The sequence below is a fragment of the Peromyscus eremicus genome, chromosome X, assembly GCF_949786415.1.
Source record: "Peromyscus eremicus chromosome X, PerEre_H2_v1, whole genome shotgun sequence".
Lineage (NCBI taxonomy): Eukaryota > Metazoa > Chordata > Mammalia > Rodentia > Cricetidae > Peromyscus > Peromyscus eremicus.
Window position 1 is genome coordinate 83,843,951 of NC_081439.1, and position 144,179 is coordinate 83,988,129.

The window sequence follows — 144,179 nt, forward strand, 5'->3', positions numbered from 1 at the left end:
CAATATCTGTTTTTTTTCTTCTACACATATTTTCTGAGGCAGAATCTCTCACTGAACCTCGAATACCTAATTTGCTAGAATGTCTGGCCACATGGCCCCAAGCCTCTTCCTTCCTCCACCTTTTCACACTGGAGTGACAAGTGTGCACTTGGATGCTCAGCTTTTTACACAAATGCTAGGTTCGGACTGAGCACAGGCGGGCTTGTGTGGTAAGCAACTGGACGACTGAGGCATATTTTTAGCCCTGTGTAAATTATTAACTATAGACTTTACATACATCATTTCTAAGAAAGTCTAGGATATGCAAACTGAATTTGTAATTTTGTTATGTTCTGGAGTATAAAATAAGCTGGACTCAGTACTCACACATGGCTAGTATGTATCATACCAAATGGGGCACAGCTAGTAGAAAGAGAAACAATATATATATAGGGAAAGATTTATACAGCTAAGGAAATGACAGGATTAAAAGAATTGGGAGTAGAGTAAGAGAACTAAAGGAAGTAGGGGGAATATTATGGGAAGGACCCTAAATCCCACCTAAAAATTCATGTGACGAAGGCTGGATATCCAGCTGAGGACTTCATGGGAAGTAGTGGAAACTTTAGGGCAGGCCTACATCAAGGAAATATTATAATTATGTTCTTGAAGGTTCTATTGAAACCTCAAAGCCTCTGCTGTCTTTCTTTCCTGGCCCCACTATTAAATCCTCATGGATTTCCAAAAGCAACCAAAACCAGCCTAAAGTCACTTAGGGTATGAAAACATTGTCTTCAAAAACCACGGCCCCTTCCAAAAATATAGGCAGGAAAGGCTGTCACTGTTCTGATTTGTGTGATGTACCAACAAGCGAACCAAACAGTATGGGCACAGACAGAGCAAACTAGGACTTGATCATCCTGTATTATACGCAATACACATCACTCTGGTCAGTAAAATGAAATATATCAATAGTACACCAGTGATACGCAGGAACTCTCAAAATCCTCCATCTTTTCTAAAATATTCTGTGTAGGAATCAGTTACATACCTATATTCCCTAAGTGTAATTTTCTACAATGTAAAGAACCTTATATATATATTGTGTGTGTGTGTCCAGGAAATAACATTTAGTACTTAAATAGTACATATTGGGTTGAAACTGTGTTGGACTGTGATATTTATTCTAAGTAAGTGATCCAGTTCATGTCAGCTCTCTCTGCAAGCGCTAGCATCACCTTCAACTGTAGTTGTACAATAGCAAGCTTCCTTCGGTCTAAACTGCCCTGAAAAGGCCATATTTCATAGCAATGTACAGGGATGGGATAAATCACATATTTTAGCTTCTTCAAGGGTGTTAAATTATTCATGATAGTCACAAGCATAGGCATTGTGATGGGGTTAGAAGCAAAGCACAGAACACGGAGATGAGTACAACGAATCAGAGCAGGGATAAGAACAGAGATTGCAGTATCATTTATAAGGCAATGATTTATCTCTAGATGGCGAAGAGTACCAGAGAGATTTACCAGAAGAGTTTGAAAGGGCTCAAAGTCATCCCAATACATTGGGTTGTTGCTAAGATTCAACAGCTTTAGGCGGGAGACCTGAGGGCTCTGGGCCAGAAATCTGAAGTCTCTGTGCGAAAGATCACAGAATGTCAGATACAAGAAATTCAGTCCAGGTGGCAGGACTCTGTAGGGAGAAAAGAACAAAAAACTTCTGAAGAATGAAGATTGAATGAGGAAAGCTATATCTTTATATCTAGAATAAACTACTTTTCACATGCATTATAATTGAGTATTAATGTGTTAATGTGTGCTTTAGTTCACTTAATAGTTTTGTGACTCTGAGAATTTTTTTCTGACAAGATCTTACTATGTAGTCCTGGATGTCGTGAAACTTACTATGGAGATTATACTGGCCTTGAATTCACACAATCTGCCTGTCTTTGCCTCCTAAATGCTGAGATTAAAATCCCGTGCCACCACATCTGGCTGAAAGTTTTGTTTTCAACACTGAGATACAATTTCTTTTAATCTTAAGAATGTGTACATTGTATTATAATAGACGATTTTAAGAAATATTAAGGGAAAAAACTGGAAGCACTTGATACTTACAACATTATCCATTCTATATTTCAGTTCACCTTTTTAGTGGGGAGGGATCAGAAAGAACAGGCAACTGAAAATTCCCTTTGGCCAGTCCCTAAATACCAACCTCTACTTTCATGGCCTATGCCTTGGAGATTACATATCAATAAAATGATCTGACATTGTGAAATATGGGCATCTATGATTAGCATCAATGCTACAGAAAAACGTCTTCCCTCATCTCAATCCCTGTTCCTCTTCATATCTAGAAGGCTAGTGTTTTTCACCTTTTATTTCTGCACTTGTCTGTACATTGCTGGCTGCTTAATTTTTGTAATTCTTTCTCCAGTTTCAAATTCCCAAAAGTGACAAATTGGAAAGCATAAAAGCTGTTCAGGAGATTAGGAATACCCAAGAATGTTTTCTTTCCTGTCTCAACAGGCTCTCCAGGAAACCCAGGGCCCTGGCCCAAACTCTTACCTGAGCACTCTGTCCAGATGACCTGTGAGACAGAATGAAGACAAGCTGACTTCCTTAAGGCTGTTCATACGTTGCAAGTGACCCAGGAAATTTTTAAAGAGTTTCCCACCCAGAGATCTAAAAGTGACTTTAGACAGACTGAGGCTCTCTAGATGGTCCATCTGAGACAGGACATTGGTGATATCGCTCAGCGAACCCATATCAATTGACAACTGATCAACACAGTTGAGATCAAGAAGTCTCAGTGTGCATTTGCTGTCACACAGTTTATCAACTTGTAAATCTCGACAGCATATGTGCAATGACCCTGAACTCTCCCTAATTTTACTTGTAAGAAAAACCAAAAATTCCTTTTCCACTAAGGAGCCATCTAGGGAAAGATCCACTAGTAACTCTACAGGCCTGGGGAACTGAAACATGGACTCTGGATTTACAAAACCAAGCTGCCCTTCTATTTTCAGGATAGAGCTGTCAGAATAAGCACAAGAATGAAAACAGAAAGGTTCCTTGATGCTGACTTCATGGCATGTGGTCCTACAGTCGTTGTCTTGCCTTAAATCTAGGATCCTCAGTTTAGGTCTCCTGTAGGGGTAAGAAGAAATAGAATAGTTGAGAAATAGCCAACGATAATGAAACTGAGTAGAATCAATGATGACATCTAGGAACTAATTCTTTTATCCACAGCTGACACTCCTTGTACTATCAACAAATCTTTCCCATGAAAATTCAGCCTCCTCCCCCAATCCTTTATATACCTTAAATCCCCTCCAGTCTTAAAGCTCCTGTCTTTCTCTTATGTAACACCTGTTACGTAAACCCATCAATAGAACCCTCAGTAACCGATTTCAAAATGAACATTGAATACAATGAGTAACAGATTTCATAATTAACATTGAATACAATCAGTCTTAATGTGTTACCAAGTTTTCAGACAACAGCCTCACCCATAAATATTCAGCATTTACTTGTTACTCCTTCTGGGAGAGTAGCAGGCTGTGGTGTAACCGCCTCTGTCTTTCCATGTTTCTATTATACAGTCTTACCTAGATGTAGAGTTCCATGAAGGACGCACTGGAAGATTCTCAATCATGGCTTTCAGGAGTTCATGTTGAGGCTCCTGTACAGTTAATGACCCAATGTGAAGACAGTAATAGGGCCACACTTTCACCATCTCACTCAATATATTCTTATGCCCACCCTCGAAGGCAGCAATGAACAGTGGAACAAAAAAGAGTCTTGGCACATCCTCCAGAGCTTGGATTGCTACAGACTCATTTCTCAGCAGACTCTGTATAGCGAGATCGAACAGTGTCTTTGGGTTCTTTGTATCCATCTTTGTGAACCTGAATCAGAAGGAGAAATATTTATAAGCTCTGGGAAACAAACCCCCAGTCTCTTCTTTGCAACCAGCGCCAGCAAAGTAGAAATTAAAAGAATAAATGAACCAGATAGCCAACACTAGATACATCTACTATAGACACAGATTAGAAATTGACTTGTGAGTGTATAAAGATGTGTGTGTGTATTACTATTACCTCTACTATATATATAAAGTATGTATGTGATAAAACACCATTAGAAATGGGGAGTAGGCTGGGTGGTGATGGAATATGCCTGCCTTTAATCCCAGTACTCTGGAGGCAGGGGCAGGTGGATCTCTGATTTCATAGGCAGCATGTTCTGCAGAGCAAGATCCAGGATAGGCTCTAAAGGTACACAAAGAAATCCTGTCTCCAAAAAAGAAATAGGTTGTAAGAAAGTAGAAAACAATTTTCGTTACTTAGCTACATGACATCAGTATTTTTCCCTCAATAGTATATAAGCTATGATGAAGAAAAATCTAAATCTACAAAAAAGTGGTACAATAGAAAATATTAAAACACCAAATTAATTGTGATTAAAGAGAAAAAGAATGACATTCCAGCCCTTGATTTGTCTCACTCCTCTCACTGTATTTGTGGCAGACAAAGACACCAAAACTGCACAAGACAGAGACGAAGGAAGATGGTTAAGAAAACTTAAAGTTGATCTTAAGCATATTCGGAAAATCTAGTCATGAAGTAAGCCTAAAGATGAAAAAGGAAACATAAAATCAAAGAATGTGGTACAGTTTAGGGCAAAGACTTCAGAACTGTTCCCTTCAAAGCTGTATGTTGTCTCACATGTGGAAAGTAAGAGACAGTCAATGTGATAATGGAATGCTGACTTCTGGGTTGTGGGATCAGTTCCAGGGTTGGGGTGGCAAAGCACAGTTGGATACGATTCATGTAAGCTAGAGGTTGGTATGGACACATCACAATGAGTCTCATCAAGATATATTATGGGCCAGGCGTTGGTGGCACACGCCTTTAATCCCAGCACTTGGGAGGCAGAGGCAGGCGGATCTCTGTGAGTTCGAGGCCAGCCTGGTCTCCAAAGCGAGTTCCAGGAATAGGTGCAAAGCTACACAGAAAAACCTTGTCTTGAAAAACCAAAAAAAAAAAAAGATGTATTATGAGTATGTGTTATAAACAATGAATATCAAAGGTGTATCAAATAAGTGATATTGAGGTTAGTTTAAAACTGCAATCTTAAAAGACACAGACTGTGGGAAGAATACATTGATGTGGTTAGGAGAAGCATTCAAGAAAATTTGTTAATGGTGGGAAAAGAAACAAAATGAGGGGGGTTAAGAATCTTGTAACACATAAAAGAGTCAGAAAGCTCCTAAGTTTTTCTTCTACTTCGGGAACAACAACAAACCCTCTAAAAGACCTTCACAACACTGATAAACAGAAAATAGCATGATTAAATTAGATAGCTTTGAAAACAATATGAATAAGCCGTATAAAGAAAAATTTCAAGCAAAAACATTAAAACCATAAGAAAACAAAATTAATGTTACTCATCACCTACCTAATACGGTTCTTTGCTACAGCATCTCACACACATTATGGCATTGTCCTTGGATAAATGACTTGATGACTAAGATAAAATTATCACACTTAAGAACAAAGAAGTGGTACATTTCCTTGAGGCTTCCAGGATTTCAATCTCAGGAACACATCTTTCACACAGTCCTAAAAACTTGTCCCAGGTTCTTCAAATGATTGTCTTCTGATGTAGCTCAAGGTGTAAGAGAGTTTAAGTACATCCTATCTGTCAAGAACTTTGTTTTGTGTGAAGAAAAACTCAAACAGTCTTGAAAGAAAGGGACTGGGCAGTCTCATGAAACAAAGCAGCTGATTTCACACATTGTTTCAAATGTTAGTGAAATGTATTCAAGAAGTTGCTGTTTGTGCTCTATTACAAGGTCACCATGTTCTGTTCCTAGGAATATCTGTGAATATTCCAGTATTTTGGTTCAAAATTTATTTGTGGATGTGCCTGATATGATTGTATAAGGACTCCAGACTCTATTATAAGGGTTGTGGAGCAATGCTATTTAAATTTGACTATTCCCTGACAAACTCAACATTTAAAAAAGTTATTCCTAAGTTCTCCCTATGTATAAATTTACTTCAATTTCAAAAGTATCTACATTTTACTGAGTTATTCTGATGGTAAAGTTCATAAGTGAAAGAGTACTCAAGAATAGCTAAGAAGAGAGAAGGAAGACACTTGAGAAGGGACTCCTGACACCATACCAAGAAACTGAAAACTTTCTAGAGAATTTCTGTAATTACAGTGTCTTATCACTGCTAGAAAAACAGACAAATAGCTGAAAGCTTAGAAATAGAAGCCAACATGGATGGACATCAGTGTTTAATGAAGGGCTGAAAAGATGGGGTGGCAGTTAAGAGCACTAACTGATCTCCCAGAGGACATGGATTCAATTCCCAGTCCTGGAAACCATCCATAACTCCACTTCTAGGGGATCTAATGCCCTCTTTGGCTACGAAGGGAACTGTACAAACATGCTACACAGATATATAGGCAGGAAAAAAAACCATACACATGAAACATAATTAAAATAAATAAAAACCCCAAAGGTGACATGAAGAGGCCACTAAAGGAAAGACAGACATGCAATGTACAGAGTGAGACTTGATTGAAAAAATACCTTAAAGTAGATCCATGAAACATGCCACGTATAAAGTAACTAAAAATTGAGTTAAAGAATTAAGCAAAAGGTGGAATCACACAACTTCTTGAAGAACACACAACAGGGTTTCTTTAATCTTACTATAAGGAAGGGATTTCTAAATGTCACTCAAATTCTAGAGGTAAAGAAAGGAAGCAATAAGTGATCTGACCAAATGAAAATCAAAGAATTTAAAAATATCAAATGCAAGCATTTCAAAAGAGAACTTACAGACTAAAATGACGTAGCAGTAAAACATCCCAGACAAGGGGAAACTCTGCTTCCTATATAAAGAACTCACCAACTGAGGAACAAAGGCCCAAAAGGGTATGAAAATGAAGAAAAGATATGAACTAACAGACCAAACAAATAATAAATGCCCAAATTTAATGACAATTAGATGTATGCAATACATTAAAATAACGCTGAGTTATCACTTAGTCTCTGGTAACATATAGGCAAAATTATAAAGTGGTTGTGTTCTATTATTAGTGAAATGGTAAGGAATAAAATTTTAAATATCTTACAAAGATCTACTTCTATAAATATATATGTGTGTGTGTCCGTGTCCCCAATGATATTCAGTGAAGCACTATGTATAATTTCAAGGTATAAACAATTAAAAACCTCACACAGAGGTAGATTAAAAATGGTATGGAATAGCCATACAAATGTGTTTGATGCAAGTATAAAAAAGAACAATGAAAATCTCTTAAGAAATGTTAGGGAGGCATTTCAAGAAATGCTATTAGCTTGGAACACTCAGTCTCAAATGGGTTATCTCCTTCAACTCCCTTCCCTCAGGGGATAGGGAACTTTCCAAAAGAGGAGGCAGAAAGATTATGAGCCACTGGGAATGGAAGACTCCAAGGAAACAAGGCCTTCTAGATACAACAGGAATGATGCGCTTATGAACTCACAGAGACTGTGGCAATATGTGCAGGGTCTGCAGAAGTGGAAACAAGCCCCCATTTCTAACTCAGAAGCTATTTCTAAATTTCTTGAAAAGAAAAAAATACTTTTCTCCAAGAGTCTCACTGGATATACAAACCAGATTTAAGATCAGATTCTATGTCTAGCAGTAGATGGTTAATGCAAAATGAACTCAATGGTATTTTTGGAGTTTTGTTTTGTTTTGTTTTTTAGTCGAATAATGCATCGTCTAGGTATTGTTTTAAACCTTACAGGTCTTTTGCTTATATATTATGGTTTCAGTGTTGTTGGATAATCTTGTTGTACACTGTGAAGATGTGTCTTTTTCAAGGCACCCTCTGTTTGGTTTAATAAAGAACTGAATAGCCAATAGCTAGGCAGGAGAGGATAGGTAGGACTTCCCACCAGAGATAGGAACTCTGGGAAGAAGAGAGTCAGAATTTGCCAGCGAGACACAGAAGACAGACAAACAGTGTGGAGGAGAGGTGACGGTTCATGTGGCAGAATGCAGATTAATATAATCAGGTTAATTTAAGTTTTGAGAGCTAGTTGGGAACAAGCCTAAGCCAAGGCCAAGCTCTCATAATTAATAGGAACTCTCCTTGACATTATTTGGGGGCTAGTGGTCCAAAGAAATTCTGACTACACTTCAGATTTTGTTTTCATAAGTTTTCTCTGCGTGTGAATGTGTGTCTCTTGAGCTTTTTCTGCTTTTCTTTTTCCTCTTTGTTTGTTTGTATTGTCCTATTCTGGTTTGATTTTATTGTATCTTAGTTTATATTATTTTGTTAATCTTATTTGTTTTCTAGTGAGAGAGAGATTGAAAAGGTACAGATTTGGGTGAAAGGGGAGGTGGAAGGAGTTGGGGGAAGTGAAACTATAATCAGAATATATTATATGAAAAAAATCTATTTTCAATAAAGAAAGAAATGCTCTTAAATGAAAAACGGAAATGTGCACCCTATGGTCTCATGTAAGAAGGCAATCTAAGAAAACATGTTACCTTTATTTTGTGCAAAATATATATAAGTGATAGTAGAGCAAAAAGTGAATGATATGTTATTCCTTCAGTGAAGGATGAGAAAGAAATGGGAAATGAGAACAAGGTAGCAAGGAGTGGTACTTTTCCAAATACACAGATTTGTATTGGATTATCTGAATAATAGTAATATTTCACATACTCAAAATAGAAATACAGTTGGACTTCTACAGCAGCATTTGTTGTGGAATATTAGTTTAAGATGTGTTACATGTGGTTATGCTGTGGAATATTTGTTTAATGATGCAAGGATGTGCTGCATTCTTTTATGTTGCATTGGTTTAACTCTGTAAAGCTGTGTTACTTTGCCTGCCTAAAACACCTGATTGGTCTAATAAAGATCTGAATGGCCAATAGCAAGGCAGGAGAAAGGATAGGCTGGCCTGGCATGCAGAGAGAATACATAGGAGGAGAGGAGAGGCAGGAGTGAGAAAAGGAGGAAAGAGGACAGCAGAGACCAGCCACCCAGGTACACAGCAAGCAGCAGAGTCAGAAGTAAAGACAGGTATATAGAATTGAGAAAGATAAAAGCCCAGATGTGAAAGGTAGATAGGATAATTTAAGTTAAGTAAAGCTGGCTAGAAATAAGCCAAGCTAAAGCTGGGCATTCATAAGTAAGAATAAGTCTCCATTTTTTTGGGGGGGAGCTGGAAAGTGGGCACCTAAAGAGTAAAAGAGTAAAACAAAACAAAAACCCAAAATCAAGCATCCCTGCATGTTGTCAAGATTTCATGTCTGGTGCCAGGTATCATAAATTAAGCCATTGCTGAAACACTATGGTGAACATACCTCCTGTACTAAAATGAGCAACGGGAATATGGGTGCCATTAGAACAGGTACTTTGTCAGAAATGTATAATTCCAATACAGTCATAAGAAAACATGAAATTCTTTGGTAAAATAACCTTAGAAGCTGTGTACATACTTTGTGGTAAGCAGAAAGAGTCAGAGAACTAGGTGTAGTCACATATGCCTGCAATCCCAGGACTCAGGAGGTGGAAGCAGATGGACTAGTAGTTCAAGGTATTCTCAACTATATAGTCAGTTAAAAATGTACCTTGGACTACATGAGAGACAGGAAGGCTATCCATCCAAGAGTAGCAAGCTCCAAAATCTCCAGCACCAGTTTCATGGTGGAGGTATGAGGAATGAGGAAAAGCCACATAAAATGTGGCTATCCAAATATAATGTGTCTCTGACAAAAAAGATGGATACCCCTCAACAAATGTCAGCCTAAGATTCTCACTAACATTAATTCATTCTGAAAAATTTGGTGACCGTGACTGCCTTTGGCACTAGTCAACACAAAAGGAAAAAATATATTTTCCCTCTTCAGTGTCTGAGGTCTATTCAGCCAGGTGCACTCTGGAGAAAGGCTAACTCTTTGAGACAAAAATACTCTTAGAAATAAGAAAACAAGGAGCAACTGCAAAATGAGAAGCACTAGAGAGAGTCTGCCAGACAAGCTTTGTGGGAGACACCTGTCAAAGGCAGTGATGGGCTGGGTGAATGACAGACAAGGACACACTATACAAGGTAGGCAGTAGATCCTCTGATAATGAAGGGCCCACTGCTCTGAGGTCCTATCACTTGTGTGTTCATGAGCAATCACCACCAACTGGTGATGACTGAGGACATTGGTGATCCCGTGATTGAGGTTGGGGAGCAGTTCTGCATCTGTAGCCACTTACCTTCTGTGTGGTTCAATGCTGGTAAAATGGAGAATCCTGAGTTGCAGGTCCACGAAGGCCTCAGGGTACAGCAGCCTCCTCCCTCTCACAGATGGTCTACTGTTGGGTGAGAAATGATTGCACTAAGACCCAAATTCCAGCACAAATCTCAGTGCTCTATTTCCTTCTCCTGTCTGTACTCTTCATTTACTTTATTCATTTATTATTATTTCTACTTTTACAATAGAACATTTTAATTAATTATTTGAATTTTTCACACATGCATGCAATGTATTCTACTAGTATTCAATCCCAGTCCTGCCCATATATCCTCCCAGATCCATTTCCACCTTTAAATTCCTCCCACCTATATGTGCTCTTTCTCACAACCATTGAGTACAAGTAGTCCTACTTTTACCCAAATTGAATTTCAATTCAATATTTTACTGTACATTATTTCTGTATCTGATTCATAGGCATAGGGGCACAGTACTTGACTTTAACACTTTCTGAGTGTATTCTATATAGAGTTTAGCTATTACAGTGGTTTCTTTTTCTTCTCTCTTTTTGGGACTTGAGACTGAGCACCCCACAGAGGGTCTATACACTATGAGAAAGGTAAACTTGAAGACATACTCATCCAATGCAATATAGAGATCATAACACAGAACTATAAGAAATATGAGAAAGCAAAGCAGATGAAACTATCTCCTCAAATGCCATATCCAAAAAATTGAAGAAGTGTTTAAAATGCTGGACAAAGAGTTTGAAAGTATACTTGAAAAAGAGTTCAAGGACTTTCACACATATGAATGAAGTGATGAAATCAACTCAGAATGTGTATGTATAGGTCAGCAACATAGATGAGAAAGTCATAAGGAGTTTGAAAGAAAACAAAGAAATTCTGAAAATTAAAATCTCAATTCCATCAATAAAAATCTGTAGGAAGTCTCACTAATAAGCTATATTAATCAAAATTTAAAAATAAGGTTTCAGCCGGGCGGTGGTGGCATATGCCTTTAATCCCAGCACTCGGGAGGCAGAGCCAGGCGGATCTTTGTGAGTTCAAGGCCAACCTGGGCTACCAAGTGAGTTCCAGGAAAGGCACAAAGCTACACAGAGAAACCCTGTCTCGAAAAACCAAAAAAAAAAAAAAAAGTTTCAAGAAAAGTTGAAGGAAATATCATATTCATATATGAGTAAAGAAAAAAATGAGCAATCTTAAGCACAAATTTCTGGAGTATGTCCACAAGATAAAATACATCTACAGGCAGAAAAATGAGGGGAGATAAAACTTAAGACACAGAAAACAGTTATAGAAATTAAAGCAGACTATTTCCTGATTTTATAGAAAAAAATAAATTTTAAGCACAAGAGGCATTTAGACTCCAAACAGATATAACATCACTAAGATGTATCAGAAGTAAAATGTACTGCTCTAGAACCATGGATAGGATGCTAAGACTAAAGAATGAAGACATAACATGAAAAGCTGCAAAGAAACATCCATGTCACTTACAAGTGACAACCAATCAGAATAACATCAGCCTTCTTGGCAGAAACCTGAAAAGCCACAAAAATAGCAAATGATGTGTTTTAAGCATCACAGTAAATAAATGTCAAGTGAGATTATTATATCCAGCAGTTATCCCCTAAAGTCAGTGAATAAAGATTTTCCACAAACTACAGCAAACAGTTGCTACCAAGTCAGCATATCAGAAATATATTTAAAGGAATCCTACAAAGAGAGGAGGAATAAATAGAGTGTTAACTGTGAGAACACAGAAAATAATTGATTTCATGACAGTAAAAGATGAAGAAGATTATAGAAAAAACCCTACAATTCAGTAAACAATCATGTGCCTAGTACAACAAGGGAGAGTAACAAGGCCAATTAATATTTGAAGAAACCATGAAATCAACCAAAAATTCCTTGTATGAAAAATTCTCTTAATATTAATATTAATTAGCCAGGCGGTGGTGGCGCATGCCTTTAATCCCAGCACTCGGGAGGCAGAGCCAGGTGGATCTCTGTGAGTTCGAGGCCAGCCTGGAGTACCAAGTGAGTTCCAGGAAGGCGCAAAACTACACAGAGAAACCCTGTCTCAAAAAAAAAACAAAAAAAATATTAATATTAATTATAGTAGTTCTAACTATTGAATATAAAGATACAAACTAACTGACTGCATTGCAGAGAAGCCTAGATGCTTGGTGCCTGAGGGGAATGAATTTATTTGTCAAATATAAGTAAACTCTGAAAATGAAAGGAATGAAGTCAATATAATAAGCTCTTGGAAGCAGGCAAAAAACCAGGTCTATTTATATGCACAGATCTGATAAAGTGGATTTCAAGCAAAAAAATGATTCAGAATACATAGACAACCAATAAATATTTGGAATAACCCATCAATATTCTATCAGTACTATAAATAAGTAAGCACTGAATATTGGTATACCCAATATCATAAAAAAATACTGTAGCTACTCAGTAATGACAGTACTCAACCCTTTTCAGTAGATAATTAATCCAAACATAAAAACTGACAGTTAACACAGACATAATGCACTAAAGATCAAATAGACTTAGACATTGTGCTGCTTAATTTTTGTTAAATTAACAGAAGCTAGATTCATATGGGAAGAAGGAACTTCAATTCAGAAATTGCCTCCATCATATTAGTCAACAGGCAAGTTTGTTGGACATATTTTTAATTAATGTGGGAGGGCCCAGCTGTCTGATGGAGATGCCACTCCTGGGCAGGTAGTCCTGGGTTGTATAAAAAGTCAGTTGAGCAAACCAGGAGAAGCAAGCCAGTAAGCACCATTTCTTCATGGTTTTTGCCTCCAGGTTACTACCATGAATTCTTGCCCTGACTTTCCTGGATGATGGACTTACAAGCTGGAAGGTGAAATAAAACCTTACCTCCCCAAGTTGCTTTTGGTAATGGTGTTTATCACAGCAACAAGAAAGCAAACTAGGGCAAGTATCTATAGAATATTACATTCAATAGCTGTAGGATACAGATCTCAGCAGCCTATGGAATATTCTGTGATATAGATATCAATTTAGATCACCAAGCAAGTGAAAATTATTTAAAAATAAAAACAGTATTTTCTATCTTATCAGATCATGAGGGAGTAAAATGACAAATCACTATCAATGGGAAATAACAGAAATAAAACAATCCAAATAAAATTAAACATTACATCCTAATGATCAGTAGCTAATGAAGCAATCTGTGAGGATGTTAAAAATTCCAGAAATCAGTTTAGGGGAGTCTAAGACACTCTCCCAAGGAATATAGGCCACTGCCATTGCCCTCAGTTGCCTACCAGGATCTGAAGGTATGACCCTACTGTGGAAGACACCACACACTTCAGGCACAGGACTTGGAAGAACTGAGCTGGAAAGAGCCTCCAAATCTCCTCCCTAAGGACGAGTTCTTACAGTATTCAATGGTGCTATGCAAGCTGCCAACAGAGAAAAGCAGTCAACAGTCATATGTAGCTTTAAGCCCACTGTCTTTTAAGTTATTTTTCTACTGCTGTGAAGAGAAACCGTGACCAAGGAAAAACAGAAGAGAAAACATTTAATTAGAGGTTTGCTTACAGTTTCAGAGGCTTAGTCCATGACCATCAAGGTGAGGAGTATAGTGACAGGCAGGCAGGCAGGCATAGTGCTGGAGCAGTATCTGAGAGCTTACTTCCTGATCTGCAGGCAGGAGGAAGAGAGACAGTGAGAATGGGCCTGGAAATGGCTTTGGAACCACAATACCCACATCCCAGCGACACATTTTTCCAACAAGGCCACAATTCCTAATCCTTCCTAAATCTTTCACCAACTAAGAGTGAAACATTCAAACACTTGAGCCTATGGGAGCCATTCTCATTCAAACTACTACAGTCTACACCCTGGCCCCCATAGGTCTGTAGCCATATCATAATGCAAAATGCACTCAGTCCAACTTCAAATGTCCCCACAGTCTTTCAGTCTCAAGACTGTTTACAAGTCCAGAGCGCAAAGTTTCTTCTGAGACTCAAGGTAATCTCTTAACTGTAAACTCTGTAAAATCAAAATAAAAAAAATCATTACATTACTTCTAGCAGTTAGTGGCACAAAATAGACATTACTACTCTAAAAGAGAGGAGGAAAGGGGTCATGCTGAGGAAATACTGGAACAAAACCAAGACTGGACAAAAACTAAAACCATTATCTTTCTCTGCCCACTCATATCATTTCCTGTCTTAACTTTCCTAGTGCTGGGATTAAAGGCTTGTGACTCCCAAGTACTGGGATTAAAGGTGTGTGCCACCACTGCCTGGCTTCTATGTTTAATCTAGTGGCTTGTTCTGATCTCTGATCTTCAGGCAAATTTATTAGGGTACATAATATATCACCACACTTATTGGATGGATCTTCATATCAGTCACTCCTTCCAGTTATTGACTACATCATTGGATTTCCTTATCCATGGAGCAAGATTGCACAACCCCCTTATACTTGTATCTTCCCTGAAAAAAAAAAAAGAACCATTTGGCTTATGGTACCAAGTTCTTCTGCTTACCTGGACTAAAACCTGGCCTCATCCATGACTTACATTAATATAAGCTTTGACTTGGCAATAGTTTCTGATAGAATGCCCTGGTAGCAGAAACCCAAATGTCGTGCTGAGACTGTCTTGATGTCATTGCTCAACTGTTATCAGTCAGCCAAATTCATATCTCAGGGAGAATTGTTTGTTGAGACAGTTCTCAAGATAGCCTCCTTCGGAACAGTCTTTTTGTATACTATGAATATGTACTGATCTCACTGGCTAATAAAGAGCTCACTAGCCGATAGCTGGGCAGGAGGAGGTTAGGAGGGAAAACCAGACTAGGAGGATTTGCCAGTCAGATGCAGAACGAGTCGGGCACACAAAATGGGATAAAGGTAAAAGCCACATGGCAGAATGTAGATTAATAGAAATGGGTTAATTTAAGTAGTGAGAGATAGTTAGTAATAAGCCTGAGCTATTGAATGGGCATTTTTAATTAATATAAGCCACAGTGTGTTTGAGAGTGGCTGTGGGATAGGAAAATTCTACCTACAGCCTGCTTTGCTTGAACAAGAAGATTCAAAAGAAGGAGTTCATATGTATCCTCTGCAGCTCTATCAACTTCCTTATATTCAGGCCCCCTGCCCACTCCTATAAGAGCCCTGACCAGCTCCTTCTCCTTCACACAAGTTCCATTCCCATGGGGAAGTCGCTGCCCCCTGCTGCTGTGCTAATAAACACAGTTTCATCTGCTGAGAGCAGACTTGGGTCTCTTTCATGCCTTTTGTTCCTTTACTGTCCTAACATTTTCGTGTGGAAACCCAGGAGGGCTTCTAGGATCCCTGCCCTCTGGTGGCTCCAACTCTTCTAGGACCTTCTTGACTTTCTTACTGACATTGACCACTCTTGGACTTGGAGAACACAGATACTGTCTGAACTCACTATATAGGCTAAACAGACACTAGTTGCAATCTGAGACCCATTGTTCTTTGTGGCTTCTGTCTCTGTGAGCAGTACACCTTTAATCCCAGGCTGACACAGGTGTATCTCAAGTTCCCGTACAGCCAGGGTTACAGATGAGCCCTCTCTCAAAAAAAGGAGAACGGCTCAATAAACTCCTAAGTTTACTGCTGGCTCCCAGTTAGCCAAACTGTTAGAAGGTGGCCTTGTTGGAGGAAGCCTATTAATGGAGTTTTGATGTGTCAAAAAGCCATGCCAGGCCCAATCTCTCTCTGCCTGCAACTTTCAGATCAGATGAGAGCTGTAAACTAACACTCCAGCACTTGCCTGCCACACTCCCCATCATGATGGCCATGGACTCACACTTTGAAACTATAAACAAGCCCCCAATTAAGTGTCTTGGTCATATCTATTCATAGCAGTAAAACAGTAACTAAGAGGAACAACAATACAAATAATAAGTGAAAAAAAGATGTTTTTTCCCAAAGATAAGAGTGACAAGAACCTTAGTTGAACTGAATAAGAGAATGAATATATAAATTAGTAAAAACAGACTTAAAAGGGGGACATTACAAAGAAACACCACTGAAATTCTGAAAATGTTAACGAACATTTCAAACCTTATATTCATAGAATATCTAGAAGAAATGGGTAATTCCTTAGATACAGAAGACATAAACAACTTTATAAATATAGAAAAATCAGTAAGATTAAAGCACCTCCCAACAAAGAAAATTCTAGAAACACATAGATGAAATAAACATATTATCAGACCTCAAAAATGCTCCCCAACTACTTGATAAAACACAAAGAAAAAAAAACAAACAAAAAAAAACAAAAAGGAAATGCCAGACTTCTCCTATGTGCATAATATACCTTGTTCAGTAATGTAGTTCAGACAAAAGTTTTTTGAAAATGAAGTTTCTGTGATGAACATTATTAAAAGATTATTCCAATAAAGTCTTTATAAAGTGAATTTAATAATATATTTGAACATCATGAATAGTAGGGTTTAATTTAGGTATGCAAGAATTTTTCACATGTATATAGGTTTGGAGTCAGAGAACATGTGATGATCTTACAAGTACAAAACAGGCCTTTATCAGAAAAGCCGTGAAGAATCTAAGACTAGAGGGAACATATCTTACCATAAAATATCTCTACATAATAAATCTATACTCAAAATCATACTAAACTTGGAAAACCTGAAAGCAATATTTCTCAAGTCAGGAACAAGAAAACATGGACCACCTTCTCCAATCTTATTCAACATACTGAATGAAGTCTTAGCCCATTGTAGTAGGGCAAGAGAAAATGGTAAATGATACACAAACAGCAAAGGAAGGTGTCTAATTATTCTTCAGAACATTTGTTATAATCTTATAATTAAAAGACTTCAAACACTCCAATAGAAAATACTTAGATTTGATAAAAGCAGCAAAAAAAAAATCAGTATTACAAAATAAGTGCAAACATTGGTGGCTTTTCCATATGCCAATAACCATGACAATGACAAGTAAATCAGAGAAACAAATCCATGCACAATAGCTCAAAAATTAAATACCAAGGAATAGACCTAAATGAGGAAGTGAAGGACTGGAACAATCTGATTTAATAACAGTGAAGAAAGAAATTGAAGAAGATAGTAGAAGAGGAAAAGACCTCCTACATACAGGAACCACCAAGTAAATATTAGCTGCTTTCAAATTATATCACAGAGCAATAGAAACAAAAACAGCATGTTATTGCAACAAAAAGGGATGTGTAAGTCACTGGAATGAAAAAGACAACCCTGAAATAAGACCATATATCTACAAATCATCTGATATTTGGAGGGAAAAAAGTACCAAAAACATCCACTTGCGAAAAGAAAACTGTTTTTAACAACATTTTTTAAAGGTAGTTTGCTAGTTTAGTAAAACTAGCCATCTAAATATAGAAAGATTAAACTGCATCCTGTCTCTCTTTGCAAAAATCAATTCAAAATGGATCAATGTTCCTAATGTAAGATGAGACATACTGAAACTTGTAAAAGAAGTTATGAGAAACACACTTTAAGATACAGGCACAGAAAATCCTCTTTAAAACACATTCAGGAAACAACAGCAAATACTGACAAATTAAATTGCATGAAATTAAAAAGCTTCTGCAGAGCAGTAGAAACAACAATAGAGTGATGAGCGAAAGAATGGCAATATTTTCTAGCTATACTTTTTGCAGAGAATTAATATTTAGAATCTTTAAAGAACTTAAAACATAAATACCAAATAGAGAAGCCAGCACACTGATAAATGCCTAATCAACTGGACAGGTCTCAAAAGATAAAATACAAATGGCTAATAAATATAAATGTTTAACTTCCTTAACCATAAGAAAAAAACAATCAAAAGTACTTTGATACACTAAAGGAAAACAAATGCTAGTGAGGATGTGAGGGAAGGAACTCTTATAAAACACTGGTGAAAATATGAAAATCTTTATGGAAGATTCTGAAAAAATGAAAACTAGAACTCTCTTACTTTTCACACTTATCACCCAAAGCAATCTAAATGAACACATCATAGAGATACCTGCCCTTTCAGGTTTCTTATGTTACTTTTCACAATAACCTTGGAATGGAATCAGCCTAGAGTTCCATCAACAGATGAATGGATCCAAGAAATTAGGTGTACATATGAAAGTAAGTTCTAAACAAGTGATAAAGTGAAACAATATGATGCCATCTGTAGATAAATAAATGGCACCGAAAATCGTCAGTTTATTCAAAATCATACAGTATAAGGAAGGCATATCACATACTTGCTCTCACAGGAAGAACCTAGATTTAAATATATAAATATATATTCATATATACACAAAGACATGCAATGATAGTAGAAAAGGTCTGTTTGAGTGAAGGAAGGAGAACTATCTTAAGAGGCTCAAGGGACAAGAGAGGGCACTGAGAGGGAACAGGAGCAAATGACCATGAAATACATACTGAAAATGTCATAATTCACATTTTGTATGATAACCTGTTTTTAAGGGATGTGCTGTGGAATAATCCTTCTTTACACTGTGAATATGGATTACTCTCATTGGTTAATAAAGAAGCTGACTGGCCAATAACTGAACAGGATGGAGTTAGTTGAGAGAGCCAAACTGAGAAAGCTGGGAGGAAGAAGGGTGGAATACATCCACATAAAGCCTGAGAAAGCTTTTAAAAAGGTTCCAAATGCACAGACATAGAGACAAAAACAGCTTCCCAGTCTCACAGTCTCATGCCAGCAGAAGTGCAGAGACACATCTCCCTATAGTTGCCTGCCAGATTGAGCAGCCAACTGCAGTGAACTAAGTGGGGTGGCGGGTTCCTACAGTCTCTCACACAGGCCACAGTACAGACAGGCTTCTGCTAGCCATGACCTGTGGGCTTAAGCTACCAGTACAAGCTCTGCCAGCATGCAGTCTGATCATGCAGACAGAAAAGGTTACGGATACGCAGTAAAGACAGATGCAAATAGAAAAAATCCCAAACCTCTATACAGGTTGCAGTGGGTTTAAAAATATACATAGCTTTGGGAGAGAAAAGAAAAATGGTACAGAAAAAAATGTAGCAATAGAAAAATAAAAGCCACATAAAGATGGAAATACAGAGAATCTGGATCCTGTATTCTATTGTGTTATCTTTGAGCTTTTTGGCTGCTAATAGACACTGGATTACAAAAAAATGCTAGATTCAACCAAGCTACATATTTTAAAAGTACCTTGACTTCAAAATTTAAGTCAAAAGATATGTTAACTTTGGGGAAAAGGTTATGCTTATATTTCCACAGGAAATGAGTCCAGGCTATGGACTCATTCTGGGTCCATTCCTTAAGGAAAATCAGATTTAACTGAGGAAGATCCTCTGAAAAATCTAACTACAAATGTAAAAGAATAAACCTAGGAAAACTACAAGACATGATGTATATTTTACTTGCTCAAAAATAAAACAAAAAATCATCTTTGGCAGGCTTATGTAAAATACACACTCTATACTTATATTAATGCAGATATGTATGTTACCTTTAAAAATTTATGTATATTCAGAGCAAGGGGACAAACCAAACCAAACAGATGACCCAGCTGATTCAGCATTTCAAAATGCCTCTGTTACATTCTCCTCAGAAGTCTGCATACAAAACAGCTTCAAGGATGCTGGCTGAGATGATACAGCCTCACAGAATGGTCCATAAGGACTTGGTCATAATCTTAAATTTTCTCAGGGTCCCATAAAGATAATGGCACCCACAAACAACAGAAAGCAGTCCAGAGAACTAGGCCCACATTCCCAAAATATGGGTTATCGATATTTATTATCATTTAAGGGAAGTTGGTTCAAGTTGTTATTGGTAACGTTCAAGAAAAAAGATGAACAAAAAAGATTAGATTCAGGGTTCTCATTCTAAAAAAAAGGGTGGAGAGTATAGAAATGATAGGATAAAAGGATATTGAATCTATTTTAATCCAAAAAGCAAATATTAATCTTAAATATTTTACATTGGTATGGATTATGGTTTACTGATACAAATTTAAAGTTAATTTTGTTATACTGCATGTATATTTCTACTCTTGTTCAAAATATTGTTCATGCAGCTTATTTAAAAATGTAATATATAATTAAGAAATACAGATTAATAGTCATCTGTGATAGTCAAACTTATAGTCTTGTTAGGTATGTTTTCAAAGCCATACACAGACATACTTAGATAGACAGATGGTCTTCAAACACTTCAAAGACCTACAGAATATGGCATTTAATATGTTTAATAACCTAAGGCTTTTAATGACAGTGAGACATGTCTGCTCCTGGCAGCACCAATTTACTTCAAAGGAAGATGATGGGCATCAAAGAACCTTTGCTTTCCTATGGCAAAAACTAGCCATTTGGGCAAAGAAACTCACCTTGCCTCAACTGCTAACAGTTACTGTCCATACTGGACCAACAGGATGCCAAAGAAAGTGACAGTCAGACTTTGCCAAGACAAGGTAGGACAGTCCTTCAAAATTCCCTGCTTCACAGGAAAGTCTGTCAGATATGCTAGGCCTGTAGGTCAGAGTTAGATGCCCCAACATTATAGAGGAACTATGGGTGACTGACCAGGCAGCCTGATGTCCCTGTCATTAGGTAACATTTCATTCTTCTGGGATCTCTGATGGAGTAGTAGACTATATGGTTAAACTTACAGTTTTCCTTAGTTATAATAGAAAGCAAATTAGGTATAAAGCTCACCAAGGTAAGGTAGATAAGAGATTATTATCTACTTTTGTCAAATACAAATAAATGGACTAGATAAGCAAAATTCTTAATAACTGTTTTTGTTGAATATAATTTTACTATGTTAAAGTTAAAACCTTCCTTTTTAATCAGACAAAAAGGGGGGAAATGCTTGGGAATAATCCTTCTGTACACTGTGCATATATATTACTCTCATTAGTTAATAAAGATGGCCAACAGCTGAACAGGATAAGGTTAGGGGAGAGAGCCGAACTGATAATGCTGGGAAGAAGAAGGATGGAGTCTAGAGTTGGCATTCAGACACGGAGGGAGCAGGAGGTGAACTTGCCATGTTAATAAAGGTACCATCACTTTACAGAGCATAAATAAGGAATATGGGTTAACTTAAAATGTAAGAGCTAGTTAGTAATAAGCCTGAACTATTGGCACAGCATTTAATTAATATTAAACCTCTGAGTGATTATTTGAGAATGGCTGCTGGACAAGAAATCTGTGACTGCAGATGAACTCACAAAAGTTGAATAAAAACAGTTCCTGACCAGTACTCTTCAAATGTTTCAGGTTTATACCCCTGGATGGGACTATGGAGAAATATAACAACCACATTCAATGAGGTATCCTGAATAGGATCCTGGAATACAAAGGGAATACTTCTGAAATAACATATATGTGGCAATAATTGGACTCAGTGGGTTATCATAAACAAAAAGACACCAAGATGAAGCTGGGAGGAGAACATGTAGGGGAGGGGATGTGGGAGGAGATGGAAAGAGGAAATGGGGGTGGATATATTTCATTGTATACATGTAGGAAATTCTCAATAAAGAAAATTTATAATAAAAAGTAAAGGATAACACTGAAAAATGGAAATAAATCTGTAATAACTTATTTCAATGCTAATCTCTTAGTTTTGACATTTTTATGGCTTTATAAGAAATCTCTCAATAGAGATATCAGGGACAACTCATTTTAGAATTGTAAAATTATTTTCTAAATGTTTTAAAGATAAAAGTCAGGCATGGAGGCAAACACTTCTAACTCTCACATTCAGAATTCAAAGACAGGAAAATCACAAGGTTTCTGACAAGACTCAGCAGGTAACTGAAAAAAGTTCTAAATGCCTTGGAAATGAAATCACACTCGACTTCAGTATGTATTTGTTTTCAAATGAAAATCCATTTAAAATACATATTAAATAAACTGAAAGGGAAATAAGTATCTTCACAGCTCTTTTTCCTACCATTTTAAAAGCCTGATGTATGAAAACTAGTAAGACTAAGATGCAAAGTAAGGAAAAAATTTGTTTTGTTTTATTTAGACCAGGTTCACCATGTACCCAGGCTGATGCAAAGGAAGAAAAAAGTAATGTAATTGTTTAAAACAAGGATAAACCTGGTACTCAGGTTGATGCAAATAATGATTTTTTTTTGTTATGTTTGGCTGCTTGGGGTTTTTTTTAAGGATTTTTTTGTTGTTGTTGTTTTTGTTTGTTTTTTTTCTTTTTGTTTTTCTGAGACAATACTCCACCACGTATCCAGGATGAAGCAGAACTTGAAATCTGCTTGCTTCAGCCTCTGATATGCTACCACACCCACCTCAGAAATATAAATAATTAAATAAGAGGTTAAAGGTTGTGCAAAGGATTTTAATACAGAATATGAAGCAATTGGTCACACAATTCAAGCCACTCACACCTCAGAAACTAATGCAAGGAGTGAGCAAGGCGGATTCCTGGAGCAAAAGTAATGGAACGCAAGTCTCGAGAGAACAATGCCACAGTGTTAAGAAATCCAGTGAAATTGGTGGTTAATCCCATAACAGGTTCAATTTTAAAAAAGAAACTTCTGCCATTTATTTACCTGAGTGGGAGAGTAGGATGAATCTTCCAACTTTTTCACCACCTCAGGCGCGGCAGCTGCTCACCACCAGACCATAGCGCGAGGTCTTCCAAAAGCCATGTGAGGTCCCCAACAGCTCCTTTCCAAATTTAGTGCCGTAACTGGGGGACTCCGATTGGCTTAGCTGGGTCAGCTGGACTCCGATTGGCTTAGCTGGGGTCAGCTGGACTCCGATTGGCTTAGCTGGGTCAGGTGGACTCCGATTGGCTTAGCTGGGATCAGCTGGACTCCGATTGGCTTAGCTGGGATCAGCTGGACTCCGATTGGCTTAGCTGGGTCAGCTGGACTCCGATTGGCTTAGCTGGGATCAGCTGGACTCCGATTGGCTTAGCTGGGGTCAGCTGGACTCTGATTGGCTTAGCTGGGGTCAGCTGGACTCCGATTGGCTTAGCTGGGGTCAGCTGACTTCCCTCCCAACTCCCTCTGCGCACTTCCGTTCACGAGGCTCTGGGCCTCAAGTCATAGGTGTCTATGCACTTGCCTGCGTCTTTTTTGGTTAAAAGTTATATGCGGACTATATGAGTGTGACTTCAGCACTGCCTGACTGGAGGATTCTCCCAAGTCAGGTCTCAAGCTCAGGGACCAAAAGTCAGATAGAGTGGACAAAAGAACAGAAGCTTTTCACTTAAAAATGAGGCCCTTGCTGGAGACATGGTTCAGTGGTCCACAGCCCTGGTTGTTCGTCCAAAGGCCCCAGGTCGGAAGGATGCACAAATCGGGTTACTACATTAGGTACCTTGAGTTCCCTCGAATCCATCACAATCTTTAGGCCTCCATCAAGAACTGATGCCCTCTTCTGGCTTTTGTGGGCACTGCATGCACATGGTGAAAAAAATACATTAATGCGCAATTCCATACTGTACATAAAAAATACATCTGTTAGAAAACACTCTCGTATATTAATGTCCCTAGTTCTCTGATGTATATAGTAGTGGGGCTATCCCTGATACAGAGCTATTTGTGGCATTTGGGAGGCAGATGCAAAAGACTGCCGGAGATGAGCCTGAACAGAGTAGCAAAGCCCAGACTTTAAAAACACAAAACAGCCAGGCGGTGGTGGCTCAGGCCTCTGATCCCACCACTTGGAAGGCAGAGGCAGGCAGATCTCGCTGAGTTCGAGGCCAGCCTGGGCTATAGAGTGAGTACCAGGGCAGCCAAAGCTACTGAGAAACCCTGTCTCGAAAACCCATAAATAAATAAACAAACAAACAAATAAATAAAAACAGAAAATGGGCTGGAGAGATGGCTTACTGGTTAAGACCATTTCCTGTTCTTGTGAAGGAACCCCGGTTCATTTTGCAGTGGTTGTATAGTGTCTCACAATCATACATAACTCCCGTTCCAGGGAATCCAATGCCTTCTTCTGACCTTCATGATCACCAGGCAAAATACTCACATACATAACATAAATCTACAAAATTTTAAAACACAGAAAATAAAAATTACTCTTAAGTCTAAAATTTTGGAAAATGGTTCTTATTTTCATCAATTGCTTTTTTTCTGGCTGGTGACACAAACATTTTATTTTTTTTTCTTAAATATCTTAAGATAGTGAAATTATTAACATAATGATCTCATTTTCAGAAGTTGAGTTACTGGATAACACCTACTTTGTGATTCTCTATTATACTTTTTGTGTTGATAGATTTGATTTATTAATGTTTTCCTCAGGATTTTTACAAATATGTACAAGAATACTGGTCTATTTGTTCTTTTGACAGTTTTGGTTAGGTTGTCACAGAGAATTTCAGATCATAAAACAGGAAGCTGGTCATATTTATACTCTTGAAAATGTTCTGCAGACTAGATTTACTTCACCTTTAAGTTTTGTTGGAATTTGCAAGTTCATTACTATAGACCTGGAGATTATTATTTTTGCATTTGAAAATTTTTTCAGCTATTAATTTAATATTTTTAATTGCTTCAAGGCTAAACAAAATTTCTGTTCCTTCCTGGGTATGTTTGTATCTTTCAAAAAATTGCTAAGTTTTGTCTAATTTTCAAATTATTTATGTTGGTTTTAGTATTTCTTACTATAATATATTATTTATTAGTTCTGTAATAAAATCTTGCTTTCATTACTAAGAAGTTTTAGTTTGTGTATTTGTCATAAAATACGATGCCTTTTGATGTGTATGTGTGTGTATATTGTGTATCATGTTCGAATTTCTGTGTGAGTGTGTGTGTGTGTGTGTGTATGTGTGTGTGTGTATGTGTGCTAGAGATTGATACCAAGTGTCTTCCTAGATTGGTCTCCTCATTATTTCATTAAAACATGATCCTCACTTCAACCCAAGCCTACCTAACCAGTTAGCTCTGGAGGTTCTCTATCTCTGCCTCCCAAGCAGTGGGATTACACATGGGCTGACATGCCCAGTGGGCATTGTTTTTGTTTGTTTGTGTGTGTGTGTGTATGTGTGTGTGTGTGTGTGTGTGCTAGGACTCTACCTCAGGTCTTCATGCTTTTGTGGCAAGTGAATTATTGACTGAAATATCCTCCCAGCCTCCAAAATATTACACACACATACACATCAAAAGGCATCGTATTTGTGTGTGTGTGTGTGTGTGTGTGTGTGTGTGTGTGTGTGTGTGTGTTTTAGTCACTTTTAAATTGCTCTGAAGTGAAACCATGACCAAGGCAACTAAAAAGGAAATTATTTACCTGGGGACTTGCTCACAGTTTCAGAAGTTTCATCCATTACAGTCATGATGGAGAGCATGGCAGCAAGCAAAGCAGGCATGGTACTGGAGAAGTAGCTGAGAGCTACATCCTGGTCTGCAGGTAGGGAGGCAGAGAGCCTGGGCCTATCATTGGCTTTTTGAAACCTCAACTACCACCCCAAGTAACATGCTACTTCCAACAGGGACACACTTTCTAATCCTTCTTAAATAATGGTACTCCTTGATCGTGTTACAACTCAGATGTGAAAGGTATTCAGGCAGTTGGGGGCCAAAGAATACCACAAAGTCATACCACACAACAAGTCTCACACAAGAGATTCACTGGGAGGGAAAAACCCAGGAGGATGGCTGCCTCAGCTCTGCTCAGAAAAGAAGCATCAGAGAACTGAGCAGAAGAAAGGGTTTATATACCTTTTGATTTCCAGGGTCACATGGTATTGGAGGGATTATGTGGCCTGTTCTTGGAGCAAGTTCAGGGATTGGTGGGATTGTTTTCTGTAGGGCATGGCCTGGTCACTCTCCTTCTTGACAGGACCATTACATCCCTTGGCATGGCTGTTGGAGCTTCTCAAGTTGGGGTGGTGTTCGGCATGGTGGGATGGCCATTCACATGCATTGGGGGGTCAGGCCTGCACTAGAATAGTCTGGGGGTAGAGACTGGTGGTCAGAGGTCTCCAGGGGCATCTCTATGTGTAGAAAGCTTCCCCCACTACCCAAGTTGGCATGAATACCTAACACTGATGACTAAGGATTAAAGTTATTAGCCTATTGGAACCATTTTTAATCTATCACATTCCATCCCTGGCCCCCATAGGCTCATAGCCATATCATAATGCAAATATCCATTCAGTCCAACTTCAAAAGGCCCCATAGTCTATAACAGTCTCAACACTGCTTGAAAGTTCAAATTATCTTCTGAGACTCCTGGTAATCTATTAACTGTAATTCCCTGTAAAATCAAAATCATTAAGCACATCATGTACTTTAAGCATACAATGGCACCGGCTATACATCTCCATTCCAAATGGGAAGAAAGGGAGCATAGTGAGAAAATACTGGACCAAAGTAAGTTCAAAAGCCAGCAGGACAAATTTCAGATTCTGTATCTCCATGACTGATGTCAAAGCTCTCTGCAGAACTCCACCTCCTTCCAGTTTTGTTGACTGTAACATACTTGTCTCTCTTGGGCTGATTCTACACCTAGTCTGCAGCTCTGCTTGGCAGATATCCCACAGCTCTGGCTCCACCTTCACAGCTTCACACAATGGCCTCTTCCAGCCTCCATTCAGGGAATGCAAGGTCATGTGCCTGGCCTCAGCTGCTCTCCTTAAGCACAGAGGGAGATTCCACAACCTCTATCTTCAATCCTTGACTCTGAAGTCAGAATCACATGGCCAAAACTGCCACGTTCTGATGCTTGATGGGGCTGGTAGTTTTCCCCCTTGTCCAACTACATTTGCATCAGATTGCTGTTGTTTCTGGTTTCCTTCACTGCTGTAGCTTTTCTTTAATTGCTTTCCACAAGTTGGAAGTTTAGCAGGACAGGATCTTGCTCTGAGGCCACCACTCCATTTATTCCATTTAGCATCAGGCATTTACTTAAACTTTTTATCCCCTTGAGTACTGAACTGAGATCAATTATACTTCTTAATGTTCCTCCAGAAATTTGGGCAAGGGCAGAAATCAGCTACATTCTTTGCCAAAATATCACAAGAATGGTCTCTAGGCCTTAGTGGTATTCTTCCCCTCTGAAACTTCTTGAGCTGGGCCCACATTGCTCTCAGAGCTACTGTCTTCCATCCTATCCGCACAGCCCATTAAGCCCCACTTAAGTGTTCAGCTGCTTTACTATTCCAAAGTCCCAAAGTCTTCCATAGTCCTCAAACAACAGCGTGGTTGGGCCTTTCACAGTGAGATCACAGTCTTTAGTACCACCTTCTGTCTTAGTCACTGTTTTATTGTTGTGAAGAAACACAATGGCCACGACAACTCTTATTAAGGAAAGCAATGGGGGCTTCCTTACAGTTTCAGAGGTTTAGTCCATTGTCATCATGGCAGACAATGTGGTAGCAGGCATGACAGGCATGCTGCTGGAAAAGTAGCTGAGAGCTACATCCTGATCTGCAGGCAGAGAGTCACAGAGACTGGGCTTATCATGGGCTTTTTGAAACCTCATAGACCACTCCCAGGGACACCTTTTCTCTAATAAACCACATCACCTGATTCTTCTAATCCTTTCAAATAGTTCCACTCCCTGGTGACTAAGCGTTCAAATAGATGAGTCTATTGGGGCTGTTCTTATTCAATCTACCACATTCCTAAAATGATTACTAATGTTAAGAAGTGAGACAGTGTTGATTATTAATATTCTCTTCCTTTAGTTGATTGAAGCTAATAGTTTTTCTGTGGTTTCATCGATAGTATTTTTAGTTAGCAGTATCATAAAACATTTAGTCTTTTGATTTTGACATTTTATTTTCTAAAATGTATTTTAATATTAATACATTTTATATAATATAGATGTATTTGGTTTTTTGATACGTTAATATTCAATTGCGTGGATGCATAACATTTTACTTATCTCTATAAGTTGCTGACTATGTGCTATTTATACTGTATAGTTTTTGTGATTAGTGTTGTTATGAATATTTGAGTAAAAGTATTTAAAACATAATCTGAATAGTTTCAAATATAGGTAAACAAACTCACAAGCAGAGACATTGAAAACAGCAGCGTAATTAACTGACAAAGAAATTCAACTTAGAATCTGTGAAAAATCATTTTACAACTCTCATCCAGTGACTGATGAAAGCAGAAGCAGAGATCCACAGCCAAGCCCCAGGAAAAGCTCCAGGAGTCCAGCTGGCGAGAGAGAGGAGGGATTGGAAAAAGCACAGGGACAAATAGCCAAGCTGGCAGAAACACATGAACTGTGGACCAATAGCTGGGGGGCCCCATGGGGCTGGACCAGGCCCTCTGCATAGGTTAGAGTTTATTGGCTTGAACTGTTTCGGGGTGCCCCAGGCAGTGGGACCGGGACCTGTCCTTGGTGCATGAGCTGGCTTTTTGGAATCTAGTGCCTATGCTTAGACACTTTGCTCAGCCTTGGTGCAGGGGGGAGGGGATTGGACTTGCCTCGACTGAATCTACCAGGCTAGGCTGACTTCCCAAGGGGAGACCTTGCCTTGGAGGGTGTGGGATTGGGGGGCAGATTTAGGGGGACGCTGGGGTGGGAGGAGGGAATACAGGGGTATCCATGGCTGATATGTACAATTAATTATAAAATAAAAATATTTATAAAAAATCCAGTTTAGCCAGGCATTGTCCTGCACACTTTTGACTGCAACATCTACAATACATGAGTAAGCAGATATCTGTGACTTCAAGGCCAGCCTGATGTTTAGATTGATGTTCCAGGCCATTGACGGCACAGTGAGACTGTCTAAAAAATTCTGTTTATGCAACTATGTAAAAACTTTAATTATTCTGAAAATCCTGATAGTTGTAATGGAGGACCATGTACTTTATGTTTCCAAGAGTAACAAATATCTTAGACTATTGTCTTAAAGCAGAAAAAGCTTTTGCTTGTAGTAGACTCCAGTCCTGGATATTTTGACTCTGTTGCTTTTGACCTGTGGTAAGGCAGCACCATTTGGTTGAGTGCATGGTAGAACAAAACCATCCCTCTCATAGTTAGGAAGCACAGGCTCAAAGAGACAGGCCTGGGTTTCCTTTATCCATCCCTTCAGAGGTATGACCTCAATGGCATAGGGTCTCCCACAAAGTCTTGCTTATTAAAAGTCTTACCTTCTCCCATTAGTGTTGCCTTGATGACAAAGATTCAACAAATAGATCATTGGAGAATACCCAAGCTTCAGTCCAGAGCACATGCTAGAGACACACTAATATACTCCAAGTGTCCTTATTACAAAATGTCAGGTAGTTCTGGAGTTTGGTGGGAATCACCAGAATGTGCCAGAGAAGGCAGGAGTGAGTGGAAGCAGATGGAGATGCTGATTCAGGACCTGGCATCGGTGTGCAGAGCAGACAGGAGAGAAAGGGACTCCAGTAACTGGACAAATTTGGAGATGCCTGTGAAGGGATGGCGTGTTGGAGAACACACACTCTACTCCAGGAGAGAAATCTCTACAGTGTGCAGAGCTCAATCTGCACTGTGGCAGGAAAAGATGAACCATTGACTAGAATGCTGGTTTGGGGTCAACAGCAAACAGATCTGTCTGAATGTGCATGGGTGGAGATTTGCCACACAGAACCACTGTTACAGTGAACATTTAAGATATTTAACTGGAAACAACTCAAAAGGAAACTGCTGTGGTGCCTCCTAGTGGCCAGAGTCAGGATTTTCCCTCTGAGAGTCTGAACAGTTTACTCTGTAGTCTGGAAAGTGAGACCAAGACTAGGTACTTGAAGGGATGGAATCAGTCTGAGTTATGAATATTTTAATCACTGGATGTGATCACTTTATGTTTATCCATTCCTAGGATATCTAACTGAAACCGATAATCCCGAGCCCTCTCTGCAGTGAGGGAAAAACTGTACCTGGGAATATATAATGCTAGAGGAGACACAATCACATCCTCACCCACATTGGACACATACACTAACAAAACATCGCTTTATCCATTTTGTTCCTCCATAACACTGAATACAATGCATGCTTTTCCAAAGATCTGTATATCCAAAATACTTGCATTAATCTGCTCAGAATTATATTCTGTGATATTTTAACTATGAAATGACTGTTGTCTTGACTGTAGAAATTTAAAAACCAGAGAAAATGATGTTGTAGAGGGAAATCATTTTCTCAGTGGTCCAGTTCTTTTCTCGTGCTCATATAATGGTGCACACTCTTCTGATACATTACTGCATCCCACAATCATTACATCTTCCCACATATACACACTATTTTCCACTAGTAGAACTACAGGAAAGAACTTCCACTGAAGCTATTCTTTTCCATTTAATAGTCTCATGATTCCTCAGTAACTTATGAGTGCTTGTGTTTTGACATATTAAAAATATGTTGTATGAACTGCTAAATGAAATCACTACCTATCCTCCTCATTAGTAAGTGATCTTACAGATAATAGATAATAACCCAGTATTTAGGATTCGCTTGCAAATGTTGCTCCCTGGTGTTGACAAAACTCAGTGTTTTTATACAGTTAGAATGTAGGGTTTTTTTAAAAAAAAAAAAACTTTTTGTCTATTCTCTGTGGCTTTTGCTACAAGTATTTCCATCCTGTTCATCTCCCTGCCTTCTTATCTGCCCTCTGCCCTTCCAACCTCTGCCACTAAAACAAAATAAAGTAAAATTTAAGAGAAAAAAAGAGAGAGAGAGAAATCTCATGGTTGAACCTGTTTTGTGGCCCAGTGAGTCACACAGTATATACTTGTGTCCATATATCTTTACTTGCAAGTGTTCATTGCAAAGAGTCATTGAACTGGATCAAGGCCTCTGGTTTTTACTACACTGTCGATGCTGGGCCCTCATGGAATTCCTTGATATCCTCACCCTGTGTCATGGAGATCCTGCAGCTTTGGATCTGCAGGTCTGACTCCTTCATGTGCTCCAGCAGATTACAGATGAGGTGGATGTTGGGGTACACCGAGTCACAGCCCCGGTTCTGGGCTTTGGTGGTTGCCGGGTTGATCAGCCTGCCAGCTCTCCTCTGTCCTCACCACCAGGATGATCTCTCTGGCATTGCCCCAGCTAGTTCACCCTATGCAGGAAGGAGTGAGGGGCAGGACCAGTTCTCCTGCTTTCATGCCCCCAGGGTCAGCTGTCCCACACCTACACCACCAGGGCCAGCTCTGCTGGGTTGCCCAGGCAGGTGCAGGGGCACCCTTCCTAGTGTTACAGCTGGTGAGGGGCAGGGACAGCTCTCCTGCTCTTATGACCTCAGGGCCAGCTCTCCCACCTGCCATAGGTGGTGAGGGGCAGTGTGGAGGGGAAGGCATCTCTCCCTCTCACCTACCATCTTATGGCAGATGAGGGGTGGGGCTAGATCTCCCATGCTCATGTTCTTGGGGCATCTCACCAATGCCCCTGTCAGCAGGGTCAGCTCTACTGTGCTGCCCAGGCGAGGTGCAGGGCCAGTACCCTGAGTGTTGTAGCTGTTAAAGAGAGTGTTAACTCTCCCTAGTGTTTCAGTCAGTGAGGGACAGGACCAACTCTGTGTAGCCCTATCCTCTTGGCCTTTGTTGGTACAGACTTGTATAATATTAGCGGGACCAGCCGTAATATTGTGCATCTAGGGGCTCAGGAGAGAGAACTAACTAACGGCGAGGACTATTTTCGGGAAATAGAATCTCAGCACACCGAGCTCTATAGTCTACTTGCTTTAATTCCTCTGGCATAACATCCTATACACACAGCTCCAGTTCTGTTTTTTTTTTTTTTTTGTTTTTGTTTTTTTGTTTTTGTTTTGTTTTGTTTTTCGAGACAGGGTTTCTCTGTGTAGCTTTGCGCCTTTTCCTGGAACTCACTTGGTAGCCCAGGCTCGCCTCGAACTCACAGAGATCTGCCTGGCTCTGCCTCCCGAGTGCTGGGATTAAAGGTGTGCGCCACCACCGCCCAGCCAGTTCTGTTTTTATGCCTAGCTCCTTTCTTGCCTGATTTCTCTCCATATTTATCTTCTTCTCCCTCTAAGTTCTATTGTTATTCTCCGGTTTTAATTCTGCCTCATCTATGTCCTTTTTATCTTGTTCTTACCCAGCTAGTACTTCCCCATCTGATTCTTCCTCATCTTCCATCTCATCCACACGTACTCCCTGGTCAAAATCCTAATTATTCCTCCCCATTCTCAGTCTCTTTGTCTTTTTGTGCCCTGGAAGTCCTGGTATATATATACACTTACAAGCAGTAACCCCTTGGCAGTGCAAAGCCAGGTTTCCAGGGTCAAACAGAGGGGTGATAAGAATCACATAGAGGGGCAATAACTGTTAACTATCATTTGCAACCCCAAAGGGAAGTGACCAATGGGGAAATGAATTAACTAAAGGCTAAATTCGGGTAATATCTAAGAAGAGGGCTCTTACGTGCTCAACTATAATCTTAAACATGAGTGGTAGAATATGTTAAGAATCTATAAGTTGCTAGGTCAATGGGAGAAAATAAAACTGTTTTCTTTTTTCCTGTGGCTCCTATCTGTCCAAGCTATCTGCCTTTTTTCTGCAGGGTGGAGGGAAAATGTGCTCAGTCGCTAGACAACCTGTGTACAGCTAGATGCCTCTGGTGATAGTTAAAGGGAGATCTGGAACTAGAGGTAAGGTTTGGGAAAGGAGGAAGTAAAGCTTAATTGGCATATCCGCCAGGCCTTCTCAAACAGGTAGTCTGGATGGTTAAGTCTGTTCTTAGAGAGTACAGAGGTATCTCTGATAAAGTATTCTCCTCCATCATTGGACCTGGCCAGATGCTGCCAATGATGATAATTACAGGGAGGCTTGAACTGGGGTTCTGACTGAGCATAGCTGTCAGCACAGAAAGTTATTTAAATATTCCAAGAAGTGGTTAGGTAAGGAGTTAGCGGTCTATAAAGTTAGTAAGGCTGTAAGAAAGGTGGGTCTGAGCTAAATTGCACCTGACCTAGGTGGTGTCTTCTTGTGGAATTTACCTTAAATCAGGAGACTTGCATGTAGACTGTTATTACTGCTAGTCCTTGAAAGTGGCCAAGGGAGATACCTGATTCCAGAGAAAGCCTTTCCTGAGGCTGTTCTCCAAATACCTAGAATGTGTATGTCCAGAGAGTGATCAGTCCACCTTCTTAGCCCTTCTTAGGGAAAAGTCAATTGGGAAAACTATGAAGGCACACATGATTTTTATAACAGAATACAGCTGATATATAACAAGCCAAACAACACCAAAAGCTCCTTGGAATTTGGCTTCCTCTGGAGGAAATCCTTGATCCCTCCATGTAGTAACTTTGCCATAACCAGCTGAGTTCTTATGATATATTCCTGCAGCATTCAGCAGTACAGGAGCCAAGGACATCAACACAGACCACAGCTGGAGCAGGGCCTGGAACCCAGATATGGGCCAAGGCAGTAGCCCAGGCCCTGACATCAACTTGTGGCACAGGGCAGGTCCATAGGGCAGATAGTCCAGGGCTGGCAAGTGGGTTTCCTTTTTCCTTCTCATTCTTAATGGCACTGAACGGGGTCCTGATTTCTCCTCTAGAATGTGACTTTAGATTCCAATAATAACATGGGATAAAATATTTCAATTATTTTTGAAAATGAGCTTAGTACCTCATGAAAGATTTAATAGAACTTCCTGGAGCTATGATTCTATTCTGAACCCAAAAGAGTGAAGGGAAATCTAGAAAAGATGTACAGATTTGGGGTTGTGAGTAAGTTCAAAATACACAGCGTGAAATTCTGAAAAATTAATTAAAACACTATTTAAAAGAACAAAAGATGATAATTCCAGAATCAGTTGTTAATCAGATGACAAAATCTTGTTTTTCAAATGTACTTAAATGCCCCAAATTACCACCTCGTTCTGAATATCTGAATAATGTTGGTTGTAACTAGTACTGGCTTGACCTCTTGCTGAACATGTGATTTCCCCTTCCTCTTCTTCCTCTAACCTCTGTCATCCCTTTAGGGACCCACTATCTCATGGTGATTCCGTGTGCAGTTCTCCTGGGAGGGATTTCCTCTTTTCTCATCACCTAGAGGGCTGTTGATGGGGACTCACCAGACTACAACACCAAGAGAGTGCAAAATGGTCCTGCCTCAAGCCTTGAAAGTCCATCTTCTAAAGGAGAGGCTGCTCTCTGGGAAAGGCTAGGGAAGAAGTTCCACTCAGCTCAGTGTGACATAAGCTTTGTGAGGAAATTTATTAACTGTTATCTCAGGATACCATCCTCACAGAGCTCACTTGAGGCCATCTTATAAAAACTTCCTATTGTCCATGTACAGGGTGTGATGTTGATGGATCTTTAAATTAACGGACATGGGGGCTGGAGAGGTGGCTCAGAGGTTTAAACCATTTGCTGCTTGTGCAGAAGACAAAGGTTAGGTTCTCACCAGCTATGCCAGGGAGCTCACAACTTCCTGTAACTCCAGTTCCAGAGGATCTGATGCCCTCTTGTGGATGCTGTGGTCACCTGCATGCACTTGGTGCACACACACATACTTCCTGCACTCACACATGGACACAAATGAAAATAAATCTTTTTAAAATGTGAAGATAGAGCATTAGATATAGCATTAGCTTGGTGAGCCTTGGGTTAATTGAGATATTGCCTCTTCTTCTTCTTCTTCTTCTTCTTCTTCTTCTTCTTCTTCTTCTTCTTCTTCTTCTTCTTTTTGTTTTTTTGCAACACGGTTTCTCTGTGTAGTTTTGGTGCCTGTCCTGGATCTCCCTCTGCAGACCACACTGGCCTTGAACTCACACTGACCCACTGGGCTCTGCCTCCCGAGTGCTGGGATTAAAGGCATGTGCCACCACTGCCTGGCTCTTATTGCCTCTTCTAATGAGAAACAGACCTGAAAACCAATGAAGAAATGTTTGGATGTCCTGAATTCATGATTTTCGAAACAAGGATTCATTCTTGGATCTGTGACAGGGGCTCTTTGTCATCATGTCTTTGAGAAAATCCAAGTAGAGAGCCCCATGGGGTAACCCAAGGAGAGGTCCCCAGATGGAAACATGGATGAGTCTATGAGTCTATGAGTCTGTTTGGTGTATTCTGTGACAGATCACAATGGAGATGCAAAACACAAAGTTTGCCTAATGTTGTTCCCAGACTGCATAGGGTGCTGGAAGCATCTTTTCCTGGACCATTCAACCCATCCCACATTCACAAGCACAGGGTTTCTCTGATCTATCAGTATCCAGCCAACACCACGTCAGGATCTCTGCCACCTTCTGCCTACCTCAATCATGAAAGTTATACTAACCTTAACTTCACAGTTTTCCTTGTATTTTCCACTAAATTAAACTTAAGTTCACAACCTGTACTCTCATTCCAGGTGTCTCATAAGATCTAAGGGAACCAAGAGAGGAATACACTCACAACATTAAGATTCACGTGTTTCCTGACTCTTCCACATTATGTTATCAAACTTACTCGAGTTTCACAAACGGAACACTTTTCACAACCTCTCCTCAGGCGCCATCATCTCTGCAGTAATGAGATTCATCCCTTGCTCCATTTCCCTATCCTTTCTTCCACTGTCTGTCTTCCCTCCACCCTTCCACTTTCACGTTCGTAACAGAGGGTTCTATGTTATCTGTAACAGGCTTTCCTTTGCAGATTTTTTACTTGATCCTCGCAGCTTTATGCCTGTCTCAACCATGCATGATGTGGGAACTGCTGCTTTCACTCAAAAATTTGTCAATGTTTTCCCAGGCTATTAATACTGATGTAGGTACTGCTGCTAAATCTCACTAATGCCTCAGGTTTCCAGCTTTGGGGATACCATGTTCTCTGCACTCTTGGATGGGTCATTATCTTACAGGTATGGTTTGATCTCATTGGTCTGAGAAAATCAAAATGCCCCTTTCCCCATCTGGAAGACAGGTGTGTCTTCAGTCTCACCTGTTAGCCCAGATGACCCATATTGGTGCAGAATTTTGACACCTAGTGAGGCTCTGAGTCTAAGAGGGAAGCAGGAGGTAAATGGAAGTTGCATTTTGTTAATTTATTGTGAGCCTGATGCTATACAAAAACTAAAGTCTACTTAAAGATACTCCTTAATCTAAGATATTGAAGAGGAGCAAAGCTGCTGCTGCTGCTGCTGCTTCTTCTTCTTCTTCTTCTTCTTCTTCTTCTTCTTCTTCTTCTTCTTCCTCTTCCTCCTCCTCCTCCTCCTCCTCCTCCTCCTCCTCCTCCTCCTCCTCTTCTTCTTTTAGACAGGGTTTCTTTGTGTAGCTCTGGCTGTTCCAAAACTCACTCTGTGGACCAGGCTGGCCTCAAAATCACCTGCCTCTGTCTCCCCAGTGCTAGGATTAAAGGCATCCACCACCACCACCCAGTGCAAAGTTCTAACTTATTTTATAAAGTCAAGGTCACTATGATAAGTAACCAGACAAACATTGTAAGAATAGAGAGTGATTATACTTTATATATACTAATAAAAATCTCCTCAAAATAGTAGGAAAAATTTTAGCTGTATATTAAAGGAATCTCATACCTCATCCACATAAATTTCATTTCAGAAATGTCAGTTACACATTGGGTTTGGATATGACTTCTTGGGTATACCAAATCATATGTTGCAGTCCATATGCTTTAGTATACTTAGTGCTTCACATAACAATATCTAGAGAGAAAAACGTAAAACAAGACGGGAGAAAACATTTGTAAATCACATATCTAACAGTGTTAATCTTCAGAATGTGAAAGACATTGTATTCACAGGCTTGAGAGTGGAGAGGGACTTCAGGGGTTCATGCTGCAATCAGACACCCTTGTTGGGAAAAGATGTAAAAGGAGAGTGGTGGAGGATGGGATGGTATGTGACACCAGGTGAACCTGCCATGTCCCTGCTGTGATCCTAGTTGGCTCAGACCAGCAACCCGGGTTTTGAAAATGGATGAAGGACTCTGCTACACATTTCTCTAAGACACACAAATGGCCAATAAACATGTGAAAAGATACACAGTGACACTCCTCATTAGAGAAGTGAATGTCCAAACTGCCTCATATCCAAAATCTACTACCACAAAAAATAAATAAAAATCAAGAACCCCAACATGCATGTAGAACTTGCAAAGTTGAGCTTGGGCAAATCAGAGCACAGCATGGGTTACCAGAGCTAAGAGTGAAGGAAACGGGGTGCTATTGATTAAAGGATAGAAGTATTCAGTTACAACATGAATGGGTTCTGTAGGCCTAATATATAGTACAAGGACTGTGATATTAGTTAACAGTCATGTGTATTATACTTGAAATAATACGTACTAAGAGACGAGACCTGTATTCCTATCAAAAAAAGGTCACTATCTGATTTGATTGATGTGATTATTGGCTCTTTTGAGTTAATCATTTCACTATTTATATACACATCAAATCAATTATCTGTATCATTTAAATATATACATTTCTGCTTATCATTTACAGATCAATAAAACTGACAATTAAAAAGTGATTGAATATTCATTATCATCAGTCTACACATTGGGAGTGGCAGGTCTACTAATTCCTAACCAAGACACAGAAGAACAGATAAAAGTGACTGTAATGAAATGTGTGCTAGTCTTTTTCACACACTCCCTGTGCTCACAGCACAGTGTGAGGCTAATTTCCTACCCTTTCCATGTTATAGATGAAACCTTGAGAGATGGAGACAATAAGGATTGTACTCGTGACTACATAGTCAGCAAAGGAAAGACCTTGAATTTGTATCCAGTACACTGTTCTGGACTCTGGGAAAATGTTGAAAATTTGTTGTTGAGTGACAGAAGGAGCTGACAAAAGAATACATATTAACAGTAACTATCAATACGTTGGTGAATTTGTACAAGGTTAGAGAAAATAAAATGATTGTGACCTTGGAGAGAGAACACCCACTGCAATTTGGGGACAGAAGTCCTGGTAGAGTGGAATGAAGAGTCCCTAGGAAGTTCGAAATCTTAACAGAGAGTGGAGAAATCTAATTTATCAGTTTTGTCTGAGAGACAGAGAGAGAGAGAGAGAAAGAGAGAGAAAGAGACAGAGAGAGAGACAGAGACAGAGAAAGACAGAGCATGCATGAGAGCAGATCCATGATGTCTGGAAATGCAGAGTGGGGAGGGGCAGAAAAAAAGAAAACAAAATCAAAACAGAGAGTCAAAAACCACCACCACCAGCACCACCACCACCAGCACCACCATCAATTGGAATGACCCTCAGAGATAGGGAAACTGGTGTAGGCACAAAATATGGGGAAAGCCCCCCAGCTTGGCATTTGACTAGAGCAGTGATAAGAATTTTTGGGGGACGCCTCACTGGCTCTCCTGGAGCTCTCTACATAAACTATGGGAGCCTTGAACTCACACAGATCTGACTGCTTCTCCCTCCTGTGTGATAGGATTAAATATGTGAGCCACCAAGCACCAAAGAAGGTAAAATAACCTCTACTGAATTCACAGCTAGGGAACTCTAGAGGGTAAGGTCTCTACCTGCATATTCCTCTCTGGGAACCTAGGTAAAGTGTCAAGGGACTACTTTCTTTTTAGATCTCACTGTCTCTCTGTCTCTCTCTCTCTCTCTCTGTGTGTGTGTGTGTGTGTGTGTGTGTGTGTGTGTGTGTGTGTGTGTGTGTGTGTGTGTTTATATCTCCTGTGTGAAGGCTAGAGGTTGACACTGGGGTGTCTTCTCTCATCACTCCTTCACCTTATTTTTTGAGACAGGGTGTCTTCCTGAATCTGCAGCTCTCCATTTTTAGCTGGACCACCTGGCTAATGAGTCCCAGGATCCACCTGTCTCTGTCTGTCAGTGCTGGGAATCCAGGCACACACTGCCACGAGAGAAGAATTGGAGGGTAGGCAATGGGAGATATAATGGCTCCAAATACATTATATCCGTGTATGAATACTAAATAAAACATCAAAACTACTACAGCAAAGGGAGCAAACAGGAAACGTGGAGGGACCAAAGACACAAACCCCAGCACCTTGAAATCCAAGATCTGATTTGCCACTGTCGGACATTGTAGAATTAGTCAAAACCTCCTTCTATAAAGTAGTATGCAAGTTCTCGTGAGCTGAGCTGAGATCTTCGTTCATGGAGAGAAGAGCTGGAGAAGGCCCTGCAGATTATCTACTTCAAGACGACCTATCTTGCCAAGGTAAATCAGAGGGCCTTCCTTGTATCCTTGGCTCAGGGTGAATGTTACTCTCTGCTCTTTTGGAATACAGGGCCACTTCAGATTTCAGTTTGGCAAAGTTACATCGTTTTTATTTGATCTTGTCTGCTGGCTTCTCCTGTAAGAGCTGATTTAAAAGGGTGATATCATACAAGCTTTGCCAAACAGAGGGAAATTTTCAAAACTTCTGAGTCAGTTAAGGAAGCTTTGAACAATGAAAGGATATTCTATATTCTAGTGTGAAAAGACTCAATAGGAATAACATAAATATTTTCCTCAAATATTCTTATTTTACATGATTATATTAAAAATACTATCATTGTCTTTCCTTGACAACCTAATTTTTAAAATTTTGTTTAATTATGTGTATATGTGTATATCTGTGTGTATTTGAACATGTAAGTACAACTGCATACAACTTTGAGAACAGGGTGTCAGATTACCTAGTGTTGGGAGTTACAGGCATTTGTGAGCCAACCTATGTTGGTGCTGGGAATCAAATCCAGATCCTCTGTGGAGAGCAGCAAGTGCTCTTAACCACTGAGCCATCTCTCCAGCCCCTCTGGACAATTCAATGTTAGAGACCATTTGGAAAATAAACGAGTTACCAGAAACTACTGAGGGACAGAAGAATGATGCCAGTGTGTGAATGCACAGAAAACATTGGGTACTGAAACAGAGAGCTGGGTGAAAGACATAATCCCAGGCCTCAGGAACTGTGCACATGCTGAAAGGGGAATCACAGGTCACTGTGATGCACTGCTTAATAATACTGGAAATGTCAAATGTAAAATACCTAGAAAAATCAGATTTTTACACAGGAGTTATTTGAAGATAAGGGGCAGCTTTGTAATGGGAAAGGGGCCAATGCAGTGGGACATTGCTCTCTGATCCTGAGCTTTCTGGGTCTCTCAGCTTGGGGCAGGAGTTTTGAGATGTGATGGAGACTGGAAGGAGTAGTTCTGGGGCGATAAGCAACTACACTTTTGAGATCATAGAGTACAGGCTCCCTGCAGGGGGCAGGGCATTCCTTGGGTCTCTCCTGCATTGGGTATGTCAAGCTTTAGGTCTGGAAAACAGTAGTGATTTCAGAGTTCAGATCACAGCCATGTGCAGGAACATGAGGGACATCCATCTAGGACAAGTGAAACACAGATATACACCTGCAACTGTCGGTGGGGCAGAGTCTGACCTTAAAGTCTAGTTGTGAAATCAAGTCTTACCCAGATGTGCAGGTACCACAAGTTCACTTGAAAGTACAGCTGCATCGGTGAGAATCACCTGCAAGTATTGGTGAACCAGAAATACATACCTAAACACACATATCACATTGCATCAACTTTTCTTAGTTCACCAAGATGGATCACAATTTGTCTCTAGGTTTCCTAAACCGAACTGACAAATACAGCTAACGCTACCATCTTTTATTATATTTTCAAAGCCCACACCATTCTAACATTTCTCACAATTCTAGTTCAAAATGTGAGTTTGGGACTTCCAGGGGTTGTTGCTTGTATTTTAAAATTTTCCATTTTTATGTGTATGAGTGTTTTGCCTGCATGGATGATTGTGTACCATGTGTGCACAGTGTGAAGAGGCTAGAAGAGTATGTCAGGTCCTCTGGAACTGGAGTTACAGTTGGTTGTGCCCACAGTGTGGGTGCTGGAAATCAAACCCCAGGTCCTCTGGGATAGCAGCCAGTGCTTTTAGCCACTGACCCATCTCTCCAGCTCCCCTTTCTATTTTTATGGCCCTTGAAAAATTCGTTATTCCAAGTCTTTACCTCAGGCAGGTCTAACTAAAATGTAGATATTGAAATGTCCACTTTGAGCCTCCAGGTAGAATATTTAAATTTCAGTATTTTCAAATGCTAATTTTGGAAATTAAGGCTGAGGGGAGAAAAAAAAACTCTGCTGTAGGTTTACAAAACATGATTTATGGGATGGAGAGATGGCTCAGAGGTTAAGAGCACTGGCTGTTCTTCCAGAGGTCCTGAGTTCAATTCCCAGCAAGCACATGGTGGCTCACAACCATCTACAATGAGATCTGGTGCCCTCTTCTGGCCTGCAGGGATAAGTTCAGACAGAACACTGTATACATAATAAATAAAATAAATCTTTAAAAGACACATGATTTATAATACATTAAACATAACTGATTATGTTAATCTACCACACATAATTAAGAACCAGATAAATCTATACTGTCTTACAAAAGAAGTTATTTTGAACTTTTTTTTTTTTTTTTTTTTTTTTTTTTTTTTTTTGTTTTTCGAGACAGGGTTTCTCTGTGTAGCTTTGCGCCTTTCCTGGAACTCGCTTTGGAGACCAGGCTGGCCTCGAACTCACAGAGATCCGCCTGGCTCTGCCTCCCGAGTGCTGGGATTAAAGGCGTGCGCCACCACCGCCCGGCTTGAACTTCTTAAACACCTGTTAAAAGGAGCCAGGCAGATAGTACAGGCAATAAAAGCATCTGCTGCCTTACCTGACAGCCTGAGTTGAATCCCTTGGACCCACCTGGCAGAAAGGTAGAACCAACTTCTGCAAGCTGTCTTATAAACTCCACATGTGTATATTTTTTTTGCATATTAAATGCGGCAAAATATTAAAATGCTTTGAATAGAAAAAAATATATATTTATGTACATACACATATATATATTTGAATCACCCCACAAAATAGTGGGTTTCACTATGGAGTTTTCATATTTTTAATTTTACAGGAAATCACAGTTAAGAAACTTTGAATTTTTAAAGAGATCTTGGACTGTTAATGTACTGAAAAAATTAAAGGCTGTGGTATTTTTAAGGTCATACTCTTTTATATTGTGATATTAACATGAGCTATTGGGGATAAACAAGGAAAAGTTATAGTTCAGTAGTTATGTTTGTGTGGCAAGTTGACAGGGTCATCTCCACTGGTTAGTTTTTTGTCAATTGACACAAACTAAAGGCATGGAGGAAGAGGGAACCATAGATGAAGGACTGTCTCCATCAGACTGACCTGTAGGCAAGTCTCTGGGGCATTTTCTTGGTTAATGGTTGATGAGGTAGGGACCAGATTAGTGTGGACAGTGCCTCCTGGGCACCTGGCCCTGGGTTGTATAAAACAAGTAGCTCAGCAAGTCACAGAAAGCCACTAAGCACCTTTTCTGCCCCTGCTCCTTTTCAACTTCCTGTCCCGACTTCCCCAATGATGGACTGAGATTGGGACATGTAAGTCAAACATACCTTTTCCTCCCTCAGTTGCTTTTGGACAGTGTTTTTACCACAGCCATGTAGAAGCAACATAGTACACTCCCTTTGGTTATTTTTCAAATCTATTGAAAACAAAGTATCGAGAGCACTGTCTTGCACTAGGAATTTCCAAAAATATCCTTCACATTGTCAATATGACAATAATGATTTCCAAATTCTCTCTTCCTTGTAGGGTCTACTTTTCACCTCAGGGTGCAGTGTCTCTGACAGAAACATGGCACCCAAGGAAGGATGGAGGAAAGAGAGAAAATATGCCAATATTGATCCAGTTGCCTCTTCCCCAGTATTCTGCCACTGTTAACACACTGGTCAAACTGTACTTCTGAGAACATGAGATCCCAGCTTATTCAGAGAATATATAGTAAGAGCCATATGGAAAAAACAAAAAGGAAAGTTCAAAGAAACAGGTTAACCTAATTTTAATATTTTATTTAATACAAAGTGTCAAAAACTCCAAAATTTTTAACTTGGAAGCAATGCAAGTAAGTCGCTCATTACACTGGCATTTTAGGAGGTCTTTGAAATTTTCTGCTTTATTATCACGATACAAGCATTATGGAAAATATGAACAAATTTGAAATGTTGTGTACAAAAGAAATATGACACGTTAATTTCAGTATATTTTAACATGCTTTTTTTTTACTAACTTGGAAATACAATGTTACCACCAAAAAATTAATAAAAAAACAAATGTTAACTGTCTTGCCAGTTTTATTATAATAATGCCTGTAAAACATAGTTTGATATATTTACCAGTATCACTACCCAAAACAAAATTCAATTACTTTATCTGTGGTCAGACTGAAACAGATTATGACCACACTTAAAAAAGAAATCATCATAAATTTCTAAGCCATTGCTTTTAGTAATTTATTTCAGTAAGAAAACATTATGTGTAAATGATTACTTACAGTCTACTCTTTTTGTTAGTTAGTCGGTGAAATGTAGTCATTCTGGCATTTCAACATGTGGAATGAACAAATCCTAATCTTGTATCTTTACCATGTCTTTGCAATTCAGTATGCTGTTTCAAGAAATTAACAATATGAGTAAGATATTTTTATGTGTTCATGTTCATGGGTGGGAGGAAGTGTGTGCACTTGCGTGTGTGTGTGTGTGTGTGTGTGTGTGTGTGTGTGTGCATGCCTGTGCTCAAGCACATGCTCACATGCATGCCAAAAGTCAGTATCTGTTTTTTTTTTCTTCTACACATATTTTCTGAGGCAGGATTTCTCACTGAACCTCGAATCTCTAATTTGCTAGAATGTCTGGCCACATGGCCCCAAGGCTCTTCCTTCCTCCACCTTTTCACACTGGAGTGACAAGTGTGCCCTTGGATGCTCAGCTTTTTACACAAATGCTAGGTTCGGATCTGAGCACAGGCGGGCTTGTGTGGTAAGCAACTGGACGACTGAGGCATTTCCTTAGCCCTGTGTAAATTATTAACTATAGACTTTACACACATCATTTCTAAGAAAGTCTAGGATATGCAAACTGAATTTATAATTATGTTATGTTCTGGAATATAAAATAAGCTGGACTCAGTACTCACACATGGCTAGTATGTATCATACCAAATGGGGCACAGCTAGTGGAAAAAGAATCAATATATATAGGGAATGATTTATACAGCTAAGGAAATGACAGGATTAAAGGAATTGGGAGTAGAGTAAGAGAACTAAAGGAAGTAAGGGGAATATTATGGGAAGGACCCTAAATCCCACCTAAAAATTCATGTGACGAAGGCTGGATATCCAGCTGAGGACTTCATGGGAAGTAGTGGAAACTTTAGGGCAGGCCAACATCAAGGAAATATTATAATTATGTTCTTGAAGGTTCTATTGAAACCTCAAAGCCTCTGCTGTCTTTCTTTCCTGGCCCCACTATTAAATCCTCATGGATTTTCAAAAGCAACCAAAACCAGCCTAAAGTAACTTAGGGGATGAAAACATTGTCTTCAAAAACCACGGCCCCTTCCAAAATTATAGGCAGGAAAGTCTGTGACTGTTCTGATTTGTGTGATGTACCAACAAGCGAACCAAACAGTATGGGCACAGACAGAGCAAACTAGGACTTATCATCCTGTATTATACGCAATACACATCACTCAGGTCAGTAAAATGAAATATATCAATAGTAGACCAGTGATACACAGGATCTCTCAAAATCCTCCATCTTTTCTAAAATATTCTGTGTAGGAATCAGTTACATACCTATATTCCCTAAGTGTAATTTTCTACAATGTAAAAAATCTTATATATATTGTGTGTGTGGGTCCAGGAAATAACATTTAGTACTTAAATAGTACATATCGGGTTGAAACTGTGTTGGACTGTGATATTTATTCTAAGTAAGTGATCCAGTTCATGTCAGCTCTCTCTGCAAGCTCTAGCATCACCTTCAACTGTAGGTGTACAATAGCAAGCTTCCTTCTGTCTAAACTGCCCTGAAAAGGCCATATTTCATAGCAATGTATAGGGATGGGATAAATCACATATTTTAGCTTCTTCAAGGGTGTTAAATTATTCATGATAGTCACAAGCATAGGCATTGTGATGGGGTTAGAAGCAAAGCACAGGACACGGAGATGAGTACAACGAATCAGAGCAGGGATAAGAACAGAGATTGCAGTATCATTTATAAGGCAATGATTTATCTCTAGATGCCGAAGAGTACCAGAGAGATTTACCAGAAGAGTTTGAAAGGGCTCAAAATCATCCCAATACATTGGGTTGTTGCTAAGATTCAACAGTTTTAGGCGGGAGACCTGAGGGCTCTGGGCCAAAAATCTGAAGTCTCTGTGCGAAAGATCACAGTATGTCAGATACAAGAAATTCAGACCAGGTGGCAGGACTCTGTAGGGAGAAAACAACAAAAAACTTGTGAAGAATGAAGACTGAATAAGGAAAACTACACCTTTATATCTAGAATAAACTACTTTTCACATGCATTATAATTGGGTATTAATGTATTAATGTATTAATGTGTGTTTTAATTCACTTAATAGTTTTGTGACTCTGATAATTTGTTTTAGACAGGATCTTACTCTGTAGTCCTGGCTGTCCTGGAACTCGTTATGGAGATTATACTGGCCTTGAAATCAGAGTCTGCTTGTCTTTGCCTACTGAGTGCTGAGATTAAAATCCTGTGCCACCACATCTGGCTGAAAGTTTTGTTTTCAACACTGAGATACAATTTCTTTTAAACTTAAGAATGTGTACATTGTATTATAATAGACAATTTTAAGAAATATTAAGAGAAAAAACCTTAAAGCACTTGATACTTACAACATTATCCATTCTATATTTCAGTTCACCTTTTTGGTGGGGGAGGGATCAGAAAGAACAGGCAACTGAAAATTCCCTTTGGCCAGTCCCTAAATACCAACCTCTACTTTCATGGCCTATGCCTTGGGGATTACATATCAATAAAGTGATCTGACATTGTGAACTATGGGCATCTATGATTAGCATCAATGCTACAGCAAAACGTCTTCCCCCATCTCAATCCCTGCTCCTCTTCATATCTAGAAGGCTAGTGTTTTTCACCTTTTATTTCTGCAATTGTCTGTATATTGCTGGCTGCTTAATTTTTGTAATTCTTTCTCCAGTTTCAAATTCCCAAAAGTGACAAAGTGGAAAGCATAAAAGCTGTTCAGGAGATTAGGAATACCCAAGAATGTTTTCTTTCCTGTCTCAACAGGCTCTCCAGGAAACCCAGGGCCCTGGCCCAAACTCTTACCTGAGCACTCTGTCCAGATGACCTGTGAGACAGAATGAAGACAAGCTGACTTTCTTAAGGTTGTTCATACGTTGCAAGTGACCGAGGAAATTTTTAAAGACTTTCCCACCCAGAGATCTAAAAGTGACTTTTGACAGACTGAGGCTCTCTAGGTGGTCCATCTGAGACAGGACATTGGTGATATCGCTCAGCGAACCCATATCAATTGATAACTGACCAACACATTTGAGATCAAGAAGTTTCAGTGTGCATTTGCTGTCACACAGTTTATCAACTTGCAAATCTCGACAGCATATGTGCAAAGACCCTGAACTCTCCCTAATTTTACTTGTAAGAAAAACCAAAAATTCCTTTTCCACTAAGGAGCCATCTAGGGAAAGATCCACTAGTAACTCTACAGGCCTGGGGAACTGAACCATGGACTCTGGATTTACAAAACCATGCTGCCCTTCTATTTTCAGGATAGAGCTGTCAGAATAAGCACAAGAATGAAAACAGAGAGGTTCCTTGATGCTGACTTCATGGCATGTGGTCCTACAGTCGTTGTCTTGCCTTAAATCTAGGATCTTCAGTTTAGGTCTCCTGTAGGGGTAAGAGGAGATAGAATAGTTGAGAAATAGCCAACGATAATGAAACTGAGTAGAATCAATGATGACATCTAGGAACTAATTCTTTTATCCACAGCTGACACTCCTTGTACTATCAACAAATATTTCCCATGAAAATTCAGCCTCCTCCCCAATCCTTTATATACTTTAAATCCCCTCCAGTCTTAAAGCTCCTGTCTTTCTCTTATGTAACACCTGTTATGTAAACCCATCAATAGAACCCTCTGTAACCGATTTCAAAATGAACATTGAATACAATCAGTAACAGATTTCATAATTAACATTGAATACAATCAATCTTTAATGTGTTACCAAGTTTTCAGACAACAGCCTCACCCATAAATCTTCAGCATTTACTTGTTACTCCTTCTGGGAGAGTAGCAGGCTGTGGTATAACCGCCTCTGTCTTTCCATGTTTCTATTATACAGTCTTACCTAGAAGCAGAGTTCCTAGAAGGACGCACTGGAAGATTCTCAATCATGGCTTTCAGGAGTTCATGTTGAGGCTCCTGTACAGTTAATGACCCAATGTGGAGACAGTAATAGGGCCACACTTTCACCATCTCACTCAATATATTCTTATGCCCCCCCTTGAAGGCAGCAATGAACAATGGAACAAAAAAGAGTCTTGGCATATCCTCCAGAGCTTGGATTGCTACAGACTCATTTCTCAGCAGACTCTGTATAGCGAGATCCAACAGTGACTTTGGGTTCTTTGTATCCATCTTTGTGAACCTGAATCAGAAGTAGAAATATTTAGAAGCTCTGGGAAAAAAACCCTCAGTCTCTTCTTTGCAACCAGCGCCAGCAAAGTAGAAATTTAAAGAATAAATGAACCAGATAGCCAACACTAGATACATCTACTATAGACACAGATTAGAAATTGACTTGTGAGTGTATAAAGGTGTGTGTGTGTGTGTGTGTGTGTGTGTGTGTGTGTGTGAGTATTACTATTCCCCCTCCCTTGTATATAAAGTATGTATGTGATAAAACACCATTAGAAATGGGTAGTAGGCTGGGTGGTGATGGAATATGCCTTTAATCCCAGCACTCGGGAGGCAGGGGCAGGTGGATCTCTGATTACATAGCCAGCACGTTCTGCAGAGCGAGATCCAGGATAGGCAATAAAGCTACACAAAGAAACCCTGTCTCCAAAAAAGAAACAGGTAGTAAGAAAGCAGAAAACAATTTTGGTTACTTAGCTACATGACCTCAGTATTTTTCCCTCAATAGTATATAAGCTATGATGAAGAAAAAGCTAAATCTACAGAAAAGTGGTACAATAGAAAATATTAAAACACCAAATTAATTGTGATTAAAGAGAAAAAGAATGACATTCCAGCCCTTGATTTGTCTCACTCCTCTCACTGTATTTGTGGCAGACAAAGAAACCAAAACTGCACAAGACAGAGACGAAGGAAGATGGTTAAGAAAACTTAAAGTTGATCTTAAGCATATTCGGAAAATCTAGTCATGAAGTAAGCCTAAAGATGAAAAAGAAAACATAAAATCAAAGAATGGGGTAAAGGTTAGGGGAAAGACCTCAGAACTGTTCCCTTCAAAGCTGTATGTTGTCTCACATGTGGAAAGTAAGAGATAGTCAATCTGATAATGGAATGCTGACTTCTGGGTCGTGGGATCAGTGCCAGGGTTAGGGTGGCAAAGCACAGTTGGATACGATTCATGTAAGCTAGAGGTTGGTATGGACACATCACAATGAGTCTCATCAAGATGTATTATGGGCCAGGCGTTGGTGGCACACGCCTTTAATCCCAGCACTTGGGAGGCAGAGGCAGGCAGATCTCTGTGAGTTCGAGGCCAGCCTGGTCTCCAAAGCGAGTTTCAGGAATAGGTGCAAAGCTACACAGAAAAACCTTGTCTTGAAAAACCAAAAAAAAAAAAAGATGTATTATGAGTATGTGTTATAAACAATAAATATCAAAGGAGTATCAAATAAGTGATATGGAGGTTAGTTTAAAACTGCAATCTTAAAAGACACAGACTGTGGGAAGAATACATTGATGTGGTTAGGAGAAACACTCAAGAAAATTTGTTAATGGTGGGAAAAGAAACAAAATGAAGGGGGTTAAGAATCTTGTAACACATAAAAGAGTCAGAAAGCTCCTAACTTTTTCTTCTACTTCAGGAACAACAACAAACCCTCTAAAAGACCTTCACAACACTGATAAACAGAAAATAGCATGATTAAATTAGATAGCTTTGAAAACAATACGAATAAGCCGTATAAAGAAAAATTTCAAGCAAAAACATTAAAACCATAAGAAAACAAAATTAATGTTACTCATCACCTACCTAATACGGTTCTTTGCTACAGCATCTCACACACATTATGGCATTGTCCTTGGATAAATGACTTGATGACTAAGATAAAATTATCATACTTAAGAACAAAGAAGTGGTACATATTCTTGAGTCTTCGAGGATTTCAATCTCAGGAACACATCCTTCACGCAGTCCTAAAAACTTGTCCCAGGTTCTTCAAATGATTGTCTTGTTGTAGCTCAAGGTATAAGAGAGTTTAAGTATATCCTATCTGTCAAGAACTTTGTTTTGTGTGAAGAAAAACTCAAACAGTCTTGAAAGAAAGGGACTGGGCAGTCTCATGAAACAAAGCAGCTGATTTCACACATTGTTTCAAATGTTAGTGAAATGTATTCAAGAAGTTGCTGTTTGTGCTCTATTACAAGGTCACCATGTTCTGTTCCTAGGAATATCTGTGAATATTCCAGTATTTTGGTTCAAAATTTATTTGTGGATGTGCCTGATATGATTGAATAAGGATTCCAGACTCCATTATAAGGGTTGTGGAGCAATGCTATTTAAATTTGACTTTTCCCTGACAAACTCAACATTAAAAAAGTTATTCCTAAGTTCTCCCTATGTATAAATTTACTTCAATTTCAAAAGTATCTACATTTTACTGAGTTATTCTGATGGTAAAGTTCATAAGTGAAAGAGTACACAAGAATAGCTAGGAAGAGAGAAGGAAGACACTTGAGAAGGGACTCCTGACACCATACCAAGAAACTGAAAACTTTCTAGAGAATTTCTGTAATTACAGTGTCTTATCACTGCTATAAGAACAGACAAATAGCTGAATGAAATAGGTTAGAAAGCTTAGAAATAGAAGCCAACATGGATGGACATCAGTGTTTAATGAAGGGTTGAAAAGATGGCATGGCAGTTAAGAGCACTGACTGATCTCCCAGAGGACATGGATTCAATTCCCAGTCCTGGAAAGCATCCATAACTCCACTTGCAGGGCATCTGATGCCCTCTTTTGGCTACGAAGGGAACTGTACAAACATGCTACACAGATATATAGGCAGGAAAAAAAACCATACACATGAAACATAATTAAAATAAATAAAAACCCCAAAGATGACATGGAGAAGCCACTAAAGGAAAGACAGACATGCAATGTACAGAGTGAGACTTGATTAAAAACATCACTTAAAGTAGATCCATGAAACATGCCACGTATAAAGTAACTAAAAATTGAGTTAAAGAATTAAGCAAAAAGTGGAATCACACAACTTCTTGAAGAACACACAACAGGGTTTCTTTAATCTTACTATAAGGAAGGGATTTTTAAATGTCACTCAAATTCTAGAGGTAAAGAAAGGAAGCAATAAGTGATCTGACCAAATGAAAATCAAAGAATTTAAAAATATCAAATGCAAGCATTTCAAAAGAGAACTTACAGACTAAAATGATGTAGTATTAAAACATCCGAGACAAGTGGAAACCCTGCTTCCTATATAAAGAACTCACAAACTGAGAAACAAAGGACCAAAAATGAATGAAAATGAAGAAAAGATATGTACTAACAGTTCACATAAAACTGTCAAGAAGAGACAAAACAAATAATAAATGCCCAAATTTAATGACAATTAGATGTATGCAATATATTAAAATAACACTGAGTTATCACTTAGTCTCTGGTAACATATAGGCAAAATTATATGGTGATTTGTGTTCTATTATTAGTGAAATGGTAAGGAATAAAATTTTAAATATCTTACAAAGATCTTCTATAAATACAGATGTGTGTGTATATATACACACATACATACCCAAGGATATTCAGTGAAGATTATGTATAATTTCAAGATATAAACAATTAAAAACCTCACGCAGAGGTAGATTAAAAATGGTACGGAATAGCCATACAAATGTGTTTGATGCAAGCGTAAAAAAGAACAATGAAAATCTCTTAAGAAATGTTAGGGAGGCATTTCAAGAAATGCTATTAGCTTGGAACACTCAGTCCCAAATGGGTTATCTCCTTCAACTCCCTTCCCTCAGGGGATAGGGAACTCTCCAAAAGAGGAGGCAGAAAGATTATGAGCCACTGGGGATGGAAGACTCCAAGGAAACAAGGCCTTCTAGATACAACAGGAATGATGCGCTTATGAACTCACAGAGACTGTGGCAATATGTGCAGGGTCTGCAGACGTGGACACAAGCCTCCATCCCTAACTCAGAAGCTATTTCTAAATTTCTCGAAAAGAAAAAAAATACTTTTCTCCAAGAGTCTCACTGGATATACAAACCAGATTTAAGATCAGATTCTATGCCTAACAGCAGATGGTTAATACAAAATGAACTCAATGGTATTTTTGGAGTTTTGTTTTGTTTTGTTTTTTAGTCGAATAATGCATCGTCTAGGTATTGTTTTAAACCTTACAGGTCTTTTGCTTATATATTATGGTTTCAGTGTTGTTGGATAATCTTGTTGTACACTGTGAAGATGTGTCTTTTTCAAGGCACCCTCTGTTTGGTTTAATAAAGAACTGAATAGCCAATAGCTAGGCAGGAGAGGATAGGCAGGACTTCCCACCAGAGATAGGAACTCTGGGAAGAAGAGAGTCAGAATTTGCCAGCGAGACACAGAAGACAGACAAACAGTGTGGAGGAGAGGTGATGGTTCATGTGGCAGAATGCAGATTAATATAATCAGGTTAATTTAAGTTTTGAGAGCTAGTTGGGAACAAGCCTAAGCCAAGGCCAAGCTCTCATAATTAATAGGAACTCTCCATGACATTATTTGGGGGCTGGTGGTCCAAAGAAATTCTGACTACACTTCAGATTTTGTTTTTATAAATTTTCTCTGCGTGTGAATGTGTGTCTCTTGTGCTTTTTCTGCTTTTCTTTTTCCTCTTTGTCTGTTTGTATTTTCCTATTCTGGTTTGATTTTATTGTATCTTAGTTTATATTATTTTGTTAATCTTATTTGTTTGTTTTCTAGTGAGAGAGAGATCGAAAAGGTACAGAATTGGGTGAAAGGGGAGGTGGAAGGAGCTCGGGAAACTGAAACTATAATCAGAATATATTATATGAAAAAAATCTATTTTCAATAAAGAAAGAAATGATCTTAAATGAAAAACAGAAATGTGCACCCTATGGTCTCATGTAAGAAGGCAATGTAAGAAAACATGTTACCTTTATTTTGTGCAAAATAAATATAAGTGATAGTAGAGCAAAAAGTGAATGATATGTTATTCCTTCAGTGAAGGATGAGAAAGAAATGGGAAATGAGAACAAGGTAGCAAGGAGTGGTACTTTTCCAAATACACAGATTTGTGTTGGATTATCTGAATAATAGTAATATTTCACATACCCAAAATAGAAATACAGTTGGACTTCTACAGCAGCATCTGTTGTGGAATATTAGTTTAAGATGTGTTACATGTGGTTATGCTGTGGAATATTTGTTTAATGATGCAAGGATGTGCTGCATTCTTTTATGTTGCATTTGTTTAACTCTGTAAAGCTGTGTTACTTTGCCTGCCTAAAACACCTGATTGGTCTAATAAAGATCTGAACGGCCAAGAGCAAGGCAGGAGAAAGGATAGGCTGGCCTGGCATGCAGAGAGAATACATAGGAGGAGAGGAGAGGCAGGAGTGAGAAAAGGAGGAAAGAGGACAGCAGAGACCAGCCACCCAGGTACACAGCAAGCAGCAGAGTCAGAAGTAAAGACAGGTATATAGAATTGAGAAAGATAAAAGCCCAGATGTGAAAGGTAGATAGGATAATTTAAGTTAAGAAAAACTGGCTAGAAATAAGCCAAGCTAAAGCTGAGTATTCATAAGTAAGAATAAGTCTCCATTTATTTTTGGGGGAGCTGGAAAGTGGGCACCTAAAGAGTAAAAGAGTAAAACAAAACAAAAACCCAAAATCAAGCATCCCTGCATGTTGTCAAGATTTCATGTCTGGTGCCAGGTATCATAAATTAAGCCATTGCTGAAACACTATGGTGAACATACTTCCCGTACTAAAATGAGCAACGTGGAATATGGGTGCCATTAGAACAGGTATTTTGTCAGAAATGTATAATTCCAATACAGTCATAAGAAAACATGAAATTCTTTGGTAAAATAACCTTAGAAGCTGTGTACATACTTTGTGGTAAGCAGAAAGAGTCAGAGAACTAGGTGTAGTCACATATGCCTGCAATCCCAGGACTCAGGAGGTGGAAGCAGATGGACTAGTAGTTCAAGGTATTCTCAACTATATAGTCAGTTAAAAATGCACCTTGGACTACATGAGAGACAGGAAGGCTATCCATCCAAGAGTAGCAAGCTCCAAAATCTCCAGCACCAGTTTCATGGTGGAGGTATGAGGAATGAGGAAAAGCCACTTAAAATGTGGCTATCCAAATATAATGTGTCTCTGACAAAAAAGATGGATACCCCTACAACAAAGATCAGCCCAAGATTCTCACTAACATTAATTCATTCTGAAAAATTTGGGGACCGTGACTGCCTTTGGTACTAGTCAACACAAAAGGAAAAAAATACTTTTTTCCCTCTTCATTGTCTGAGGGCTATCCAGCCACGTGCACTCTGGAGAGAGGCTAACTCTTTGAGACAAAAATCCTCTTGGAAATAAGAAAACAAGGAGCAACTGCAAAATGAGAAGCACTAGAGAGAGTCTGCCAGACCAGCTTTGTGGGAGACACCTGTGAAAGGCAGTGATGGGCTGGGTGAATGACAGACAAGGACACACTATACAAGGTAGGCAGTAGATCCTCTGGTAATGAAGGGCCCACTGCTCTGAGGTCCTATCACTTGTGTGTTCATGAGCAATCACCACCACCTGGTGATGACTGAGGACATTGGTGATCCCGTGATTGAGGTTGGGGAGCAGTTCTACATCTGTAGCCACTTACCTTCTGTGTGGTTCAATGCTGGTGAAATGGAGAATCCTGAGTTGCAGGTCCATGAAGGACTTAAGAGTGCAGCAGCCTCCTCCCTCTCAAAGATGGTCTACTGTTGGGTGAGAAATGAATGCATTAAGACCCAAATTCCAGCACAAATCTCAGTGCTCTATTTCCTTCTCCTGTCTGGCCTCTTCATTTACTTTATTCATTTATTATTATTTCTACTTTACAATAGAACATTTCAATTAATTATTTGAAATTTTCATACATGCATTCAATGTATTCTATTAGTATTCAATCCCAGTCCTGCCCATATATCCTCCCAGATCCATTTCAACCTTTAAATTCCTCCCACCTATATGTGCTCTTTCTCACAACCATTGAGTACAAGTAGTCCTACTTTTACCCAAATTGAATTTCAATTCAATAGTTTACTGTACATTATTTCTGTATCTGATTCATAGGTGTAGGGGCACAGTACTTGACTTTAACACTTTCTGAGTGTATTCTATATAGAGTTTACCTATTACAGTGGTTCCTTTTCTTCTTTCTTTTTGGGACTTGAGACTGAGCACCCCACAGAGGGTCTATACACTATGAGAAAGGTAAACTTGAAGACATACTCATTCAATGCGATATAGAGATCATAACACAAAACTATAAGAAATATGAGAAAGCAAAGCAGATGAAACTATCTCCTCAAATGCCATATCCAAAAAATTGAAGAAGTGTTTAAAATGCTGGACAAAGAGTTTGAAAGTATACTTGAAAAAGAGTTCAAGGACTTTCACACATATGAATGAAGTGATGAAATCAATTCAGAATGTGTATGTATAGGTCAGCAACATAGATGAGAAAGTCATAAGGAGTTTGAAAGAAAACAAAGAAATTCTGAAAATTAAAAACTCAATTCCATCAATAAAAATCTGTAGGAAGTCTCACTAATAAGCTATATTAATTAAAATTTAAAAATAAGGTTTCAAGAAAAGTTGAAGGAAAATCATATTCATATATGAGTAAAGAAAAAAAAATGAGCAATCTTAAGCACAAATTTCTGGAGTATGTCCACAAGATAAAATACATCTACAGGCATAAAAATGAGGGGAGATAAAACTTAAGACCCAGAAAACAGTCATAGAAATTAAAGCAGACTATTTCCTGATTCTACAGAAAAATAAATAAATTTTAAGCACAAGAGGCATTTAGACTCCAAACAGATATAACATCTCTAAGATGTATCAGAAGTAAAATGTACTGCTCTAGAACCATGGATAGTATGCTAAGACTAAAGAATGAAGACATAACATTAAAAGCTGCAAAGAAACATCCATGTCACTTACAAGTGACAACCAATCAGAATAACATCATCCTTCTTGGCAGAAACCTGAAAAGCCACAAAAATAGCAAATGATGTGTTTTAAGCATCACAGTAAATAAATGTCAAGTGAGATTATTATATCCAGCAGTTATCCCCTAAAGTCAGTGAATAAAGATTTTCCACAAACTACAGTAATCAGTTGCTACCAAGTCAGCATATCAGAAATATATTTAAAGGAATCCTACAAAGAGAGGAGGAATAAATAGAGTGTTAACTGTGAGAACACAGAAAATAATTGATTTCGTGACAGTAAAAGATGAAGAAGATTATAGAAAACACTACAATTCAGTAAACAATCATGTGCCTAGTACAATGAAGGGAGAATAACAAGGCCAATTAATATTTGAAGAAACCATGAAATCAACCAAAAATTCCTTGTATGAAAAAATTCTCTTAATATTAATCTTAATTATAGTAGTTCTAACTATTGAATCTGAAGATACAAATTAACTGACTGCATTGCAGAGAAGCCTAGATGTTTGGTGCCTGAGAGGAAAGAATCTATTTGTCAAATATAAGTAAACTCTGAAAACGAAAGGACTGAAGTCAATATACTAAGCTCTTGGAAGCAGGCAAAAAACCAGGTCTATTTATATGCTCAGATCTGACAAAGTAGATTTCAAGCAAAAAAAATATTCAGAGTACATAGACAACCAATAAATATTTGGAATAACCCATCAATATGCTATCATGACTATAAATAAGTAAGCACTGAATATTGGCATACCCAGTATCATAAAACAATACTGTAGCTACTCAGTAATGACAATACTCAACCCTTGTCAGTAGCCAATTAGTCCAAACATAAAAACTGACAGTTAACACAGACATAATACACTGTAGATCAAATAGACTTAGACATTGTGCTGCTTAATTTTTGTTAAATTAACAGAAGCTAGATTCATATGGGAAGAAGGAACTTCAATTCAGAAATTGCCTCCATCATATTAGTCTACAGGCAAGTTTGTTAGACATATTTTTAATTAATGTGGGAGGGCCCAGCTCTCTGATGGAGATGCAACTCCTGGGCAGGTAGTCCTGGGTTGTATAAAAAGTCAGTTGAGCAAACCAGGGGAAGCAAGCCAGTAAGCATCATTTCTTCATGGTTTTTGCCTCCAGGTTCCTACCATGAATTCTTGCCCTGACTTTCCTGGATGATGGACTTACAAGCTGGAATGTGAAATAAAACCTTACCTCCCCAATGGTGTTTCTCACGGCAACAAGAAAGTAAACTAGGGCCGGGCGGTGGTGGCACACGCCTTTAATCCCAGCACTCGGGAGGCAGAGCCAGGCGGATCTCTGTGAGTTCGAGGCCAGCCTGGGCTACCAAGTGAGTCCCAGGAAAGGCGCAAAGCTACACAGAGAAACCCTGTCTCGAAAAAACCGAAAAAAAAAAAAAAGAAAGTAAACTAGGGCAAGTATCTATAGAATATTACATTCAATAGCTATAGGATACAGATCTCAGCAGCCTATGGAATATTCTGTGATATAAATATCAATTTAGATCACCAAGGAAGTAAAATTATTTAAAAATAAAAACAATATTTTCTATCTTATCAGATCATAAGGGAGTAAAATGGTAAATCACTATCATTGGGAAATAACAGAAATGAAACAATCCAAATAAAATTAAACATTACATCCTAATGTTCAGTAGCTAATGAAACAATTTGTGAGGATGTTAAAAATTCCAGAAATCAGTTTAGGGGAGTCTAAGACACTCTCCCAAGGAATATAGGCCACTGCCATTGCTCTCAGTTGCCTATGAGGACTTGAAGGTATGACCCTACTGTGGAAGACACCACACACTTCAGGCCCAGGACTTGGAAGAACTGAGCTGGAACGAACTTCCAAGTCTCATCCCTAAGGTCTAGTTCTTACGGTATTCAATGCTGCTATGCAAGCTGCCAACAGAGAAAAGCAGTCAAGAGTCATATGTAGCTTTAAGCCCACTGTCTTAAGTTATTTTTCTACTGCTGTGAAGAGAAACCGTGACCAAGGAAAAACAGAAGAGAAAACTTTTAATTAGAGGTTTGCTTACAGTTTCAGAGGCTTAGTCCATGACCATCAAGGTGAGGAGTATGGTGACAGGCAGGCAGGCATAGTGCTGGAGCAGTATCTGAGAGCTTACTTCCTGATCTGCAGGCAGGAGGAAGAGAGAAAGTGAGAATGGGCCTGGAAATGGCTTTGGAACCACAAAACCCACATCCCAGTGACACATTTTCTCCAACAAGGCCACAACTCCTAATCCTTCCTAAATCGTTCACCAACTAAGAGTGAAACATTCAAACACTTGAGCCTATGGGGGCCATTCTCATTCAAACTACTACAGTCTACACCCTGGGCCCCATAGGCCTGTAGCCATAGCATAATGCAAAATGCACTCAGTCCAACTTCAAGTGTCCCCACAGTCTTTCAGTCTCAAGACTGTTTACGAGTCAAGAGCGCAAAGTTTCTTCTGAGACTCATGGTAATCTCTTAACTGTAAACTCTGTAAAATCAAAATAAAAAAAATCATTACATACTTCTAGCAGTTAGTGGCACAAAATAGACATTACTACTCTAAAAGAGAGGAGGAAAGGGGTCATGCTGAGGAAATACTGGAACAAAACCAAGACTGGACAAAAACTAAAACCATTATCTTTCTCTGCCCACTCATATCATTTCCTGTCTTCACTTTCCTAGTACTAGGATTAAAGGCATGTGACTCCCAAGTACTGGGATTAAAGGTGTGTGCCACCACTGCCTGGCTTCTATGTTTAATCTAGTGGCTTGTTCTGATCTCTGATCTTCAGGCATATTTATTAGGGTACACAATATATCACCACACTTATTGGATGGATCTTCATATCAGTCACTCCTTCCAGTTATTGACTACATCATTGGCTTTCCTTATCCATGGAGCAAGGTTCCACAACCCCCTTATACTTGTATCTTCCCTGAAAAAAAAAAAAAAAGAACCATTTGGCTTATGGTACCAAGTTCTTCTGCTTACCTGGACTAAAACCTGGCCTCGTCCATGACTTATATTAATATAAGCTTTGACTTGGCAACAGTTTCTGATAGAATGCCCTGGTAGCAGAAACCCAAATGTCGTGCTGAGACTGTCTTGATGTCATTGCTCAACTGTTATCAGTCAGCCAAATTCATATCTCAGGGAGAATTGTTTGTTGAGACAGTTCTCAAGATAGCCTCCTTCGGAACAGTCTTTTTGTATACTATGAATATGTACTGATCTCACTGGCTAATAAAGAGCTCACTAGCCGATAGCTGGGCAGGAGGAAGTTAGGAGGGAAAACCAGACTAGGAGGATTTGTCAGTCAGATGCAGAATGAGTCGAGTACACAAAATGGGATAAAGGTAAAAGCCACATGGCAGAATGTAGATTAATAGAAATGGGTTAATTTAAGTAGTGAGAGATAGTTAGTAATAAACCTGAGCTATTGAATGGGCATTTTTAATTAATATAAGCCACAGTGTGTTTGAGAGTGGCTGTGGGATAGGAAAATTCTACCTACAGCCTGCTTTGCTTGAACAAGAAGTTTCAAAAGAAGGAGTTCATATGTATCCTCTGCAGCTCTATCAACTTCCTTATATTCAGGCCCCCTGCCCACTCCTATAAGAGCCCTGACCAGTTCCTTCCCCTTCACACAAGTTCCATTCCCATGGGGAAGTCGCTGCCCCCTGCTGCTGTGCTAATAAACACAGTTTCATCTGCTGAGAGCAGACTTGGGTCTCTTTCATGCCTTTTGTTCCTTTACTGTCCTAACATTTTCGTGTGGAAACCCAGGAGGGCTTCTAGGATCCATGCCCTCTGGTGGCTCCAACTCTTCTAAGACCTTCTTGACTTTCTTACTGACATTGACCACTCTTGGACCTGGGGAACACAGATACTGTCTGAACTCACTATATAGGCTAAACAGACACTAGTTGCAATCTGAGACCCATTGTTCTTTGTGGCTTCTGTCTCTGTGAGCAGTACATCTTTAATCCCAGGCTGACACAGGTGTATTCTCAAGTTCCAGTACAGCCAGGGTTACAGATGAGCCCTCTCTCAAAAAAAGGAGAACGGCTCAATAAACTCCTATGTTTAATGCTGGCTCCCAGTTAGCCGAACTGTTAGAAGGTGGCCTTGTTGGAGGAAGCCTATTAATGGAGTTTTGATGTGTCAAAAAGCCATGCCAGGCCCAATCTCTCTCTGCCTGCAACTTTCAGATCAGATGAGAGCTGTAAACTAACACTCCAGCACTTGCCTGCCACACTCCCCATCATGATGGCCATGGACTCACACTTTGAAACTATAAGCAAGCCCCCAATTAAGTGTCTTGGTCATATCTATTCATAGCAGTAAAACAGTAACTAAGAGGAACAACAATACAAATAATAAGTGAAAAAAGACGTTTTTTTCCCAAAGATAAGAGTGACAAGAACCTTAGTTGAACTGAATAAGAGAATGGATATATAAATTAGTAAAAACAGAGTTAAAAGGGGGACATTACAAAGAAACACCACTGAAATTCTGAAAATGTTAACGAACATTTCAAAACTTATATTCATAGAATATCTAGAAGAAATGGATAATTCCTTAGATACAGAAGACATAAACAACTTTACAGATATATAAAAATCAGTAAGATTAAAGCACCTCCCAACAAAGAAAACTCTAGAAACACATAGATGAAATAAACATATTATCAGACCTCAAAAATGCTCCCCAACTACTTGATAAAACATAAAGAAAAAAAACAAAAAAAAACATAAAGGAAATGCCAGACTTCTCCTATGTGCATAATATACCTTGTTCAGTAACGTAGTTCAGACAAAAGTTTTTGAAAATGAAGTTTCTGTGATGAACATTATTAATAGATTATTCCAATAAAGTCTTTATAAAGTGAATTTAATAATATATTTTAACATCATGAACAGTAGGGTTTATTTTAGGTATGAAAGAATTTTTCACATGTATATAGGTTTGGAGTCAGAGAACATGTGATGATCTTACAAGTGCAAAACAGGCCTTTATCAGAAAAGCCCTGAAGAATCTAAGACTAGAGGGAACATATCTTACCATAAAATATCTCTACATAATAAATCTATACTCAAAATCATACTAAACTTGGAAAACTTGAAAGCATTTTTTCTCAAGTCAGGACCAAGAAAACATGGACCACCTTCTCCAATCTTATTCAACATACTGAATGAAGTCTTAGCCCATTGTAGTAGGGTAAGAGAAAATGGTAAATGATACACAAACAGCAAAGGAAGGTGTCTAATTATTCTTCAGAACATTTGTTATAATCCTATAATTAAAAGAATCCAAATGCTCCAACAGAAAATACTTAGATTTGATAAAAGCAGCAAAAAAAAACCAGTATTACAAAATAAGTGCAAACATTGGTGGCTTTTCCATATGCCAATAACCTAGACATTGACAAGTAAATCAGAGAAACAAATCCATGCACAATAGCTCAAAAATTAAATACCAAGGAATAGACCTAAATGAGGAAGTGAAGGACTGGAACAATCTGATTTAATAACAGTGAAGAAAGAAATTGAAGAAGATAGTAGAAGACGAAAAGACCTCCTATATACAGGAACCACCAAGTAAATATTAGCTGCTTTCAAATTATATCACAGAGCAATAGAAACAAAAACAGCATGTTATTGCAACAAAAAGGGATGTGTAAGTCACTGGAATGAAATAGACAACCCTGAAATAAGACCATATATCTACAAATCACCTGATATTTGGAGGGAAAAAAGTGCCAAAAACATCCACTTGCGAAAAGAAAACTGTTTTTAACAACATTTTTTAAAGGTAGTTTTGCTAGTTTAGTAAAACTGGACATCTAAATATAGAAAGATTAAACTGCATCCCTGTCTCTCTTTGCAAAAATCAATTCAAAATGGATCAATGTTCCTAATGTAACATGTGACATACTGAAACTTGTAAAAGAAGATATGAGAAACACACTTTAAGATACAGGCACAGAAAATCCTCTTTAAAACACATTCAGGAAACAATAGCAAATACTGACAAATTAAATTGCATGAAATTAAAAAGCTTCTGCAGAGCAGTAGAAACAACAATAGAGTGATGAGCGAAAGAATGGTAATATTTTCTAACTAGACATTTTATACAAATAAATGGACTAGATAAGCAAAATTCTTAATATCTGTTTTTGTTGAATATAATTTTACTATGTTAAAGTTAAAAACCTTCCTTTATAATCAGACAAAAAGGGGGGAAACGCTTGTGATTAATCCTTCTGTACACTGTAAAAATATATTACTCTCATTGGTTAATAAAGATGGCCAATAGCTGAACAGGATAAGGTTAGGGGAGAGAGCCGAACTGATAATGCTGTGAGAAAGAAGGATGGAGTCTAGAGTTGGCATCCAGACACAGAGGGAGCAGGAGGTGAACTTGCCATGCTAATAAAGGTACCATCACATTACAGAGCATAAATAAGGAATATGGGTTAACTTAAAACGTAAGAGCTAGTTAGTAATAAGCCTGAACTATTGGCACAGCATTTAATTAATATTAAGCCTCTGAGTGATTATTTGAGAATGGCTGCAGGACAGGAAAACTCTGACTACAGATGAACCCACAAAACTTGAATAAAAACAATTCCTGACCAGTACTCTTCAAACGTTTCAGGCTTATACCCCTGGATGGGACTATGGAGAAATATAACAACCACATTCAATGAGGTATCCTGAATAGGATCCTAGAATACAAAGGGAATACTTCTGAAATAACATATATGTGGCAATAATTGGAATCAGTGGGTTATCAAATACAAAAAGACACCAAGATGAAGCTAGGAGGAGAACATGTTGGGGAGGGGATGTGGGAGGAGTTGGAAAGGGGAAATGGGGGTGGATATGATATTTCATTGTATACATGTAGGAAATTCTCAATAAAGAAAATTTATAATAAAAAGTAAAAGATAACACTGAAAATGGAAATAAATCTGTAATAACTCATTCAATGCTAATCTCTAATTTTTGACATTTAATGGCTTTATAAGAAATCTCTCAATAGAGATATCAGGGACAACTCATTTTAGAATTGTAAAATTATTTTCTAAATGTTTTAAAGATAAAAGTCAGGCATGGAGGCAAACACTTTTAACTCTCACATTCAGAATGCAAAGACAGGAAAACCATAAATTTTCCGGCAAGACTCAGCAGGTAACTGAAAAAAAGTTCTAAATGCCTTGGAGATGAAATCACACTCGTCTTCAGTATGGATTTGTATTTCAAATGAAAATCCATTTAAAAATACATATTAAATAAACTGAAAGGGAAATCAGTATCTTCACAGCTCTTTTTCCTACCATTTTAAAAGCCTGACGTATGAAAACTAATAAGACTAAGATGCAAAGTAAGGAAAAAATTTGTTTTGTTTTATTTAGACAAGGTTCACCATGTACCTAGACTGATGCAAAGGGAGAAAAAAGTAATGTAATTGTTTAAAACAAGGATAAACCTGGTACTCAGGTAAATGCAAATAATGATTTTTTTTGTTATGTTTGGCTGCTTGGGTTTTTTTTAAGGATTTTTTGTTGTTGTTGTTTTTGTTTGTTTTTTTTTTCTTTTTCTTTTTCTGAGACAAGACTCCACTGTGTATCCAGGCTGAGGAAGAACTTGAAATCTGCTTGCTTCAGCCTCTGATATGCTACCACACCCAGCTCAGAAATACAAATAATTAAATAAGAGGTTAAAGGTTGTGCAAAGGATTTTAAATACAGAATATGAGGCAATTGGTCACACAATTCAAGCCACTCACACCTCAGGAACTAATGCAATGAGCGTGCAAGGCAGATTCCTCCAGCAAAAGTAATGGAACGCAAGTCTCAAGAGAACAATGCCACAGTGTTAAGAAATCCAGTGAAATTGGTGGTTAATCCCATAACAGGTTCAATTTTAAAAAAGAAACTTCTGCCATTTATTTACCTGAGTGGGAGAGTGGGATCAATCTTCCAACTTTTTCACCACCTCAGGCGCAGCAGCTGCTCACCTCCAGACGATAGCGCGAGGTCTTCCAAAAGCCGTGTGAGGTCCCCAACAGCTCCTTTCCAAATTTAGTGCCGTAACTGGGGGACTCCGATTGGCTTAGCTGGGTCAGCTGGACTCCGATTGGCTTAGCTGGGTCAGCTGGACTCCGATTGGCTTAGCTGGGGTCAGCTGGACTCCGATTGGCTTAGCTGGGTCAGGTTGACTCCGATTGGCTTAGCTGGGTCAGCTGGACTCCGATTGGCTTAGCTGGGGTCAGCTGGACTCCGATTGGCTTAGCTGGGGTCAGCTGGACTCCGATTGGCTTAGCTGGGTCAGCTGGACTCCGATTGGCTTAGCTGGGTCAGCTGGACTCTGATTGGCTTAGCTGGGTCAGCTGGACTCCGATTGGCTTAGCTGGGGTCAGCTGGACTCCGATTGGCTTAGCTGGGGTCAGCTGGACTCCGATTGGCTTAGCTGGGTCAGCTGGACTCCGATTGGCTTAGCTGGGTCAGCTGGACTCTGATTGGCTTAGCTGGGGTCAGCTGGACTCCGATTGGCTTAGCTGGGTCAGCTGGACAACGATTGGCTTAGCTGGGTCAGCTGGACTCCGATTGGCTTAGCTGGGGTCAGCTGGACTCCGATTGGCTTAGCTGGGTCAGCTGGACTCTGATTGGCTTAGCTGAGTCAGCTGGACTCCGATTGACTTAGCTGGGTCAGCTGGACTCCGATTGGCTTAGCTGGGGTCAGCTGGACTCCGATTGGCTTAGCTGGGGTCAGCTGGACTCCAATTGGCTTAGCTGGGGTCAGCTGACTTCTCCCAACTCCCTCTGCGCACTTCCGTTCACGAGGCTCTGGGCCTCAAGTCATAGGTGTCTATGCACTTGCCTGCGTCTTTTTTGATTAAAAGTTATGTGCGGACTATATGAGTGTGACTTCAGCACTGCCTGACTGGAGGATTCTCCCAAGCCAGGTCTCAAGCTCAGGGACCAAAAGTCAGATAGAGTGGACAAAAGATCAGAAGCTTTTCACTTAAAAATCAGGCCCTTGCTGGAGAGATGGTTCAGTGGTTCACAGCCCTGGTTGTTCGTCCAAAGGCCCCAGGTCGGAAGGATGCACAAATCGGGTTACTACATTAGGTACCTTGAGTTCCCTCCAATCCATCACAATCTTTAGGTGTCTATCAAGAACTGATGCCCTCTTCTGGCTTTTGTGGGCACTGCATGCACATGGTGAAAAAAAATACATTAATGCGCAATTCCATACTGTACATAAAAAATACATCTGTTAGAAAACACTCCCATATATTAATGTCCCTAGTTCTCTGATGTATACAGTAGTGGGGCTATCCCTGATACATGGCTATTTGTGGCATTTGGGAGGCAGAAGACTGCCGGAGATGAGCCTGAACAGAGTAGCAAAGCCCAGACTTTAAAAACACAAAACAGCCAGGCGGTGGTGGCTCAGGCCTCTGATCCCACCATTTGGAAGGCAGAGGCAGGCAGATCTCGCTGAGTTCGAGGCCAGCCTGGTCTATAGAGTGAGTACCAGGACAGCCAAAGCTACAGAGAAACCCTGTCTTGAAAACCCATAAATAAACAAACAAACAAACAAATAAATAAAAACAGAAAATGGGCTGGAGAGATGGCTTAATGGCTAAGACCATTTCCTGCTCTTGTGAAGGAACCCAGGTTCATTTAGGAGTGGTCCTATAGTGTCTCACAATCATACATAACTCCAGTTCCAGGCAATCCAATGCCTTCTTCTGACCTTCATGATCACCAGGCAAAATACTCACATACATAACATAAATCTACAAAATTTTAAAACACAGAAAATAAAAATTACTCTTAAGTCTAAAATTTTGGAAAATGGTTCTTATTTTCATCAATTGCTTTTTTTCTGGCTGGTGACACAGTCATTTTATTTTTCTTTTTAATATCTTAAGATAGTGAAATTATTAATATAATGATCTCATTTTCAGAAGTTGAGTTACTGGATAACACCTACTTTCTGATTCTCTATTATACTTTTTGTGTTGATAGATTTAATTTATTAATGTTTTCCTCAGGATTTTTACAAATATGTACAAGAATACTGGTCTATTTGTTCTTTTGACAGTTTTGGTTAGGTTGTCACAGAGAGTTTCAGATCATAAAACAGGAAGCTGGTCATATTTATACTCTTGAAAATGTTCTGCAGACTAGATTTACTTCACCTTTAAGTTTTGTTGGAATTTACAAGTTCATTACTATAGACCTGGAGATTATTATTTTTGCATTTGAAAATTTTTTCAGCTATTAATTTAATATTTTTAATTGCTTCAAGGCTAAACAAAATTTCTGTTCCTTCCTGGGTATGTTTGTATCTTTCAAAAAATTGCTAAGTTTTGTCTAATTTTCAAATTATTTATGTTGGTTTTAGTATTTCTTGCTATAATATATTATTTATTAGTTCTGTAATAAAATCTTGCTTTCATTACTAAGAAGTTTTAGTTTGTGTATTTGTCATAAAATACGATGCCTTTTGATGTATATGTGTGTGTATATTGTGTATCATGTTCGAATTTCTGTGTGAGTGTGTGTGTGTGTTGTGTGTGTGTGTATGTGTGCTAGAGATTGATACCAAGTGTCTTCCTAGATTGGTCTCCTCGTTATTTCATTAAAACATGATCCTTCACTTCTACCCAAGCCTGCCTAGCCAGTTAGCTCTGGAGGTTCTCTATCTCTGCCTCCCAAGCACTGGGATTACAAATGGGCTGCCATGCCCAATGGGCATTGTTTTTGAGTGTGTGTGTGTGTGTGTGTGTGTGTGTGTGTGTGTGTGTGTGCTAGGACTCTACCTCAGGTCTTCATGCTTTTGTGGCAAGTGAATTATTGACTGAAATATCCTCCCAGCCTCCAAAATATTACACACACACAGACACACACACACAGTGTGTGTGTGTCTGTGTGTGTGTGTGTGTGTGTGTGTGTGTGTGTGTTTTAGTAACTTTTAAATTGCTCTGAAGTGAAACCATGACCAAGGCAACTAAAGAGGAAATTATTTACCTGGGGACTTGCTCACAGTTTCAGAAGTTTCTTCCATTACAGTCATGATGGACAGCATGGCAGCAAGCAAAGCAGGCAAGGTGCTGGAGAAGTAGCTGAGAGCTACATCCTGGTCTGCAGGTAGGGAGGCAGAGAGCCTGGGCCTATCATTGGCTTTTTGAAACCTCAACTCCTACCCCCAGTAACGTGCTACTTCCAACAGGGACACACCTTCTAATCCTTCTTAAATAATGGTACTCCTTGATCATGTTACAACTCAGATGTGAAAGGTATTCAGGCAGTTGGGGGCCAAAGAATACCACAAAGTCATACCACACAACAAGTCTCACACAAGAGATTCACTGGGAGGGAAAAACCCAGGAGGATGGCTGCCTCAGCTCTGCTCAGAAAAGAAGCATCAGAGAACTGAGCAGAAGAAGGGGTTTATATACATTTTGATTTCCAGGGTCACATGGTCTCGGAGGGATTATGTGGCCTGTTCTTGGAGCAAGTTCAGGGATTGGTGGGATTGTTTTCTGTAGGGCATGGCCTGGTCACTCTCCTTCTTGACAGGACCATTACATCCCTTGGCATGGCTGTTGGAGCTTCTCAAGTTGGGGTGGTGTTCGGCATGGTGGGATGGCCATTCACATGCATTGGGGGGTCAGGCCTGCACTAGAATAGTCTGGGGGTAGAGACTGGTGGTCAGAGGTCTCCAGGGGCATCTCTATGTGTAGAAAGCTTCCCCCACTACCCAAGTTGGCATGAATACCTAACACTGATGACTAAGGATTAAAGTTATTAGCCTATTGGAACCATTTTTAATCTATCACATTCCATCCCTGGCCCCCATAGGCTCATAGCCATATCATAATGCAAATATCCATTCAGTCCAACTTCAAAAGTCCTCATAGTCTATAACAGTCTCAACACTGCTTGAAAGTTCAAAGTTCAAATTATCTGCTGAGACTCCTGGTAATCTATTAACTGTAATTCCCTGTAAAATCAAAATCATTAAGCACATCATGTACTTTAAGCATACAATGGCACCGGCTATACATCTCCATTCTAAATGGGAAGAAAGGGAGCATAGTGAGAAAATACTGGACCAAAGTAAGTTCAAAAGCCAGCAGCACAAATTTCAGATTCTGTATCTCCATGACTGATGTCAAAGCTCTCTGCAGAACTCCAACTCCTTCCAGTTTTGTTGACTGTAACATACTTGTCTCTCCTGGGCTGATTCTACACCTAGTCTGCAGCTCTGCTTGGCAGATATCCCACAGCTCTGGCTCCACCTTCACAGCTTCACACAATGGCCTCTTCCAGCCTCCATTCAGGGAATACAAGGTCATGTGCCTGGCCTCAGCTGCTCTCCTTAAGCACAGAGGGAGATTCCACAACCTCCATCTTCAATCCTTGACTCTGAAGTCAGAACCACGTGGCCAAAACTGCCACGTTCTGATGCTTGATGGGGCTGGTAGTTTTCCCCCTTGTCCAACTACATTTGCATCAGATTGCTGTTGTTTCTGGTTTCCTTCACTGCTGAAGCTTTTCTTTAATTGCTTTCCACAAGTTGGAAGTTTAGCTGGACAGAATCTTGCTCTGAGGCCACCACTCCATTTATTCCATTTAGCATCAGGCATTTACTTAAACTTTTTATCCCCTTGAGTACTGAACTGAGATCAATTATACTTCCTAATGTTCCTCCAGAAATTTGGGCAAGGGCAGAAATCAGCTACAGTGTTTGCCAAAATATCACAAGAATGGTCTCTAGGCCTTAGTAGTATTCTTCCCCTCTGAAACTTCTTGAGCTGGGCCCACATTGCTCTCAGAGCTACTGTCTTCCATCCTATCCGCACAGCCCATTAAGCCCCACTTAAGTGTTCAGCTGCTTTACTATTCCAAAGTCCCAAAGTCTTCCATAGTCCTCAAACAACAGCGTGGTTGGGCCTTTCACAGTGAGATCACAGTCTTTAGTACCACCTTCTGTCTTAGTCACTGTTTTATTGTTGTGAAGAAACACAATGGCCACGACAACTCTCATTAAGGAAAGCAATGGGGGCTTCCTTACAGTTTCAGAGGTTTAGTCCATTGTCATCACGGCAGACAATGTGGTAGCAGGCATGACAGGCATGGTGCTGGAAAAGTAGCTGAGAGCTACATCCTGATCTGCAGGCAGAGAGTCACAGAGACAGGGCTTATCGAAACCTCATAGACCACTCCCAGGGACACCTTTTCTCTAATAAACCACATCTCCTGATTCTTCTAATCCTTTCAAATAGTTCCACTCCCTGGTGACTAAGCATTCAAATAGATGAGTCTATTGGGGCTGTTCTTATTAAAACTACCACATTCCTAAAATGATTACTAATGTTAACAAGTGAGACAGTGTTGATTATTAATATTCTGTTCCTTTAGCTGATTGAAGCTAATAGTTTTTCTGTGGTTTTCATGGATAGTATTTTTAGTAAGCAGTATCATAAAACATTTAGTCTTTTGATTTTGACATTTTATTTTCTAAAATGTATTTTAATATTAATACATTTTATATAATATAGATGTATTTGGTTTTTTGATAGGTTAATATTCAATTGCATGGATGCATAACATTTTACTTATCTCTATAAGTTGCTGACTATGTGCTATTTATACTGTATAGTTTTTGTGATTAGTGTTGTTATGAATATTTGAGTAAAAGTATTTAAAACATAATCTGAATAGTTTCAAATATAGATATACAAACTCACAAGCAGAGACATTGAAAACAGCAGCGTAAGTAACTGACAAAGAAATTCAACTTAGAATCTGTGAAAAATCATTTTACAACTCTGAGTATGGCTATTAAGAACAGTTTAAATATAACAAGTGTTAGAACAACTGGTACAATTTGAGTGAGAGTAAAAATTACTCCAGCTGTTATGGAAAAAGATATGTAGGCTCCTTTGATACAGAGAAATAAATATATGAATTGATGAAGCATTCATTCCTGGGAATATTCTCAAAAGTACTTCTGCACTTATTACAGCACCATATGCAACAGTGGAGATCTAGAACAGAAACTTTATTAGGAGAGTCCATTATACATTCTAACTTATGGCACATTCACTCATTATATAGTCTGTAATTATTTTATTTTCTTTAAGCAGCAGGGCAAGGATAGTTTATTGAGTATCCTGGGGAAGATGAGCAGGGCAGGCATGGACTAGTAGTACCACCAACTATGTAAGGTAACCAGCTCAGTGGTAATCCATTTGGCAGAAGAACTCCTACAGCTACAGTAAGTTTACTTGTGTGCAGTCCTGCTGTGGGATAATGCTTTTGTACACTGGTTTAATAAAATGCTGATTGGCCAGTAGCCAGGCAGGAAGTATAGGTCATATAAGCAGACAGGGAGAATTCTGGGAAGAGGAAGGCTGAGTCAGCATGTAATGGCAAACAGGTAAAGCCAAAGAGCAGCAAGTATGGCAAACAGGTAAAGCCACAGAATATGTGGAAACATAGATTAATAGAAATGGGCTGAGTTTAAATGTAAGAGCTAGTCAGTGGTAGGCCTGAGCAAATGGCTGATTTGATGGTCCTTGGCCTCTGGCTCTATTGTCCTGTAACAATTAGTTGAGTAGTTAATTAGAAGTTTGAATATATTATTGTAGATACAGAGGAAAACTGATGAAGGAGAATATGGTTAGTAGAGACAGGAGAGGGAACCAGGTAGGAAAAACTTGTGGGGTGAAACCTCATTCTTCTGGAATTTGGGAGAAGGCAGTTGATACTGGAGTCCTCTGTAACTTGAGAGAGCAAGGCCTTGTCTGTGTCACTGTGTATGAAGAGAGACTTTTCTGGGATGGAAGTGAGATAAAAGGCTTCAGGTGAGACAGGTGAATCCAGTGGGGAAAGCCCTTGAGCTTAGCAGCTATGGGTGTTACAAGAAATAACTTGACAGGTCCCTGATATTTAGGGGAAAGGGGAGTGTGGCACTGGCCTGGAGGGGAAAGAAAGACTTGATCCCCAGTGTGTATTGGGGGTGAGCATGGGTTATCACATGGCTGAGACAAGGAATGGTGTGCGAAGTTCCACAGGAGAGAACAAAGATGATAGAGTAGGGGACTTAATTGGTAATCAGGGAGAGGTGAAGGTTTGGAGAGGAAGTCCGGGTTAGAACTTGTCTCCCATACATAAGTTTGAATGACAAGATAGAAAGGGGCCACCTGAGAAGGGCCCAGAGCCTGAAAAGAGCTAGAGGCAATAATTTTACCCAGTCAAGTTGAAGTTCCTGTGGCATCTTAGTAAGAATGCTCTTAAAGAAAGGTTGGTGTCCTCCATCTTCCCTGAGGACTGAAGATGGTATGGGATTTGAAAATGCCAAGGAATATTAAGAGCCTCAGCTCGTGTCTGGGAAATCAAGGAGGTGAGCTCCTGACCATTATCAGACTGCAGAGAAGCAGGAATCCCAAACCGAGGAATAATTTCCCAGGGAAGGAGGTCAGTAACTGTGTGAGCCCGCTTATTGGAAACAGGATACGCCTCCACCCAATTAAAAAATGAGTCTACCATCATGAGGAGATATTTAATTCGTCTGACAGTGGGCATATGGGTAAAATCAAACTGCCAGTCAGTCCCTGGAAGGGAACCTTTAGCCTTGTGGGTGGGAAAAGGTTGACTCTGATATTGGAATTAGGATCTGACTTTTGGCAAATTTCACAGGAGGCAGTAATAGTTCTTAAGAACTGTAAGTCCTCAGAAGTGGGCTGTAGATGGGCTTTTATGAACTGAGACAAAGTAAGACTATTAGGGTGAAAGAGCTGATGTAAATAGGACAGAATTCACCTAGTGTCAGGGTTTGCCAGTGAGGATGTGGGTTGTACTGTATGGATTCCCTGGGGTGGGTGGGGTGAATCCGGTCCTGGAGGGCCACTGTCCTGGCTGCCTGGACAGCCTGGTTGTTTCCCTTAGAGATGATGGAGCTATCGGTCTGATGAGACTGGCAATGGAAAGTTCCTATAGCCTTGGAGATGTGGGAGGCTTTTAGCATGGCCATTATTTGGTCTGAGTTAGAAATGGATCCTTCCTTTGCTGTAAGGAGCCCATGCTCTTTCCAGATAGCAGCGTGGGACAGGAGGATATGAAAATCATATTTGGAGTCTGTATAAACATTTAGAGATTGCCCCTGTACCAATTGGAAGGCACGGATGAGAGCTATCAGCTCAGCCTGTTGGTTAGTAGTTTGTGCGGGTAATTCCTGTGCTCCTGCCACCTCAGTATCTGACACTATGGCATAACCTGCTTACAGGTCCCCTCATGTAAAAAGGAGCTGCCATCTGTATACCAGGTATAAGTGGCCTGAGGCAATGTGCGCTCCTGTATGTGTGAAGGGTGAGGTAACAGTTCCTCTAAGGTTTCAGTGCAGGCATGAGATGGAGAATAGTCAGCGTTAGGCCAAGGAAGGAGGTTTGAAATATTAAGGGGTGGGCAAGTCTGGAAAGTAAGTGTGGCATCTTCCAGTAAGGCCACTTGGAGAGAAAGAGCTCGAGAAGGAGGTGAAGTTTGTAAGCCTTTATAAGATATGAGATGACACAGGTTATGGTGAGAGAAGATGGTGGTGGGGTGACCAAAGTTTAGCTTCTTTGATTCCTGAATAAGGAGCTCAGCAGCTGCTAAAGCACAAATGCAAGGTGCCCAGCCCCGAGTGGTAAGGTCTAGTTTTTTTTGACAGGTATGCTACAGGTGCAAAGGAGGGTCTCAGCTGGTGCCCTGGGGCTCCAAGAGCATACCCCTCTCTTTCCGTTACATAGAGGGAGAAGGGATGAGTTAGGTCTGGGAGGTGAAGTACTGGGGCCTCACAGAGAGCCTGTTAGAGATTCTGGAAGGGTTTAGCAATGGCATGAAGGAGGAGTTCATGCAGGGAGCCCAGAGCTGCCTCATATAAGGGGAGAGCAAGTGGAGGAAAAGATGGTAAGAAGCCAGCTGTTCCCAGAAAGGACAGAATCTCTTGATTAGTAGAGGGGACTACAAGAGACTGGATCAGATGCTTTCTACCTACACTATTAGCCTTGTGGTTTGGGGTAATGGTTAGACCCAAATACGTGACCTGAGGAGTGGACAGATGGACTTTCAAGGTGAGACACTATAACCCTGGCTGGATAAGAAATTTAGGAGAGCAGAGGTGATAGTTTTCCTAAGTTTTAATGACATGCTGCAGAGTAGAGTGTCATCTACATACTGTATTAGTTTAGAGCCAGGGAGGGACAAAGAGAGCAGGTCAGAGGCTAGGACCTGACCGAATAGGTGTGGACAGTCCCTGAAGCCCTGTGGCAGGACAGTCCAAGTCAGTTGCATAGACCGATGAGTGTCAGGGTCAGGTGAAAGCAAAGATATTGTGAGACTGAGGGCTGAAAGGAATAGAAAAAAAAATTCGTCCTGGAGATCTAGGACTGAAAAGTGTTAGGTTCCTGAAGGGATAGCTGAGAGAGAGTATAAGGGTTAGACACTACAGGATGGAGAGGGACCACTGCGGAATTAATGATCTAGAGGTCTTGGACCAGGCTGTAGGTTCCATTAGACTTTTTAACTTCAAGTATGGGGGTGTTAAAAGGTGAAGAGGTTGGGCAGAGCTGCTTTTTCCTGAGAAGGTCAGCGATGATAGGCTTAAGTCCTGTAGGAACCTGGAGTGAGAGAACGTACTGAGCTTTCATAATGTACCTGGTAAGTTCCTGCAGCTGGATAATAACACAGGGATGGTGAATAGCAACAGAAGAGTTCTGGGTGTCCCAGAATTTGGGGTCCACCAGAGAGGCTGGCAAGGGAAATGAAATGTTAGAGCTAGTAGGCTGGTCGGGTAGGAGCAGGAAGAGGAGAGCTGGTGAGGAGTGCAGAGTAAGGCAAATGGGGGGAGAAAACAAAATAAAAGCTCCTACCTTAGCTAGAAAATCTCTTAGGGGCACAGGGCAGGTTGGCACAACTAAAAATGTGTGGGTGAGAGGGTTACCCCTGAAAATACAATTGTTTTGGGGTCTGGTGAGGTAGGTAAGGCTGTCCCCCTACCCCAACAATAGGGAGATGAGATGGAGAGGTTGGACCCCAAAACTCCCTCGGGATTGAGTAAGTGGCTCTGGTGTCCAAAAGGAAGGAAATGGGTCGCCCTGATACTGTAATGGCTATCCTCGATTCCCTGACTGTGGTCAGGCTGGGAACGGAGCACCTACAATCATCCATCACCAAGACTAGGAGATTGGCTGGAGGGTAGTCTTCATTTGATATCCCCATGCCACAAGGTGCATGGGGCAGTCAGCTGACCAGTGTTTCTCCTGGTGGCACTTTGGACAACGCCTGTGGCCAGCTTGGGGCAGAGCAGGCACGAGCTCAGTGGCCTTCTCCACCACACTTAATACAGGGGACCTGGAGGCCTGTGGGCGGCTGGTTGGATAGCATGTGGCAGCATTTGGCCGTTCTGTTTATGGACTTTCTTATCTTTCCTATGGAACATCTTAAAAGCCGTTGTTAAGACTTCTGCCTGTGAAGACAGAGGCCCTCTCTACAGATACTTTAGTTTAGCCCTGATGTCAGGAAAGCTCTATGAGACAAAGTGGGTCATAAGGAGCTGTCTGCCCTCTGCGCTCCCAGGATCCAGACTAGTATAGTGTAAGAGAGCCTCTGTAAACCATTCTCAAAAATGAGACAGATTTTCTTCCTTATCTTGAATTACATTTTTTAGCTTCTTGTAGATTACTGGTTTGAGGGCAGCCTATGAAGACCTGCCAGGAGGCAGGTTGTAAACCGATCCATAGCTAGAAAGCCACCCAGGGTATTATAATCCCCATATGGGTCCTGATTGGGAACTGTCTTGGCCCTGCATGGATGGGCAGCATTAGTTGGATGAACTTCATCTGCATGCACTCTAGCCTGTTTCCAAACTCTTCTGCACTCCTCAGGAAGTAGGTTATTAGTATTATAAAGTATTATAGATATATATCTCATAAAATGTGAGGCTATAAGATTGGGTAATATATTGGAATTGTTTAATAAAGGAAGCAGAATTAGAGGTATAAGAGCCCAGTTTTTTTCTATGTGAGAAAGTTCTGTGAGGGAGAAAGGGATGTAAACCCTAACCAGTCCATCTATCCTAGCCACCTCTTGCTAAGGGAGACTGTGTGCTGGGTTGGCATGGCTGGAGTTGGATCCTTTAGCAGCCTGAGAATGAGTGATAGGAGGGGTAATGTTTGGAGCCAGAGTTGGGCCATTGGAGTGGCCTTGTATCTGAGAGGAGGAGGGGGTTAGTGGAGGAGCTGAAGGGGCAGAGTCTGTTGGAGTGGGTGCGGGAGGTGGGATAGGCAGAGGTTCATTAGAGGGTCCAGAGCAGTAGTGAGATTCCTCAGGTTCAGGTTGCATGTCTAGGAGCATGTGGGCAGGAGACAAGGAATCATAAGGGAGGGTTTAGAGCTGACGTTAAAAAAATATCTTGGATATAAGGTAACTCTCTCCATTTGCCCATTTAGTGGCAGAAATTAGATAAATCCCATAAAATATTAGGGTTTAATGAGCATTTAGGTAGCCATTTTTATTGTTTCTAAGGGATATTTAGGCCATTTTTTAATGCACAGGCAGCGAAGCTTAGAGGGCTTTAAGTAAGGCATTAAGCTGAGAGGCTTAAGAGTTTCTAGACGACATCCTAGGGGAGAAGTAGGACTAATATGGTTCGAAGCCTTGTTTCCCATGGCTGCAGCAGAGAGAAGAAAATAAAAAAATAAAAAAAACTCCAATGTGATCCAAGACTACAATCTCAGGTGTCCCTGAGATCAAGTGAGGATCGGCGATTGGCAAAAGTCTTTCAAGTCTTTGTCAAGCCAGAGAATGAGGGCCAGGGTGTACATAGCCAGAGGATGATGGTCCAACATGGACTGGTGCAAGTCATTCAATACTTTGTTAAGTGAGAGAATGAAGGTGGGGCGTATGCAGCCCAAGGACAAGGGTCCAACAGCAAGAATGTATCTCAGACAGCAGTGGTGGGAAATGGCTCGAGATTTAAGCCTGCAATGGGGGCCGACTGTAGCTGATAAAGCCCATGGATGGGGGTCCACCCAATCCTGGGGACACCAGAGGAACACCAGACAACTGACAGTCATTCCCATGGGTCCAGGGGACTGTTTTACACTGGCTAGAAAGGGAAAACTCACCAATCAAAGGAGCTGGTGTTTTGCAATGCCATCTGGACACCGGGCAAAGGGAAAAGTGGGCAGTTGTAAGTAGAGCAAACAGTAGATCGTTACAGGATCCTGGGTGCAGAGTACCAGGAGGGCCCATTTCATCTTGGCACCAAAGGTATTTATTAAGTGGCAATGTTTACCATGAATGAAAAACCATGAGGTACAAGAAAACCCACTATAAGAGTTTATTAGGGCATAGAGAATGAGTGTGCTTAGGGCTATGGAATGACCGTGCAGGAAGAGAGGAGAGGAATAGGTGGAACCCACTTTTATTAGTTCCCCGCTCCCCCGCACACGCACATATGGGCTTATGTAGCTATGCCACACATGCACATATATTAAGTGATCATGCTGCATGCAGATTATGTGATCACACAGCACATGGATTACATAGGATGTAAAGCCCTAGGATGACTAAGCATCTTGCCTGGCTACTGGACAGTGCATTGCATTCATGTAGCTGGGGGGGTGGCTAGGAATTCTTACAATTCTCAGAAATCAGAACACTGAGTTGTAAGATAGCATGAGTAGCAGGGTAGCAGGCCCTCTTCATGTTTCTTTTAATTGCTTCTTTGGCATTGAGACTGTGTGGTTTGAAAGAAAATGGCTTCCATAGGCTCATAGGAAGTGGCACTATTAGAAGCTGTGGCCTTGTTGAAGCAGGTTTGGCATTGTTGGAGGAAGTGTGTCACTGGGGGTGGACTTTGAGATCTCAGATGCTCAAGCCAGGCCCAAAGTGGCACTCTCTTCCTGCTGTCTACATACCCTAATGTACAACTCTCACCTACCTCTCCAGCACCATGTGGGCCTGCATGCTGCCAGTCTTCTCCCCATGATGACAATGGACTAAACCTCTGAACTTTAAGCCAGTCCCAATTAATTGCTTTCCTTTATAGAGCTGCTGTGGTCATGGTGTCTCTTCACAGCAACAGAAAACCTAACACAAAAGTTGTTCCCAGGGACTGGGGCATGGCTGTGAGAGGCCAGATTGTGCTTTTGTTTGGAAGGATGTGGAACGCTTTGGAACTTTGTACTAGAAAAGTGGTCGAATGCATTAAGCATGGCTTAATGGGCACTACTAGTAAGGGCAGAGAAGACAGCAGTGCTGGGGAGATTTGAACTACAGGGGCCCAGCTCAAGAGCTTTCAAACAAGAAGAACAATAGCATGTGGCCTAGAGATCATTTTTAGAAATTTTGGCAATAAATATGGCTGCTTTCTGTGGCTTGTCCCAAAGATCTGCCTGAGGCAGAGGAAAATTCCAGACAGCCTAGTATTAACTGTGTTCTTGGTTATTAGTGGCCACACTTGGTAAATTTAAAATGAAAAGGAGCAAGCTGAGCAAGGAAAAATACAAAATTACCGCTGGAGGAGAAAAGGAACATCAGGAGGTATATACAGATTTAAAAAAAACTGATTCTAAGTGGAATAAAGTGAGTGGTGACCTCAGAGCAAGACCCTACCCAGCTAAGCTTCCAGCTTATGAAAAGGAATTAAAGTGAAAAGTGTTAAAGCAAAGCTAGGGCCAGACATAGTGGTACACACCTTTAATCCCAGCACTCAGAGGGCAGAGGCTGGTTGATCTCTGAATTCAAGGCCAACCTGGTTCACAGAGTGAGTTCCAAGACAGTCAAAATTAGGCAGTGAAGGAAATCATTGAAAACAGAAAGCTGGTGAAAATGTACTTGGACGAGAGGGCCATGTTTCAGCCCCAGCAAGGTGCAGAACTTGGCAGCTTTGGCCACATAGTTCTGGCTTTAGAGTCAAGGATAGAAGAAAGGCGTTATGAAATCTCCCTTCATAGTTAAGGAAACCTCTGAGACCAGGCACATGTCAGGGGTATCCCTGCATGGAGGCCTAGAGAGGTCATTGTGTGAAGCTGTGAAGGTGAAGCCTGGATTGCCTTGGAAATCTCAAAACGTTGGAGATGTCAGAGCTGTGTGATACCTGGCAAGGAGAGCTGCTAACAAGGAGTAGAACCAGCTCAAGAGAAAGAAGTATGCTGCAGTCAACAGAGAGGAAAGGAGTTGGAGGTCTGAAGAGCATTTTGGCATCAGACATAGAGATACAGACTTTGGCATTTGCCCAGATGATTTTCTGTTTTGCTTTGGTGCAGTATTTCCCCACTGTGCTCTCTTTCCTCCATTTTGGGATAGTAATGTATATCCTGTGCCATTGTATGTTGGAAGTATGTGATCTGCTTTTTGATTTTGATTTCATAAGGGATTACACTTTAGCAATTGCATGAGTCTCAGAAGAGAATTTGGACTTTGGACTTGTACAGGGTAGAAACTATTATGGACAATGGGGACTTTTAAAGTTGAACTTAATGAATTTCTGCATTATGATATAGCTACAAGCCATATTTAAATGCTTGGTTATTGTTAGGGAGTGATGCTACCAAAGAGGGAATAGGATTTGGAGAGGGGGGGGGAGGGAAGGAGGGAGGGAGGGAGGGAGGGAGGGAGGGAGGGAGGGGGAGGGAGGGAGGGAGGGAGGGAGGGAGAGAGAGAAACAGAGAGAGGGAGAGAGAGAGAGAGAGAGAGAGAGAGAGAGAGAGAGAGAGAGAGAGAGAGAGAAACAGAGCTTCCAGCATCATGTAGGAGCAAGCCAGAGGCTCCACCCGAACATCCTGACCGTTTTGGTTATATGGTCACTGGATCAAATCTGACTACTTCCTGTTGGCATGGGATGATGTGCGTAAGGGGGGTAGGGAGTCAGTGGGCTTGTGCTCAGCAGCAGGTGTGGGTGAAGAAGCGTTTGGTTGACTGTCACCCAGGAGACCTCGAAAATCCTTTCCTGGTGGAAGCAAAGAAGGCAAGGGGCTAGAAGAAAAAATAGACATGTGAGAATAACTGGTCCCACAGTAGGGTTGATCCAGGCAAAAATGGAGAACTTCTACCAGAGTAAGGGAGAGGTAGTGGGTTGGTTGTGCCTTCTAAGGTCCTCCCCGAGTTTCTGGAGTGACTTGACCCAGGTCTCCACCAGCCCAGACTTGTTAATTGAGTAGCAGCACTCTTTTCTCAGGAACATGCAGCTGTCTGTAAAACAGCTGGCACAGATTTACACCTTGGCGTCATAGCAATGGCTATGGTTTTGGGTTAAAAGGCATGAACATTTTCTCTATGTCTAGAGAGCTTTATATATATATTTTAGCCCAATAAAATGTACTTTTAACTCTATACTTATAAGACAACCAAAGGAAATTTAAAATCTTGAGCTTGTGACTGAATAGAGTAGTAGTGCTCTATCAGTTTATCAAAACTTCATTTATCAATGCTAAAACTCTGAACTTTTAAAATCTTAGTGTAACAATAGCATAGAAAGGGGACATAAATCTTAAACAGTTCCCATTTTCACATACCTTGAGTCACTTACTTATACCTTTACAATTTGCATTTATACATCTTAGATCATTTTCTGAGACCCTCAGAACTTACTTAAGCTTTCACATCCTCAGGCCTTTATGTATCTTAAAATATTTTCTTAGACCTTCAAGACTTGCACAGACTTTAACCTCTTTTTCCATCTAATCACATAATTATTAGAGACACAAGTAATTATTACTGAGAACATTCATTGCAAATCATGTTCTTTTATGGAAAATTACATCTCAGTCTGTTTCTCCTTTAATATAAAGCCTGTGAACAAGGCAAACCTGTTTGTATTTATTAGCAGGAGACCTAGTAGTTTTAACTAACTAATGAACTGCCAAGGTGGTTGTAACCTTGGTGGGGGACAGAGCTGATTTTCTAGCTGACAAAACTACAGTTAGCCTGGCCATCATTGTGATCAGAGATTTGAGAAGGACCAACCAGAATGACAGAGACTCATCCATAATCCTTTACCCAGACAGTTATCCCAGGAACCTGTGTCTCCAGGGTGTTGGGTGTAATTATACCTGGACAGCAGCCTTGACTTCCACACCCAGAAGAAGAAGGGATTTTCTCTAAAGGAGGAAAGGAGGGACTGACTGACATTACTTTGTCTAGGCAAAGTGAGGCAATTCGCTCTCCAGTGTTCTGATTGTCCACAATTTGGGCCAAACCCTGGCAGCAGACAAGGCACTGGGGCAGTCTTGCGCAGTGGTCCACTGTCTTCTTGGTGACTTTGGGGGTCACTGCCAGGATATGAGAGTCTCTGACGTTCATATAAGTTTAAATATCTTAAATGCCACATTTAGCAAATCTCTGACAAATCTATTATAGTTCCGAACATCTCAGGACTTAATCATCCTTAACAGTTTATAATAAAATAATAATTTCTGAATTGAAGCTCTTTTAGTATAAAGATAAGACTTATAAAGATAGTCTGCAAAGAGACTGGGAACTTCCCTGATCCTTATATAATGTACCATTACAGAACCTAACAGTCCCTGTATGACTCAGTTTGCCAACATATCAATGGCTTACCAATGTTACCGAACAACAAGGAGGCTAGACATACATCTTTAAATCAGACTCTGTTAGCTCTGTTAGACTGAAGTAAGGAGAGCATTCTCTAAGACAAGGGTTCCAAGTTGTTAGTTTTTATTGTTGTTGTATGATTTTGGTTTTTTTACTAGACTGCATAGGTCATCATTTAATTGCATCATAAGAATATCTCAGTCTCTGATGTTTATCTGTGGTCCTAAGTTTTAGCTTTTTATTTGCCTATTTATCAAGAATCATATATTAACAAAGGCATTATAATAAAATATGTTATAAATTTTACAATGTCTCATAGCCTAATAAATTTAAACATTTTAAAAGCTGTTTCTTAAAAACATCCAGTTTACTTAAACTTTCTGTAAAACTCTAAAATTTCCTTTTAAAGAAGTTTAAGATCTCTCACCTGTGTTTTGGTAAAATCCAACTAAAGTACCTTTTTAATTTCAAGAATGAAGACATAGAGCAAACCAGAATTTGTAGAAGGCAAAAGCAAGTTTCAACAGTATAAACAATTCAGTGTCACTACAATCAATGCCAAGTGGATTACTCCTATGTTACAAAGTCTGGCGGCCAGCAAGATACATTTTTGTATATGAATGCATGGAGGAACAGTTTTAATGCCTCCATTAAACCAGCATTGTATTAAATCCTATCTTTCATAAACCTCGTTTTCCGGAGAGGAGAAGAATTATTTAAAAATCTTATCCCAATTGAAAAGTATCCTTGGAGACCTGTTATCTCTTTGGCTGACTCATACCATGTGATCACCTCAGTCAAATTTTTAACCATACCCAATCCCCTTAGCTGTTTTTAATAAAGTAGAACAGCATAAAACAACCTGAGTATCATTTACACTCAAATGACATATGAATCTCTGTTATCAAACCAGATTGATTCAGTGGCCAGAAAGCCCAGAGGTAAATTCTGAGCCCCAGCAGCTAGTGGCAACAGTAACAGTTGAGTTATCAACAGGACACACAGAACCTATTAAACTTATGCATTCAAGACCAGCCAGAAACAAATATGCAGTAGCCACATACAATTATACATTCAACTGAGCCTGATACAATTTTAATTTTAAGGTCACATCCTCAGTTTTTTCCCATGAGCAATCTAAGTCTAGCATTTTAGTTCCTGGTTTTGTAAGGTGCTGATGATGTGGGAGCAGTTCATAATTAGCTTCAAGTTAGCTCTAATACAGAAATATAGACCAAACAATTCCCTATAATACTCTATAATATGCTCTACAATCATTCAGGTGCTAGGCAATGAGTTGATCTGGCTACTTCTGCCTGAAGGGTCTTCCACTCTTGCTCACTTTCAGAACTTGAAAAACAGCTAGTGTGGAGACAGAAGGACTTAGGTTTCTGCAAGACCTTTGAGGATGGACTGGTTGCAAATAAAAAAAAGATAAAATTAAGGCACCAGTTAAGTCTGTAAGCTCCAAGGACTAAAATATAATCACCACTAACATAATGAGAGCAATAACGAATTTCCTCCATGAGAATCTGGAGATGAAATTCCAAAGGTTTTCACTGATGGTGGTAGTGATTAATGTGCTTTGAATCTGGTTTTGTAAAGGAGACGAAACTTTTAAGTTTATCAGAATTGTCAGGAATATAAAATTACATTTAACCTTGATCAAATGATACCTTTCCAATATTCCAAGGAAAGATAAATAGATTGTATATTTATGGAGAGACAGGGGATGAGACTGGAGCAGGAGGATTAAATGGGGACCAGAATGAATTGGACTATAAGAGGGAAAACTAGCACTAATGGTCATTTGAGGGATTACATGGAAGCCTACAAGTTTCTTAAAATATATACATATATGAAAGACATTTAAATGGATTCACTAAACAATGGAAGAGGTAAAGCCTCCAGTAACCATCCTACACAAAGTAAAACCTCCAGCGCTAGGAATGGGTTACATCTAGTTAAGTTGCTGGCCAAAGAGGTTCCATGGACAAGCAAAGCAACCCAGGCTATTGTTGAGGCTATTGCTTGCTCTCCACAATCTGATAGTAAGCCCACATTGAAGAAGATAATACTTCCATATCTCATTGAACACAGAGATATTGAACATGTGACTGACTAGAGCCTTCACACATACTGGTCAGTGTTCATGGTACTGGAAGGTACTTTGCATGCTGTCAGGGGACAAAAGTAACTACCAACCCATCTATAAACCCTGCAATCTACAACAGTAACCTGCCTGCATTATACGTTGGTGCAATAGTGGTACAACCGTTGTGGGAACAACCGACCACTCTCTGATTAGAATTAATGCCCACTCCACAAGATATTATCCATGCCTCACACTGCTTGAGTGACCAAGAACCTGAGACTAGATAGGACATGGGCCAAGGAGAAAACCGAATGCTACTGTTCTGCTAATTGGCATAGCAATTATATGACTCCTAAAGACATTCTGCTATACCCATAGATCAGAGCCTTCCTGATTCACAATTATATGACTCCCAAAGACATTCTGCTATACCCGTAGATCAGAGCCTTGCTCATTCATCATCAGAGAAATTTCCTCTTGCAGTAGATACACAGAGACCCACAACTGGTCAATGTGCAGAGAGTGAGGGAATTTGAAACTGCCAGTCATAATTGGGATGTCGTCATCAACCCTCCCTGTCAAGGTTCTTGTAGCTATGTGGAGGTGGTACAAAGACTGTACCAGGCCCAGGAGATGGATGACATCAAGGAAACAGAACTGATGTGCATATGAACTCACAGAAGCTGGGGCAGCATGCACAGGGCCTGCAAAGTTTCCTGCCAGACAGGGTCCCAGTGCTGAGAGTGGGAAGTGGACATGATCTCCCATTCCTAACCAAGAAGCTATCTCAAGAGGGCATTCACTTGCAAGGGAAAAATTATTTTCTTCATTGTCTGTGTCTGTTTCTTGTGCTTTCTCTTTGTTATTTTAAAATCTGGTTCGTTTGCTTTTGTGTTTGCCTGTTTATTTTACAGAGAGAAACAGTAAGTGTGGATTGTCTGAATGGGGAGATAGGGAGGATCTGGGAGGAGTTGTGGGAAGGGGAACATGATCAGAATATATTGTATAAAAATTATTTTCAATTAAAAATAAGTTAAATAAAAGAAATGTTCTATGAATGCAATGGAAATGGAAGCTAGAAGAGTATACAAAGTGTTTCCAGTTGAGGGATGTTGTAACACAGGCAAATTGTCATAGTGGTCCAGATAGTTTGTCTTGGTATAAGAAAGCAGAAGCAGAGGCTTAGCAGAAACAAAAGCAAGCATAAGGAAAGAGCCCACAATTTGATTTGACAATTGCTAGAGATTCAAATGCTGTCATCTGCTAAATAAAGGAAGGGCCATGGTCACTCTGAAGACATCTGATGGGGAAATCAAGGGATAACTTTAATGTTGTGTGACAAGCTCTTCCAGGGGAGACACACAACACATACACATCTACTCACCCCACAAAGAACGCCCATGAGGAACCAAAGTACAGATACTCCCAAAGTCTAACTTGTGAACCAATGAGTTCTATTGGGGTTACTTACAGGAATATGGGCAAAGAATTACTTACAGGAGCATTGATAACTCAAGGCAGCCACATGACCGAAACCCCACCCCAGCACAGGTAACAGCTCACAGAAGCTGGGACCCTGGAGCACACTGATCAGCCTGCAGGTTGCCGAATGTCCTTTCCAGGTGCCCCAGTTGATCGATACCTCCTCCAGGTAGCTCAGCTGGTCTCTGATTCTTTTAGGCTCCTTGGCTGGTTCCTGCTTCTCCCAGGCAGCTTGGCTTGTCTCAGAGTGACTCAAAGAAGTTTACTGTGGGAGGGAGGGGCCTAGTGAATCTGGTCAGTTTCAAGGACTTGTTGAAACCATCTGAGTTGTTTGCTTTCTGATTTAAGGAGCTTCCCTTCAGGATGGAATGTTTCAGTCCTGAGGACTGCTACACAACCAATGTTAAGCATTGGGCTACTACAAGGTGAGCAGCGGGGAATACTAAGTCCTTAAGAAATTACCTGGCTGATGTAGCACGAATCTTAAAAGTTCTTATTAATAAAAACAACCTGGAGCCAGGTATTGGGGTGAACGCTGAAAGATCAGAGAAGCAGAACAAGCCACTGCTTCCTCACCTCACCAGTTCCTCAGCTGATTCTGTTTCCTCAGACTGGAAGCCTCTGAGTCCTCATCCAAATGGATCTCAGCTGAACTGCTTCTCGAAAGCCTGAAAGCTTAACCAGCTCTAGTTCCTGGTCCTCACGCCTTATAAACCTTTCTGATTTCTGCCATCACTTCCTGGGATTAAAGGCTCACTTCCTGGGATTAAAGGTGTAAGTCGTCACCATGCCTGGCTGTTTCCAGGGTGGCTTTAAACTCACAGAGATCTGGATGGATCTCTGCCTTAGGAATGCTAGGATTAAAGGTGTGTGTGCCACCATTTTCTGGCCTCTGTGTCTAGTGGCTGTTCTGTTCTCTGACCCCAGATAAGTTTATTAGGGTGCACAATATTTTTGGGAACACAATATCACCACAGGCTGAGGGGGAGTCAAGGTCATGATGGGGGAACTCAGAGAGACAGCTGACCTGGGCTCGTGGGAGCTCATGAACTCTGGACTGACAGCTAGGGAGCCTGCATGAGACCTACCGGGGCCCTCTGCATGTGTGTGACAGTTGTGTAGCTTGGTCTCTTTGTAAGACTCTGATCAGTGAGATCAGGACCTGTCCCTGGCCTTTAGCTGGCTTTTGGGAACCTGTTCCCTGTGCTGGATTACCTTGCCCAGCCTTGACACAAGGGGAGGAGTTTGGTCCTGCCTCAACTTGATGTGCCATGCTTTCTTTGTTCAAGCCCATGGCAGGGCTGCTCCTTTCAGAAGGGAGACAGAGGAGGAGTGGATGAGGAAGGGATAGATATGGGGGAAAAGGGGGCAATTGTGTTTGGTATGTAAAATAAATGAAAAATGTTAATTAAATGAAAGAAAAAGAACACAAAGAAGTTACCTGGCTGGCTAGGAGATGAAGTCACACTAGAGCTTCAGGCTGTAGAAAGTAGAGTCTAGAATAAGGCAAAGCAGGAGTCTTTATATCTTCACAGGGATGGGATGGCTATGATTGCTGTACCTGGCCCTTCAGAAGCCCATGCTGGGGGGCTAATGGACAGGCCTCTAAGGACTCAACCCTCAAGTTTCCTTCCAGGAAATGTGATCATAGCTATTATTGTGAGATTTTGTAGGGGGTTGCAGATAATTTGGACCTCATTTTTGAAGGCAGTCTCTACCCAATTAAGGAGATGCATCAGTAGGAAAGTGTAAGAAAAGAGCAAGTTACTCCACAGACATTATCAAGGTGGAGTGAAATGTATGGTCGGAGGAGAGCCATCTAGGCACATTACCTCACAAGAGTTGGAGGTCTGTGCCCGGAATGAGAGTTAAGAGCAGAGTAGGAAGCCCTTAATATAGGAGGAAACTAGTGGTCCTACCTGTGACTTCCCGACTCATCCCAGGCTCTGTCCCATTGATGGTGATTGTCAAGTTGGATGCTAAGCCGAAGGCTTCCTTCCTCCAGGGACAGCATCTCTAGCTCTGATGTGGAGGTCCTTCAGTCATGTAGTCAGCAATGCCTGCAATGTTCTGTATTGCCACAGCGAGGCAAAGAATCTTAGGAGGATAATTGCCATTTGTCAGTTTGTCTTCCATTGCCCTCACACTGAGTCACAACAATCATTGTCAGTGCATTTCCTCTGGATAGAAGTCATCAGGAGATCTCAGGTCTCTCTAGTCAGGCTTCAAAATGGTGTGCACGCCCTTTCTTTTCTAGACCTCTCTAGAAGCTTTAACCTAACTTTGTCCCCTCTGTTCTGTCCCTAACTGCATGTTCTAGGAAACAGGATGATTTAGATTTAGTGAATGGTAGTCAGAGTTCCCAGTGAAAGTTTTAAAATATTCTCCTGATATCAGGAGCAGTTTGAATATGGAATCTGTTCTGTAAATGATTTTGCCTCCTGAGGCATTAATGTCAGACAAGCCTCTACAGTTGTATAGCCATCTAAAGGCAGATTGAAAATGCAGTAGGGGTTTTATTAGGTCCCTGATCACTACTTTCTAGTTACTGGTTATATTTAGCATTTAGTTCAAATTGGTCGATTGTATTTATCACATATATCTGGGTCCTTTATTTTGAACATTTGTTAGCCATTTACATAAAGAGGTAAATAGACCAGCCTCTCTGGACAAGTTTTGTTTTTCTGTTTAAGGTTTGTATACAGAATGTGTCCCAGTCCTGAGTGATGGATCTGCTAAATAATCAATGGGACTCAAGGGAGAATTACACATCTGGAACAGAAAGCCAAAACATGATTTCATAAGCAGGGTGGCCCGACAGCTGGACACTGCAGCAAGAGAACTGGCCTCACCCCTCATTGGAGCAGATTCACAAGTAAGTAGTGTTTTAAAGAGGATCATGCATCCTCTGCTATAGGGGGTCGCAGGCGACCAGATGCCTGCAGTAGCTGTATAAGTCAATGACTCAGGAAAGCTTTCTCTGTTGAGAAGGACCTGCTCTTGAAGCTGCAGAAGCATCTATCACAGCTCCCTATGCTGCATCCTGTTTCCTTGGTAATATTCTTCATTTCAGTGTGAGCTCATACTTCAGGAAACTTGCTGGATGCTAAACAATCACTGAGATTGTCTGAGAAAGAAAAATCAGGTTGTTTCTGGAATCATGAGATACAGTGTTGGGTAAAAGCAAACCTTGACTGGAAAAAAGAAATCTTAGGAACAGATGCAAATGAGACACGGCAGCTCAGCTCTAATTCGAAAGTTCTATTGACCATCAAGAAATGTGAGAGAAGAGGCCGTCAGCTAAGTACCAGAAGCCTTGACAAGAGTACGTTAAAGACACAGCACTGCATTGCTTGATTTTCTAAGTTTTTAAAGTCATTATCCATCATTAATATTACAACTATTTTTGTTCAAATGGATCAGGCAACAGGGAAATGTACAAGGCACAGAATAGGCAAACACAGATCTGAAACATTAAGGGTTTATATTATGTATGAATTGTGAGCATCTTCTAACTTATATTTTAGTCTTTAATTTTCTCTCCCTTTTTTACTTATTTGTCCACATTCTGTTCCTGAGTACCAATGTTTTACAGGCTATAACACAGGAAGAGAACACCAGGAATATGGATGTGATCATTTGTAGCATCAGACCCACCACTGTCCAGCCAACTAAACCTTTGACCTGTCCTAGTGTCCACCTGTCAAAAAGAAGTAGACAGAAATAGGCTTCTCTGTGCAGCACACAATCACTTTTACATACTGGTACGTGAGCCATGTTATATTATCATGACCAGAAAATTCTCCCAAAGAGTGTGATAGATTTAAAGAAGAGTTCATCAGTGCAAACAGCCATGTGAAATCTGCTGTTATATACAATACATAAATTGATCAGTCAGTTGATGGGCAGGAAACTCCAAAAGGACAAAGTTCCACTCTTTCACAGCCTGGAGTAGAAATGACCTTGGCTTTCTGGCTGGGATACCAGAAGGGAACTCTGGCTTCTCACCTCCTCCTGAATTAGAGCTTCAGCTTGACAGATGTTGGAAGTTGTGACTGAGACTCCAGTCTGGACACTAGTCACTGCTGGGAAATACTTTTGTCACTTGAGCTGGGTTTTCATGTTGAACTTGCCATATGTCTATTCCCAAATGTTAACCCATCTCTTACATGGTTTTAGGGACTCTCAGAGTATGTATGGCAGTAGTCTTGGAAGCCATTGAGGATGGATACCAGAACTCTGATGAGGCTCTTTAAGGAAAAGCTCCTTCCTTCTGATGGAAAGAATGGAGGACATCTCTGCCTGTGACTGGCTAGAGACACGAGAGTGTAAATGACTCTGAAGAATGATGTTACATACTATCATATCGTCCCTTAAGAGTTAGTTAAGCTGGGTCTGTCTGTCACCAGGTGAAACAACAACCCCTCAGGCAAGCTGATTTTCCTGGAGCCTGCTAAGGAGACAGAAGAACAGTTATCTGCACAACGAGGTGATGTACTTGTCCCTTTCAGAATGCCACCTTCGGCAGGACAGAAGCTTGTAGAGATTTCCTCCCACAGCACTGTGAACCTGATCAGACGAGTGAAGCTTTTCAGTTTTCTGCTTTCTGTCCCTCCCTAAGCCTGTGCATGCTTTCCCTGGTGCTCTGGGCTTTCTCACTGTTTCTCTGTAGCTGTCCCATCTCCTTTACCACATGTCTGCTTACAACAACATGGTTCTCTCTCTCCTTCTTCTCTAGCTTCCTCCTCTGGGCAGCTGCCAAGACCCACAGCTTGCCTACCCTGGAGTTTTTCTCTCAAAACTGAGTAAAAATTGTCCTTGAGCTTCCTTCTGACTCCATTTCTCCATTTATTAAGAAGACTAAGAACTCACAGTAGGCCATTCCAGCTTCCTCAGTATCATGAGGGTCCCCACAGGTTCCAGTAACAGGGTGAACTCAGCTCTTCAGGAGTGCACAGACGTGGAAAGTATGCTAGCCTCAAGCTCTAGGTATTTGGGACTGTTAGAATATTCTAAATAACATGGTATTATGAAAACTGATTGTCATATTCATAAGACAGAATTTTATGCAAGGTTGGAAAGTATGTTATATAAAAATCAATGGAAGATGATTTGTAGCTGGTCACAGTAGTACTTCTTTACGTGATTTCCAGTGTGTGGGAAAGCAGGCACTTCCACATTGTGTTGTCAGGAATATAATTTGTCAAAAGGTTCCCCAATGTAAAGTACTATTATAAATATAGATCTATGATTCTGAAAGAACACCTTCAAGATTCCATTATAGACAAGTGTTTATAAGATGGACCGTTGTAGGCAATAGAAAGTATGGCAATGGAAAATTCCTGTCACTTGAGGGCTGGTGAGATAGATTTTAACATATCCCAGTCATAGATCACTGTGGACATAAACTCAAACGTGAAATTTCAGTAAAATTTAAAATGGTATCAGAGAAACAAAGTCTCATGCAAATATGGCCATGGAAAGAACATAGCTTATCATCACATCTGAGAAATAAACTCCCTACTAAGAAGCTGTGTCTGGCAAAGAACCCATGGCTCCTGGAAGGAGCCTCCTTGACCGCAGACACTGAAGGACGATGGGAATTTCAGTAGTCTGGAGACATAGGAATTTCCTAGGTTCAGAGACTATTTACTTTATCTTGGGCTAGTGTTAGGAACAGCCGTTCCCTGCCCCACTCTGTATCTGAACTTCCACCTCTTAGAAGAAAATCCTGTCAGATGTTAACTTAGAACTCCATCTTGATCATAAATAAAAGTCACTTAGAAGCTATCAACTTAGTAGAGCACTATCTTCCACCAATCCGAGAGCTAAAAATGACATCAGACAATGTTTCAGGCCTATAAAAGAGCTTCTCCACTCTCAATGTATCCCCTTCTCTGGAATACCTTATAATGTAGTTTAAACTTGCCTTGATTTACAACATTTTTTTTGTGCTGTAAACATATTTTTTAAAAAAAACATGAATCCACTTCCTCATTGGAACATGGAATTTGGGGTAACCTTCTTCTGTGTCCCTGTGTCATGGTCACTCATAATGGCTCCAGAATAAACTACCCCTTATTCCCTTTAATATGAGAGCTGATATTTTTATAAGTCAAACAAGACACAAATTCACTTTTGTTTGTGCAGATCTCTATCCAGAGGTCTCAGAACAGGAAAATGACAGAAAATCTTCTACTTCTGGTAGCACAGAACTTTCTGTTTGATACAGAAAATTATCTAATTTTCCCCTTGAGGCCACCAGTGTCCCTCAAAGATTTGAACCTTAGAATTCCTTCCAGTATTTCTGTCTTCTGTTCATACTTCACGACTAATGCACAAGGTGGCACTATGATAAAATAACAAGTGTCCACAAAGATCTAAAGAAAAACCTTGGAGCTGGGGATGTACTCCCTGGCAGAATTCTTGTCTGGCATGGATACAGCAAACAACAACAGAAATATTCTGGGATGGCAGTGTAACTCATTAGCAGAGACTATGCTCAGCTAGCATTTTCAAAGCCAGGCTTTAGATTTTCTGCACCACAAAAATGAACATAAAGTAATTCCTTAAAAACCCGGTTTAACCAGGCATTGTGCTGCATACTTTTGATTGCAACACTCATGATATCTGTGACTTCAAGGCCAGCCTGGTGTCTACAGATGTTCCAGGCCATTGAGGGCACAGGGAGATGCTGTCTAAAAAAAATCAGTTTATGTACCTAAGTAAAAAATTAATTATTCTGAAAATCCTGATAGGTGTAAGGGAGGATCATGTACTTCAGGTTTCTATTAGAGTAACAAATATATTAGACTATTGGCAAATATAGCAAAAACAGTTTTGCTTGTAATGTTAAAACCTCCAGTCCTGGACTGTTTGACTTTCTTGCTTTTGACCTGTTGTAAGGCAGCACCATTTGGTTGAGTGTATGGTACAGCAAAACCAGCCCTCTCATGGTTAGGAAGCACAGGCTCAAAGAGACAGGCCTGGGTTTCCTTTATCCATCCCTTCAGAGGCACGATTCCAATGGAATAGGGTCTCCCACAAAGTCTTGTTTATTAAAAGTCTTACCTTCTCCCAATAGTGTTGCCTTGACAACAAAGATTCAACAAATAGATCATTGGAGAATACCCAAGCTTCAGTCCAGAGCACATGCTAGAGACACACTAATATACTCCAAGTGTCCATATTACAAAACGTCAGGTAGTTCTGGAGTTCAGTGGGAATCACCAGCATGTGCCAGAGAAGGCAGGAGTGAGTGGAAGCAGATGGAGATGCTGGTTAAGACTTGGTAGCGGTGTGCAGAGAAGACAGAGGAAGGGGCTCCAGTAACTGACAAATTTGGAGAGGCCTGTGAAGGGATGGCGTGTTGGAGAACCCACACTTTACTCCAAGAGAGAAATCTCTATAGTGTACAGAGCTCAATCTGCACCGAGGCAGGAAAAGATGAACCATTGAGTGGAATGCAGATTTGGGGTCAACAGCAAACAGAACTGTCTGAATGTGCATGGGTGGAGATTTGCCACACAGAACCCCTGTTACAGTGAATATTTAAGATATTTAACTGGAAACAACTCAAAAGGAAACTGCTGTGGTGCCGCCTAGTGGCCAGAGTCAGAATTTTCCCTCTGAGAGTCTGAACAGCTTACTCTGTAGTCTGGAAAGTGAGACCAAGACTAGGAACCTGAAGGGATGGAATCAATCTGATCTATGAATATTTTAATCACTGGATGTGATCACTTTATGTTTATCCATTCCTAGGATATCTAACTGAAACCGATAATCCCAAGCACTTCTGCAGTGAGGGAAAAACTGTACCTGGGAATATATAATGCTAGAGGAGACACAATCACATCCTCACCCACATTGGACACATACACTAACAAAACACTGTTTTATCCATTTTTGTTCCTCCATTATATTGAATACAATGCATGCTTTTCCAAAGATCTGTATATCCAAAATACTTGCATTAATCTGCTCATAATTGTCTTCTGTGATTTTTTTAATTATGAAATTCTTGTATTCACTGCAAAATTTAAAACCTAGAGAAAATGATGTTATAGAGGGAAATCATTTTCTCAGTGGTCCAGTTTTCTCGTGAGTGAAAGGTGTCTCTTGCTCATATAATGGTGCACACTCTTCTGATACATTACTGCATCCCACAATCATTACATCTTCCCACATATACACACTATTTTCCACTAGTAGAACTACAGGAAAGAACTTCCACTGAAGCTATTCTTTTCCATTTAATATTCTCATGATTCCTCAGTAACTCATGAGTGCTTGTGTTTTGACATATTAAAAATAATGTTGTATGAACTGCTAAATGAAATCACTACCTATCCTCCTCATTAGTAAGTGATCTCACAGATAATAGATAATAACCCAGTATTTAGGATTCACCAGCAAATGTTTCTCCCTGGTGTTGACAAAACTCAGTGTTTTTATAGTTAGAATGTAATTTTTTAAGAAAACTTTTTGTTTATTCTTTGTGGTTTTCACAACATGTATCTCCATCCCATTCATCTCAGTGCCTTTGTATCTGCCCTCTGCCCTTGCAACCATCCCCACTAAAATAAAACAAAACAAAATTTAAGAGAAAAGAAAAGGAGAAAGAAAATGGAGAAAAAAAATCTTGTGGTGGAACCTGTAGTGTGATTCAGTGAGTCACACAGTATATACTTGTGTCCATATATCTTTACTTGCAAGAGTTCATTGCAAGGAGTCATTGATCTAGTTCAAGGCCTCTGCTACGCTATCAATGCTGAGCCCTCATGGGGCTCTGCTTGGATATCCTCATCCTGTGTCATGGAGATACTGCAGCTTTGGATCTGCAGGTCTGGCTCTTTCATGTGCTCCAGCAGATCATAGATGAGTGGATGTTGGGGTACACCGAGTCACAGCTCTGGTTCTGGGCTTTGGTGGTTGCCGAGTTTATCAGCCTGCCAGCTCTCCCCTGTCCTCACCACCAGGGTGAGCTCTCTGGCATTGCCCCAGCTAGTTCACCCTATGCAGGAAGGAGTGAGGGGCAGGACCAGTTCTCCTGCTTTCATGCCCCCAGGGTCAGCTGTCCCACACCTACACCACCAGGGCCAGCTCTACTGCATTACCCAGGCAGGTGCAGGGGCACCCTCCCTAGTGTTACAGCTGGTGAGGGGCAGGGACAGCTCTCCTGCTCTTATGACCTCAGGGTCAGCTCTCCCTCCCGCCATAGGTGGTGAGGGGCAGTGTGGAGGGGAAGGCATCTCTCCCTCTCACCTACCATCTTATGGCAGATGAGGGGTGGGGCTAGATCTCCCATGCTCATGTTCTTGGGGCATCTCACCAATGCCCCTGTCAGCAGAGTCAGATCTACTGTGCTGCCCAGGCAAGGTGCAGGGTCAAAATCATCCCACAAAATAGGTTTCATTATGGAATTTTCATAAACTTATTTTTAATTTTACAGGAAATCACAAGTTAAGAGACTGTGATTTTAAAGAGATCTTGGACTGTTAATGTACTGAAAAAATTAAAGGCTGTGGTATTTTTAAGATCATACTCTTTTATATTGTGATAATAACATGAGCTATTGGGGATAAACAAGGAAAGGGTATAGTTTAGTAGTTAGGTTGTGTGGCAAGTTGACAGGGTTAGTTTTTTTGTCAACTTGACACAAACTAAAGGCATGGAGGAAGAGGGAACCATAGATGAAGGACTGTCTCAATCAGATTGACCTGTAGGCAAGTCTGTGAGGCATTTTCTTGATTAATGGTTGATGAGGTAGGGCCCAGACCAGTGTGGACAGTGCCTCCTGGGCAACTGGTCCTGGGTTGTATAAAACAGGTAGCTCAGCAAGTCACAGAAAGCCACTAAGCAACTTTTCTGCCTCTGCTCCTGTTCAAGTTCCTGCCCCGACTTCCCCAATGATGGACTGAGATTGGGACATGTAAGTCAAACATACCTTTTCCTCCCTCAGTTGCTTTTGGACAGTGTTTTTACCACAGCCATGTAGAAGCAACATAGTACACTCCCTTTGGTTATTTTTCAAATCTATTGAAAACAAAGTATCGAGAGCACTTTCTTACACTAGGAATTTCCAAGAATATCCTTCACATTGTCAATATGACAATAATGAGTTCCAAATTCTCTCTTCATTGTAGGGTCTAGTTTTCACCTCAGGGTGCAGTATCTCTGACAGAAACATGGCACCCAAGGAAGGATGGAGGAAAGAGAGAAAATATGCCAATATCGATCCAGTTGCCTCTTCCCCAGTATTCTGCCACTGTTAAAACACTGGTCAGACTGTACTTCTGAGAACACGAGATCCCAGCTTATTTAGAGTATATATAGTAAGAGCCATATGGAAAAAAAAACAAAAAGGAAAGGTCAAAGAAACTGGTAAACCAAATTTTAATATTTTACTTAATACAAAGTGCCAAAAACTCTACAATTTTTAACTTGGAAACAATGTAAGTAAATCGTTCATTACACTGGCATATTAGTAGGTCTTTGAAATTTTGTGCATTATATGATATAAGCATTATGGAAAACATGAACAAATTTGAAATGTTGTATCACAAAAGAAATATTACACGTTAATTTCAGTATATTTTAACATGCTTTTTCTTACTAACTTGGAAATACAGTGTTACCACCAAAAAAATTAATAAAAAACAAATGTTAACTGTCTTGCCAGTATTCTTATTATAATAATGCCTGTAAAATATAGTTTGATATATATACCAGTATCACTACTAAAAACAAAATTCAATTACTTTTATCTGTGGTCAGACTGAAACCAAATATGACCTCACTTAAAAAAGAAAACAATATAAAGATCTAAGCCATTGCTTAAACTAATTTATTTCAGTTAGAAAACATTATGTGTAAGTGATTACTTAGAGTCTACACTATTTGTTAGTCAGTCAGTGAAATGCAGTTTTGGCATTTCAACATATGGAAGGAACAAATCCTAATCTTCTATCTTTACCATGTCTTTCTGATGCAGTATGCCGTTTCAAGAAATTAACAATACGAGTAAGATATTTTTAAGAGACCATGTTCATGTGTGGGAGGAGGTGCATGTACTTGCTTCTCTCTCTCTCTCTCTCTCTCTCTCTCTCTCTCTCTCTCTCTCTATCTATCTATCTATCTATCTATCTTTCTGTGTGTGTGTGTGTGTGTGTGTGTGTGTGTGTGTGTGTGTGTATGCACTCACACACATGCTCACATGCACGCCAAAAGTCAGTATGTTTTTTTTTCTCCTACACATATTTTCTGAGGCAGGATTTCTCACTGAACCTCGAATCCCTAATTTGCTAGAATGTCTGGCCACATGGCCCCAAGGCTCTTCCTTCCTCCACCTTTTCACACTGGAGTGACAAGTGTGCACTTGGATGCTCAGCTTTTTACACAAATGCTAGGCTCAGACTGAGCACAGGCGGGCTTGTGTGGTAAGCAACTGGACGACTGAGGCATTTCCTTAGCCCTGTGTAAATTATTAACTATAGACTTTACACACATCATTTCTAAGAAAGTCTAGGATACGCAAACTGATTTTATGTTATGTTATGGAGTATAAAATAAGTTGGACTCAGTACTCACACATGGCTAGTATGTATCATACCAAATGGGGCACAGCTAGTGGAAAAAGAATCCATATATATATAGGGAATGATTTATACAGCTAAGGAAATGACAGGATTAAAGGAATTGGGAGTAGAGTAAGAGAACTAAAGGAAGTAGGGGGAATATTATGGGAAGGACCCTAAATCCCACCTAAAAATTCATGTGAGAAAGGCTGGATAGCCAGCTGAGGACTTCATGGGAAGTAGTGGAAACTTTAGGGCAGGCCTACATCAAGGAAATATTATAATTATGTTCTTGAAGGTTCTATTGAAACCTCAAAGTCTCTGCTATCTTTCTTTCCTGGCCCCACTATTAAATCCTCATGGATTTCCAAAAGTAACCAAAACCAGCCTGAAGTAATTTAGGGGATAAAAACATTGTCTTCAAAAATGACTGCCCCTTTCACAAATATAGGCAGGAAAGTCTGTCACTGTTCTGATTTGTGTGATGTACCAACAAGCAAACCAAACAGTATGGGCAGAGATAGAGCAAACTAGGACTTATCATCCTGTATTATACGCAATACACATCACTCTGGTCAGTAAAATGAAATGTATCAATAGTAGTCCAGTGATACGCAGGAACTCTCAAAATCCTCCATCTTTTCTAAAATATTCTGTGTAGGAATCAGTTACATACCTATATTCCCTAAGTGTAATTTCCTACAATGTAAAGAACCTTATATATTGTGTGTGTGGGTCCAGGAAATAACATTTAGTACTTAAATAGTACATATCGGGTTGAAACTGTGTTGGACTGTGATATTTATTCTAAGTAAGTGATCCAGTTCATGTCAGCTCTCTCTGCAAGCGCTAGCATCACCTTCAACTGTAGTTGTACAATAGCAAGCTTCCTTCGGTCTAAACTGCCCTGAAAAGGCCATATTTCATAGCAATGTACAGGGATGGGATAAATCACATATTTTAGCTTCTTCAAGGGTGTTAAATTATTCATGATAGTCACAAGCATAGGCATTGTGATGGGGTTAGAAGCAAAGCACAGAACACGGAGATGAGTACAACGAATCAGAGCAGGGACAAGAACAGAGATTGCAGTATCATTTATAAGGCAATGATTTATCTCTAGATGCCGAAGAGTACCAGAGAGATTTACCAGAAGAGTTTGAAAGGGCTCAAAGTCATCCCAATACATTGGGTTGTTGCTAAGATTCAACAGCTTTAGGCGGGAGACCTGAGGGCTCTGGGCCAGAAATCTGAAGTCTCTGTGCGAAAGATCACAGAATGTCAGATACAAGAAATTCAGTCCAGGTGGCAGGACTCTGTAGGGAGAAAACAACAAAAAACTTGTGAAGAATGAAGACTGAATGAGGAAAGCTATATCTTTATATCTAGAATAAACTACTTTTCACATGCATTATAATTGAGTATTAATGTGTTAATGTGTGCTTTAGTTCATTTAATAGTTTTGTGACTCTGAGAATTTTTTTCTGACAGGATCTTACTATGTAGTCCTGGATGTCCTGAAACTTACTATGGAGATTATACTGGCCTTGAATTCACAGAATCTGCCTGTCTTTGCCTCCTAAATGCTGAGATTAAAATCCCGTGCCACCATATCTGGCTGAAAGTTTTGTGTTCAACACTGAGATACAATTTCTTTTAATCTTAAGAATGTGTACATTGTATTATAATAGACGATTTTAAGAAATATTAAGGGAAAAAACTGGAAGCACTTGATACTTACAACATTATCCATTCTATATTTCAGTTCACCTTTTTAGTGGGGAGGGATCAGAAAGAACAGGCAACTGAAAATTCCCTTTGGTCAGTCCCTAAATATCAACCTCTACTTTCATGGCCTATGCCTTGGAGATTACATATCAATAAAGTGATCTGACATTGTGAACTATGGGCATCTATGATTAGGTGGATCAATGCTATAGTAAAAAATCTTCCCCCATCTCAATCCCTGCTCCTCTTCATATCTAGAAGGCTAGTGTTTTTCACCTTTTATTTCTGCACTTGTCTGTACATTGCTGGCTGCTTAATTTTTGTAATTCTTTCTCCAGTTTCAAATTCCCAAAAGTGACAAAGTGGAAAGCATAAAAGCTGTTCAGGAGATTAGGAATACCCAAGAATGTTTTCTTTCCTGTCTCAACAGGCTCTCCAGGAAACCCAGGGCCCTGGCCCAAACTCTTACCTGAGCACTCTGTCCAGATGACCCGTGAGACAGAATGAAGACAAGCTGACTTTCTTAAGGTTGTTCATACGTTGCAAGTGACCGAGGAAATTTTTAAAGACTTTCCCACTCAGAGATCTAAAAGTGACTTTAGACAAACTGAGGCTCTCTAGGTGGTCCATCTGAGACAGGACATTGGTGATATCGCTCAGCGAACCCATATCAATTGACAACTGATCAACACAGTTGAGATCAAGAAGTCTCAGTGTGCATTTGCTGTCACACAGTTTATCAACTTGTAAATCTCGACAGCATATGTGCAAAGACCCTAAACTCTCCCTAATTTTACTTGTAAGAAAAACCAAAAATTCCTTTTCCACTAAGGAGCCATCTAGGGAAAGATCCACTAGTAACTCTACAGGCCTGGGGAACTGAACCATGGACTCTGGATTTACAAAACCAAGCTGCCCTTCTATTTTCAGGATAGAGCTGTCAGAATAAGCACAAGAATGAAAACAGAAAGGTTCCTTGATGCTGACTTCATGGCATGTGGTCCTACAGTCGTTGTCTTGCCTTAAATCTAGGATCCTCAGTTTAGGTCTCCTGTAGGGGTAAGAGGAGATAGAATAGTTGAGAAATAGCCAACGATAATGAAACTGAGTAGAATCAATGATGACATCTAGGAACTAATTCTTTTATCCACAGCTGACACTCCTTGTACTATCAACAAATCTTTCCCATGAAAATTCAGCCTCTTTCCCCCCAATTCCTCATATACCTTAAATCCCCTCCAGTCTTAAAGCTCCTGTCTTTCTCTTATGTAACACCTGTTACGTAAACCCATCAATAGAACCCTCTGTAACCGATTTCAAAATGAACATTGAATATAATCAGTAACCGATTTCATAATTAACATTGAATACAATCAATCTTTAATGTGTTACCAAGTTTGCACACAACAGCCTCACCCATAAATCTTCAGCATTTACTTGTTACTCCTTCTGGGAGAGTAGCAGGCTGTGGTGCTGTGGGACGTATGGCAAATGTGTTGCTGATTAATCAATAAAACACTGATTGGCCGTTGGCTAGGCAGGAAGTGTAGGCGGGACAAGGAGGAGAATAAAGCTGGGAAGTGGAAGGCTGAGTCAGAGAGACACTGCCAGCCACCACGACGAGTAACAGCATGTGAAGATGCTGGTAAGCCACGAGCCACGTGGCAAGGTATAGATTAATGGAAATGGATTAATTTAAGCTGTAAGAACAGTTAGCAAGAAGCCTGCCATGGCCATACAGTTTGTAACCAATATAAGTCTCTGTGTTTACTTGGTTGGGCCTGAGGCTGTGGGACTGGCAGGTGATACAGATTTGCCCTGACCGTGGGCCAGGCAGGAAAACTCTAGCTACACTGTGGTATAACCGCCTCTGTCTTTCCATGTTTCTATTATACAGTCTTACCTAGAAGCAGAGTTCCTTGAAGGACGCACTGGAAGATTCTCAATCATGGCTTTCAGGAGTTCATGTTGAGGCTCCTGTACAGTTAATGACCCAATGTGGAGACAGTAATAGGGCCACACTTTCACCATCTCACTCAATATATTCTTATGCCCCCCCTTGAAGGCAGCAATGAACAGTGGAACAAAAAAGAGTCTTGGCATATCCTCCAGAGCTTGGATTGCTACAGACTCATTTCTCAGCAGACTCTGTATAGCGAGATCCAACAGTGTCTTTGGGTTCTTTGTATCCATCTTTGTGAACCTGAATCAGAAGGAGAAATATTTATAAGCTCTGGGAAATAAATCCCCAGTCTCTTCTTTGCAACCAGCGCCAGCAAAGTAGAAATTTAAAGAATAAATGAACTAGATAGCCAACACTAGATACATCTACTATAGACACAGATTAGAAAGTGACTTGTGAGTGTATAAAGGTAGGGGTGTGTGTGTGTGTGTGTGTGTGTGTGTGTGTGTGTGTATTACTATTCCCCCTCCCTTGTATATAAAGTATGTATGTGATAAAACACCATTAGAAATGGGTAGTAGGCTGGGTGGTGATGGAATATGCCTTTAATCCCAGCACTTGGGAGGCAGGGGCAGGTAGATCTCTGATTTCATAGCCAGCACGTTCTGCAGAGCGAGATCCAGGATAGGCTCTAAAGCTACACAAAGTAACCCTGTCTCCAAAAAAGAAATAGGTAGTAAGAAAGCAGAAAACAATTTTGGTTACTTAGCTACATGACCTCAGTATTTTTCCTTCAATAGTATATGAGCTATGATGAAGAACAAGCTAAATCTACAGAAAAGTGGTACAATAGAAAATATTAAAACACCAAATTAATTGTGATTAAAGAGAAAAAGAATGACATTCCAGCCCTTGATTTGTCTCACTCCTCTCACTGTATTTGTGGCAGACAAAGACACCAAAACTGCACAAGACGGACATGAAGGAAGATGGTTAAGAAAACTTAAAGTTGATCTTAAGCATATTCGGAAAACCTAGTCAAGAAGTAAGCCTAAAGATGAAAAAGAAAACATAAAATCAAAGAATGTGGTACAGTTTAGGGCAAAGACTTCAGAACTGTTCCCTTCAAAGCTGTATGTTGTCTCACATGTGGAAAGTAAGAGATAGTCAATCTGATAATGGAATGCTGACTTCTGGGTTGTGGGATCAGTGCCAGGGTTGGGGTGGCAAAGCACAGTTGGATACGATTCATGTAAGCTAGAGGTTGGTATGGACACATCACAATGAGTCTCATCAAGATGTATTATGGGCCAGGCGTTGGTGGCACACGCCTTTAATCCCAGCACTTGGAAGGCAGAGGCAGGCCGATCTCTGTGAGTTCGAGGCCAGCCTGGTCTCCAAAGCGAGTTCCAGGAAAAGGTGCAAAGCTACACAGAAAAACCTTGTCTTGAAAAAAAAAAAAAAAAAAGATGTATTATGAGTATGTGTTATAAACAATAAATATCAAAGGAGTATCAAATAAGTGATATGGAGGTTAGTTTAAAACTGCAATCTTAAAAGACACAGACTGTGGGAAGAATACATTGATGTGGTTAGGAGAAACACTCAAGAAAATTTGTTAATGGTGGGAAAAGAAACAAAATGAGGGGGGTTAAGAATCTTGTAACACATAAAAGAGTCAGAAAGCTCCTAAGGTTTTCTTCTCCTTCAGGAACAACAACAAACCCTCTAAAAGACCTTCACAACACTGATAAACAGAAAATAGCATGATTAAATTAGATAGCTTTGAAAACAATATGAATAAGCCGTATAAAGAAAAATTTCAAGCAAAAACATTAAAACCATAAGAAAACAAAATTAATGTTACTCATCACCTACCTAATACGGTTCTTTGCTACAGCATCTCACACACATTATGGCATTGTCCTTGGATAAATGACTTGATGACTAAGATAAAATTATCACACTTAAGAACAAAGAAGTGGTATATATTCTTGAGGCTTCCAGGAATTCAATCTCAGGAACACATCCTTCACGCAGTCCTAAAAACTTGTCCCAGGTTCTTCAAATGATTGTCTTCTGATGTAGCTCAAGGTGTAAGAGAGTTTAAGTACATCCTATCTGTCAAGAACTTTGTTTTGTGTGAAGAAAAACTCAAACAGTCTTGAAAGAAAGGGACTGGGCAGTCTCATGAAACAAAGCAGCTGATTTCACACATTGTTTCAAATGTTAGTGAAATGTATTCAAGAAGTTGCTGTTTGTGCTCTATTACAAGGTCACCATGTTCTGTTCCTAGGAATATCTGTGAATATTCCAGTATTTTGGTTCAAAATTTATTTGTGGATGTGCCTGATATGATTGTATAAGGACTCCAGACTCTATTATAAGGGTTGTGGAGCAATGCTATTTAAATTTGACTATTCCCTGACAAACTCAACATTAAAAAAAGTTATTCCTAAGTTCTCCCTATGTATAAATTTACTTCAATTTCAAAAGATTCTACATTTTACTGAGTTAATCTGATGGTAAAGTTCATAAGTGAAAGAGTACACAAGAATAGCTAAGAAGAGAGAAGGAAGACACTTGAGAAGAGACTCCTGACACCATACCAAGAAACTGAAAACTTTCTAGAGAATTTCTGTAATTACAGTGTCTTATCACTGCTATAAGAACAGACAAATAGCTGAAAGCTTAGAAATAGAAGCCAACATGGATGGACATCAGTGTTTAATGAAGGGCTGAAAAGATGGGGTGGCAGTTAAGAGCACTGACTGATCTCCCAGAGGACATGGATTCAATTCCCAGTCCTGGAAACCATCCATATCTCCACTTCTAGGGGATCTAATGCCCTCTTTTGGCTACGAAGGGAACTGTACAAACATGCTACACAGATATATAGGCACGAAAAAAAACCATACACATGAAACATAATTAAAATAAATAAAAACCCCAAAGGTGACATGGAGAAGCCACTAAAGGAAAGACAGACATGCAATGTACAGAGTGAGACTTGATTAAAAAAATACCTTAAAGTAGATCCATGAAACATGCCACGTATAAAGTAACTAAAAATTGAGTTAAAGAATTAAGCAAAAAGTGGAATCACACAACTTCTTGAAGAACACACAACAGGGTTTCTTTAATCTTACTATAAGGAAGAGATTTCTAAATGTCACTCAAATTCTAGAGGTAAAGAAAGGAAGCAATAAGTGATCTGACCAAATGAAAATCAAAGAATTTAAAAATATCAAAAGCAAGCATTTCAAAAGAGAACTTACAGACTAAAATGACGTAGCAGTAAAACATCCCAGACAAGGGGAAACTCTGCTTCCTATATAAAGAACTCACCAACTGAGGAACAAAGGCCCAAAAGGGTATGAAAATGAAGAAAAGATATGAACTAACAGACCAAACAAATAATAAATGCCCAAATTTAATGACAATTAGATGTATGCAATATATTAAAATAACACAGAGTTATAGCTTAGTCTCTGGTAACATATAGGCAAAATTATAAAGTGATTGTGTTCTATTATTAGTGAAATAATAAGGAATAAAATTTTAAATATCTTACAAAGATCTACTTCTATAAATATATATGTGTGTGTGTGTGTCCCCAAGGATATTCAGTGAAGCACTATGTATAATTTCAAGGTATAAACAATTAAAAACCTCACACAGAGGTAGATTAAAAATGGTATGGAATAGCCATACAAATGTGTCTGATGCAAGTGTGAAAAAGAACAATGAAAATCTCTTAAGAAATGTTAGGGAGGCATTTCAAGAAATGCTATTAGCTTGGAACACTCAGTCCCAAATGGGTTATCTCCTTCAACTCCCTTCCCTCAGGGGACAGGGAACTTTCCAAAAGAGGAGGCAGAAAGATTATGAGCCACTGGGGATGGAAGACTCCAAGGAAACAAGGCCTTCTAGATACAACAGGAATGATGCGCTTATGAACTCACAGAGACTGTGGCAATATGTGCAGGGTCTGTAGAAGTGGACACAAGCCCCCATCCCTAACTCAGAAGCTATTTCTAAATTTCTCAAAAAGAAAAAAAATAGTTTTCTCCAAGAGTCTCACTGGATATACAAACCAGATTTAAGATCAGATTCTATGCCTAACAGTAGATTGTTAATACAAAATGAACTCAATGGTATTTATGGAGTTTTGTTTTGTTTTGTTTTTTAGTCGAATAATGCATCGTCTAGGTATTGTTTTAAACCTTACAGGTCTTTTGCTTATATATTATGGTTTCAGTGTTGTTGGATAATCTTGTTGTACACTGTGAAGATGTGTCTTTTTCAAGGCACCCTCTTAATAAAGAACTGAATAGCCAATAGCTAGGCAGGAGAGGATAGGCAGGACTTCCCACCAGAGATAGGAACTCTGGGAAGAAGAGAGTCAGAATTTGCCAGCGAGACAGGGAAGTCAGACAAACAGTGTGGAGGAGAGGTGATGGTTCATGTGGCAGAATGTAGATTAATATAATCAGTTTAATTTAAGTTTTGAGAGCTAGTTGGGAACAAGCCTAAGCTAAGGCCAAGCTCTCATAATTAATAGGAACTCTCCATGTCATTATTTGGGGGCTGGTGGTCCAAAGAAATTCTGATTACACTTCAGATTTTGTTTTTATAAGTTTTCTCTGTGTGTGAATGTGTATCTCTTGTGCTTTTTCTGCTTTTCTTTTTCCTCTTTGTCTGTTTGTATTGTCCTATTCTGGTTTGATTTTATTGTATCTTAGTTTATATTATTTTGTTAATCTTATTTGTTTTCTAGTGAGAGAGAGATCGAAAAGGTACAGAATTGGGTGAAAGGGGAGGTGGAAGGAGCTGGAGGAACTGAAACTATAATCAGAATATATTATATGAAAAAAATCTATTTTCAATAAAGAAAGAAATGCTCTTAAATGAAAAACGGAACTGTGCACCGTATGGTCTCATGTAAGAAGGCAATCTGAGAAAACATGTTACCTTTATTTTGTGCAAAATAAATATAAGTGATAGTAGAGCAAAAAGTGAATGATATGTTATTCCTTCAGTGAAGGATGAGAAAGAAATGGGAAATGAGAACAAGGTAGCAAGGAGTGGTACTTTTCCAAATACACAGATTTGTGTTGGATTATCTGAATAATAGTAATATTTCACATACCCAAAATAGAAATACAGTTGGAATTCTACAGCAGCATCTGTTGCGGAATATTAGTTTAAGATGTGTTACATGTGGTTATGCTGTGGAATATTTGTTTAATGATGCAAGGATGTGCTGCATTCTTTTATGTTGCATTTGTTTAACTCTGTAAAGCTGTGTTACTTTGCCTGCCTAAAACACCTGATTGGTCTAATAAAGATCTGAACGGCCAATAGCAAGGCAGGAGAAAGGATAGGCTGGCCTGGCATGCAGAGAGAATACATAGGAGGAGAGGAGAGGCAGGAGTGAGAAAAGGAGGAAAGAGGACAGCAGAGACCAACCACCCAGGTACACAGCAAGCAGCAGAGTCAGAAGTAAAGACAGGTATATAGAATTGAGAAAGATAAAAGCCCAGATGTGAAAGGTAGATAGGATAATTTAAGTTAAGTAAAGCTGGCTAGAAATAAGCCAAGCTAAAGCTGGGCATTCATAAGTAAGAATAAGTCTCCATTTATTTTTGGGGGAGCTGGAAAGTGGGCACCTAAAGAGTAAAAGAGTAAAACAAAACAAAAACCAAAAATCAAGCATCCCTGCATGTTGTCAAGATTTCATGTCTGGTGCCAGGTATCATAAATTAAGCCATTGCTGAAACACTATGGTGAACATACCTCCTGTACTAAAATGAGCAACGGGAATATGGGTGCCATTAGAACAGGTATTTTGTCAGAAATGTATAATTCCAATACAGTCATAAGAAAACATGAAATTCTTTGGTAAAATAACCTTAGAAGCTGTGTACATACTTTGTGGTAAGCAGAAAGAGTCAGAGAACTAGGTGTAGTCACATATGCCTGCAATCCCAGGACTCAGGAGGTGGAAGCAGATGGACTAGTAGTTCAAGGTATTCTCAACTATATAGTCAGTTAAAAATGCACCTTGGACTACATGAGAGACAGGAAGGCTATCCATCCAAGAGTAGCAAGCTCCAAAATCTCCAGCACCAGTTTCATGGTGGAGGTATGAGGAATGAGGAAAAGCCACTTAAAATGTGGCTATCTGCCGGGCGGTGGTGGTGAACGCCTTTAATCCCAGCACTCGGGAAGCAGAGCCAGGCGGATCTCTGTGAGTTCGAGGCCAGCCTGGACTACCAAGTGAGTTCCAGGAAAGGCGCAAAGCTACACAGAGAAACCCTGTCTCGAAAAACCAACAACAACAACAAAAAAATGTGGCTATCCAAATATAATGTGTCTCTGACAAAAAAAGATGGATATCCCTACAACAAAGATCAGCCCAAGATTTTCACTAACATTAATTCATTCTGAAAAATTTGGGGACCGTGACTGCCTTTGGCACTAGTCAACACAAAAGGAAAAAATACTTTTTTCCTCTTCGTTGTCTGAGGGCTATCCAGCCAGGTGCACTCTGGAGAGAGGCTACCTCTTTGAGACAAAAATACTCTTGGAAATAAGAAAACAAGGAGCAACTGCAAAATGAGAAGCACTAGAGAGAGTCTGCCAGACCAGTTTTGTGGGAGACACCTGTCGAAGGCAGTGATGGGCTGGGTGAATGACAGACAAGGACACACTATAAAATGTAAGCAGTAGATCCTCTGGTAATGAAGGGCCCGCTGCTCTGAGGTCCTATCACTTGTGTGTTCATGAGCAATCACCACCACCTGGTGATGACTGAGGACATTGGTGATCCCATGATTGAGGTTGGGGAGCAGTTCTACATCGGCAGCCACTTACCTTCTGTGTGGTTCAATGCTGGTGAAATGGAGAATCCTGAGTTGCAGGTCCACGAAGGCCTTAGAGTGCAGCACCCTCCTCCCTCTCACAGATGGTCTACTGTTGGGTGAGAAATGAATGCACTAAGACCAAAATTCCAGCACAAATCTTAGTGCTCTATTTCCTTTTCCTGTCTGTCCTCTTCATTTACTTTAGAACATTTTAATTAATTAATTGAAATTTTCATGCATGCATGCAATGTATTCTATTAGTATTCAATCCCAGTCCTGCCCATATATCCTCCCAGATCCATTTCCACCTTTAAACTTCTCCCAACTATATGTGCTCTTTCTCATAGCCATTGAGTACAATTAGTCCCACTTTTACCCAAACTGAGTTTTAATTTAATAGTTGACTGTATCTAATTCATAGTTGTTGGCGCATAGTAGTTGACTTTAATATTTTCTGAGTGTATTCTATATATAGTTTAGCTATTACAGTGGTTTCTTTTTTTCTTCCTTTTTGGGACTTGAGACTAAGCCCTACACAGATGGTCTATAACCTATGAGAAATGTAAACTTGAAGACATACTCATCCAAAGTGATATAGAGATCACAACACAAAAATATAAGAAATATGAAAAAGCAAAGCAAATGAAAATATCTCCTCAAATGCCATATCCAAAAAAGGGAAGAAGTGTTTAAATGCTGGACAAATAGTTTAAAAGTATACTTGAAAACAAGTTCAAGGACTTTCACACGTATTGATGAAATTAACTCAGAATTTGTATGTATAGGTCAGCAACATAGATGAGAAAGTCGTAAGGAGTTTGAAAGAAAACAAACAGAAATTCTGAAAATTAAAAACTCAATTTCATCAGTAAAAATTTATAGGAAGTATCACTAATAAGCTATACTAATCAAAACTTAAACCAAAGTTTTAAGTAAAGTTGAAGAAAATATCATATTTATACATGAGTAAAGAAAAAATAAGCAATCTTGGGCTCAAAATTCTGGAGTATGACCACAAGATAAAATATATCTATAGGCAGAAAAATGAGGGGAGATAAAACTTAAGACACAGAAAACAGTCATACAAATTAAAGCAGACAATTTCCTGATTCTACAGAAAAATAAATAAATTTTAAGCACAAGAGGCATTTAGACTCCAAACATATAACATCTCTAAGATGTATCAGAAGTAAAATGTACTGCTATAGAACATGGACAGTATGCTAAGACTAAAGAATGAAGACATAACACCCTAATAAACTTATCTGGGGTTAGAGACAGAACAGCCACTAAATACAAAGGCTAGAAAATGGTGGCACTCACACCTTTAATCCTAGCATTCCAGAGGGAGAATTCCATGTGTTCAAGGATACAGCCAAGCATGGTGACTCACACCTTTAATCTCAGAAAGCGAGCCTTTAATCCCAGGGAGTGGTGGTAGAAAGCAGAAAGGTATATAAGGCATGAGGACCAGAAACTAGAAGCATTTGGCTGGTTGAGCTTTCAGGCTTTGGAGCAACACAGTTCAGCTGAGATTCATTCTGGATGAGGACTTAGAGGCTTCCAGTCTGAGGAAACAGGACCAGCTGAGGAATTGGCAAGGTGAGATAGATGTGGCTTGTTCTGTCTCTCTGAACTACCAGCATTGACCCCAATAACTGGCCTCAGGTTTGATTTTATTAATAAGACTCTCTAAGATTCCTGCTACACCAATTAATATTTGAAGAAACCATGAAATCAACCAAAAAATTCCTTGTGTGAAAGAATTCTCTTAATATTAATCTTAATTATAATGGTCCTAACTATTGAATCTAAAGATATAAACTAGCTGACTGCATTACAGAGAAGCCTCGATGTTTGGTGCCTGAGGGGAATGAATCTATTTGTCAAATATAAGTAAACTCTGAAAACGAAAGGGCTGAAGTCAATATACCAAGATCTTGGAAGCAGAAAAAAAACAGGTCTAGTTATATGCTCAGATCTGATAAAGTAGATTTCAAGCCAAAAAAATGATTCAGAACACATAGACAACCAATAAATAATTGGAATAACCCATCAATATGCTATCATTACTATAAATATGTGAGCACTGCATATTGGTATACCCAATATCATAAACCAATACTGTAGCTACTCAGTAATGACAATACTCAACCCTTGTCAGTAGATAATTAATCCAAACATAAAAATTGACAGTTAACAGAGACATAATCCACTAAAGATCAAATAGACTTAGACATTGTGCTGGGTAATTTTGGTCAAATTAGCATAAGCTAGATTAATATGGGAAAAAGGAACTTCAACTCAGAAATTGCCTCCATCATATTAGCCTATAGGCAAGTTTGTTGGGCATATTTTTAATTAATGTGGGAGGGCCCAGCTCTCTGATGGAGATGCCACTCCTGGGCAGGTAGTCCTGGGTTGTATAAAAAGGCAGCTGAGCAAACCAGGAGAAGCAAGCAAGTAAGCACCATTTCTTCATGGTTTTTGCCTCCATGTTCCTGCCTTGAGTTCTTGCCCTGACTTTCCTGGATGATGGACTTACAAGCTGGAAGGTGAAATAAAACCTTACCTCCCCAAGTTGCTTTTGGTAATGGTGTTTCTCACAGCAACGAGAAAGCAAACTAGGGCAAGTATCTATAGAATATTACATTCAATAGTTATAGGATACAGATGTTCTCAGCAGCCTATGGACTATTCTGTGATATAGATATCAATTTAGGTCACCAAGCAAGTGAAAAGTATTTAAAAATAAAAACAGTATTTTCTATCTTATCAGATCATAAAGCAGTAAAATTATAAATCACTATCAATGGGAAATAACAGAAATAAAACAATCCAAATAAAATTAAACATTACATCCTAATGATCAGTAGCTAATGAAGCAATCTGGGAGGGTGTTAAAAATTCCTGAAATCAGTTTACGGGAGTCTAAGACACTCTCCCAAGGAATATAGGCCACTGCCATTGCTCTCAGTTGCCTACCAGGATCTGAAGGTATGACCCTACTGTGGAAGACACCACACACTTCAGGCCCAGGACTTGGAAGAACTGAGCTGGAAAGAGCCTCTAAGTCTCATCCCTAAGGTCTAGTTCTTATGGTATTCAATGCTGCTACGCAAGCTGCCAACAGAGGAAAGCAGTCAAGAGTCATACATAGTTTAAGCCCACTGTCTCAAGTTATTTTTCTACTGCTGTGAAGAGAAACCGTGACCAAGGAAAAACAGAAGAGAAAATATTTAATTAGAGGTTTGCTTACAGTTTCAGAGGCTTAGTCCATGACCATCAAGGTGAGGAGTATGGTGACAGGCAGGCAGGCAGGTGTTGGAGCAGTATCTGAGAGCTTACTTCCTGATCTGAAGGCAGGAGGAAGAGAGACAGTGAGAATGGGCCTGGAAATGGCTTTGGAACCACAATACCCACATCCCAGTGACACATTTTTCCAACAAGGCCACAACTCCTAATCCTTCCTAAATCATTCACCAACTAAGAGTGAAACACTCAAACACTTGAGCCTATGGGGGCCATTCTCATTCAAACTACTACAGTCTACACCCTGGCCCCCATAGGTCTGTAGCCATATCATAATGCAAAACACACTCAGTCCAACTTCAAGTGTCCCCACAGTCTTTCAGTCTCAAGATTGTTTACAAGTCCAGAGCGCAAAGTTTCTTCTGAGACTCAAGGTAATCTCTTAACTGTAAGTCCTGTAAAATCAAAATAAAAAATCAAATTACATACTTCTAACACTTAATGGCACAAAATATACATTACTACTCCAAAAGAGAGGAGGAAAGGGGCCATGGTGAGGAAATACTGGACCAAAGCAAGACTGAAACCCAGCAGGGCAAATTCTGTATCTGTATGACTGATGTTAAAGGGCTTATTTGTTGCTCGAATTTCTAAATGTTTTTTTTTTATAAAACAAAAACAAAACACAAAAACAAAACACAAAAAAAACCACAAAAAAAAAACCCACAAAAAACCTGGAGCCTGATATTAGGGCGAATGCTGAAAGATCAGAGAGACAAAGGAACAAGCCAATTCTTGTAGGACTCCTCGGCCTGAAAAGCTTTCCTCAGCCAAAAGACTTTAGTTCCTGTCTCCTCAAGCCTTATATATCTTTCTGTGCCCACTCATATCATTTCCTGTCTCAACTTTCCTAGTGCTGGGACTAAAAGCATATGACTCCCAAGTATTGGGATTAAAGGTGTGTGACACCACTGCCTGGCTTCTATGTTTAATCTAGTGGCTTGTTCTGATCTCTGATCTTCAGGCAAATTTTTTAGGGTACACAATATATCACCACACTTATTAGATGGCTCTTCATATCTCCCACTCCTCTTGGTGTTATTGACTACATCATTGGCTTTCCTTATCCATGGAGCAAGGTTCCACAACCCCCTTATACTTGTATCTTCCCTGAAAAAAAGAAAAGAACCATTTGGCTTATGGTACCAAGTTCTTCTGCTTACCTGGACTAAAACCTGGCCTCGTCCATGACTTACATTAATATAAGCTTTGACTTGGCAATAGTTTCTGATACAATGCTCTGGTAGCAGAAACCCAAATGTCCTGCTGAGACTGTCTTGATGTCATTGCTCAACTGTTATCAGTCAGCCAAATTCATATCTCAGGGAGAATTGTTTGTTGAGACAGTTCTCAAGATAGCCTCCTTTGGAACAATCTTTTTGTATACTATGAATATGTACTGATCTCACTGGCTAATAAAGAACTCACTAGCCTATAGCTGGGCAGGAGGAGGTTAGGAGGGAAAACCAGACTAGGAGGATTTGTCAGTCAGATGCAGAACAAGTTGGGCACAAAAAATCACAAAAAAATGGGATAAAGGTAAAAGCCACATGGAAGAATGTAGATTAATAGAAATGGGTTAATTTAAGTAGTGAGAGATAGTAGTAATAAGCCTGAGCTATTGAATGGGCATTTTTAATTAATATAAGCCACAGTGTGTTTGAGAGTGGCTGTGGGATAGGAAAATTCTACCTACAGCCTGCTTTGCTTGAACAAGAAGATTCAAAAGAAGGAGTTCATATGTATCCTCTGCAGCTCTATCAACTTCCTTATATTCAGGCCCCCTGCCCACTCCTATAAGAGCCCTGACCAGCTCCTTCCCCTTCACACAAGTTCCATTCCCATGGGGAAGTCGCTGCCCCCTGCTGCTGTGCTAATAAACACAGTTTCATCTGCTGAGAGCAGACTTGGATCTCTTTCATGCCTTTTGTTCCTTTACTGTCCTAACATTTTCGTGTGGAAACCCAGAAGGGCCTCTAGGATCCCTGCCCTCTGGTGGCTCCAACCCTTCTTCTAGGACCTTCTTACCGACCTTGACTACTCTCGGGACTAGGGGAACACAGATGCCGTCTGAACTCATTATATAGGCTAAACCGACACTAATTGCAATCTGAGACCCATTGTTCTTTGTGGCTTCTGTCTCTGTGAGCAGTACACCTTTAATCCCAGGCTGACACAGGTGTATCTCAAGTTTGAGGGCTACAGATAAGCCCTGTGTCCAAAAAAAAAAAAAAAAAAAAAAAGGAAAATGACTCAATAAACTCCTATGTTTAATGCTGGCTCCCAGTTAGCTGAACTGATAGAACGTGTGGCCTTGTTGGAGGAAGTCTATCAATGGAGTTTTGATGTGACAAAAACCCATGTCAGGCCCAGCTCTCTGCCTGCAACTTTCAGATCAGATGAGAGCTGTAAACTAACACTCCAGCACTTGCCTGCCACACTCCCCATCATGATGGCCATGGACTCACACTTTGAAACTATAAGCAAGCCCCAATTAAGTGTCTTGGTCATATCTATTCACAGCAATAAAACAGTAACTAAGAGGAACAACAATACAAATAAACAGTGAAAAAAAAAGATTTTTTTCCAAAGAGTGACAAAAACCTTAGTTGAACTAAATGAGAGAATGAATACATAAATTAGTAAAAATAGAGTTAAAAGGGGACATTATAAAAGAAACACCAATGAAATTCTGAAAATGGTTAATGAACATTTGAAAAATTATATACACAGAATATCTAGAAGAAATGGATAATTTCCTAGATACAGAAGACAAAAACAACTTTAAATTTCCATAAAAATCAACAAGATTAAAGCATCTCACAACAAAGAAAATCCTAGAAACACATAGATGAAATAAACATTTTAACAGACCTGAAAAATGCTCCCCAGACTACTTGATAAAACATAAAGGAAATGCCAAACTTCTCCTGTGTGGACAATATATTTTGATCTATAACCTAGTTCAGACGGAAGCTTTTTAAAAATGAAGTTTCTGTGATGAAAATTATTAATAATTACTTCTAATAAAGTCTTTATAAACTGAATTTAATAATATATTTTAACATCATGATCAATTTGGTTTATATTAGGTATGCAAGGATGTTTCACATGTAAGGTTTGGAGTCAGAGAACATGTAAAGATCTTACAAGTGCGTAACTGGCCTTTATCAAAAAAGCCCTGAAGAATCTAAGACTATCAGGAACGTATCTCACCATAAAAAAAAAATCTCGGCCAGGCGGTGATGGTGCACGCCTTCAATCCCAGCACTCGGGAGGCAGAGCCAGGTGGATCTCTGTGAGTTCGAGGCCAGCCTGGGCTACCAAGTGAGTTCCAGGAAAAGGCGCAAAGCTACACAGAGAAACCCTGTCTCGGAAAAAAAAAAAAAAAAAAAAAACCTCTACTTAATAAACCTATAGTCAAAATCATTTAAACTCGGAAAACTTGAGAGCATTTTTTCTCATGTCAGGAACAAGAAAACATGGACCACCTTCTCCAGTCTTATTCAATATACTGAATGAAGTCTTAGCCCACTATAGTAGGAAAAGAGAAAATGGTAAATGATACACAAACAGTAAGGGAAGGTGTCTAATTATTCCTAAGAACATTTGCTATAATTCTATAGATAAAAGACTCCAAATGCTCCAACAGAAAAATATTTAAGAGTTGATAAAAGCAGCAAAAAATCAGTATTACAAATAAGTGCAAACATTGGTGGCTTTTCCATATGCCAATAACCATGACAATGACAAATAAATCAGAGAAACAATTCCATGCACATTAGCTTCGAAAATTAAATACCAAGGAACAGACCTAAATGAGGAAGTGAAAGACTGGAACAATCTGATTTAACAACAGTGAAGAAAGAAATTGAAGAAGACAGAAGAAAAAGAAAAGACCTCCTACATACAGGAATCTGCATGTAAATATTAGCTGATTTCAAGATATATCATAGAGCAATAGAAACATAAGCAGCAAGTTACTGCAACAAAAAGAGATGTGTAAAGTCACTGGAATTTTTGAAATAGACAACTCTGAAATAAGACCACATATCTACAATCACCTGATTTTTGGAGGAAAAAATGTGCCCAACAAAACATCCACTTGAGAAAAGAAAACTGGTTTGTTGTCGTTGTTGTTGTTTTTGGTTTTTCGAGACAAGGTTTCTCTGCGCAGCTTTGTGCCTTCCTGGAACTCACTCTGTAGCCCAGGCTGGCCTCAATCTCACAGAGATCTGCCTGGCTCTGCCTCCCAAGTGCTGGGATTAAAGGTGTGTGCCACCACTGCCCAGCTAAGAAAACTGTTTTTAACAACCTTTTTTTAAAGGTAGTTTTTGCTAGTTAAGTAAAACTAGCCATCTAAATGTAGAGAGATTAAACTGCATCCTGTCTCTCTTTACAAAAATCAATTCAAAATGGATCAATGTTCTTAATGTAAGATGTGACATACTGAAACTTCTATAAGAAGATATGAGAAACACACTTTAAGATACAGGCACAGAAAAGCCTCTTTAAAACACATTCAGGAAACAACAGCAAATACTGACAAATTAAATTGCATGAAATTAAAAAGCTTCTGCAGAGCAGTAGAAACACCAATATATTGACGAGCGACATAATGGTAATATTTTCTAGCTATACTTTTTGCAGAGAATTAATATTTAGAATCTTTAAAGAACTTAAAACATAAATACCAAATAGAGAAGCCAACACACTGATAAATGCCTAATCAACTGGACAGGTCTCAAAAGAAGAAATATAAATGGCTAAAAAATATAAATTTTTAACTTACTTAGCCATAAGAAAAAATAATCAAAAGTACTTTGATATGCTAAATGAAAACAAATGCTGGTGAGGATGTGAGGGAAGGAACTCTAATAAAACACTGGTGATAATGTGAAAATCTTTATTCTGAAAAAAATGAAAACTAGAACTCTCTTATACTTATCACCCAAAGCAATCTAAATGAACACACCATAGAGATACCTGCACTTTCAAGTTTCTTATGTTACTTTTCACAATAACCTTGGAATGGAATCAGCCTAGAGTTCCATCAACAGATGAATGGATCCAAGAAATTAGGTGTACATATGAAAGTAAGTTCTAAACAAGTGATAAAGTGAAACAATATGATGCCATCTGTAGATAAATAAATGGCACTGAAAATCATCAGTTTATTCAAAATCATACAGTATAAGGAAGACATATCACATACTTGCTCCCACAGGAAGAACCTAGATTTAAATATGTAAATATATATTCATATATACACAAAGATTTGCAATAATAGTAGAAAAGGGTCTGTTTGAGTGAAGGAAGGAGAACTATATTAAGAGACTCAAGGGACAAGAGAGGGCACTGAGAGGGAACAGGAGCAAAGGACCATGAAATACATACTGAAAATGTCATAATTCACATTTTGTATGATAACCTGTTTTTAAGGGATGTGCTGTGGAATAATCCTTCTTTACACTGTGAATATGGCTTACTCTCATTGGTTAATAAAGAAGCTGACTGGCCAATAACTGAACAGGATGGAGTTAGTTGAGAGAGCCAAACTGAGAAAGCTGGGAGGAAGAAGGGTGGAATACATCCACATAAAGCCTGAGAAAGCTTTTAAAAAGGTTCCAAATGCACAGACATAGAGATAAATACAGCTTCCCAGTCTCACAGTCTCATGCCAGCTCAAGTGCAGAGACACATCTCCCTACAGCTGCCTCTGAGATGGAGCCACCAACTGCAGTGAACTAATCAGGGTGGCGGGTTCCTGCAGTCTCTCACACAGGCCCCAGTACAGAGAGGCTTCTGCTAGCCATGACCTGTGGGCTTAAGCTACCAGTGCAAGCTCTGCCAGCATGCAGTCTGATCATGCACATAGAAAAGGTTACAGATATGCAGTAAAGACAGATGCAATTGGAAAAAAAAACAAACCCCTAAACAGGTTGCAGCGTGTTTAAATATATACATAGCTTTGAGAGAGAAAATTTAAATGGTAGAGAATGTTCTTAAATAGAACAGAGTAATAAAAAATATATAAGCCACATAAAGATGAAAACTACATAGTGTGGATCCTGTATTCTATTGTGTTATCTTTGAATTTTTTGGCTGCTAAGAGACACCAATTTATAAAAACTGCTAGATTCGACCAAGCTAGATTTTAAAAAAATATCTTGACTTCACAATTTAAATCAAAAGATATGTTAACTTTGGGGGAAAGGTTATGCTTATATTTCCACAGGAAATGAGAGGCTATGGACACATTCTGGTTTAAGGAAAATCAGGCTTGATTGAGAAAGACCCCCTGAAAAATCTAACTACGAATGTAAAGAAATAAACCTAGAAAAACTAGAAGATGTGATGTATATATTACCTGCTCAAAAATAAAACAAAACAAAACAAAAGCCGGGCTGTGACGGCACATGACTTTAATCCCAGTACTCGGGAGGCAGAGCCAGGTGGATCTCTGTGAGTTCGAGGCCAGCCTGGTCTACAAAGTGAGTTCCAAGACAGGCACAAAAACTACACAGAGAAACCCTGTCTCGAAAAACCAAAAAAAAAAAAATAGTTTTTTTTCGGGGCTGGAGAGATGGCTCAGAGTTTAAGAGCACTGCCTGCTCTTCCAGAGGTCCTGAGTTCTACTCCCAGCAACCACATGGAGGATCATAACCATCTATAGTGGAATCTGTTGCCATCTTCTGAAATAAAGGTGTCCCTGCAGATAGAGCACTCATACATAAAATAAATTAAGAAATAAATAAATGAAACAAAAAAATCTTTGGCTGACACTCTGTACTTGTATTAATGCAGATATGTATTAATTTATGTATTTTCAGAGCAAGGGGACCAAACACCAACAAAATGGATGACCCAGGTGATTTAGCATTTCAAAATGCCTCTGTTACAGTCTCCTCAGAAGTCTGCATCCAGAACAGTTTCAAGGCTGTTGGCTGAGATGATACAGCCTCACAGAATAGTCCAGTTAGGACTTGACAATAATTCTAAATTTTCTTAGGGTCCCCCAAAGATAACAGCACCCACAAACAACAGGAAGCAGTCCAGAGAACTATGCCCACATTCCCAAAAGATGGGTTATGGATATTTATTATCATTTAAGGGAGGTTGGTTCAAGTTGTAATTGGTAATGGTCAGGAAAAAAGATGAACAAAAGAACATTAGATTCAGGAATCTCATTCTAAAATGAAAAGGGGAGAGTATGGAAATGATAGGTTTAGAGTATAGAAAGGATAAAAGGGTAGATTATTAAATCTATTTTGATCCAAAAAGCAACTATTAATCTTAAATATTTTACCTTGGTATGGACTATGGTTTATTGATACAAATTTAAAGTTAATTTTGTTATACTGTAAGTATATTTCTACTCTTGTTTAAGATATTCTGTTTATGCAGCTCATTTAAAAATGTAATATATAGCCGGGCAGTGGTGGTGCACGCCTTTAGTCCCAGTACTCGGGAGGCAGAGCCAGGCAGATCTCTGTGAGTTCGAGGCCAGCCTGGGCTACCAAGTGAGTTCCAGGAAAGGCACAAAGCTACACAGAGAAACCCTGTCTCAAAAAACCAAAAAAAGAAAAAAAATCTAATATGTAATTAAGAAATACCAATTAATAGTCATCGGTAATAGTCAAACTTATAGTCATATTAGGTATGTTTTCAAGGCCATACACAGACATACTTAGATAGATGGTCTTCAAACACTTCAAAGACCTACAGAACATGGCATTTAATATGTTTAATAACTCAAGGTTTTTAATGACAGTGAGACATGTCTGCTCCTGGCAGCACCAATTTACTTCAAAGGAAGATGATGGGCATCAAAGAACCTTTGCTTTCCTTATGGCAAAAACTAGCCATTTGGGCAAAGAAACTCACCTTGTCTCAATTGCTAACAGTTATTGTCCAAACTGAACCAACAGGATGCAAAAGAAAGTGACTGTCAGACTTTGCCAAGACAAGGTAGGACAGTCCTTCAAAATTCCCTGCTTCACAGGAAAGTCTGTCAGATATGCTAGGCCTGTAGGCCAGAGTTGGATGCCCCAACATTATAGACAAACTTTGGGTGACTGTCCAGGCAGCCTAATGATGTCCCTGCCATTAGGTAACATTTCATCCTTCTGGGGTCTCTGATGGAGTTGAAGACTAGACAGTTAAATTTACAGTTTTTCTTAGTTATGATAGAAAGCAAATTACGTATAAAACTTTAGGCTCACCAAGATAAGATAGATAATAAAATATTTTCTATAATTTTGTCAAATACAAATGGACTGGATGAGCATAATTCTTAATAACTGTTTTTGTTGCATTTAATTTTACTATGTTATAGTTAAAACCTTCCTTTTAAATTAGACATAAAGGGGGAAATACTTGGGAATAATCCTTCAGTACACTGTGAATACATATTACTCTCACTGCTTAATAAAGATGGATAGTAGCTGAACAGGATAAGTTTAAGTGAGAGAGCCAAAATGAGAATGCTGGGAGGAAGAAGGATGAAGTCTAGAGTCAGCAGCCAGACACAGAGGGAGCAGGAGATGAACGTGCCATGCTAATAAAGGTACCATCACATTACAGAGCATAAATAAGGAATATGGGTTTATTTAAAATGTAAGAGCTAGTTAGTAATAAGCCTGAGTTATTGGCAGAACATTTGTAATTAATATTAATCCTCTGAGTAATTATTTGAGAATGGCTGTGGGACAGGAAAATTCTGACTAGAGAGAAGAACCCACAAAACTTGAATAAAAACAATTCCTGACCAAGACTCTTCAAAAAATTCAGGCTTATACCCCTGGATGGGACTATGGAGAAATATAACAACCACATTCAATGAGGTATCCTGAATAGGATCCTGGAATACAAAGAGAATACTTCTGAAATAACATATATGTAGCATTAATTGGACTCAGTAGAGGGTTATCAAAAACAAAAAGACACCAAGATGAAGCTGGAAGGGGAACATGTTGGGGAGGGGATGTGGGAGAAGTTGGAAAGGGGAAATGGGGGTGGATCTGATCATATTTCATTGTATACACGTAGGAAATTCTCAATAAAGAATTTTTTTTAATAAAAAGTAAAGGATAACACTGAAAAATGGAAATAAAAATCTATAACTCATTTCAATGCTAATCTCTTAGTTTTAACATTTTATGGCTTTATAAGATGTCTCTAGGTAGAGATATCAGGGAGAACACATTTTAGAATTGTAAAATTATTTTCTAAATGTTTTAAAGATAAAAGTCAGGCATGGAGGCAAACACTTCTAACTCTCACTTTCAGAATGTAAAGACAGGAAAACCATAAAGTTTCTGACAAGACTCAGCAGGTAACTGAAAAAAAGTTCTAAATGCCTTAAAAATGAAATCACACTCATCTCCAGATTGTATTCGTATTTCAAACGAAAAAGCATTTAAAAATACATATTAAATAAGCTGAAAGGGAAGTAAGTATGTTCATAGCTCATTTTTTCTACCATTTTAAAAGCCTGACGTGTGAAAACTAGTAAGATTAAGATACAAAGGAAGGAAAAAATTGTTTTTTTTTCTTTTTCTTTTTTTTTTTTTAGTTAAGGCCTCACCATGTACTCAGGCTGATGCAAAGGGGGAAATAACGTAATTTTGTTTAAAACAAGGATAAACCAGGTACTCAGGCTGATGCAAATATTGATTTTTTTTTATTGTTGGATGCTTGAATTTTTTTTTGCTTTTGAGGAATTTTTGCTGTTTGTTTTGCTTTCTTGTTTTTTGTTTTTTCCGAGACAAGACCCCATCATGTATTCAGGCTGAGGAAGAACTTGAAATCTGCTTGCTTCAGCCTCTGATATGCTACCACACCCAGCTCAGAAATACAAATAATTAAATAAGAGGTTAAAGGTTGTGCAAAGAATTTTAATACAGAATATGAGGCAATTGGTCACACAATTCAAGCCACTCACACCTCAGGAACTAATGCAATGAGCGTGCAAGGCGGATTCAGAGCGAACATGGCAGAACTCGAGTCTCCAGCGAACAATGCCACATTGTTAAGAAATCCAGTGAAATTGGTGGTTAATCCCATAACAGGTTCAATTTTAAAAAAGAAACTTCTGCCATTTATTTACCTGAGTGGGAGAGTCGGATGAATCTTCCAACTTTTTCACCACCTCAGGCGCAGCAGCTGCTCACCTCCAGACGAGAGCGTGAGGTCTTCCAAAAGCCGTGTGAGGTCCCCAACAGCTCCTTTCCAAATTTAGTGCCGCAACTGGGGGACTCCGATTGGCTTAGCTGGGTCAGCTGGACTCCGATTGGCTTAGCTGGGGTCAGCTGGACTCCGATTGGCTTAGCTGGGGTCAGCTGGACTCCGATTGGCTTAGCTGGGTCAGCTGGACTCCGATTGGCTTAGCTGGGGTCAGCTGGACTCCGATTGGCTTAGCTGAGGTCAGCTGGACTCCGATTGGCTTAGCTGGGTCAGCTGGACTCCGATTGGCTTAGCTGGGTCAGCTGGACTCCGATTGGCTTAGCTGGGTCAGCTGGACTCCGATTGGCTTAGCTGGGGTCAGCTGGACTCCGATTGGCTTAGCTGGGGTCAGCTGGACTCCGATTGGCTTAGCTGGGGTCAGCTGGACTCCGATTGGCTTAGCTGGGTCAGCTGGACTCCGATTGGCTTAGCTGGGGTCAGCTGGACTCCGATTGGCTTAGCTGGGGTCAGCTGGACTCCGATTGGCTTAGCTGGGTCAGCTGGACTCCGATTGGCTTAGCTGGGTCAGCTGGACTCCGATTGGCTTAGCTGGGGTCAGCTGGACTCCGATTGGCTTAGCTGGGTCAGCTGGACTCCGATTGGCTTAGCTGGGGTCAGCTGGACTCCGATTGGCTTAGCTGAGGTCAGCTGGACTCCGATTGGCTTAGCTGGGTCAGCTGGACTCCGATTGGCTTAGCTGGGTCAGCTGGACTCCGATTGGCTTAGCTGGGTCAGCTGGACTCCGATTGGCTTAGCTGGGGTCAGCTGGACTCCGATTGGCTTAGCTGGGTCAGCTGGACTCCGATTGGCTTAGCTGGGATCAGCTGGACTCTGATTGGCTTAGCTGGGGTCAGCTGGACTCCGATTGGCTTAGCTGGGGTCAGCTGAACTCTGATTGGCTTAGCTGGGTCAGCTGGTCTCTGATTGGCTTAGCTGGGTCAGCTGGACTCCGATTGGCTTAGCTGGGTCAGCTGGGCTCCGATTGGCTTAGCTGGGTTCAGCTGGACTCCGATTGGCTTAGCTGGGGTCAGCTGGACTCCGATTGGCTTAGCTGGGTCAGGTGGGCTCCAAATGGCTTAGCTGGGTCAGCTGGACTCCGATTGGCTTAGCTGGGTCAGCTGGACTCTGATTGGCTTAGCTGGGTCAGCTGGACTCCGATTGGCTTAGCTGGGTCAGCTGGACTCCGATTGGCTTAGCTGGGGACAGCTGGACTCCGATTGGCTTAGCTGGGTCAGCTGGACTCCGATTGGCTTAGCTGGGGTCAGCTGACTTCCCCCAACTCCCTCTGCGCACTTCCGTTCACGAGGCTCTGGGCCTCAAGTCATAGGTGTCTATGCACTTGCCTGCGTCTTTTTTGGTTAAAAGTTATGTGCGGACTATATGAGTGTGACTTCAGCACTGCCTGACTGGAGGATTCTCCCAAGCCAGGTCTCAAGCTCAGGGACCAAAAGTCAGATAGAGTGGACAAAAGAACAGAAGCTTTTCACTTAAAAATCAGGCCCTTGCTGGAGACATGGTTCTGCCTCAACTGAATGTACCAGGCTCTGCTGACTCCCCATGGGACGAGGGAATGGGAGGTGGGTTGGGGGGGAGGTTGGAGGGGTAGGAAGAGGGAAGAGGGGGATCTGTGATTGGTATGTAAAATGAATAAAAAAATTTCTTAATAAAAAAGGAAAAATAGCCGGGCGGTGGTGGCGCACGCCTTTAATCCCAGCACTGGGGAGGCAGAGGCAGGCGGATCTCTGTGAGTTCGAGGCCAGCCTGGGCTACCGAGTGAGTTCCAGGAAAAGCGCAAAGCTACACAGAGAAACATTGTCACGAAAAACCAAAAAAAAAAAAAAAAAGGAAAAATATATAGACAAAAAAGTGAAAATAAATAAATAAAATATATCTTACATATGATCATGCATATACAAACCATCTTTCTACATGTGATTATGCTTTGTTATTTACAACATATACTTAATGTCAAATTAACATATAGGTAAATGCTCATGTAAACTAAAGCTGTTGACTTGGCTTAACTTCATTTTGCTAATAATAAAATTGAAGTTTAAAAAAAACAAAAAATTTAATCAATATAACTACATAAGTAAAATAAATATAAATGACTAATGGTCTTAAATGGTTATTTGGGACAATTACAATTAGTTTTTAAATTTTAATTTTAAAATTTATTTAAAAATTTTTTAAGGACAAGATACATATTATTATACAGTTATAATGTCATCTCCTTGATCCTTATCCTAATTACAGTTCTATGCCTGGTCCCTATTTCTTGAGGGTATAAATTAACTTTAAGAGATGATTACTCCTACTGCAGGATACATTTTTCCTATGGAACAATTGCCCTTCCTTTACATAAGAACAACTTATGTTTGTGCTTTTAAATGTATTTTATATATAGATGAATGTATATATACATATAAATATTTTAAGGATTTTAAGAATTCTTTTTACCACTATCGCCTCTTTAAAAACAAGTAAATGAATAAATGTTTTTTTCAAAATCCAATACAGGGCCTCTGTCTTGTCTTCTAAGTTAAGCAACTTCACACCTTCAGCTGTGCCAGCCTAAAATGATCACAGTGGGACTTCCTAACTATTAAAGCTTCTTCACAAAAAGCGGAGATCCCAGCCAATTTTATATAAATAGGCTTAAAAAGGGAGATCTGTCTATGTGGCTATAAAATGTCCTCATACACACTGAGTAAAGTCTTTTGAGTGTGACTGCTTCTGAATCACCCACACTCCCATCAATAATTCCTTACCAGTTCTCTGAAAGGAAGCCCATGAACACATTGGTTCTCCAGGGTGAACTTTGATGAAAATGAACTTTGGTTTGCCATTGGGATCTTATGACTTGTGGACTGACATTGTTTAGTATCCTCTCATCCCTAGGGAAAAACTTCTCACAAAAGATAGTAAATTCATTTGTTAACACTATTATGTTGCATGGTATTAAGAAATTTTAAAAAATGATAGAAGGATGTAAAGATAGAAATTGTGTTACTAAAAAATATTTATATGTATGAAGATTAAGATAGATGGTTGTTTCCAGAATGGAAAAGAAAATTAGAAATCTTACGCAAGTCATGAATAGCTGAGTTATTTAAGGCATGTAAGGGATAAGACTTAGAGAATATATATATATATATATATATATATATATATATATATATATATAATTAAAATTTCTAAGACCAGAGATCTACAATTACAATAAGTGACTAAAATTTATGTCTAACCAACATTTATTTAGAAATTCTTAACCATTAAAATATTATACAGCAGTTAAAATGCCAGACTGATATGACTGACCTTGGGTGTTCAAGAACCGTATTTGGAGGCCTATAGTAATGTGCTCAAAGATATTAAATGGAGTATATTTTCTCCCTTGCCCTCCAAGATCAATGAGGTCACAGGAGACTGTTGACCATCTCTAGAAAGGTTCTGCAAGTGTAGAAAGTCACCTGTTCTCTTGTTCAGAGAGGCCACAGAGATCCCAACCAATGAATTCTCACCAGAATGCAGCCTACAATGAAGAAGGTCAACACCAAGGAAAGATTTCCTCCGTGCTTCCAAGGAAAGCCACAGAGAGTTAAGCAAGGCCTTTGACTTATCTTACATGCATGGACAACTGGTCAAAGAAAGGCTTGAAGAACATGAGATTCCTCATAAACCCAAGTGACAGCTGAGGATTAGATTCTCAAGTAGCCTTGACAGTACAAAAACAAAATTTTGGCTACCTACATAGTCTGAAACACACAGCAGAATATTATACGCGTGATAAAAATGATCAGTAGGTTTAACCGTTCAAGGGATTGCAGTCCCCAGACACATTTAACCATATGAAATGTTAATTTGACAACTGTTTCTCACTAATGAGTCTTTCTCAGATATAGGATAAAAACTTAGTTTACTTCAGCACTGCAGTGTCTATTAACTAATAAATAAGCTTATCTTCTTCTTCTTCTTTTTTTTTTTTTTTTGGTTTTTTTGAGACAGGGTTTCCCTGTGTAGCTTCGTGCCTTTCCTGGAACTCACTTGGTAGCCCAGGCTGGCCTCAAACTAACAGAGATCCACCTGCTTCTGCCTCCCAAGTGCTGGGATTAAAGGCGTGCCACCACCGCCTGGCCTAAGCTTATCTTCTTAAATACTGAGGCCAAATCTAAAAGCTGTATTTACCAATGATGGAACACCGTCACTTTCAGGAAGAGTATATCTCAGAGCTGTCATGTGTTCTTCACTCTAACCACTACCTTAGAGGAGGCTGCCAGATACTCTCAGGTTTGGAAATTATTCAGGATACTCAAGTGGTATCTTTAGAAAGTTGCTAGATGTTCCTATTAAAATGATTTAACAGGATTCTTTCTCTTTTAAACTGTCATTTAGACGCTGACTTTAACTCATTTCTCTTACAAATCTTCCAGGTGCTTGTTCATTACGCAGGAGTCTGATGTAACAAACAGCTGACTACATGGTTACGTTATCCATCTACAGAGCTCTGATATATGGTCCAGCCAGTTGTACAATTGCATTTCATCTTATTAAACAAAACTGATGTTAACCAATTTTTCATATTAACTTTGTCTCTTAATGTTCTTCACAAGGTTGTAATAGAGGAGACCCAATGGCTGATTTTGAACTCATGCCTGCAAAAAAAAAAAAAAAAGTAAAAGAAAGAAAGAAAGAAAGAAAGAAAGAAAAGAAAAAATGCTTGAAGCTCTTCTACCAAACCAGTTGTCTTACAAGGACATTTACTCAACCATGTTTACTGCTGCTTTACTCATAATAGCCTATCTGGAAACAATCTAGATGTCCCTCAACTGAGGAATGGATAAAGAAAAGGAGGTACATTTTGTAATGGGCAACATTGACAAAAGTAAGTAGTCTTGCTAACACCCCTGAAAAAGCCTGCCAAAGGTTCTTTAGATGGCTTTCTTATATGTTCTCTTTCTCTAATAAAGACAAAATTGCCCAAAGTATTTTCTTAACTATACTCTCAGTAATTGTATTAGTCAGGGTTCTCTAGAGTAACATAACTTACAGAATGAATCTCTCTCTCTAAATGTGTGTATACATACACATTTATTGGAATGACTTACAGGCTGCAGTCCAACTAATCCAACAATGGCTAGCTGTGAATGGAAAGTCCAAGAATCCAGTAGTTGCTCAGACATGTTGCCGGAGAAGGAGCTGCTACATGTTAATATGCAGGCAACAGCAAGTAGACTGTTTCATTGGTACAGTAGCTTGAGCATAGCCCACCCCCACCGTGATACACTTCCTCCAACATGGCCACATCTACTCCAACAAAGCCATAATTCCTAATAATGTCACTCAATTTGGGGGGGGCATTTTCTTTTTTATTTTATTTTATCAACATTTTTTTTCATTTATTTTACATACTAAACAAAGTTCCCTCTCCCTCCTCTTGCCCTGTTCCCTCTCCCTGAATTCCACCTACCCACCTCCCCACCCACTCCTCCTCTATCTCCATTCAGAAAGGGGCAGGTCTTCCATGGGCTTGAACAAAATATGGCACATTAAGTTGAGGTGGGACCAAGCTCCTCCCTCTGCATCAAGGCTGGGTGAGGTAATCCAGAATGGGGAACAGGTTCCTAAAAGCCAGCTAAGCGACAGGGACAGGTCCTGATCCCATTACTGGGAGTCCCACAAACAGACCAAGCTACACAACTGTCACCCACATGCAGAGGGCCTAAGTTGGTCCCATGCAGGCTCCCTAACTGTTGGTCCAGAGTCCATGTGCTCCCACACATGAGCTCAGGTCAACTATCTCTATGGTTTCTCCCATCATGACCTTGACCCCCCTGGCTAGTACAATCCCTCTTCCCTTTCTTTAGGAGAGTTCTCAGAGCTCAGCGGAGTGCTTAACTGTGGATCTCTGCATCTGCTTCAATCAGTTGCTGAATAAAGGCTCTCTGATGACAATTAGGGTAGTCACCAATCTGATTACAGTAGATGGCCAGTTCAGGCACCCTCTCTGCTATTGCTAGGAGTCTTAGCTGAGGCTATCCTTGTGGATTCTTGAGTTTCCCTGGCACCGGGTTTCTTCCTAACCCCGAAATGGTCCCCCCATCAAGACATCTCTTTCCATACTCTCCCTCTCTGTGCTACCCCCAACCCACCTCCTGAACCCAGCTAGCCCAACCTGTTCCCTCAAGTTCCCATCCCTCTATTGCCTCCACACACATCCCCAGTTTACTCAGGAGATTTCTTCTATTTTCCCCTTCCCAGGGAAATCCAGGCATCCATCTTTGGTCCCTCTTCATGATCTAGCCTCTCTGGGGCTATGGGTTGTAGGTTGGTTATCCTATACTGTAGTGGGTAGCCATTCCAACCTTGATCTGGAAGTTCCAACCCCCATTGAGGCTTCAGTAACTGTCATGCCTACAAGGCAGGGCCAAGAGAGGGCCCTGAAGACCCGAGATCCAGATGCGCCATCTCTCTTGGTTCCTGGACCCTGGACACTGGAGGTAGACCGAGCAGAGTTCTCCAGAGAACACTGCCGGACTACTGCGCTATGTCTTTCCCAGACCCTGCAACCTACCTATCCCTTCATTTGTAAGTTATACCACTAAATAAACCTCCCTTTTAACTACATGGAGTAGCCTTAATAATTTCACCAATACTATACTTTACTTCTAATATCCACTTATGAGTGAGTATATACCATGTTTGTCTTTCTGGGTCTGGGTTATCTCATTCAGAATGATTTCTAGTTCCATCCATTTGCTGCAAATTTCATGAGGTCGTTGTTTTTTACAGCTGAGTAATACTCCATTGTGTAAATGTACCACATTTTCCTTATCCATTCTTCAGTTGAGGGGCATCTACATTGCTTCCAGGTTCTGGCTATTATGATTAATGCTGCTGTGAACATAGTTGATCAAGTGTCCTTGTGGTATGATTGAGCATCCTTTGAGTACGTGCCCAAGATTGATATAGCTGGGTCTTGAGGAAGATTGATTTCCATTTTTCTGAGAAACCACCATACTGATTTCCAAAGTGGCTGTATAAGTTTACACTCCCACCAGCAGTGGAGGAGTGTTCCCCTTATGCCACATCCTCTCCAACATAAGCTGCCATCAGTGTTCTTGATCTTAGCCATTCTGACAGGTGTAAGATGGTATCTCAGAGTTGATTTGATTTACATTTTCATGATAACTAAGGGATGTTGAGGAATTCCTTAAATGTCTTTCAGCCATTTGAGCTTCCTCTGTTGAGAATTCTCTGTTTAGCTCTATGGCCCATTTCTTAATTGGACTGATTGTATGAGCGAGAATTGTTGAGACCAAGATTGGAAAAAGCACAGGAACAAATAGCCAAACTAGTGGAAACATATGAACTATGAACCAATAGCTGAGGAGCCCCCAACTGGATCAGGCCCTCTGGATAAGTGAGACAGTCGATTAGCTTGAACTGTTTGGGAGGCACCCAGGCAGTGGAACTGGGACCTGTCCTCAGTGCATGTGCTGGCTGTTTGGAACTTGGGGCCTATGCAGGGACACTTTGCTCAGCCTGGGAGGAGGGGACTGGACCTGCCTGGACTGAATCTACCAGGTTAACCTCAATCCTCAGGGGAGTCTTTGCCCTGGAGGAGATGGGAATGGGGGGTGGGCTGGGGCGGGCAGGAGGAGGGAGGACAGGGGAATCCATGGCTGATATGTAAAATTAAATCAAATTATAAAATTTAAAAAATATATGTATTTCTTATTAAATTTGTTTAACATATACAATATGTTAAAAAAAAAAAGCAGGCTGTGCCCTCTGGATACGGAAGACTGTTGTTTGGCTCGAACTGTTTGGGGGGCACCCAGGCAGGGGGATCGGGATCCATCCCTGGTGCATGGGCAGGCTTCTGGGAATCTGGTGCCTGTGGTGTGACACCTTGCACAACCTTGGTGCAGTGGGAAGTGGCTCGGACCTGCCTAGGCTCAGTGTGTCGAGCTCTGCTGACTCCCCATGGGAGACCTTGATTTGGGGGATGTGGGAATGTAGCATGGCTTGGGAGAGAAGGCTGGGGGTGGGAGGAGAGAGGAGGTGGGATCTGTGGGTGGTATTATGTGGCGTGAGTAGAAAATTTCTTAATAAAGAAAAATGAGGGGCTGGAGAGATGGCTCAGCGATTAAGAGCACTGACTGCTCTTTCAGAGGACCTGGGTTCAATTCCCAGCACCCACATGGCAGCTCACAACTGTCTGTAACTCCAGTTCCAGAGAACCCTCACACAGACATACATGCAGACAAAACACCAATGCACATAAAATAAAAATAAATAAATTTTAAAAAATAAAGAAAAATGAAAAAAAGAAGCAGGCTGCACTAGCATGCCTATTTTTTTTGGAAAGTTATTCATTAAAGATAAAAAGTAGTATGCTAATCCATTTATGTAAATTAAGTGATCTTAGTGATTTAAAAAGTAGGCAGCTTCCTTGGAGAATGTGTTCATTCCAATCCCAAAGCTAGAGCTCAAATGCAGTAGGATAAGGAGTTAGTCAGGGCTAAATGAAGAATGATAACAGGGCACATAGAAGCACCTCTTTGGAGCCTTTGAAGGAAGAGGAGCATTAAGGATGAAATGGAAAAAAAGAAGGAAGAAGAGGAAGGAAGAGGAGAGGAGAAAAGAGTGAGAAAGACAGAAGAGTAAAAAAGCAGTACTGAATATTTCTTTATTAGCTGACAAAAGAATAGACAGTTGTGTGTCCAAAGAAATGCTGGAACTATCAGGGTTTTGTCTTCTAGGAAGGAAGCAGGTACCTGGTATTATGGTGTGATAGAGCTGGACAACTCATGAACTGGGGACTTCTGAACTTGTACTTGAATTATGGGTCTAACATATTCCTGTAAATATATAAACATAAGTAGATGCTCAAGAGCAGATGTTGCTCAAATACTACACCTTGATTCCGTAAGTATAGCCTCTACTGCAACTCATCGGGTAAGTTCAAAGTCACACCTGACTTCCTAGCAAGGCACGACTCATGTGGGATTTGATTGTTCAGAGGACTATGATTGGATGGATCTTAGAAGATGTTCAAACATAAAAAAGGAAATTCTGCCTTTAAAACTCCAAAGTCCAGACATATTAAAGAGATTTTTGCTTTGTAGGTGGCAATGTTTGTGTTGTCATTACAAAAGAAACAAATTGTTTTCCTGATGCCTGCCTTAGATGAGAAGCTTTGAAAACCCTGCTTCTCAGACGGGAACAAATAGAGAGACCACAGCCAAAAAGTACACACACACACACACACACACACACACACACACACACACACACAGAGAGAGAGAGAGAGAGAGAGAGAGAGAGAGAGAGAGAGAGAGAGAGAGACAGACAGACAAACAGACAGACAGAGACAGACAGACAGAGAGGGGAGGACTTTGGAATACTCAGTTCTAAATGGAATATTGCCGTCAAATCCCTCCCCTCAGAGCTCAGGGAAATCCAAGAAAGAGGAGACAGAAGGAAGGAATGTGGGAGTGTGGAGGACACCAAGAGAACAAGGCCCTCTAAATCAACTAAGCAAGGTGCATGTGAACTCACAGAGACTGAAGCAGCAAGCACAGGGTCTACATGAGTCTGCACCAGCTTCTCTGCGTATGTATTACAGCTTTCAGTTTAGTATTTTTATGGGACTCCTTAGCGAGTGAAAAAGTGCGTCTCTGATTCTCATACCTTCCTTAGGCTCTTTTCCTTCTGTTGGTTTACCTTGTCCAATTTCAGTGTGATGAGTTTTTTGTTTTATCTTATGTTTTATTTTGTCATGTTTTGTGGTTATCTCCTAGAAGCCTACATTTCTAATGAGAAACAAAATGGAGCAGATCTGGATGGGAGGGGAGGAGTGGAGGAACTGGGGGAGTAGAAGAAGGGGAAGCTGTAATCAGGATATATTATATAAGAAAGAATCTATTTTCAATAAAATGTAGAAAAAAAGAAAACCCTGCTTCTGTGTGGCAGCATGTAAAAGTCATCATCAGGAGGCAGAGGCAGGCAGACCTGTGAATTTAAGGCCAGTTTTGGTTATATAACAAGTCCCAGGCCAGGCAGGGATATATAGAGAGAGCCTGTCTTAAAAACAAACAACCCATCCAAAGGAAAATAAAAACAGAAAAAAATGCCATTAATGTTCTGTTCCTTGCCATTAACACTGAACAGGCATTCGTTAGCTATATAAGAACAGTCTGGTCAGTCCTTTTCCACTGCTCCCTAAGCTCAAAGTCACAGACCCTAAGTCACTTCTTCAGGTAACTGCCAAGGTCTGAAGAGAGCTATCCCCTTCCCCTCCCCCGCCAGGAGGGGGCTATCCCTTCTCCCCTACCAAGAGGACGCGGAACACTTCCTGTTGCACTTTTATCGTAGTTTTGGGTGGGAGGCAGGGCTCGATATCAGCTTTAAATGTCCAGACACTGATAGATATACCAAAGTGTTTTTTCTATTATCCCAGCAAATCCAGGAAACCCTGCCCGATAGATAGCTGGGTGCTGAGCTCCAAACAAGTGACCTTCCCCTCTGCTTTCTCAGCTTCTCAATTGCAGGCCACACTCTGTTGCCCAGGCAACATTCACCTCCATTTTTCTTTCCCCTTTTCTTTCTTTATTATTATTTCAAGCTAGCACATAAAGTAATGGGTTTCGTTATCACGTATAGCTTTGTTGACCCTCCTCTCCTATCTTCCCGCCTCCCACTCTGCACGTGTACCCTTCTCCCCACAGGTAATGCCTTTGTCACTTTCATCGGGTGTGCCTTCTATTACCCTCGCTATTTCCCCCCTCCCTTCCTGAAATTTTCAGGGAAATGGATGGATCTGTAAATTATTAGGTAAAGTCATTCAGAATCACAACCACAAGTTCTTCATGTTTGCTCCTACGTGAGGGTCTTAGATATGTGGAGAGGGGCTTTGTTGGTCATGATACTAGAAAAAAGACTGTGAGAGGGATAAAAGAGTTTTTTGTCTTTTTCTTTTAAGGAGAAGGAATATCTTTTTGCACAGCAGTAACAAGCGAGGCGAAGCAATTCATTTACTGTGTTTCTAGATCTTTCTGGAAACTATTTATATACTAAAGCCATTTCATTTGTTGGTGATTTCAAGCCTCACTGTGATTTATCTCTTCCTATCTCAATATAAATTGAGGTGTCCATACTGCAGAGGGGTCCTCCCAGAAAACAGACCTTCACCCTCTATTAGGTTTCCTAGAATTCCTCCTACCACTTTTCCAAGAAACTATGTCACAGCTTCTCGTATACATAACACAGTTTTTATGTCCTCTAAAAGAATCTGATTCATCCTCCTTATAAACTGGTTTTAAGAGCGACGTCATGTTTTTCTGCACACTATGGAAGCTTCTAATCAGACAGTTGATAATAGGGTGCTCTGGTGCCACCTTGTGACAGACTCTTGAACTACAGCTTGAACACAGCTAAGTAGAAGATGTGAAGGGAGAGGCTGCAGCCTTTCAGAACTTTCTGGAAGGCTGGTTGGAAAAGGAACCGTTCCTGGTAGGAGTACAGAGAGTCATAAGACAGAAAGTTCACCTTTTCACTATCAAGAAGAGAAGACGCTATATGATATGAACAATATGATATTGTTTATTTTTATGCTTAAAGTGTTGGGTAAATTGCTGGATATGTAAATGAGTGAAAACAAACCTTGGCCATGTGTGATTTTGTAACCTGCCTTTACCTTTATTATGGCCATTTTGCATGTAATTACATTTCTAAAATAACATTATAAAATGTTCGACAATCTGATTGCTTTAGATTTTACATAAAGTATTTGTTGTAGCATATGAATGCTAGTAAGTTTGCCTGTATTCTTGTAATTAAAAATTAATCAAAGTGTTTAAAAACACTGTTAAGCATAAGATGATATAAAAATCCAACTGCCTTGTATAAAGGCAGGCATTAAAGAATATTAGAATAAATAATGACATTATTTAAAATATATTAAACCCAACACTCAATTCACATTAAACCAGATCAGTGCTTTAGGGGAAGAAAAAAAATTTTCTTATTTTAGCTGTTTTTCATTTTTTAATTACAACCTATAGTTTAATATCTTTGTCACTGTATATGAAGTTATATTTCTTTGTAATAATTTCTCAAGATACTATTTAAACAACATGAAATCTATACTATACATTAATATAACACATTTTGAATAATATTACTGTGCTGCATAGTTTCATGTCAGCTTGGCACAAGCTAGAGTCATCAGAGAGGAGGGAGCCTTAAGTGAGAAAATACCTCCATAAGATACAGCTGTAAGGTATTTTCTTAATTAGTGATTGATGGGGGGAGGGCCCAGCCCATTGTGGGTGGTGCCAGCCCTGGATTCGTGGTCCTGAGTTCTATAAGAAAACAGACTCGACAAGCCATGAGGAACAAGCCACGGTCTCTGCATCAGCTCCTGCCTCCAGGTTCCTGACCAGTTTGAGTTCTTGTCCTGACTTCTTTCTGTAAAAAACTGTGATGTGGAAGTGTAAGCCAAATAAACCCTCCCCTCTCCAACTTGCTTTTGTTCATAGTGTTTCACCACAGCAATAGTAACCTTAAGTAAGACAATTACTAATGCATATTGTTAACAACATGAAATGAAAATGTTTCTCTGTACCTTGGAAATAACATAAATCATTGTTAATCTGACAGGAAACATGGGACCATAGCACCTCCCATCATTAATTCACTGTCATTTATTTTTATGCCTCCTAGAATCCTGTTTTGAGATTTTGTTTTCTGAAATTCATGTTATTTGGCATGTTCTGATGGTTTCCACTATTAATGCTATATGGATGGCATTTTCAAAATGTACATCTGGATCTTTAGGCAATAGGAAGTGAACTGTGACACTGGTCATAGTTTAAGCATCGAAGACATCAAAGCCCACCTCCCACAGTGATACACTTCTTCCAACAAGGTCACATTTACTCCAACAAGGGCACACCTTTTAATAGTGCTACTCCCTTTGGGGGCCATTTTCTTTCAAACCACCACAAATAGGAAACGTTAATGCCTAATGTAAAGGGTAGTTATAAAGAATTAATAAAACAGTATTTAGCAATTTCTTCTCATGTCTCTTTCTAGCTGCTTCTTCTGAGATGACTTTAAATTACGGTGACCTCAAGGAGTCCTGCTGAGCTTCTCTCCAGAAAACAGAAATGAAAACTAACTCACAGACCCACATTGTGCACAAGAGATTGTTCCATATTATAGTTATGCCATAGAAATGGGATGGAGAAATGTCACCCACTTCCATAGAATTGTCCTGTATCACTGAATTCTTTAATGCTCTCCTGGAAGAAAGTGTGTGTGTGTGTGTGTGTGTGTGTGTGTGTGTGTGTGTAAAACTAAGTGGACTGAGCATGTTGAATTTATATATTTATGCATATATATGAAATAATAACAAAGAAAAAGCCACAAATTTGAGAATGAGCAAATGTAGTCATGGGAGGAGTTGGATGGAGGGAAGAAAAAAGAAATGAAGTAGTTATATTTCAATTTTTAAAAAATTAACAAATAAGGTCCTAGTTTAAGACTGAATATCATCTGCCATGAAAATTTCTTATTTAGGAAAGTTAAGCATCTTTTCATTTCAAGCCTATGATTGGATGGGGCTCAATCTCGTTATAGAGAATAATCTTCTTGGAAAAAAATACATATATATTCACTTTGTAGGCCAAGCTGGCCTCGAACTCACAGAAATCTGCCTGCTTCTGCTTCCAAAGTTCTGAGACTAATGGTGTGTGCCACCACACTCAGCAACTCAATTATATCTTAATCTTGTACTAAAAGAACTTCTTACACAAAAAGAAACATACAGAAAAGTAATGATGAGCTATCTGAACTTCATTGATTGAATATCTTCTATTTTAATCCTGCAACACAAAATGTGGAGGGCTCTATGCATAACCAATGGGCTCCGGGCAACAGCCACAGCTGAGCTTCCAGCAGATGTCCACAGAAGTAGTCATCTGTGATAGCTGGATATTCCCTATAAGTCTCAGACATTTGAATATGTCACTAGTTGGTATTTGGGGGAGGCCTTGCTGGAAGAAGTGTGTCACTGGGAGTGGGCTGTGGTGATAAAGGTCTTATTAATGAAAATAAACCTGGAGCAAGGTATTGGGGTGAATGCTGGAAGATCAGAGAAGCAGAACAAGCCACAGCTTCTTCAGCTCACCAATTCCTCAGCTGATCCTGTTTCCTCAGACTGGAAACCTTTGTGTCCTCATCCAAATGGATCTCAGCTTAACTGCTACTCAAAGCCTAAAAACTTAACCCGCCTTAGTTCCTGGTTTTCACACCTTATATACCTTTCTGGTTTCTGCCATCACTTCCTGGGATTAAAGGCTCACTTCTTGGGATTAAAGGCGTGAGTCACCATGCCTGGCTGTTTCCAGTGTGGCTTTATGCTACAAGTGGGTTTTGGGGTTTCAGAATCCAAGTTCCATTTCTGGTGTGTTCTCTCTGCTTCCTGTATACAGTTCAAGATGTGAGTTCTCAGCACTGTTTCAGCCTCCATGTCTTTGTTCCATTGGACCCTGACCCTCGGGAACTGTAAGCTCCAAATAAACCCCTCCTTTTGCAAGTTGCTTTGGTCATAGTGTTTTAATCAAGGCAATAGAAAAGTAACCAATGTATCACACATGTGAGTAGGTTCTCTGAATGTCCCCGATGTTTGTAACCTCTGAGTACCTATGTCTTCAAATAACAGATACCACAGAGAACAGAAAAAACATCATGCTGAGTAAAGCCACCAGTTAGAATACTGAAAGAGTGGTGGTTAATGATTTGGGATACTGACTTAGATATAAATACCAAAAATATTATGCTTTTGGCAAATGTTCTCCCATCCCCCTGGGTGGTTTGTTGTTATTAAATGAGAATTGAAGTATCTTTTGAGGCTTGATAAAGCTTTCTTATAAGTTTAACTATAATCTATGTGTAGGTTTCTGGGAGTACATAGATTTCTGAGCATTTTGCCAATTCTTTTTTTGAAGGGATTTATAAAGTTAATTTTCACAATACATAAATTTTTAGCTACTCTTAAAGCATATGAAATCTAATTTAATAAGGTGAGTACCCATTGCAGTCCCATAAAGTAAGGCTCTGAGGGAGTATTGCCACAAACCACTCTCAAAAAAAAGCGCAAAAGTTGACTTATTAAGCATTCATTCCAAACAAGGAGTAGTCACTGTGAGAAGTGTTTTCTCAAAGCTATTCTGAAATATTTCCTCTTATAACAAGGATGGCTCTCGGCAAGGGAGTCACATTCCTCGGGCACACACGGACAGAACTCCTTCACCAAACAGCAACATAAATATACATTGCAATCCTTGCACTTTCATTGTTCCAGTGCACTTTCCCCAAGCAACAGGAATCCTGTATGTCAGCAGCCCCAGATCCCATTCTTCAATTCTCCTTGAATTGTGTACTCATAATAGTTATCTATACTTCAGGAGGTACCCCAAAGCCACTTGCTCCTATGCCTATCCTTTTTGTTATTCTTCTTCGTTTGTTTGTTGGGGTAGTTTGAAGTAAGACTGTAAGAATTGTGAGAACCAGAAAGACGGGGAAGAGGAGAGCTATGGGAGTTATGTAAGATCCATTTCTGAAGGCAGAATGGAAGCGGTAGCAGTCTGTTATCAATTTTTGTGAAAAATGAGGGCCTGTGCTGAACAACGCATTTCTCCTTCCAAACTTTCCAGTCAGGTAAGTCATCTCTGCCAGGAAGATTGGAGAGGAAATGTGTATATTGTTCACAGGTGCCCTTCCATGTGGAAGAAAATATCAGGAATGGAGGATAAATTATTCCTCAGCATAAACCAATATGTGTTTAAAACGACTAGGCATCGCCCTAATTAATGACCACTTGTTCTAGTCCTAATTCTTTAAAATAGCCCTGGAATTATATAAATGGCATTTTTCTATATTCTTAGATCATTTAGTCACAAGACTGTAGACAGATTTTTTTTTTCTTTTTAAGACAGAGCCCAGGCTGCCCTCCAAATTTACACTACCATGACCAGCACAGACACATGTTTCTGCCATAGATAGCTAATTATTTATTATGGTCTGTGGTATCCTTGAATCTCAGAGTACTGGTAATACCTTCCCAAGGTCATTTTTTATTACATTCTTGAGAATTTTGTACAAACAAAATGGTTGACAGTATGGACTTCCTTTCCTTTATCATAATGAGCAGAGTTGGAGAATGTTACCCAATCCTAGTTAGTTCCACCAACTAATGTGATTTCTCAAGTGGTAGCCTGAAGAGTGAAGTGTTTTTTCTCAGTGAAATGCAAAAGGCGGACAGCTGTGTGGAAGGATTTCTAATGTGAAAGACTAGCCTGCACAGCACAGTTGCCATAGAAACCTGCTGTCTTGCTGGCGACCTCAATTACAATATTGTAACAGAAATTTCCAAGGCTTGGTTGGAAGAGCAGGGGCCCATCTTTCGGTGTTTTAGACTCAGCTGAGGATATGAGACCCCTGCAGTGGGGGCTGAATCTCCTTGAGGAATGGGGAGACAGAGATCCTAGAGCCAAGTCCCACGGTTCCTGCTTCGAGCCTCCATACTGGATGTCTCCTCCTAAGGGAGAGAAACATGGGACCATCACAGCCCTGGGGAATGTGCTGTACTTTTCAGAGTGTCCTGAACCTACTTTCCATATACATGCAGGGTGTTCATGGGAGAAGACTCTCTTTTAGTTGATTTGCCCAGTCTGTGAAATCTCATTGGAATGCTCACAGAACGGTCCCAACCTTCAGTAATAAGACAGGAGCAAGCACATAGCCCCCCGTCTTTATGAATGAATCCAGGTCACTTCTTATTCCTTCTCAGATTTGTTGGGGGAGCATGAGGGATGAGGAAAGCAGATGGAAAAAGGCCTAGGGGAGATGCTCCCGCACCTTTTAGGTGGTGGTACAATTTTATGAAAACATCTCTTATGTTTTAAGATACTGGAACTTTGGCTGGATCTCACAGCCAAGTTAATAATCATCCCTGGAGGTCACTCAAGCTTTAGCCTGCTATCTTGCTGTACTCTGCCTGTTTGTTTATCCTGCCTTTAAGAGAACAATGTAACAACCGACCCTGCTTACCTTGGATTTTCCATGGAATCAGCTTTGATAGCCTAAGCTAATACATAGCTGTAATCTTAAACTATATACTCTTCTATGCCCCTGACCCAGACAGCAATGCATGTGTGTGTATGTATATTATGATTATCGTTTGCTGAAAACAGAAGACAGGTTAAAATTGTCCTTACATAACAAATATGCACCATTAAATGTTGTAAACAGCATATGGATATTGCATGATAAGAATGTTTGTCTTACTGAATGCTTTTGGGGTCAGTTGGAGTTAATAACTTAATCCCCCTTGTAAAACTCTGTTAAAGATTTCTGTAAAGTATCCCTATTCCTTCCCCATGTGATGTTTTCTGTGCTTTTCAGTAAATACAGAACGAAGTCCTTTGTTAGGGACAAGACACATGTGATACAGGCAATAGGGATGGATCAGATAGATACACACAACAGACAGACTACAGAAAAGCCAAATACCACAAATTACAGACGGAAGGAAGACACAGACAGAGAAGTGTAGAGTGTAATCATGAGTTTGCTTTTGGTCAAACTAAACCCAGAGGAAGCGCTGAACTTTCTTTGATGAGACACCAATACACCTTGGTGCCTCTGAGGCTATCTTAAATGCATTTAACTGACACATTTTTCATAGGACTTGGCTGTTTTGTAATCAAATGTAAGTGCGAAGCCAAAATAAGCAAAGCTAAGATATAAAACATGTGTATTACCTCAAACAGGCTAGGAGAGCACCAAGATCATTTCCAAAGCAACATTTGCCCAGAGTAAAGGAAGCATGGGAGTTTTATTCAGGGGAATAGATATGTGTGTGTATATATACATATAAACATATACATGAGTGGGCCCATTCCCAAACATGCTCAGTTAAGGAGTACATGCTCCATCATGTACAGATAAGCTAATAATTTAAAACGAAAAGATAGTAGATGCATTTTAGCTCAAATCAACACAGATGTAAAAGATTAAAGTGATGGATAGAAATACCTCTAAGCATGCTCAACTTGCACCATAGAGTTTTAATAGAAAATCAATGAAAGAATACTTTGAAGGCACATTAACACAGAAGTCTACCCATGCAGCCATGGTGGCATTTGCCTTGCTTAGTCACTAACAGTTTCATTGCTACTCATCACTGGTAACTACCATGGTGCCTGGCTAGGATGAACTTAATGAATCATGGTGGTTGCTGCATTCTTTTTCTTCCTGGACAAATCTTTATTGGAAGACAGAGCACAGTGTGTGTCTGAAGGAGGTGAGTTCTAAGGATGTAGATAGTGACATCTGATGAAATATCTCCAGATCAGAAGGGCAGCAGTACTCAATACATGTTGCGTCTGCCTGGACCAGCAAGGAAGACGCAACACCAGGCTCTTCTCCAAGCAGTTTATTCAGGAACCTTGAGACAATCTTCTGACCCCAGGGAGAGCCAACCCACAACCTAAATAGCCTTTGGGTATCCTACCCAAGTCTGCCACATGGGTACTGCGGATAGGTCCAGGTGCACGGAAGCAAGCCAGACCCTAGCCTTAGCCAAATAAGGAGTTGTTTATCTCAGAGAGCACTCACCGTTGGGAGGGTGGAAGGCAGAAGCCAGTGCCATCTTTAAAGCACGGCTGTACGCATCTCTCTACAAATACAGGCCACTGTTTCAACTTCAGTGGAGTGTTTTGCTTGCCTCCTGTGATTTCACGGAACCAAATAAAAAGCATGTGGTGAAGTAGCTTCTGTGAGAATACAAAAGTTCACAAGTAGAGAATTGTTTCGATTTCATGATTTAGAGATTTGGTTGGTGGAAGTCCATCTGCTTGACATGCTTAGTAGCAGCCCTTGAAACCCATCTCAGAGAGATGTGTGTGTGTGTGTGTGTGTGTGTGTGTGTGTGTGTATACATATATACACATATATATGCTTAATGGAGGAGCATGATGTTTTACTTGAATTTACAATATATTTACTTGTATTCTCTGGCAATAAATAAAAATTAGTGACTGATAGTAAGATAGATGTTGAAATATATAGTTAATTTGAAGGCACTATGGTATCTTAATTTGGATTCTTTTCCTAGTAGCCATGTTTTCATCCATCCTGTATTGAAATTTCGTAGACTCTGATATTTCCTAGTGTTACTCAAAAAAACCTATTATAGAATTTATTCTTCAAAGGCAGTGATTTTCCCCCAGTTTCATAATGCCCCTGGAGGGCTACCAGAGAGATGCCTTATGTTATCAACCAATGATGAATTACTCACATGGGGAAGAAAATTGATGTTTAGCATGTTTACAGTACATTTATCTATGTATTTCTGACTGTCTAAATGATAATTCATTGACCTCCATGCCTCTATGATGAGTGTTAGTTATGTCCTTTCTAGCCACCTAACATTATAATATGTATTCTTCTCTAGTTCACTTAAAAAAAAACTAGTCCGTAATGAATTTATGAACACAACAGGAATTTATTATTCATTTTAAAATGGCATATCAGGTGCAATAATTTTGCATTATGAGAAATAATAATCATAATTTAATTTGCCCAATTATACAAATATATGCACTATAAGAACCAAGTTGGCATAAATTGTTATTGTTACTATTATCTTTCCTAAGATATACTCAGTTCTTTAGTTAGTGGTCTCCCTAACAATCAAAAATCCTTACTGTCCCCAAGTAAATACAGTACTTTAGTCAATGTTATGGTTTAGATATGAGGAGCTCACACCTCATGCACATGTATTGAAAGCATTCTCCTGAACTAATGGGCAGGTAATTGGATCAAGAGAGCTCAAGAGGCCTCTAGCCTAATAAGTGGGTTTGTATACTGAGGGATTCATAAATTGATGGTGTTATTGGGAAGTGATGGAAACTTTTCAAGGGAGTAAATCACTGAGGCATCATGCCTTAGGAGCTATATTTTTTTAAGTAGTCTTTCTTCCTCTTCCTTTTCCTCCTTCTCTTCCTTCCCTCCCCCATCTCTCAACATGCTCTCTGCCCCAGGCCCAGAAATAACAAAAGGAAATTGCTACAGTCTGAATGAAATATCTAAAACTGTGAGCCAAACTAAGTCTTTCCTCTTTTTAAATGATTCAATCTGCAGAGCAAAAACAAACAAACAAACAAAAAAAAAAAAAAAAAAAAGAACTTGACTAATACAGTCAATATAGATTTCATGTTAATAAAATTTATTTTATTGAGATCACAAAGGTATTTGTTTACTCTATATTTAAGAGTTCAATGGCCAGATCATTTGGTAGACACAAAAATTAACATTGTAAGAAGACTACAGAGGTGTTTGCAAGTATTTGTCCAAGTGTTTTCACCCCCATTAGCATTTATAAGAGTTTTAGAATTAACAATCTTGCCAGTGCCTCAATCTTTTTCATATTAGCTATCCCCTCAGAATGTAATAATATTTAATTGATGATCATTTTTTCTTAATGATTAATTATGCTGGAAATGTAAACAAAATGTGCTGTCTTTTCTACTACAGGGTTAATTAAGACAAAACGCCAATTTAAAAAAAAAAGTAAAAGAAAATGCCGCTTGGCAGAAATTTAAATTCCCACAGGGTCAGCACTTCTTGAAATCAAAATATGTGCTCAAGGTTGCATGATATTCTCAAAAGTTGCACTCTGCTTATCAGCTGCACTGTTTTGAGTTAGCCAACAGTGTGAGAGTATGAAACCAAGCTCTGCTCACCCCAGTAAGGCACCAGACCCCTTTGCATTAGAAATTATATATATATATATAATTTATATATAATATAATATAATATAATATAATATAATATAATATAATATAATATAATATAATATAATATAATATATATATATATGTCTAATTAGTGTTTCATACATGTGGCTATTAGGGCTGTCCACTATAGTATGGGCAATCTGCCGGGGGCACCACTGACTTTCTCTCCCCATACAGCCATCAACTGCACATAGCTTCTCCACTAGGAGTGGGTCCTTGTGAGCTCCTCCCCATCCATGCTGGAACATTGACTAGATCAACCTTGAGCAGTTTTTATATGATTAATTCTTAACAGTGAAATGTCTTCATGTTTAGTTTTGTGACAATTTATATTCTCATTATTAGTCCTCTTAGACACTAAGGTTTTGAAATATTTTTTTCTCAGAAACTTGTCTTTATATTATCTTACTAGTAGTTTGGGAATAACTCAACCTTTTAGTATATTTTTTAAAAATCCAATTTAATGATTTCTCACTTAGGGATTGTGCTTTTAGTGTCTAAACAAAAGAGCAAAATGTTAATCTTCCATATTTTCTGATAGGAATTTTATAGCTGGAGGTCTCTATTTAGATACATGGTCCCCATGGAGTTTACCTTTTGAATGTAGTACGATAGACAGAGCACAGTTATGTTTGTTAACATGAGTACACACTTGTCTGAGCACTATTTCTTCAGAAGACTGTCTTTTCCTACTGAATTATCATTAGATCTTTTTAAAAACAGTCACTACAATTCCAATAAAACTCCAAACATTTTTATTAAAAAATGACATGCTGATACTCATATTCAGTGAAAACTCAAAGGACTTAGGTTTTTTTAAAACACAACATAACTGGAGGATAAACAAAACCTGATTTCAAGATTTCTGATAAACCTATAGCAGTCAAGAAAGTGTTGTATTGACATCAAGTTGAGAAACTAAATCAAAGGAACTAAATAAAGAATCCAGAAATAGATCCATATGTACATAAATGACTGTTTTTTTAAAAAAAAATCCACAGATAATTAATTCAGTGGGGAAAGAGAGTCTTCTCAAGAAACAGTGCTCAGTCAAGTGCGTACTCACGTTCTTAGTACCCTGTGACCTCAAGTGGCTGGAAGGACTAGGCTACTTTGAGTAATTATATCAACAGAGACCATCTAATTGCCCAAAAACTCTGCATGGGGACATTCAATTAGTGGTGCTCAAATGTTAGCTGTTTAGGAAGCGTTCATTGAAATTATTGGAAGAAATGTATTAACCTGGAAGATAGTTCGTGTGCCACCCTCACCCAAAATATTACTAAACCAAACCAGGGACGTGAGGTGGAGAGTCTCGATGTTTTCAATAGTTTCTCCAATTCGTTCTGGTATTCATCTAGGTTTGAAAAGCAATGTGGGTTTTCTTCAAGATTTTCTAATATTTTGCATTCTTGCACATGTGATTTTATGGCTATTGACTTGTAAGTACAGGCTTCTTTTGTATGTTCTGATGTGTCAAATAGTAATATTTATTCAGATTTATGCACAAGCCTCTGATTTAAGCACTGGGAAAAAGCAAAAAGAACAGGATAGACAGGGTCACTGAACTGTCATGAAAGATTGGGAAACTGGGGCTTAGAAGATAAATCGATTGGAAGAGCAATTTTGTACAGTTATTTATGATTAAGAGAATAATAATTAGAGTAGGATATCAGGGGACAGGGGCTTACAGAGAGAGTTGTCAGTGAAGGCCTTTCCTGGAAGTGGCTTTCAAACCGAGTCCTGAGTGAAAAAGCCAGCCCAGACAGGACAGTTCTCAGTGCCCTTGCACTGTGTGCTCCAGCTGATCCAGGAGCAGAGGGCAAGCCCAGTGGTTGGAGCCTGGCAGACAACACACAGGCTGATGGGGTGAGGTGGAAGGGCAGATGCAGCACAGAGTCTGGGCCACACATTTGACACTATGACGGTATTTTGGGTGTGGAGGATCCCAGTAGGGGAGGGACATGACCCGTAGGTGATGGCTGCTCTCTGTGCAGAGATTGGACTGCAGAGAGGCAGGATGAGTTAGTGTGTGTGTGTGGTGGGGGAGGGGGCACAGCCATCAGGAGCCTGTTGCAGAAGGCCAGGGGAGGGGCTAGGATGTATGGAAGCCATGATGCAGCAGTGTGCAGAGGGAGGGGTTCCCTGGACAGGGCTTTGGGGGGGCACAGATGGGACCTTCAGTGACTGTGTCTGGGTGTGGGGGATGAGGCAGCTCAAGCTCTCCCGGGGTGATTTAGCCACGCAGAGACACGGTGCTGCTGTTTCCTATCAGATGCTCCAAACGCCTTAGACTATCAGCAGACAGTGGTTGTAGGGTTAACCAGGGACTTGGGGGGAAAAAAAAAGAAAGAAAGAAAAGGCATCGTGGGCGGTGCGCGCTCCGGGGACGCGTGCGCGCACCCAGCATTCTGCGCGAGCCAGAGGCAGGCAGAGGGAACGCGAGCAGACTGCACGCCGCCGTGCCCAGCCAGCCAGCCCGAGCCAGGCAGCCAGCGAGCGCCCGTGGAGCCCGCGTGGAGGGAGCCGCCGGCTGAGCCCGCAAGATGAACACCCTGCTGTCGCGGGCGAACTCGCTGTTCGCCTTCACGCTGAGCGTCATGGCGGCGCTCACCTTGGGCTGCATCCTCACCACCGCCTTCAAAGACAGAAGCGCGCCAGTGCGCCTGCACGTCTCCAGGATCCTGCTCAAGAAAGTGGAAGACTTCACCGGACCCAGAAAAAAAAGCGACCTGGGCTTCATCACCTTCCACATCTCTGCGGATTTGGAGAAGACTTTCGACTGGAACGTCAAGCAGCTCTTCCTTTACCTCTCGGCAGAATATTCCACCAAAAGCAACGCTGTGAACCAGGTGGTCCTCTGGGACAAGATCCTTCTGCGAGGCGAGAACCCCAAGCTGGATCTCAAAGATGTCAAAAGCAAGTATTTTTTCTTTGACGACGGGCACGGTCTCAAGGGAAACAGGAATGTCACTTTGACTCTGTCCTGGCAAGTCATCCCGATTGCTGGGATTCTGCCTCTTGTGACTGGATCTGGACGCGTGTCTGTCCCATTTCCAGACTCGTATGAAATTGCCACGACTTTTTGAAGAACTCTGCGTCTGAAAGGGACATCTGCGTACTTAAGGAATCATATTTCTTTCATCTTTTCCCTTACGTCTTGCTGACTTCTTTTGTGTTTTGTTTCTTTAAGACGTGCTGTTTTTGTATCTGGGACTGGCTGAGCTCCTCATCCTCATGCTTCCTTCCATTTATCTAACATAGAGACTGCATTCATGGATCTTACTGTGACAGTGGTTGTTATGTTTCCTTTTGCATAAGAATTAACATCAAATTGTGTAGTTGGAGGGAAGGACTGATAGAGTACTGGAACATTATTGTACAAACAAAACAACAAAAGAAGTTCACCAGAGCAGAATATTATCAGACAATTGCATAATAAGGATTGAAAAGAATACACAGTTTTGTCGTGTTCACTGTGTTTATTCCGTGTGTAATATAAATGTGTTTGGAAAAATTTAAAAATTCGATGTATGGGTGTTGTCATAATAACTGTATTTTATTCCTGACATTTCTTGTAGGTTCACATTGATTGCCGTTTTCTTATATCTTCTAGGATGTGTTTGATTACTAGAAAAATTGTGATTTGCTTCTTAGAAGTCTGACATACAAAATAGGTAAATACGAATGAGAATGAGAATTTACCCCCACTTCAGAAATCTTAATGCTTGTTTTCCTTGCCAGCAAATACATCCATTTGAATAGTGAATGCCTCTTTAGGCTGTAAATAATTATAACTCACTTCATATCCCTTAAGTAAATCAAATGTGTGTCTTACAGTGTTTTCTCCACAAAGATTGCTGTGCATTGTATCTTTGCAACATGTTTTAGCACTGT

General features: G+C 39.9%; 4 protein-coding genes across 7 annotated transcripts in view; 1 reads left to right on the forward strand and 3 right to left on the reverse strand.

Annotated features, from left to right (window-relative positions):
- Positions 1-765: 765 nt before the first annotated feature.
- On the reverse strand, positions 766-13,988 carry LOC131898919 (melanoma antigen preferentially expressed in tumors-like). 2 transcript variants are annotated; one of them, XM_059250210.1, is made up of 5 exons: positions 13,867-13,988; positions 10,278-10,376; positions 3,596-3,895; positions 2,553-3,134; positions 766-1,674 (listed from the first exon to the last, which is right to left on the reverse strand). In XM_059250210.1, exons 3-5 carry the CDS (start codon positions 3,883-3,885, stop codon positions 1,161-1,163), a joined length of 1,386 nt encoding a protein of 461 aa, XP_059106193.1. In that variant the 5' UTR covers positions 3,886-3,895; positions 10,278-10,376; positions 13,867-13,988; the 3' UTR covers positions 766-1,160. The 2 variants fall into 2 exon arrangements, with proteins under 2 accessions (XP_059106193.1, XP_059106192.1); XM_059250209.1 differs by lacking the exons at positions 10,278-10,376; positions 13,867-13,988 and adding an exon at positions 5,448-5,916.
- Positions 13,989-44,935: 30,947 nt separating this feature from the next.
- Positions 44,936-57,718, reverse strand: LOC131898987 (melanoma antigen preferentially expressed in tumors-like). Of its 2 annotated transcripts, XM_059250309.1 has the most exons (5): positions 57,621-57,718; positions 54,211-54,310; positions 47,450-47,749; positions 46,407-46,988; positions 44,936-45,520 (listed from the first exon to the last, which is right to left on the reverse strand). In XM_059250309.1, exons 2-5 carry the CDS (start codon positions 54,261-54,263, stop codon positions 45,007-45,009), a joined length of 1,449 nt encoding a protein of 482 aa, XP_059106292.1. In that variant the 5' UTR covers positions 54,264-54,310; positions 57,621-57,718; the 3' UTR covers positions 44,936-45,006. The 2 variants fall into 2 exon arrangements, with proteins under 2 accessions (XP_059106292.1, XP_059106294.1); XM_059250311.1 differs by lacking the exons at positions 54,211-54,310; positions 57,621-57,718 and adding an exon at positions 49,328-49,521.
- A 37,219-nt stretch (positions 57,719-94,937) lies between these two features.
- LOC131899570 (melanoma antigen preferentially expressed in tumors-like) lies at positions 94,938-109,223 on the reverse strand. 2 transcript variants are annotated; one of them, XM_059251071.1, is made up of 5 exons: positions 109,127-109,223; positions 105,878-105,976; positions 98,999-99,298; positions 97,565-98,146; positions 94,938-96,683 (listed from the first exon to the last, which is right to left on the reverse strand). In XM_059251071.1, exons 3-5 carry the CDS (start codon positions 99,286-99,288, stop codon positions 96,170-96,172), a joined length of 1,386 nt encoding a protein of 461 aa, XP_059107054.1. In that variant the 5' UTR covers positions 99,289-99,298; positions 105,878-105,976; positions 109,127-109,223; the 3' UTR covers positions 94,938-96,169. The 2 variants fall into 2 exon arrangements, with proteins under 2 accessions (XP_059107054.1, XP_059107053.1); XM_059251070.1 differs by lacking the exons at positions 105,878-105,976; positions 109,127-109,223 and adding an exon at positions 100,877-101,441.
- Positions 109,224-142,659: 33,436 nt separating this feature from the next.
- LOC131899382 (signal peptidase complex subunit 3) overlaps positions 142,660-144,179 on the forward strand; it is a 1,614-nt gene continuing 94 nt past the window's right edge. The window contains exon 1 of the mRNA XM_059250818.1: positions 142,660-144,179. This exon is cut by the window's right edge and continues 94 nt beyond it. Within this exon, the coding sequence (XP_059106801.1) occupies positions 142,829-143,371 (543 nt within the window). The 5' untranslated portion in view covers positions 142,660-142,828 and the 3' untranslated portion in view covers positions 143,372-144,179.

Coding starts and splice junctions, on each gene's coding strand:
- LOC131898987 (XM_059250309.1), bottom strand. CDS start 54,263: ATGGACCTGCAACTCAGGATTCTCCATTTCACCAGCATTGAACCACAC. Junction 47,750..54,210: donor AGCATTGAACCACACAGAAG/GTAAGTGGCTAC, acceptor CTTCTGATTCAG/GTTCACAAAGATGGATACAA. Junction 46,989..47,449: donor TCTAGGAACTCTGCTTCTAG/GTAAGACTGTAT, acceptor TTACCCCTACAG/GAGACCTAAACTGAAGATCC.
- LOC131898919 (XM_059250210.1), bottom strand. CDS start 3,885: ATGGATACAAAGAACCCAAAGACACTGTTCGATCTCGCTATACAGAGT. Junction 3,135..3,595: donor TCATGGAACTCTACATCTAG/GTAAGACTGTAT, acceptor TTACCCCTACAG/GAGACCTAAACTGAGGATCC. Junction 1,675..2,552: donor CATCTGGACAGAGTGCTCAG/GTAAGAGTTTGG, acceptor TTCTCCCTACAG/AGTCCTGCCACCTGGACTGA.
- LOC131899570 (XM_059251071.1), bottom strand. CDS start 99,288: ATGGATACAAAGAACCCAAAGACACTGTTGGATCTCGCTATACAGAGT. Junction 98,147..98,998: donor TCAAGGAACTCTGCTTCTAG/GTAAGACTGTAT, acceptor TTACCCCTACAG/GAGACCTAAACTGAGGATCC. Junction 96,684..97,564: donor CATCTGGACAGAGTGCTCAG/GTAAGAGTTTGG, acceptor TTCTCCCTACAG/AGTCCTGCCACCTGGACTGA.